A 117915-nucleotide genomic window follows, 5' to 3' on the forward strand; every position below is an offset into this window, starting at 1 on the left:
TTTTTTTTTTTTTTTTGAGACAGAGTCTCACATTGTCGCCCAGGCTGGAGTGCAGTGGTGCAATCTTGGCTCACTGCAACCTCTGCATCCCGGATTCAAGCAATTCTTCTGCCTCAGCCTCCTGAGTAGCTGGGATTACAGGTGTGTGCCACCACGCCTGGCTAATTTTTGTATTTTTGGTAGAGACAGTTTCACCATGTTGGTCCAGCTGGTCTCAAACTCCTGACCTCGTGATCCACCCACCTCAGCCTCCCAAAATGCTAGGATTATAGGCATAAGTCACTGCACCTGGCCTGAAAAATAAATTCCACCTTTTTGTTATTTTGGAGACAGGGTCTCGCTGCGTCTCCCAGACTGGTGTGCAGTGGTGCAATCTCAGCTCACTGCAGTCTCAACCTCCTGGGTTCAAGCAATCCTCCCACCTCAGCCTCCCAAGTAGCTGGGACTACAGGCATGTGCCACCACACCCATCTAATTTTGTTTATTTTTTTGTAGAGATGGGGTCTCACTATGTTGCCCAGGCCAATCTCAAACTCCTGCACTCAAGTGATCCTCCTGCCTCAGCCTCCCAAAGTGCTGGGATTACAGGCATGAGCCACCACACCAGCCTACTATGCTTTTAAATGAACTTGTGTATTTCAGTCCCAACAATATCTACTTATATTTTCATTGAGTAATATTTACCTCATCTCTGTGAAAGACATAATTTTTTCAATCTTCATCTTTGTGTATGCATATAATTAATGAAATTCTTACAATAACTGGCAACTCCCTACCAACACCCACTCCCAGAGGTCTGCGATCCACAGTGAGCATTGGAGAGGGGCCGGGCGGGATCTGAGACTGGAGAGGTAACTGGAGCTGGGTGTCATTGTTCACAATAAAGTGTAAGGGAAGGGGAATATTGGCAAGTTTGAAGCAGTGCAGTGACAACAGATAGCTGTCAGGAATGCGGCCCAGAGATAGGTTAGGAGGCGAGTTCTGAACCAAAAACATAGCAGTGAATGGAGGAAAAGGAGCAGATTTGAAAAACATTATAAGGTCGAATTATTTTGATGTAGTTACCCTATACATGGGAATTGGGGGAGAAGTCTCAGAAGACTCCCAGCTTTCTGGCTAGGGTAATTTAATAAATGGCGATATCATCACAAAGATTTAAAAAAAAAAAAAAAGCAGAGATAAGGACAGAGTTTGAGGAGAAGATTTTGAATTTGGACCTAGTGACTTTGAAATGCATGTGTACAGCCAAGTGGAGATACACAAGTTCATAGAATGTAGGGTAGAGACACAGGCTTGGGGAGCATCAGTATGTGGATATTAACCGAAGTCATGGGTGAGAGTAGCAGCACCCCGGGAGGAGTGCAGTGTGGGGAGAGAAGAGTCCAGGGACAAAACACTAGGAACCCTGGCATCTGAGAAGCAGGCCGAGGGGAACGGCTCCCTCTCAAAAGGAAACAGCATCCAGAAATGGAGGAAAACGGAGAGAAATATCATGGGAGCCAAGGAGAGAGAGGGTTTTGAGAATGGAGCCTTGAAAAGTGTCAGTACCACAGAGCAGTCAGGTATGATAAGGACCAAAAAGTGCATCTGTCCACAATGACATTAAAAAGAATAACAACAACAGGTCAGACATGGTGGCTCACACCTGTAATCCCAGCACTTTGGGAGGCCAAGGCGGGTGGATCACTTGAGGTCAGGAGTTTGAGACCAGCCTGGCCAACATGGTGAAACCTGGTCTTTACTCAAAATACGAAAATTAGCCAGGTGTGGTGGCACATGCCTGTAATCCCAGCTACTCGGGAGGACGAGGCAGGAGAATCGCTTGAACCCAGGAGGCAGAAGTTGCAGTGAGCCAAGAATGCACCACTGCACTCCAGCCTGGGTGACAGATCGAGACTCTGTCTCAAAAAAATAAATAAATAAAAAGAATAAGAATAACAACAACAAAAACATCATATCTTAAGTATGTGGCTCATTATGCTTTCAAAGAACTTTCATATTTCTTATTTCATTTCTTTGGTGTTATAGCCTATATAACATTCTTACAGATGCAAAAGCAACAGGGCAGGGAGGTTAGGGGATTTGCCAAGCCGTCTAGCTAGTTAGCGACTTGGCTCCTGGAATTACAGATTTCGGTGGAGAATCTTCACCATCCTTCCTGGTTCTACCCTTAGCTTTTTAACCAACCAATAAAGAAACCAGAATAGGGCCTGTCCCAGGATAACTACTCCTTCTTAGTATAGATTGTTAAAGGTTTGCTTATTACACATTGTTTTGCACTCCCCAGAACCCAAAGATGTCAATACTCTGGGATCATCCGAACCTAAAAGGGCATTACCTAATTCTTCAGAAGAAAGGTTTGCACCGAATTCTGTGTATGGGAGAAACCACTGAAGGTTTTCGAGCAGAGACCTGATATAAATTTGAGTATGCCTTAGAAAGATTAATCAGTATTATTGAACTTGTATTTGACTGTGCTTATGTCTGGGTGATAAATATTCACAGCACCTGAAACAAAATAATGAAAATACACTGTGAAGACCCATCTGGGCTTCTTTTGTAACTTAACTGAACCACTCTCCTCACCCTGCCTTCCACTCCAGTGAGTAGGCTGTCTTCACTAGAGAGGGTCACTTCTCATATTTGGAAGCAAAAGCTCCTTGCATATCTCATGCAGTCAACACTGACCTTCAGATCTCAATTCTCCCACCCCCACACCTTCCAGAGGCAGGCCTCGCTCTCCATATAGAAGCCTCCTACACACTTATTCACTCAGTCATTCTAGCAAGAGAAGGGGGCCTACTCCCTCTGGCCTGTCAGATCTGGACCTAGCCCAAACTTAGCCATGTGGGGCCAGGCCTGGATCTCTTCTCTGCCTAGCTCTCCACTGGGAGCAATTTACAACACACTTATCTAGGGGAATTCACTGCTCTATCGGGCATGGGTCTGATTATCTCTCTCTAACCTTGTCTATCACTCATACCACAAAGAAACACTAAACAAAGAACTTTATATCAATTTATAACATTTTATTCTCTTTACAGCTCAGATGATATCACAGCAATGTTATCACACTGGAGGTTGGGCAAAGCCCAGAAACAGTCATCACTATGCAATGTTGATTTTCTGAGGGTGACTCCCAACCTTATTTCCAGCTGGTGGCCTGTTTCTGGCCTTTTCTATTGACCCATAAAACTAAGCTTCCACCTGGGTGCATGGCTGTCAGAAACAACTGGAACATTATCAGGATTCTGGTACCAGATGTCAAGGATAGGTGGCATTTCCCTCTCATTCAGCATAAGATGAGCGGTTTCTCTTTTCTCAGTTTGCTATGTATGTAGTCCACCTTTTCAGGGTGAAGGTGGCTGGCTATACAGAAAGAATAAAAGCAAGATAGGTGAATTGTGATCACAAGTGCCTACTTTATCACCTACTTTGCTGTTTTGCTAAATGGAAACATCTGTTAATATTAAATATGAAAACCCTTTCTTTTTTGTTTTTTTGAGACAGTTTCTCTGTCACCCAGAATGGAGTACAGTGGTATAATCTTGGCTCACTGCAGCCTCAACCTCCCAGGTTCAGATGATCCTCCCACTTCAAATTCCGAAGTAGCCACCCTGCCAGGCTAATTTTGCTTTTATATTGTTTGTAGAAATGGGGTCTCGCTATATTGCTTAGGCTGGTCTCAAACTCCTGGACTCAAGCAATCCTCCCTCTTCAGCCTCCCAAAGTGCTGGGATTACAGGCATGAGCCACCGCGCCCGGCCAAAACTCATTCTTAAATTAGAAAAAGTAGAGTTGTTACCTATGTCTCTGTCTCCCTTCCGTATAACCCTAGACAAGCAAGGTTATCTAATCTGTCAAGTACATTAATGAGATATGAATTATATAGATTTCTGAAGTCATCTTAAGCCCATGTATCATTCCACCGGTAAAAACTCTTTAGGTGGAAAAGTCAAACTGAGCTGATATTGTGATTTTAAAAAAATAGGAATGAAACATTCCAGTTTCTGTGTCACAGACTTCTCACTTCTCTAAATGTGTCTCCGGAAGTAGACTACCTGGGCTCAAACCCTGGACCTTCAAGCTATGTGACTTGGGGCAAGTCACCTAGCCACTCTAGATGAAATGGGGATAATGATATTAATAGTTCCTTACCTCGGGGGTTGGGGGGGTGTTGGGATGTTTGAATGAGTTATTAAAGTAAAGCACCTAGGTCAGAATCTAGGGCATAGCCAGTGCCAGTAAGTGTTAGATGTGTGTGTGTATCAGACACTGCCAGGCCATCTGGGGCTAGGCTTTGTTGCAGTGGCTCCCTTATAATGCAATAATGAGTCCCATACTGTTTTTCCTCACTGTAGGTCAGTGCAACTGAATGGCCAGCCCTTAGTGATGGTGGACGACGGGACCCTCCCAGAATTGAAGCCCCGCCCCCTTCGGGCCGGCCGGACATTGGTCATCCCTCCAGTCACCATGGGCTTTTATGTGGTCAAGAATGTCAATGCTTTGGCCTGCCGCTACCGATAAGCGATCCTAACACTCACGGCTACCAGTGGGCCCGCTGGGCTGCTTCCATTCCTCCACTCCAGTAGTATCCTCTGTTTTCAGACATCTTAGCAACCAGCCCCTGCTGCCCCATCCTGCTGGAATCTACACAGACTTGCTCTTCAAAGAGACTAAATGTCATAGCGTGATCTTAGCCTAGGTAGGCCACATTCATCCCAGAGGAAAATGTAGACATAACCTGTACCTATATGAGGATAAAGGCATGTGTATAGAGCAGAATGTTTCCTGTCATGTGCACTATGAAAACGAGCTGACAGCACACTCCCAGGAGAAATGTTTCCAGACAACTCCCCATGATCCTGTCACACAGCATTTGAACCACAAACCCAAACCTTAGCCTGCTGCTGCTGCTGCCCTCACAGGAAGATGACGAAGGAAAAAAACTGGGTGGACTAGCAAAAACCCATCCTCTCCCAACTCCTTCTTCTCTGCCTCTTTCTTGCTGCTGCCCTGAGTTTTTTGACACATCTCTTTCCATAGGGGAGCAATGGGTGCGTCAGCCCTGGCCTGCCGGGAGGGTGGTTTATGTGTTTTCTCGGCTGATGTATGAGCGTGCACATCTGGGTTCCTGACAGTGGCATCCATCACTGGCAATTCCTCTGGGAAGTGGGTGCTTCAAGAGTAAATTACAATCACACCCCAGATTTGGTAAGAAGGTTCTATTGCTGTGTGAATCCAGATTCCCCCCGAGTTGTAATGGGAGTCAAGTAACAATATTCATTGAGTGGAGAGCAGCGTACTAGGCACAACAAAAAGCAATCATCATTCTTCATATTGCTATGCGGGAGAGAGTTTGAGTACAAACAGAAAGCATACTGAAACATCAGGTACACAGACGCGTACGCGCGCGCGCGCACACACACACACACACACACACACCCCCAACTGGACAAAGCAAATTAGACCTCCCCAAAATTAAGAGAATATTAGGGGCTCTATAGGGTAAGCCCTTAATTGTTTGATTAACTCAAATCATTATTTTAAAAAAAGAAGAAAAAGGTGTGAATCAAAGGTCATCACTGGAAGACACAACTGAATCTAACCTTTTTGCCTCTTCCCAGGTAGCCCATTTGAGCTAGAACAAAACTTTGTTAGCCATTTGGGAGAGAATGGGGAATCTAGAGGATGAAGATCTGGTCAAAACTATGGAATGGTAGGTAGGAGGCTTCTGAGTTGGGCCGGTGTGAAGTGGGGGATGAGGACCTGCTATATGATTCAAGGGGCGTGAGGGTCTTTGCCAAAGAGCTACAGATGAAATGACTTTCTTTTCTGTGGATGTGCTTTTCTTTCTCAGGATAAATGACAGGAATGATGCTTTTGTTAGAAGGAGGAGAGATTTGACACTGTTCCAAGTGAGACGGTGATAGAATTTCTGCTGTTTGTGAAAGGACAGGAATGGGGTGGGGGCAAGGCAGGGTTGCTGAGGGCAGAGGCTAGGGAGGCTGCCTAAGATGCACACGGAGTTACGGATTTGGGCCAAGTCTGCAAAGTGAGAGATGAAAGGGAAATTAGACCAAAGAGGAGGGAGAGAATTCTGAGCTTGGAGAACTGGGGATTTGGGAGAGGAAAGCTGACCGTCTAATTCCAGGAAGCGAGAGGACATGCTTATCATTAAGCACAGGAAGAACGGCATACAGGAGATGTACTACAGCGAGCAAGAAAGGGAGAGCCCGAGGACCAGGCTGCACCAGGTCAGTGGCTGTGCTCAGCACAGAAGCAACTGGAGAGACAGGGGCAGACCCTGAGACTGCCCTGCAAGGCTGCCCAGAAGGGGCCCCTTTCTCTGGGACCAGGCACCTCCCACTGAGGCTTCAGCTCTGAGAGGAAAGGAAAGTGAAGTGCTGAGATGGGGGGGGCGGGGCATGGGATAGAAAATAGGAGAAAGAAGAAACAGATTGACAAGCCAAAGTGAGGGAAAGAGGAAAATAGAAATGAGACTAAAAGGTTGTTCCCCTCAACTGTTAACAATGTGTGCAGATATCAACATCTCTTCTACATACTGGTACAGGTGCAACTGCAGAGCCCCCTGATATAACAAGAGTAACCAAAGGTCCCTAAGGACCTGGCCTTGGGGACCTATGGTTTGCTTTGCATCCATAGTAACCCCATCATAAAGGGGCTGCTATTGTTATCCCCATTTTTCCTACGAGGCATGGAGAGGATCCATGGCTTGCCCAGGGGCACCCAGGGGAATGGGTTGCTGAGTGTGAAATAATCCAGAGCCTGCCCACTCAACCACAAGGCTCAGTGGCTCCGCAGGTCCAGACACCTCCTTCACATCTGTGTAGGTTCTGCTCATTCAGAACAGCCAGAACTCCACTCAAACACTTTCTGTAAATAAGTGTTTTTTTGTTTTTTTTTTTTTTTTTACTAAACCTTGCAGAATATGGGTAATTCCTGCTTCTTTTATCTTTCTCTGTGTATTAAATGCTGCTCCCATGAGGTTTAAGTTTTGTTTATTTTTTAGTTAATAAAAGGAAGAAGGAACTACTGAAATTTATCTCTGGAGTCCTGCAATTCTAACTTTGCAACTCTTTCACAGAAGAAATACGTGCATTGTTCAAAGGATACCAGAAAAACTCACTGTAAAATCACATTCCGTAGAAACACCTGGGCTTTTTCTCTTGGAGGGGTGGGGGTTGCTCCTCACAGGGATTCCCATATCACACCCACCTGCAAAAGACAGCCTGTGGCAAAACTCAGCATCACAATGCACTTCAAGGGAGCAGGTTGCCAGCTGGGAGCATGGACAAAAGCACAGAAGAGCTCATCCGGCAGCTGCCCCAGATCAGATGTTTCCTTCCTAAAACAAGATGTGGCCATAATAATCTTAAGACTTAAAAGCCACTTTATTTTAAACCTAGAATGGGCTGGCAGAAATGCTCATCTGAAAGAGTAATAATGCATAATGAAACGTTTCTGCCTTTTGTTGAGACGGTTTTCTGCTTCTGCCTCTAGGAATGATTTTCTTTCTCATTCTTATCACAAAGGCTCAGAAGAAATACTCACTGTTATTTGGAGAGAAAGCCCCAATTCTTCTAGTGCCCTGAACAATGCTGCAACTGTGGGATATTAGCATTATCTCTGCTGGAGAAAAGTTTGAAAATACCAGAACTGGGCTACAGTGAGACTAAGGCCTGGGGCTCCCAGAACCTCAATTCCCAAAAGCCCAGTGGCCCTCTGCAGCCCCACCCTTCCCCAGCAGGTGGGCAGTCCCTAGGCAGGTGGGCTCAAAGCCTTGCACTCTCCATCAGGGCAGAAGCTGCTGGTGGATACCGCCTGAGAGGCTCCCACCTGCTGTCAGCACTGGGAGTTTCTGTGGCCTCCTGGCAGTGAGGACTCGGTGTGCTAACCCCTTAGCCTCCGGTGGTCGTGGCGAGGCCCAGCATCTGCAGGTGTTCTCCACAGGCACTCAAGCCCCCAGTGTCTGGGATGGATGCAGCTGCAGGATTCACCTTGGAAATCCATTGAGGGTAGCTTTATGTTTGAAAACACAAGGGCAGTGTTGAGCCTCTGCAGAAGCAAAGGTGAACCAGGTGGATCCCTCTGACGATAAAAACACTAGGAGAAGGGAAGACTAACATTTTGAAATGTCAATAGAGCAACCAAAATTAATAGCACTATGGCTTAGAAAAGGCAAGGGAAGAAAGGGCATAAACGCTTACCTAGCACAGCTTCCTCCACTTCTCCTCTCTCCAGCATCGGCACAACTGCCCCAGCCTGGCTCCTGCTAAGTGCTCTTTTCCACTAACTTACTCTCCACATCCACAGATTGCCCTCTTCCAGCCACTCTGTGCCCAACCAGGAGCCCAGGGAAATCTGCTGTATTGAAGTAGAGTGAAGTTTCCATTTTAGAATTGTTTGTAATCTTTTCTTAGGATATACCAGAATTGAAAAGAAGATAAGAAGTACTCCAAAGAGAGATAGTGCTAAAATGAATTTTATTATTATTATAAGGCCCAAACAACTGGGACATACAGAACCCTTCCCTCTGAGTTCCACTAACCATGGCACGAAGGCTTCTGTGGCTGCCCTTCCTTGACTGAGTGCCTTCTTCTTATCAGACATGCTATTTCATTGAATGCTAACAGCAGTCCTGGGTGGTATGGTGAGTGTTCAGACCCAATTGTAGATGGGGAGGATTAGAGAAAGAACTTGTCCAAGACCACCCAGAAAAACAGTGTGGCAAAACTAGGAGTTGAACCCAGGTCTGTTAAATTTCAAAGCCTGCTGTCCTTACACTGTGCTACCTCTCACCTGACTGATTGTAGCCAACTATTTTTCATCTCCGTGTTGCCCACAGCTAGCTTCCTTAACATCGCATGTGTGTCCTGCAGAGAACCCTAGCAGTGCCTTACCCCCAGTACAACTGCTCTCTGGTTTGAGGATGCCAACTAGAAGCTCTCCTGAGTAGTAAGTAGTGTTGTGGACAGCCTTTGCTGTAGAACTTTGAGTCCAGGTTCACCTTGCCCCATCAGTGGTCCTTCTGGTCTGTTCCACTATGATTTTCTATACAGCAGTTTTAAGGACCACTCCCACCATCACCACCAATCATAGGTGAGAATCTTTGGTATTCCTAAGGCCTGAGAGGTGAGTGGCAGAGCCAGTCAGCACCCCGCACCCCCCCCCCCCCCCGCCCCCGCCCCCACCAGCTGCTTCCTGGCCTCCATGACCCAAAGGTTAAATCCATTAACCATTGCCCTCGGGGTAGTATTTGCAAATACCACTTTAAAACAAGAAAGTCAAAATCCAGCAAACCAACTGCTTTGGCATCACCTCCTTCCAAACACCAAGGCAGCGCCTGTGAGCGCTGGGAGCATTTTGGAGGAGTTGACCAAGTTCCATGTGACTGGCTCATAAGTAAATCCCAGGCTCCCAGGGTCCTATGCACACAGCAGAGAAAAGGCGTCCTTCCTATGTGAACATTACTCTTCTAATTATTATTCATGAAAATATTCTAGGATTCTTTTTCAAGTTGTAAATGTTATGTGATAATTTATATGTTTGGAAGAAGCAAAAAGAAACTTTAGTTTTGTTCATCTGGAAGTTGGCAAAATGAGTTCAGGAATACCTCCCAGAAAAAGTTGCCTCTCTCTGCAGGAAATTTTAACAGGTTAATATTTTCTTCCAGAAAGCAGATTCGAGTATAGTTTATGAAACCTGGTGATTGTAGAGAGTTTGGGTCCAGGGGGTGGTTTACATTTTGAGGTAATGTTTTGTAAGTAACAAGATGTGACTACTCTAACTTCCTATTCTCAGGGTGTTCTGTGGGGAGGGGAGGCAACTGCTGCCCACGCTACACCCTGACCTTAAGACTGATTGACGAACTAACTCATACTGGGGATCTCTGATCTCATGGTGTAGCAGAAAACTACTGCCCTCCTCCCCTCCCCCACAACCTTTGCTTCAATTACTCTAAGTAGAAATTGAATTTCCTAATTCCAGTTACATGTCATTGACTGTATTAAAGGCATTGTTAACTATAATAACAGTTAAACCCCAGAAATTCAATGGCTTAACACAGTCCAAGTTTATTTCTCGCTTATAATTCATGTAAAGTTGAATTGGTGGTAATGGGGTGGAGGTGGTGGTCCTGTTCCATCCACATGCCCAGAGCAGTTGGAGGCCTAACTTGGAACTGGAGTCAGTCCTTTCTACTAGTTTCCATTGGCCAGCAGTCATTTGGTCTCATCTGGAGGCTAGAGGAAATGCAGTCCTTATCTGGGCAGCTACTTTCCAATAACAACCGTATTTCATGGAAAAGGAGCACAAAACTATGATGGATGCTAGAAGACCAGAGAATGGGTCAATGCTGTTAGATCCCTCTAGTTGATTTGCCATCAAGTGAGTATTACATACCGTTTGTGTGTGGTGTTATCTAAATCCACAGGACTTCTTTTGCACACTCCATAGTAACCTAACCTTCCTTCTGCATCTCCTCCACTTCTTTTTTTTTTTTTTTTTTTTTTTGAGAGACGGAGTTTGGCTCTGTCCGCCAGGCTGGAGTGCGGTGGCGCTATCTCGGCTCACTGCAAGCTCCGCCTCCCGGGTTCCCGCCATTCTCCTGCCTCAGCCTCGCGAGTAGCTGGGACTACAGGCGCCCGCCAGGGCGCCCGGCTAACTTTTTTTTGTATTTTTAGTAGAGACGGGGTTTCACCGTGGTCTCGATCTCCTGACCTTATGATCCGCCCGCCTCGGCCTCCCAAAGTGCTGGGATTACAGGTGTGAGCCACCGCGCCCGGCCATCTCCTCCACTTCTAAAGTCCTGCCTCTCCTAGTACTTGGCTGATTTTTATCAGAAAACAATCTCTGTGTTGCTCCACAGGCATGCAATGTAGATGCACATAGTAGAAGATGCTGCACCCTCTACCGGAAACATCAGAAATATAATTTGAAACCTCAAATAGCAAAGTGGGTTAAAAGATAACTAGAGAATCATAGAGGCCAACTCTAGACCCAATGAACAGTCACACCTGGAGATCAGAACAGGCTATTCCACTGATTTTATCCACCTCAGAAGACAACTCACTCAGCCTCTCTGGACCTCAGTGTTCTCATCTATAAAATGAGGACTTTGGATTTAAGTGAACTCTAAGTTTACCTGAAACTCCCTGTTGTCCAATGTCATGTCAGATGGTCTCTGGTCCAGCTGCTGTTGTTTTTCTATTTCCTCCTCATGTTAGCTTATATATTAGATACATCCTTTTGAGAAGTTTCAAAATTAGCTTTAAATTGTTGCTATTTCTACATAAATGCAATATGCCTTCTAGAATGCATGCACATGAAATTCAACACAGATAACACGTTTTGAAGATCCTCTCACTCTCAGGGATAGCATCCTGTTTTTTTTGTTTTTTTTTTTTTGAGTTAATTACTTTTTTTTGAGTTAATTACTTGACTCTTGCCACCCCAATTTCTTCCAAGTTGTGATTTAGTGCCTATCTAATGTAGACTAATAATGCCCCAAGGCTTTAAAAACCTTGTTAGGTTTTTAAAAGGAAAAGATTGACCTCACATTGGAGAAATTAGTTAAACTGAACTTTAAGACAAGTACATGGGGTTGCTGCAGCAGCAACTGAAATGTATTATAGTAGAATTTCACCATGTGTGCACCTAATGTCTTAGAACTCAACTATGTCTAGGTGTGAGTGGGTGGTGGGAGGGTGAGAAAATTGGAGGAGACAGTGAAAGGAAAGATGAAGAGAAAGACAGGGAGAGAAAGAATGAACAACCAAAATAATGCAATGAGAGATGCAGGAAAGAATGAAAAGCAACGTAAAGGGTAATTATGTGGGAAACTCTAAATAAATATAATCTAATAATAACAATGTCTCATGCAATTTAAAATATGTAAGTAATTAAAAATGCATTACAATAATACCATACATATTGAAAGCTGGTAAATGAAAGATATACTAACATCCTGACATTTTCAAGAAAGAGGTAAAACTACTAATTTACATTAAACTTTGATAAGTCAAAGATACATGTTTTAGTCTCTATGGTAACCACTGAAATAATATTTAAAAGAATATTTTTCTAAGTGAACGGAGAGGCAGTGGAATCATCACAAAAATGCTTCATCTAACAGAAAGCAAGAAAGAAGACAAAGTTAATGAAGAACAGTTGGGACAAATAGAAAGCAACTAGCAACATAATAGATTTAAAACCAAATTTATCTGTAATGGCACTAAATGTAAATGAATAAATGCTCCAATTAAAAGACAAAGGTTGTCAGATAAAAGAAAGTCCAACTAAAAGCTATTTCAAAAGAAATATCTAAAATATAAGAAATTAAAAGGAGTAAGAAAAAGATATGCCATGCAACAAAAGGTGATGTCCTTATGTTTATATGAGACAATAAATGTTTTTGTAAAACCAAAAAGCATTGCTAGTGATAGGGACATTTCATAAAGATGAAAGTTTTGATTTAACAGTAAGATATATAATTATAAATCTGCATGTACCTAATGACATCTTCTATATGTGAAGCAAAAAATCTCACAGAGATAAAAGGAGAAATAGACAAATTTGCAATTATAATAGATGTTTAACTCTTATTTCAGAAAATGAGAGAAAAGGCAAAAATCAGAAAAATAGAAAAGAGTTTTAAACAATACAATTAACATATTTTATCTAAATGATATACAGAGAACATTACGACAACAAATGAATAAAGTCCTTTTTCAACAACACATCAAAACATTTATAAAACTTGATTATATACTGTGACATAAAGTTTCAAAAAATTTCAAAGAATAATAACATACAATGTATTTCTGACAGCAGTGGAATATAAGTGGAAATTATAGATAGATAGATAGATAGATAGATAGATAGATAGATAGATAGATAATGAAACTAGAAAATCTCCTTGTACTTGAAAATTAAGAAATACACTTCTAAATATTCCATGAGAAAAAAATCAGAAATCACAATAAAAAGTAGAAAATATTTTAAACTAAATGGAAAATACTACATATATAAATGTGCAGAAAAACTTCCAATTTCTGATAATGTTAAAGTTATATCAGACTGACCCTTTTGCCAATAACAATTACGAACTTTAGACAAAATTTCAAAAAACAATTCTTTGAAGGCAATGCAAAACAGCTAAGAGCAGGCAGAAACTGCAAGAGATACAGCTCTTCAATGAAGAAAACCACACTGGGTGATATCCGCATTTATTTGGCTTTTCTAATGAAGGAATTCCCCTAGTTCACAACAGAGAGCAAGGTCCGTCATCAAGCAGCTATTATGTTAGGCCGTGGAGTGACATTGGTCAAGACTACCAGAGCAGCTGAAAATTGAATGGAGAGGGAAGGGGAACAGGTGGGAGAAACTTAAAAAGCTGGTACAAAGTACACTCAAATATCTGGCTGACCTCTGAACTATACTCTAAATAAATCAGAAGAAAAATTAGCATTTTTAAGTAATTGAAAATGAAAACACAGCAGATAAAAAGTTGTGGGATGCTGATAAAGCAGTACCTTGGGGAAGATCTACAGCACTAAACTCCTTTGTTTCTACCCTAACAAACTATTAAAAAGAAGAAAAAAAATAAACCCAAAGTAAACAGAAGATAGGAAATAGTAACTATCAGAACAGAAATTGATGAATTAAAAAACAGAGAATCAATAAAAATTGATTAAACCAAAAACTGCCTCTAAGAAAATCAATAAAATCCTTTTAAATTTATTGAACAACATAGACTCCAAAAATAGATTCACACACAGATGGTCAATTGATTTGAGACAACTGTGCCATGGTAATTAATTCAATGGAGAAAAGATTTATTTATTTATTTATTTATTTATTTATTTATTTATTTATTTATTTGAGACAGAGTTTCACTCTTGTTGCCCAAGCTGGAGTGCAATGGCATGATCTCAGCTCACTGCAACCTCTGCCTTCCAGGTTCAAACGATTCTCCTGTCTCAGCCTTCCGAGTAGCTGGGATTACAGGTGTATGCCACCAAGCCTGGCTAATGTGTGTGTGTGTGTGTGTGTGTGTATTTTTACTAGAAACGGGGTTTCACCATGTTGGCCAGGCTAGTCTCGAACTCCTGACCTCAGATGATCTGCCTTCCTCGGCCTCCCAAAGTGCTGGGATTACAGGCATGAACCACCGTGCCCAGCCGAGAAAATGGTTTTTTTTTCAACAAATGGTGCTAGAAACATTGGACATCTATATGCAAAACAAAAAACTAAAACCTCAACCTTCTCTCACATCATACACAAAAATTAACACAAAATGGATTGTGAACCTAAAGACAGAATCTATAACTATTAAATTTCTGCAAAAAAAAAAAAGAAAACATGAGAAAATCTCTGTGACCCTGGCTAAACAGAGACTGCATAGGACACAAAATGCACAAAGATTTCTGCTCTTCAAAAATCACTGTAAAGAAAAGGAAAAGACAAAGCCACAGACTGAGGGAAAAAAGATCTAATAAAGGGCTTGGATCCAAACACATAAATCAAATAAATAATGAGACAAACAATCCAATTTTTAAATAGGCAAAAGATTTGAACGCTTGACATACTACCACATACCTACTAGGACAGTATCAAGTGCTAACAAGACTACAGAGCAATTACAACTCTCAGTGTTGCTAGGAGGAATGTAAAATGGTACATTCACTTTGGAAAATGGTTCAGCAGTTTAATAGAAATTTAAACACAGACTTACCATACAGCCCAGCAATCCCATGCCTAGATATTTACCTAAGAGAAATATAAACTTATGTTGAACTACCTCACACCCATTAGGATGGCTACTATAAAAATTTTAAAGAAAATAGAAAATAGCAAGTGTTGACAAAGATGTGGATAAACTGGAACCCTTGTACACTGTGGGTGAGAATGTAAAATGATGCAGCTGCTGTGGAAAACAGTATGGTAGTTCCTTAAAAAATTAAAAATAGAATTACCATATGATCTAGCAGTTTCACTTCTGGGTATATGCCCAAAAGAATTGAAAGCAGAGTCTCAAAGAGATATTTGTACACTCATGTTCATAACGACCTTATACACAATGGAAGTAACCCAATTGTCCATCAACGGATAAATGGATAAGCAAAATATGGTATATACAGACAATAGAATATTATTCAGGCTTAAAAATAAAGAAAAAAGGAAAGAATTCTCACATATGCTACAACATAAATGCATCTTGAGAATATTATGCTAAGTGAAATAAGCCAGTCATAAAAAGACAAATACTGTATGATTCTACTTACATGAGGTACTTAGTCAAATTCATAGTGACAGAAGGTAGCATTGTGGTTGCTATGAAGAGGAATGAAGAATTATTGTTGTTGTTGTTGTTTTTGAGATGGGAGCCTTGCTCCGTTGCCCAGGCTGGAGTGCAGTGGCACGATCTTGGTTCACTGCAACCTCTGCCTCCCAGGTACAAGCGATTCTCCTGCCTCAGCCTCCTGAGTTGCTGGGACTACAGCTGTGTGCCACCACACCCTGCTAATTTTGTATTTTTAGTAGAGATGGGGTTTCACCGTGTTGGCCAGGCTGGTCTCGAACTCCTGACTTTGTGATCCGCCTGCCTCAGCCTCCCGAAGTGTTGGGATTACAGGCGTGAGCCACCACGCCTGGCCAGAATTATTGCTTACTGGATATAGTTTCAGTTTTAAAAGATGAAAAGAGCTGTGGAGATGGATGGCGGTGATGGCTGCACAGCATTAGGAATGCAGTTAATACCACTGAACAGTACACTTAAAATGCTTAATGATCAATTTTACATTATATGTATTTTACCACAAACAAATTTGAAAAAAAAAGAAACATATTGACACAAAAAGCCTGCACATAACTAAAAAATAGATTATACTGGATTACATAAAAATTTAAAACTTTGGTGCTACAAATGATACCACTAAGAAAGTGAAAAGACAGGCCACATAATGGGAAAAAAATTTTTTTTTGCAAATCATGTATCTGATAAGGGGCTTGTATCCAGAGCATATAAAGAACTTTTACAACTTAATAATAAAGACAATTTAAAAATGCATAAGGGATTTGAATAGACATTTCTCCAAAGAAGGTACACAAATGGGCAAAAAGCACATGAAAAGATGCTGAACGTCAGGAAAGTGCAAATGAAAATCACAAGATACTCCACACTGGGTTACTATACTTAAAAAAAAAAATTAACAATAACAAGCATTGATGAGGATGTGGAGAAATCAGAATCCTCATACATTGCTGTTGGGAAATGGAAACTACCAGTAGGGGAATGAATAAGTAAATAATAGCATATCCATTTGATGGAATTCATTCAACCACTGAAAGTATATTGAGTGAATGATCTCAATGGTGGGCCGGGGAGAGAGATGCCTGCCACAGGGCTATGTGCTGTGGATGGGGAGTTGGAAGAATTTGTCCTAAGGTGGGCTGGAAGGGGTGGGTAGTGGGTTGTGGGGAGTGATGCTCTCTTTGATCTGCAGGTGGTGGAGGTATTGATTCTTAGCCTCTGCCTTTCCCCCAAGGGATGCTCAATCTACTATATCCCCAGCCAGTTCCTACAACCCATACCCTGCTGGGCTGGGCTCGGAGCTCCTAGGTGGCACCCAGGCACTGAGGGGTGGATTGTTCGGGAATTTAGCCCCTTCCATTATTAACAGAGTGCCCCCTCCACTTCCAGCCACCCCCAGTACACATACCATTTTTTAAAATTAATATTGCAAACATAGGTTCAACACAAAACTCCTAATGTGCACTCCGCTCCCAAAATAGATTGAAAACTTCTATAAAGAAATTCCAGCGTTGGCACTCTGGGGGCAACTGAGCCCTTCTGTGCGCTGTGTCACCTCCCCAAAGGTCAGGAAGAGCAGTTACAAAAGGACAGCTCTAGCCCCAGAACTTCAGTTCATTAAGCAAAGCCTGGGGTTCCGGGCATGGGGAGGAGAGAAGGAATCAGCTGAGGAGCCAGGAAACCTGGGTTCTGAGCCTGATTCGGCCCCTCAGCAAGTTATTTCTTCTCTCTGAGCCTCCGTTTCCTCTTCTGTAAAACGGGGCATGGGCAAGGCCCGGCAGGGGCGGGGCTCGAACCTGCGGAAAGCGACGGCGGCTCCGGCCCCTCCCGGGGCGGGGCAGTCACGTGCCCGATCACGCGGTCCTACCCGGAAGCGCGCCCGGGCTCCTGCAGGCGGGGCGTAGTGCGCGTCGCGATCCGGTACGTGGGTCTCCGGGCTGTCCCCTCCCGGGGCGGCGATCCTTCCTCCGGAGCCCCTCGCAACCCTCCCGGAAGTAGGGGAGGGGCTCTAGGGGTCCCGGAGCGGGCCCACCCCTAGCCTCACCCACTCCGGGCGTGTGGTCGTGGGCCGGTCGCTTCCTCGCTCGGAGCCAAAGTTCCTCAGCCGTGAAGAGGGGCGGATGTCACAAGTCAAGCCTCCTTCCCAGGGTGGCCATGAGGTTCGGGGGTGGGGAGAGGTGGGGATTTGGGGGTGAAACTGGACAGAAACTGGCGTGCTAGGCAAACGGGAGCCGCTGACTCGCTCTCTGCAGAGACTCAGGGACAGGGCCGGGCTCCGAAGGTGTGGGACCCCTGAAGGAGCTGCTGAAGGCGGGACCAAGGGCCACAGGGAGGTTTGCTGGAGTCCAGATGGTGAAAGTGCGCTCTGGGGGTCGCCCCAGCTTGGCCCTCCCCCCGCCATCTGGAGCACCCTTCGCCAGTGAGTGCCCTCCGAGTTCCCTTTCTAGGGCAAGATAGCGAGGTGAAGCCGAAGTCACAACGTTTCACCGGCGAGGTTCTCTTCCCAGCAGCCTTTGGGAAGCATCCCCCTGTTTCAGGAATGTGGCATTCGGGCCAGGAGGCCGTCTCAGGATTAGATTGCTAAAGGCCGAACTCCTAACAGCAGTCTCTGTGGCGGGTAGTCACTTGCCTCTTACTGGCTCACTGTACTTGACTTCCTAATTAAGTTTTCTGTTGTTCCTGCCTTCTATCCAAATATGAAAGATTCTGGAACCAGATTCGTTAATCCTGTTATTTGAAGAAGGGAAGCTGGGAAATAGGAATAATGATCCCCACACCTATATAAGAAAGCAGTTTGCTAAGGTTACTTTGCAGCTTGCCTGGTCACTCCCGTGATCTAACCCTGTAGGGAGGTAGAGTAGGGGATGTTGCTCTATTTCTCCTTGGAAGTTTGAGGCTCAAAGAGGTTTATGCGACTTGGCAAAGCCAAAACTAGAACCTGGTCCCAGATGCCTTTCCTGTTTGTTTCCTTCCACTCATCGCATCATCCCAGGATCCCCACTCCCTTCACTGGGATTGCATCCTCGCCGCCTGGGGTGTGCTACGCTGTCTCCGGTCAGTCACTCCTAGCAAGCTCCCTGGGGCTGCTTGGGGAGCTCTGAGTGACCCACAGAAGTGAGAGCACTTCATAGGAACAAAGGAGGAAGGAACAAAAGTGGGCACCTGCTCTGTACAAAGGGCTGTACTGGCCGGGTTCCCATTCTCGATTATGGGAGATGAGGGGCAGGATCCCGGATATGTTCTTAGCAGACTGCCTCAGGGCCTGGAGAGACCAGGGACCACGCAGCCCTTCTCCAGCTTGTCCTTTCCAAACGAGCAGCAGTCAGGACCAGGGCATCCGTCTGCCCTCATGTTCTCTCTGTTTTAAGCATTTGCAGGACCAGGGATGCCGTGCTGCTCTCCCATGAACCAGTCCCCGAGTCTGTCTGCTGCAGCCCTTTCTGAACCTCTGACTGTCTGGATGCTCCACTGTGCTCCTTGCCAAGGTAGATGATTTTGCCCCACCTGGGGAGGACAGGGAGGCAGGCAGCATCCACCCTGGGGCATTGGGAGGCAGATGGAGTGAGGTAGGCAGTGGACTGAGTGCTCCTGAGCTCTGCAGACCTGCTCATCCCCTCCCCAGCCCTGCATCCTGAGGCCACCCCCGTCCTGATGCCTCATCTCTCCTTCACCCCTCGCATCCAGGTGGGTCATCACAGCCTGCTGAGTCTTTAAAGCTCCTCCCGGCCCCCACCAAGGGGTGCGCACTCATTACCCGACATCCACACCTAGATGACTGCCTTCATGACCTCGACCTGCCCATCTCCAGCCAGCCGGTCATTTCTCTGCTCACAACCACAGCCTCCATTCCATAGCCCACTGCTCCCTAACCCATACACTCTGGTCAGCTTTGTCACATGTACCTGGGAGTCCCAGAGAAGCCTCTTCAGGTCCACCTGCCTCTCCCAGCAACCTCCTCCTCACACCTGTTGCACTCTCAGTGTCTGCCTTGGCATTGAGTAATTCTGTGGGAATAGGCTACATTCCTCCTTCACTGTGCTGTTGTCTCCTGGCATTCGCCATAAACGCCTTGGGACCAGTTGCACCGAGTTAGTTTGGGAGGAATTCAGTAAGGACCGCCAAGCTGGACATGGGGATGACAGAACACAAGACCTGGAGATGCTATGATCCTCCCCAAAAAACTGGAAATCCGCATGTGTGAGAGTTACAGCAGAGCTTCCTAATCATTGTCATGGCTTAGCACACATACCACATGATTATATCTGCATGACACCCTGAGGCACATAAGAGGATTTGAAACCACTGCCTGAGGCCTCTCAGCTGCAGCAGGCAGCCTGGAGCGCTGTCCTCACCAGCCTAGTCAGGCTGCCCCAAGAGTTAGAAGATAAGCGCTTGCCGCACCCAGAGGGCCACGGCACACAGTGTGGGGAGCTATATGAAAGATCTTCCGGTGGGTGAATCGTTAAGACGTTCCTTACACAATCAAGCACAGAGTGTGTGGTGTGTGTGTGGCAGGGGGGTGGGGAAGGAGATTTGGAAGGGCTGAAGACACTGGTGACTGTGGCCCTAGAAGCTGCAGCCTACTAGGTACAGGGTCTTTAGGCAGCCTCTGTTCTCACCATGAGCAGGGAGAGCAGCATTTGAATGAAACTTCTATGGTGCTGAAGTAAATTCAGGGACTTTGAGGCTCGTCTTCTGGAGCTGTTTTTTGTTTGTTTGTTTGTTTGTTTGTTTCTTCAGACAGAGTCTCGCTCTGTCCCCCAGGCTGGAGTACAGTGGCACAATCTCGGCTCACTGCAACCTCTGCCTCCCGGGTTCAAGCAATTCTCCTGCCTCAGCCTCCCGAGTTGCTGGGATTACAGGCACTTGCCACCACGCCTGGCTAAGTTTTGTATTTTTAGTAGAGACGGGGTTTCACCATGTTGGCCAGGCTGGTCTCAAACTCCTGACTTCAGGTGATCCACCCGCCTCAGCCTCCCAAAGTGCTGGGATTACAGGCGTGAGCCACCATACCCAGCCCTGGAACTGTTTTTATCTGAGGGAGAGATATCTCTGGACTGCGCAGAGATGGAGGTGCAGCAGCGCCCTCCAATCCACACCAGGCACTAACTGTCTGCTGTAAAGCATGGCCTCCCTGGGCATTCGGCTCCATGTCCAGGCCAAGACCTAGGTCCCTTCCTGTCCCAGTCTGGTTCCGGTAGGCCCTGTGGTGGGTCTGATGCTGTGCTGAGAGGGACCAGATACCACAGAAGAAAGAGCCCCAGCCTTGGCATCAAACAGATTTGGGTCCGGATTCCAGCTTTGCCACTTCAGGCTGTGCCTGTGTCCTGCTCTCTAAAATGGGAGTACCTAAAGAGTCCTACTTTGTCCAGTTGTAAGGGTGCAACAAAAACGGAAGGCCCTTGTGATGTCTGGTGTGCAGAAAGGGCTCACTGGATGTTTGCTGGGGTTGGGGTCCTCTTCATTACTCAGGCTGTGCTCATGGATGTTGGGGCTAGGGGCTGACCTTGACCTTGCCTTTCCCTGGCAGATGAAGTGTGTCTTGGTGGCCACTGAGGGTGCAGAGGTCCTCTTCTACTGGACAGATGAGGAGTTTGAAGAGAGTCTCCGGCTGAAGTTCGGGCAGTCAGAGAATGAGGAAGAAGAGGTAAGTGCAGGGTAGGCAGTCCCAGGAGGGATGGATAGGAAGGAACCATACAAAACTACCAGCAGGCAGAGAGGCAGGAAAACCTGTGTTCACCCTGTCCTGGGCAGCATGAGCAGGGTGTTGTGTGGGCTCCAGCATCCTTCGCCGCTAGACCCTCATCCTCAAGGTCTGCCTCTTGATGCTCTGAGCTCAGTGACCCCACCCCCACACCCCACCAGGGCTCTCTGGGCTAAGTGAGGGCAAGAAGATGTCGAATTTTAATCACGTAATAGAGGAACTTGGAGCCATCAGTTTGTGTACCCTAAAAAGTTTAACAAGGCTGGGCATGGTGGCTCACGCCTGTCATCACAACACTTTGGGAAGCCAAGGTGGGCCAATTGCTTGAGCTCAGGAGTTTGAGACCAGCCTGGGCAGCATGGCGAAACCCTGTCTCTACAAAAAAAAAAAAAAAAAACACAAAAATTAGCCAGGTGTGGTTCTAGCTACTTGGGAGGTTGAGGTGGGAGGATCACTTGAGTCCAGATGGTAGAGGCTGCAGTGAGCCGAGATTGTGCCTGTGCATTCCAACCTGGGCGACAGGGCAAAAAAAAAAAGAAAAAGTTTAACGTAAGCCGAACACATTAATTTTTTAATAGCTGTATTAAGGTATGATTAACATACCATAAATTGCACATATTTAAAGTACACAACTTGATAAGCTTTGATATGTATATATAACTATGATTCTATCACAATCAATAAAAGGAATATATCTACCACCTCAAACATTTGTAATCCTTTCTTTCTCATCCCCATCCCGTAGGAACTGCTGATCTGCTTTCGGTCATGATAGGTTAGTTTGTATTATATGAGCTTATATAAATGGAGCCATACAGTATGTGCTTGGATTTAGTTTGGTTTTGGTTTGACTGCTTTCACTCAGCATGATTATTTTATGATTCATCTGTGTTGTGGCATGTATCAATAGTTCATTCCTTTTCTTGAGCAGTAATCTATTGTATCAGGATGCCGCCATTTGTTCATTCATTTACTTGTTGATGGACATCTGTGTTATTTTCAGTTTTTGACTATTACAAATAAAGCAACTGTGAACATGCACCTACAAGTCTATGTATACATGGATGCTTTCACGTCCAAGGACAGATACTTAGGGTAGAATGGCTAGATCATGTACGTGTACGTGTAACTTTTTAATAAACTGCCAAACTTTTCCAAAGTGGTTGTATAATTTTTGATTCCAGCTGTAGTGTTTGAGAGTTCAGTTCCTTCATATCCTCACCAACGCTATGGTCCGTCTTTTTAATTGTAGCCATTCTAATAGATGTCCACTAGAATCTCACTGTGTTTTACATTTCATTTCCTTAATGACTAATGGTTTTGAGCATTTTTTCATGTGCTTATTTGCCGTATGTTTTGTCCAGTTTTTATTTGAGTTGATTGTTTCTTCTTACTATTCTTACTGAGTTTTGAGAGCTTTTAATATATTTTGGATGAAGTCCTTTATCAGATACATGTTTTGCAAATACTTTCTTCCAGTTTGTGGCTTGTGTTTATGTTCTCAGTGGTATCTTTCAAAGAGCAGAAGTATTAGAACTCGAGTTTGTCCGTTTTGCATTTATGGATTATGCTTTTAGTGTTATATCTAAGAAATCTTTGCCCAACTCACAATGAGTTTTCTCTACATATTCTTTTGAAAGTTTTATAGTTTTAGGTTTTATATCAGGTCTGATGATCTACTTTGAATTTTTTTGTGTGGTGCGAGCTATGGATTGAAGTTAATTTTTTTTTTTTTTTTTTGCATGTGGACATCCAGTTTAACACTTTAACATTACAGCTCAGAAATACTTGTCCTTTTCACTTACATAATTTCCACGATATATTTTAAAGGAGTAATTTATTTTGAAAATGTTTTCCCGATTAATTTTGGGTTAAAAATGTTTTTTATTGGGGATGCAGTGGAAGGTGTTCTTACGTGTCTGCAGCAGCATGGACTGGTGGCCTGTCTTGCCCTTTCTGCTCTAAGGGGTCTCATCATCCAGCCAATGAGTGAGCCAACTCCACTTCAGGGGGTCCATTTACCATCAATGTCACCCATGTTCTCATCACAGTCTTTAGGCAAACACAAGATATCAGAGATAGACATTCAAGTGGTTTTATTTAAGCTAACTGTTTGTTAGACTTTATTTTTTAACAGTCAATACATGTAATATTTAAATTAAGACTTTTTAAGTATTTCAGTTTTTAAACTACTGTTACAACTATGTCAACTTAAGAAGCAAATTATTTGGTGGCCTTTCTCTTCCTCTTTATTGAAAACCTGGCAAAGGAATGAACTCCTGAATTTTCACTTCCTAAAAATGAGTAGTGTAAAGGAAAGGTGGTCTTTAAAGTTTTGTTGTTGTTGTTAATGTGCAACACATTCTTTTCTTGTCATATAAATAACATGAGTTAATTGTAGGAAATTTGGAAATACAAAGAGATAGTTTTTAAATGACCTGTAATTCCACTACCCAGAGCTATTAGCTTTTTAGTATACTTTCTTTGGGTCTTTTTTTTTTTCTATATAATTGGGATTATACCACATTTACAGTTTTACTGCCTGTTTTTGTTTTTTTTTCACTTGCCATTATATCAAGATATTTCTTCTATTTTCTTAAATAGTCTCAGAAGCGTAATTCTTAATGGAACATTATACTCCAGTACATGAATCAGTGTATCATCCTTTATTTAACCATTTTCCTCATATGGACAAATATTTTGCTCTTAATTTTCTATATGACTCTTGCTTTAAGGAACATTTGTGCTTAAATTTTATCTCATGTCAGATTATTTCCTTAGGATAAATTCCTAAAAATAAAAATATTGAGTCAAAAGCCATTCAAAGATATTGTACTACTTTATAATTCCACCAAGTAATATATGAGTATGCTCCTTTATACTCTATATACACCAAACATTTTTATCTCCCCTGTGTTAGTCCATTTTCATACCACTATAAAGAAATGCCCAAGACTGGGCACTTTGTAAAGGAAAGAAGTTTAATTGACTCACAGTTGAGCATGGCTGTGGAGGCGTCAGGAAACTTACAATCATGTCAAAAGGTAAAGGGGAAGCAAGACACCTTCTTCACAAGGCAGCAGGAAGGAGAAGTGCTAAGTGAAGGGGAAAGAGCCTCTTATAAAACCATTAGATCTCATGAGAACTCACTATCACAAGAACAGCGTGGGGGAACCTGCCCCCATGATTCATTTACCTCCACCTGGTTTCTCTGTTGACATATGAGGAGTATGGGAATTATGGGTATTGCAATTCAAGATAAGATTTGGATGGGGACACAAAGCCTAATCATATCATTCTGCCCAGGCCCCTCCCAAACCTCATGTCCCTTTCACATTTAAAAACCGATTATGCCTTTCCACAGTTCCCCCAAAGTCTTAATTCATTCCAGCATTAACCAAAAAGTCCAAGACCAAAGTCTCACCTGTGACAAGGCAAGTCCCGTCCACCCATGACCCTGTAAAATAAAAAACAAATTACTTCCCAGACACAATGGGGGTATAGGCATTGGGTAAATGTTCCCATTCCAAATGGGAGAAATTGGACGGAACTAAGGGGCTACAGGCCCCATGCAAGTCCGAAATCCAGTGGGGCAGTCAAATCTTAAAGCTTTGAAATGATCTCCTTTGACTCTCTGTCTCACATCCAGGTCACACTGATACAAGAGGTGCTCCCAAGGCCTTGGGCAACTCTGCCCCTGTGCTTTTGCAGGGTACAGTCCTCTTCCCGGCTGTTTTCACAGGCTGGTGTTGAGTGTCTGCAGCTTTCCCCGGTGCATGGTGCAGGCTGTCGGTGTATCTACCATTCTGGGGGCTAAAGGATGGTGGCCCTATTCTCACAGCTCCACTATGCAGTGCCCCAGTGGGGACTCTGTGTGGAGGCATCTGACCCCACAATTCCCTTACTTACCACTCTAGCAGAGGTTCTCCATGAGGGCTCTGCCCCTGCAGCAAACTTCTGCCTGGACATCCTGGCATTTCCATACATCCTCTGAAATCTAGGTGGAGGTTCCCTAACCTCAATTTTTGATTTATGTGCACCTGCAGGCCCAACACCACACGTAAGCCACCAAAGCTTGGGGCTTGCACTTTCTGAAACAACAGCCAGAGCTGTATGTTGGCACCTTTTAACCATGGCTAGGATGCAGGGCACCATGCCCCCAGACTGCACAAAGCAACAAGGTCCTGGGCCCAACCCCTGAAACAGTTTTTTCTTCCTAGGCCTCCAGGCCTGTGGCAAGAGGGGCTGCTGTGAAGACCTCTGACATGCCCTGGAGACATTTTTCCCATTGTCTTGGTGATTAACGTTTGGCTCTTCATTACTTTTGCAAATTTCTGCAGCCAAGGCTTGAATTTCTCCTCAGAAAATGGGCTTTTCTTTTCTATTGCATCATCAGGTTGCAAATTTTCCAAACTTTTATGTTCTGCTTCCCTTTTAAAGGTAAGTCCCAATCCAAACCATCTATTAGTGAATGCATAAAGCTGAGTGTTTTTAAGAGCACCCAAGTCACTTCCTGAATGCTTTGCTACTTAGAAATTTCTTCCACCAGATAGCCTAAATCATCTCTCTTAAGTTCAAAGTTGCATAGATCTCTAGGGCAGGGGCAAAATGCTGCTAGTCTCTTTGCTAAAGCATAACAAAAGTCACTTTTCCAGTTCCAAATAAGTTCCTCATTGCCATCTGAGACCACCTTAGCCTGGACTTCATTGTCCATATCACTATCAGAATTTTGTTCAAAAGCATTCAACAAGTCTCTGGGAAGTTCCAAACTTTCCCACATCTTCCCGTTTTCTTCTGAGCCCTCCATACTGTTCCAACCTCTGCCTGTTATGCAGTTCCAAAGTCACTTTCACATTTTCGGGTATCTGTATAGTAGCACCTCTCACCTGCAGTACCAATTTACTGTGTCAGTCCGTTTTCATACCACTATAAAGAACTGCCTGAGACTGGGTAATTTATAAAGAGGTTTAATTGACTCACAGTTCAGCATGGCTGGGGGGAACTCAGGAAACTTACATTCATGGTGGAAGGCAAAGAGGAAACAAGGCACCTTCTTCCCAAGGCGGCAGGAAGAAGTGTCAAGCAAAGTGGGGAAGAGCCCCTCATAAAACCGTCAGATGTCGTGAGAACTCACTCATTCTCATGAGAACGAGTTGAGAACAGCCTGGGGAAAACCACCCCATGATTCAGTCATCTCCACCTGGTCTCCCTTGACATGTGGGGATTATGGGGATTACAAGTCAAGATTAGATTTGGTGGGGACACAAAGCCTGACCATGTCATCCCCTCACCAAAAAAAAGTTCTATTCCTGCAGAAAAAGCTACAATCATGCCTTGCTTAATGATGGTGATACATTCTATTAATAACAAATTCATCATTAGGTGATTTCCTTGTCATGTGAACATCAGAGTGTGTACTTACACAAACCTAGATGGTGTAGCCGACTACACACCTAGGCTGTACAGTATGGCCTGTTGCTTCTAGGCTGCAAACCTGTACAGCATGTGACTGTACTGAATACTGCAGGCAGTTGTAACACAATGGTAAATGTTTGTGTATCTGAATGAACATAGAGAAGGTATAGCAAAAATCTTTGTGTAATCTTATGGGGCCACTATCGTGCGTGGTCTGTTGCTGACCAAAACATTGCTCTTCAGTACATGACTATACTGCTTTTAAGATGAGTTTCTATCAAAATCTAGATTCATAAGTGATTTCTGTATTAATAAAATTTGTTCAAGAAAATCATGGTATATGAATAATTCAGCAAATATTTGAATTCTTGCCTGTTTATTGAATTCTTGCCTATCTGTGGGGGTATTCATTAACCAAATATTAATTGAGAATATATCATGTGCCAGTCTCTTGGGGTAAAGCAGTGAACATAGCAACATGATCCCTGCTTTCGTGGAACTTAAGAGTCTAAAGAAGGACGTTGTACGGTGAACCAGATGGCAAATAAGTACCATGAGTTCAGGTAGTGACAAATAGTCTGGAGAAGTTAAATGGGGTATGGGATGGGGAGTGACAGAGGTAGGGGTTGGTGGCCTGAGGTGGCCAGAAAAAAAAAAGAAACAATCTGAGCTGGAACTAGGATGATGAGTAGGAGCCACTGTGAAAGCTTGACAGACAGACTGTGGGAGCTGGGCACAGTCCTTGGTTCCTGAATGTTGGCAGGAAAACCTACTCCATAGTGCTGTGTCCCACTTGTACTTCAATGCTGCACCTTCCCACTGGCCAGTTGCCCGTCTTTTCAAGGCAAGGTCTTACTCAGCTCCTTGTAGATTTCCCTAGCTCCAAGTTAGTACTGTGCCTCCCCCATATTTCATTCACATCTCCTGAAATCCTCTTGGGAAATCTGCTGTTTTCTTCCTTTCTTTTTTTTCCACTATGGAGAATTTGATTTGTAACTGTTCCACTGGCTTTATCCCATTTTATTCACACATTTGCAACAAACTTGTCCAGTTCCTTTTTGTTCTTATTTATTTGTTTTGTTCCTTGTTTCGGCGAGCTGAGAGAATGGATGGAGGAAGAACTTATCAAAGTCAATGCAGGCTTGTTATGGAAAATAGAGAAAGTACAGAAATATTCTTAAAAATAGAGGGAAAAAAATCACTCCTAATTCCTCTATCCAGAAGTAACTTTAATAAAATGGCTTTCTCAGTATTTTGTCAATACTTCGCTTTTTTCTATGCATTCACATTCTTGTTTTATTTTTAACTACAACATTGTGTCAGAGGAATTTTCCATGTCATTGAAACACTCATATATATATATGTGTGTGTGTGTGTGTGTGTGTATGTATATTTTACTTTAAGTTCTAGGGTACATGTGCACAAAGTGTAGGTTTGTTACATATGTATACATGTGCCATGTTGCTGTGCTACACCCACTGACTCGTCATTTACATTAGGTATATCTCCTAATGCTATCCCTCCCCCCACCCCACAACAGGCCCCAGTGTGTGATGTTCCCCTTCCTGTGTCCAGGTGTTCTCATTGTTCAATTCCCACCTATGAGTGAGAACGTGGGAAACGCTCTAATATTTTAAGTGGCTATAGACTTTTCCATAATTTTGATGTACTGCTATTTATTTAACTATTTCGCTGATCCTGGATGTTTATATTTTTTTCCAATTGTTTGCTATTATATATTATACAGTAGTGAACATCTTTGTGCATGTCTTTGTCCTAATCTGATCATTTTCCTTAGGACAAATTTTCCAAAGTAGACTTATTGCAAAAAACAGTATAGACTTTGGTACATGCTGCAAACTTCCTTCCAGCTCCCCGTTCAGTGTTCCCCACATTCCACTATTGTAATGAGGCCCAATTCCTTAATGTTTCCTTCCAGATTCAGAGCCTAAACAGCACCATTACCCAGCTGGCCCTCCCCATTCTTCCTAACCACTACCCAAAGTGTTGGGGGCAGTCTCTTTTTTTGCCCCCCTCCCTACCAGGACAGTGATACCCTCCCAGGAGGGTCTAACACTATGGAACCCTTGATATCAAGGCCTGGTCTTGTCCTTTCCTTTGTTCTTGTCGTCTGACCCACTCTAAGCTGTGATATTTTCCCCCATTTTTGCAGCTCCCTGCCCTGGAGGACCAGCTCAGCACCCTCCTAGCCCCGGTCATCATCTCCTCCATGACGATGCTGGAGAAGCTCTCGGACACCTACACCTGCTTCTCCACAGAAAACGGCAACTCCCTGTATGTCCTTCACCTGGTGAGTCTGTAGCTCTGGGGCCCATGTTCCTCTTCCCTCCGCTCGATGGGGAGTCCACAGGCCTCTCTTATCTGGAGCTTTGGACTCCTTTAGAAGGCAGAAACGGCATCTTATCAAACCCCCCTGGGACCCAAGCCTTCCTTGGCTTGTCCACAGAGACTAGGGCAGGTGAAGGGAGTGCCCTGGGGGCTGGCTGACATTGGCCTGCCTGTGCCTGCAGTTTGGAGAATGCCTGTTCATTGCCATCAATGGCGACCACACTGAGAGTGAGGGCGACCTGCGGCGGAAGCTATACGTGCTCAAGTACCTGTTCGAAGTGCACTTCGGGCTGGTGACTGTGGACGGTCAGCTTATCCGAAAGGAGTGAGTCCTCAAAGCTCGTCCCCTCTGTCCTTTGCCGAGCACCCTCGCTGGACCAGGCAGTGTGTGCCTAGTCCCTGTGAAGCTGCCATTTATCACACACTGCCCCCAGCTGGGTCCCTAGTTCAGAGAAACAGAGCTCAAATGAACCTTGGAGATAATCTGGTCCGACCCTCTGACTTTGTATCTGGTGAAACAGAGCAGAGAATGGAACTCACTTGCCTCGGGTCATCCAGCTGGTGGTTGGCCACATCCAAACTGGAAATCTGAGCTCAAGACTCTCAGTCCAGTGCTCTTTCCATTCTCCCAACATCGTCGCCCGTCATTACAAATCTGGTCTGAGCTAGTCCTCTCTGGCTTCTCAAGCTTCAGACTGTCTCTCCAGAAAAACACAAGCCCGTGCACACTCATACAGTCTCGTGAAGGTTTTCTCAGGAGACAGACCCTAAAACCTGTCTCTGGGCCCACAGTAAAGAACTTGGGGAAAGGGAATGATGGTTCAGAGTATACACTGAGGTGGGAGGGACCCCAGAAAAGGCTTGTAGTTGAAATGTAGACCTAGAAAAGAGAAGTTCATGGTATCACCACCCCCTGATGCTCTAAGATGGATTAGGAAGCTGCAGAGCGTGAAACTCTGGGACTTTAAAGTTTTGTAGCAATGTGAGCAACTACCCATATAGAGGCATTTCTCAAATGCACAAACACTGTTTCATGAGTCATTTTAGCCCAGATAGGTCATGGTTTCAGTGGCAAATACTACAGGTGGTGGATGCCTGTTACATGAACCACGTTGGCTAGTGCAGACCTTGCCAGCATCCGAGATGGCTGCAACCCTGTGTAGGACCCTGATGATGGCCCAGACCTTTCTGTGTTCAGTGGCCTCTGTGTGAGAAGCTTAAGCATCACCCTGGCTCTCTCTAGCTGGCTTTGTATGACATGTGCTTGTGTGACAGAGGTTGAGGAGTGAGGTGATTTGCTTAGCTGCCTGCCTTCTGGCTCCGTGCCTATCCCACCCCACCCCACAGCTAGAGCTCAGCCAGAAACCTGGCCCCCTTTCCCAGCTGTGTGGGCAGGTCACGCGGGCTCACCAGGCTCTGATGCTGAGCTGGGACTGTGGCCCTTCGATTGGGTGTGGGGGAGACCAGCTTTCTCGTGATCTCTCCCGCCCTCTCTGGCTCTGCCCCCAGGCTGCGGCCCCCAGACCTGGGGCAGCGTGTCCAGCTGTGGGAGTACTTCCAGAGCCTGCTGTGGACCTACAGCCGCCTGCGGGAGCAGGAGCAGTGCTTCGCCGTGGAGGTGACTACTGGGCGCGGGAGTCCTCAGGACTTGGAGCTGTCAGGTCAGAGGGGGCATCCAGCTTTAAGACCATGTTTTAACCCTAATGAGTGAAGGCACAAGCAGCCCCTGAAACTCATGTATTCAGAGAGAGTTGTTCTTTGTGGCCATATGGAGGGTTGTGTACTCTGATGGGCTTTCCCATGGTAAAACAGCTCGATCCTGGATAATACACACTTTTAATGTAATTTTTGGGTTCACTGTAAATTACAGAAATCTTTGAAGACAGTTCCTTCAACCCTTCCCTCCTCCTCCCACAAAATTATATTGAGCTAGAACTGGAGGGAAAAGCAGTGGAGAAAAACACAGCACTAAAGGCAAGATTGCCCCGAGTGCAAATGATATCAGCACTACAGCCAGTAAACAGCTTTGGGCCAGCAGCAGCATAGGAGAGCTGAGCCTGCAACTCTAGGTTAAGCCCAGCCCCAAAAAGTTAAAGTGGCTGCTGGTGCTTTTATAAAGCCTAGTAAATAAAAAACTAAAAAATTAAAAATAAAAACTAAAGTGGCTGCTGGTCAGTAGCACTCCTTGGCTTCCTAAAGAGGTAAACCAAATTCTCTAGCAAGCAGTGGTTTTCATACTCCAGTGTGTCAGAATCCTCTGCAGGGCTTGTCAAATACAGGTTACTGGGCCTCACTTTCAGCATTTCTCATTTAGCAAGTCTGGGATGGGGCCTCTGGAACTTGCATTTCTTTTTCTTTTTTTTTGAGGCAGAGTCTGATCTGTTGCCCAGGGTAGGGTGCAGTGGAGCGATCTTGGCTCACTGTGACCTCTGCCTCCCAGGTTCAAGTGATTCTCCTGCCTCAGCCTCCTGAGTAGCTGGGATTACAGGCATATGCCACCACACCTGGCTAATTTTTGTGTTTTTAGTAGAGATGGGGTTTCACTATGTTGGTCAGGCTGGTCTGGAACTCCTGACCCCATGATCTGCCCACTTCGGCCTCCCAAAGTGCTGAGATTACAGGTGTGAGCCACCATGCCCGGCCCTAGAACTTGCATTTCTAAAAAATTCCCAGGTGCTGTTTGTTTATTGTGCTGGTCCAGGAACCACACTTTGAAAACCACTGCTAAAGCAGGAAAGGTACCAATCAAACAAATGTGAACTCACAACTAAAGAAAAACAGATATAGAAGAAAATAAGCCACCATGAGTGAGAGTCAGGAAAATCAATTACCAGCAGATTTATATCCCAAGGCACTTGATACATTGAAACTATTAAGTATAGAATATGAAATAACTATGAAATGTTTAAAGATATGAAATGTAGAATCACAAAATAAGATAAGAAGAAACTCTAAATTGGCCAAGCAAATTTGAAAAAGAGCCCATACAAATATTTTAGAAATGAAAACATAGTTGTGAAAATGAAAAACTCAAGATGTGTTAAATAGCAGATGAGACATAGCTAGAGGGAGAATTAACGAGCTGGAAAATAGATCTGAAGGAATTCATTCTCACACCCCCACTCATTCACTCTTCCAATAAACATATAGTACCTATTCTATGCTAAGAGGTATGCCAGGCCATGGGAATAAAGAGATGAATAAAGACACATTCACTGCCCTTGAGGGGAAATCAGCCATTTGTATACTAAAAGATATAATAAAGAATCCTGGGTGCCATATTAGGTTTTTCATCAAAAGCCATGGTGACACAAGAGATGGAATGGTTAACTCTTTCTGGGACATTAGGAAAGACTTCTTGTAGGAGGTGACCTAATGCCATTAGTGTAAAATCCAAACTCCTTCCCAAGCCTACCAGGCCCTGTGTGATCTATCGCTGCCTATCTCACTCCAGCTTCATCTCATGCCTCTCTTGTCCACACTTACTGTTAGTCACATGAAACTTCTTTAAGTTTCAGGAAAACTCTGTATTTAGATCTGTCCAATATGATAGTCATTAGCTACATGTGGCTGTTGAACATTTGAAATACAGCCAGTGCAAATTGAGTTACGCTATGCATGTGAAATATATTCCAGATTTTGGTAACTTAGCACAAAAAAGAATGTAAAACATTCCATTAGTAAGGCTTTTATATCATATGGTGATAGTATTTTGGATATATTGAGTAAAATGAAATATGTCATTAAAATTAATGTCAACTGTTTCTTTTTACTTTTTTAATGTGGTCACTGGAAAAATTTAAATTATGCATAGGGCCCACCTTTTATTTCTGTTGGACAGCACCATTCCAAATTCTCTCCCCTCCTCAGAGCCTCTGAATATGCCGTTTCCTTGACTTGCAGTGTTCTCTCTCTCCCTCTTTCTCTGGTGGGCCATCCGGTTGTTTAGATAATTAGTTTAAAGGTGACCTAATTCAGGGACATTTCTTTGGACACCCTACCCAAGGAGGTCGCTGCTATTTCTCTCTAGCCCAGTGCTGTGTATTTTGTACTTGGTGCATATTTACAAATGACACTTAACTTTATTTCCTTGTATATTGCCTTGCCTCATCCACTGGAGTCTAGTGACCAGATGGTAAACCTCAGGAAGGCTGGGACCTGGTGGGTCTTAGTCCCCCTGTTTCCAAGTATCTGGTGCAGAGTCCAAGCTCAGTGTGGACAGTGAATGGCCCAGTGAATGTCCCCACTAGCCCAGGGCCTGGAGTGGGGCAAGGTGGTTGGTGATATGGCTTTCTCTCCCTGCCTGCCCTGGCCAGGCCCTGGAGCGGCTGATTCATCCCCAGCTCTGTGAGCTGTGCATAGAGGCACTGGAGCGGCACGTCATCCAGGATGTCAACACCAGCCCAGAGCGGGGCGGCGAGGAGGCCCTGCATGCCTTCCTGCTCGTGCATTCCAAGCTGCTGGCATTCTACTCTAGGTGAGCTCAAGGTCCGGCGTGTGGTGGCTAAAGTCTCCCTGGCCTCCCCACTCCCCTTATTCCCTCTGTCTGAAAAGCACCACCTGCCCAGCCAAGAATCACCTCCTCCATGAAGCCTGAAACCTTCCCAGATTTGATTCTTCAACCCTTTCCAGCTCACTCATTTCTCTGTATCATTCCTTCCTGGAACACTGTCTTATAGTCTCAATCTAGAACTTCCCTTTGTGTTGTTCTTAGTCCCTGGTGCTTTCCCACTGCTAAATCATTTTCTTTTCTTTGTTCTATACAACCAAGTTTTACTTTAAAATTTGATGAGTGAATTAATTGTGTTTGTGCCTTGCCCGTCTCCAGAAAGGATTAAGTACATTGCTCCTTGAGGGCAGGGGCCAGGCTCCACACTCCTTTAACCTGCCTGCCCCGTCTCCTGCTGGGCACATGCTGATGGGTGGCTGTGCTCCTATGTCTGCAGCCACAGTGCCAGCTCCCTGCGCCCGGCCGACCTGCTCGTCCTCATCCTCCTGGTTCAGGACCTCTACCCCAGCGAGAGCACAGTGGAGGATGACACTCAGGTCTCAGGGCAGCTCTCTGGGCAGAGGGAGGCCTTGGGGAAGTGGTTCAGAAAACCTGCCTGGAGAGTGGTGGGCGGGCTCCCCCTGGGGACTCCATGTTGTCTAAGTCACAATTCCGGGTGTGTGGTTGGGCGTGACTTCTTTCCCACTGCTTTCAGATGTAAGGGGAATTCTGGAGTGCACATGGTCCAGTGGGTTCAAAGTGCAGATTTATCAAGTCAGCCATGGTGTGAAACCCAGCTTCACCACCTGGCTGTGTGAGCTGAGCTTGTACTTGCACCCCCCAGAGCCTCAATGCCCTTATCTGTGCAATGGGAATAACAAAGCATCTACCTCTCAGGGGTGTTTGGAGGGACAAAAGGCTGGGTTCCAGCAGAACCCGGCACCGCCTGGGGCATAGTGAATGCTCAGTGAGTGTTGGCCACCACCATCGCCGTTGACCTCATCACCAGGGGTAATGGTGGGTTGGATACCAGTGTGTTGGAATTTCTGGAATTTCCACAGAACAGACCGCCTAGAATCAAATCCCGGGGAAGTCTGAGGACCGCACACCCAGGACTGCACCTGGAACGGGTGGAGGGGTGGGGCTTCTCTGAAGCGCTGGGAGGCAGAAGGGGTGGAGGGAGCCAGGTCAGATAGGAGCTAACCAGCCTCTTCCCTGCCCTGCACAGCCTTCCCCACGGAGGGCCCGGAGCAGCCAGAACATCCCCGTGCAGCAGGTGTGGAGCCCTCACTCCACAGGCCCAGCCAGGGGGAGCTCTGCAGAGACGGTGTGTGCTGTGCACTTCGTGGAGTCAGGGGCAGGAGGGGATTGGCCTCTGCAGGCAACCAGGCCTTTCCTGCCCCTCCCGGGAGAGCAGGGACAGGGTTGAGCCAGCTGGGAGAGCCTCTCAACCTGAGCCACCTTCTCCGTTCCAGGAGACAGACAGCTTCTCCCTCCCTGAGGAGTACTTCACACCAGCTCCTTCCCCCGGTGATCAGAGTTCAGGTGAGGCCTGGAGGGAAGCAGGAGGAAACAATAGCTAGCTGCCTGCAGCAGTAGCAATCAGCAGCCCAGGACGTTTGTTTAGGCTTCAGTGGACCCCGTTTGTTTAGGCTTCAGTGGACCCCGTGCCTCCTAAGACATGAGTACAGGTACCCGTGTTCCTAGAACACAGAGTGCTATCTGCGGCTCCCCATCTTCCCTGCCAGCTCCAGCCTGAACTCAAGGACTGTTAAGACCACTCCACTGATCCCTAATGCTATTGATGACAAGTTGATTATCATCGTTTAAAACTTTTGAACATGCATTCTCAGACTCATCTTTCTTTTTTGTAATTAAAAATTAAGTTAAATTAAGTAATAATCATCTCATTTCAATACATTCTAAAATATAAATATTCAGCCTCTGTAGTTTCTCCTTTACCTGTTTCTCCAAAGTATGTGGGTAAACAATAAAAAAAACTATAAATATTCAAAATGGGTCAGGTCTGTTGACTCACGCCTGTAATCCCAGCACTTTGGGAGGCCAAGGCGGGTAGATCACTTGAGGTCAGGAGTTCAAGACCAGCCTGGCCCACATGGCAAAACCCTGTGTTTACTAAAAATACAAAAATTAGCCAGGCATGGTGACAGGTGCCTGTAATCCCAGATATTCAGGAGGCTGAGGCAGGAGAATCACTTGAACCCAGGAGGTGGAGGTTGCAGTGAGCTGAGATCATGCCACTGCACTCCAGCCTGGGTGACAGAGCAAGACGCTGTCTCAAAAAAAAAAAAAACAAAAACTACAGATATTCAAAATGTTACAAAAAAGTAGACAACCTTGCTTAGAGAAGTAGATAAACCAAAATCCAGACCGTTGTGGTCACTATGAATGAGCATTACATTTATTTCTGAAGTTCTTAGGAAAATAAAAAGGATCCTGTGGTCCATCCACATCATCCGATAGAAGAAAGAAGGCCAGGGTTTCAGGAGGAGAAACCTGTTGGGGACTAGGATTTGAAAGGAATTTATTATGTGGCTTCTTTTAACCAGTGGCTCCCAACCCTGGTACATTGGAATCACCGGGCAGCTTCAGCCAGCCCAATTAAGTTACAGTCTGTGGGCCTGGGACCCAGGTGTGAATACTTCTAGGAAATTTTCCCAGGTGAGTCCAACGTGCCTCGGGTGCAAACCACTACTGTGCACAGGTTTAGGTTACAGTATGCTTTGCCCCTTGGCTGCATATTAAACTCACCTTTGGATCTTTAACAATCATTCAAGCTGAGCCTATACCCAGAGATGCTGACTCAGTTGACCTGGGCGTCAGAATTTTGTAAAGGTCCCCAAATGATTGTCATGTGTAGCCACGGTTGACAACTACTGGGTTAGATGCTCTTAACTTTAGGTCCTTGGACTGGCTAGAAGCCCAGGACCCCCGAGACTCTATGCAAACTCGTCTATGCCTGTGCAGTTCCTGGGGTGAGGGTTCCTAGCTATCTTCAGATTCCCTGAGCTCCCAATGAGCCTGAGACCTGTTGAGAAGCAGTGCTTCTGGGTAATCTCCGAAGTTCCTCTTACCACTCCCTTCGTCATTCATTACCGTCCTCCTCCCAGTCCCTCTCTCTCTCGACAGTGGTTTTTTATGCCTCAGAACTGTAAAAAAATAATGTTGTTCCACCATGCACAGAACTCACAACTTACAAATGGCTTGGGTTGCACTCATCCATTTGTAAATCAGGTGTTTAAGACTAGGAACACACTTCCCCCAGAGGAACATGACTATAAATGAGGGTTGTTTGCAATGAAATATAAGAGGTAACAGTATTATTACAGACATCATATTTCAGATATGTGGTGAGTTCAGTAGGTTTTAGTGCGCTATATTCGGAAGGAAATCCACCTCAATTCCCAGCACACAGTAGGCGCTCAGTAAGAGCTTGCTGGTTGAATAATGAGTGCGCAAAGGTGGACTGTGTGTGCTGACTCCTGAGGGGCGGGTTGAGGTCTGAAGGAATACAGGGGACAGAACAAGGAGGGGATTAGGGAGCAAGGGAGGGTCAGCTTCTCTGCCAGGCCCAGGCCGCCTCAGCCCTGGTACTGCAGAGTTCACCTTGTGCCTGCCAAATTAGGATGAAGGGGTGTTGCCCAGCCACATTACCACCCCTGCGTGGAGCTGGCAGCCAAGGGCGGAGGTTGTGGGGGATACCTGGACCCCCTACCCCATGCTGTTGAGCCATTGCTTACATCTCATGATACTTACATCGTTATGTTATTACCTGTGGCCTGCAGGTAGCACCATCTGGCTGGAGGGGGGCACCCCACCCATGGAAGCCCTTCAGGTGAGTTTCTGCTGTGTCTGCCTGGGCTCCAGCTGATCTGAGATGCTGCAGTAAGTGTTGGGGGCTCTGAGGGTTCCGCCTCCAGGGTCACTCTACCCATGGGAGCCCTCCTCCGGCCCACCCCAGGCCTGGTCAGTACAGGTGCCTGTCCTGGTGCCAGAGCTCAGCGCAGAGGCAGGGTCTGGGGACAGGCTGTGAGGGGTGGTGAACTTACCCCTCCCCTCCCCCAGGTGCTGTCCCTCAGCTCCATTGTTCTTGGGAGTGAAAGTCCAATCGGATTTTTGATTTTTTTTTAAGTGAGCGTGTATATTTATTGTAGAAAGATTGAGAAATACAAAAGTAAACTATAAAAAAGGGAATGAAAATTACTCTGAATTCTGTCCTCAAAATGAGATTAACATCTTTGGGTATTTCTTTCTAGTCTTTTTTTCCTGTGACTTTACACACACACGCACACACACACACACACACACTACATATGTACACATGTGTATTTTTAAAATCAGATTTGGATGCTAACATGCTTCATTATACTTTTTTATTTAGAATTCTTCCATTTCCTAAGCAGTCTCACAGTGTGGTTTGTAATGATTGTCTGGGAGTCCATCACATGCATATGTTATTTATCTAACAAATGCCCAGGACAATCGCATCATTGTGTCCAGTGTTTGCTGTTATATATAATACTGAAGAGGAATTTTTGTGGCATCTCTCGTGATTTCCTTAATTCTATAATTTTTAGAACTAAAGGCTTTCTTACTCAGATCCCTCTGTAAGGCTGGAGCCTTGCTCATTTGGTCACTTTATGCCTCAGTTTCCCCAATTTGAGTGGCTGTTGGGATATTCTGAGGGTGATTGAAATGATACAATGTTGAACGTTAGTACCTCTGTCTGTTGAAAATGTGCACTCCCCATCCACGAGTGTGTTTCTCTACCTTCTCTGTCCTCTCTGTGCCACCACCCAGCCCCTCTGCCACTGCCCACTGCCCTGCTTGTCATCCAGACTGGAATCTGGGCAGAAAGATCCAGAAGCAGCTGAGAGGGGCAACAGCGGAACTGGAGCTGCGAGGACAGGTTCAGCAGAGTGCAGGGATTTAAAAAACCGGAGTTTCTTAGAGCTAAAAATGTTTATTTCTTATGGTTCACAGATAAGGCAGCAATGGGTGGGTCCGACTTAGGGATCCCACCTCTCACTTCAACTCTTCTTCCTCTGTAGATAGCGGAGGACACCCTCCAAACGCTGGTTCCCCACTGCCCTGCGCCTTCCAGCCCTAGAAGGATCTTCCTGGATGCCAACGTGAAGGAAAGCTACTGCCCCCTAGTGCCCCACACCATGTACTGCCTGCCCCTGTGGCCGGGCATCAACCTGGTGCTCCTGACCAGGGTAGGAGAGCCCCTCACCCTGCCCTGGTGACGCTTAGGGCCGGCACGGCTTCCCCAGGGGCAGCCCTGTTCACTCTCCTCTCGGCCCTTTCCCTCAGAGCCCCAGCGCGCCCCTGGCCCTGGTCCTGTCCCAGCTGATGGATGGCTTCGCCATGCTGGAGAAGAAGCTAAAGGAAGGGCCGGAGGCCGGGGCCTCCCTGCGCTCCCAGCCCCTTGTGGGAGACCTGCGCCAGAGGATGGACAAGTTTGTCAAGAATCGAGGGGCACAGGAGATTCAGGTGAGACCCAAGTTCCAGTCCTCCCCACCTGAGGAAGGGGCAGGGCTGGCAGCAGGGTCCATCGGGTCCACCGCAGCTGAGGGGCCAGCAGGCCTGGGTTCCTGTCCAGGCTGCACCTCCACCAGGCCTACGATCCTTGTTTTCCCTATTATGAAATGATAACGAAAACTTAGCTGCTTTTTAGGTTTTCAGAATCTTTTTATGTGTGTTTGGCAGAACATGAATTATAATTCCCCTTTTTTAGGTGTGGAAACTAAGGCTTAGATAAGTTTTAGCTTGGCCAAGATTATGCAGCTCATGAGCAGTGGAGCCAGAGCCTGGATGCAGTGAGCAAGTGCAGGCCAGGGATCCGCCTGTCGCGGGCTTCCTCCTGCAGCGGGGCCAGGCACCCGGGCTCACAGGGCAACACGGGGATGTGCAAGTCATGGCCCCACCCTACCCGTAGCAAGCTTAGGGCCCAGGTGGGGAGCTGAGACCAGGAGACACGCGAGAATGTGCAGGCAGTAGAAAGAGGCCGTCACCCCGTGCTCTGACAAAGCCCAGATCAGGGCCTGGACAGCAGTGAGGTGGGTGGGGGTTGACACTGGATTTAAGCAGTGGCAGTGCCTGGGTGTTTGAGGAGCTGGGACCCATTGTGGCTGGAGTGCCTGTCAGTCTGAAGGCTGCAGGATTGGCTGGAGGAGGCAGAGCAAGCAGCTGATGCCCCAGACCCAGGTTCCTCTTCACGGAGGCAGAGGCAGTGTCGCATCCCGCAGTGCCTCAGGGCATCCTAAGGAGCCCTTTCACTAGAACACCAAGTTCTTCTGCTTTATAGAGATCCTGTGAGGCCGCCCCCTGCATGGCTACCCCATGCCCACCCCATGCCCTCCCAGCTCCTGCAGCAGCACCTCCTCTGCACACCCCAGCCCCTGCCCTATGTGTGCCCACCGACCCCGAGGGGCTGGCCTGGTCACTGTGAGGGTGCTACTGTACGTGCCTGCGCCCATCAGACAGTGAGCCCCTGGAAACTGCCCTTAAATAAACGCTGCTAAGTGACTGGAACATGGCACACTGAAGTCTGCAGGGGGCTGGTGGGGCCTGCCAGGGTAGCCTGCATTGGCCAGATGGGCAGATTTGTCTGGGGGCCCTGTGCCCTCTCAGAGCCTGATCTGGGAAGGACTTTGGCCTGGACCTCACTGGAAACATGGTGGGGATGCAAACCTGCCACCTGTCTTCCTTACAGAGCACCTGGCTGGAGTTTAAGGCCAAGGCTTTCTCCAAAAGTGAGCCTGGATCCTCCTCCGAGTAAGTGGTGGGCCTCAGGACAAGGGGTGGGTCATGTGCCCAGGCAGACTGTTCCCTGGGAGACCGCATCTCCTCCACCACTGCACATCGTTTATCATCAAAATAATTTCAAGAAAGGAGATTTCTTCCCACATATGTGGCACACCATGTGGAGAAGCTGGGAAGCTCCTTCCTATTGCCTGATCAGCTGTGGCTGCTCCCTTAGGTCTTTCCATCTGTCTGTCCCAGGAGCAGGAGCAGGGTGGTCCACCTAGGAATGAGGGGCTCCCCAGGTCGGTCTGTCCTGGGTGCGGGAGTAGGGTGGTCCACACGGGGCAAGGGGCTCCCCTAGGTCTGTCTGTCCTCGGTGCAGGAACAGGGAGGTCCACATGGAGTGAGGGGCTCTCTAGGTCTGTCTGTCCGTCCTGGGTGCAGGAGTCAGTTGGTCCACATGGAGAGAGGGGTCCTCCTAGGTCTGTCCTGGGTACAGGGGTGGGGTGGTCCACATGGGGTGAGGGGCTCCCCTAGGTCTGTCTGTCTGTCCTGCAGGTATGGGGTGGGCCACACAGGGGCAAGAGGTTCTCCAGGTCTGTCTGTCCTGGGTGTAGGAGTGCGGTGGTCCACACGGGGCGAGGGGTTTTTCTAGGTCTGTGTCTGTCCTGGGTACAGGAGTGGGGTGGTCCACACAGGGGCGAGGGGCTCCCCTAGATCTGTCTGTCCTGGGTGCAGGAAAAGGGAGGTCCACATGGGGCGAGGGGCTCTCCTAGGTCTGTCTGTCTGTCTCTCCTGGGTACAAGAGCGGGTTGATCTACACGGGGCGAGGGCGTCCCCAGGTCTCTCTGTCCTGGGTGCAGGAACGAGGTGGTCCACACGGGGCAAGGGGCCCCCCTAGGTCCCTTCTGCTGTGATGCTCTCCTCTCTCATGCCCAGGCTGCTCCAGGCATGTGGGAAGCTGAAGCGGCAGCTCTGTGCCATCTACCGGCTGAACTTCCTGACCACAGCCCCCAACAGGGGAGGCCCACACCTGCCTCAGCACCTGCAGGACCAAGTGCAGAGGCTCATGCGGTAAGTGCGGTGCAGCCCCCTGGATGGCAAGGGCAGGGTCTGGGGCCCGTACTTCCTCCATGCAGCCCGAGCTTCCCCCGGCAGGGAGAAGCTGATGGACTGGAAGGACTTCTTGCTGGTGAAGAGCAGGAGGAACATCACCATGGTGTCATATCCCGACGCCGGGGCCCCAGCCAGCCCAACAAGCCTCTCGGCTCTTCTGCCTCCACACCTGCTCCCTAGAAGGACTGTGGGCCCCAGGGAAGGGGAATATATTTTCCACCCCTCAGCCGCGCACCACCTCTCTGAAGGAAAACAATAGGACACAGTGACCCGTGTGCCTTGTCTATAGGAACATTCCAAGCTGAAATTACAGGAATTCCTCCTGTCCCAAAGTTAATTCACAAAAGCCATAAAGACTCTTTATGTCAGTGTTGCCAGCTGGCAAAATGGTAATAGATATCCCACAAGGGGTGGAGACGGGGTGGGTTCCTGTGGTCTAGCTGGGCTGAAAGGGCCACGTCCTTAGATCATCAGCGGACAGTGGCATGTAAAAGCTCCGAGAAGGCCTACAGTAAATGTTTATCCCTGTTTCAAAAACCCTTCCTAAGACAATTTGACCCTTTTATTATGGAACACTAATTTCATTGAATACTGATTTTCCATGGAACTTGATGTAAAACAGCTTTTCCCACATCATCTCTGAAGTGTCCAGCCCTCAGTCTCCTGAGGCAGGTCCTCAGTGGGCAGGTGAAAGGATGCCAGAGGGCCTCTTTAGCCACCAGCTGCTGCCCTTCCATGGATATCTCTTCCCCTCCCAAATGGGAGCCTTCCAAACGCTCATGATGAAGTGTAAGGGTTTAGCAAGGTCACAGTGAGGTGCATAGGTTGGGCGGTCAGCTAGGCTCACTCGTGAACCAAGTGGCTGTGCTCACATTCCAGCCTCACGTGTGTCTGACTTAAATTCATCCCTCATGAAAACGATGAACTGAGCAAACCATGTTCCTGTAGGGCCAGAACTGCCCATGGCAACTGTGCAAGCGTTGAGGATCTTACAGCTTTTCAAGGCCTGGGGAGCTGGGAGGTAGTGGGGATCTGAGGAAGCAAGGATACCGGGGGCTTGGCTGAAATGGAAGCTGCTGGAGAGAAGCAGTCCTGGCCCTCCTGCCACCATGACTAGGCACAGCTAGAAGTCCAGGGCGAGGACAGAGGCAGGTCGTCCCTAGCTCCTGGCTTGGTAAGCACCTTAACTCAGACCTTCACCTACCTAGAAGACTTCCCAGGCTTGGTGCATTTCATCTACGTGGACCGCACCACCGGGCAGATGGTGGCGCCTTCCCTCAACTGCAGTGAAAAGACCTCGTCGGAGTTGGGCAAGGGGCCGCTGGCTGCCTTTGTCAAAACCAAGGTAACCATTCGGGCCCAGGGTGGGGATGGGTGGGCCTTAGCCAATACTGGGCAATCCCTGCTGGTGTGATCCACATACCTGGGGCTAGCAGAGTGCGCTGGGCAGCAGGCCGGAAGAGGCAATGGCCAGTGCCGGCATAAATAAATGCTCGACAAGTGTTTGTTGAATGAGCTAGAATGGAGAGAATGGCAAGGTACATCAGTTGGGCATCAGAACTTAAAACAAGGTGATTTCTGTTAGGGAAGCATTCCCTGGAAATTATCTTATTCTCCTTATTTAACTGACTGGTTTTCATGGCAAAGTTGTATTTTTGGTAGGGGGAGGACTCCTGCCACTGTCCAAAAAAACTGTACGTGTGTGTGTATGTGTTCTTTCTTTTTTTGGGGGGGGGTGGTGGGGGGCAAGTGAAGTGTATTCTAATGTTTAAAACAAGATGGGAAGATGGGAAGTTGGGTGGCAGAGGCATGTGTTGGAAGCCCAGACCCATCTCCCACCAGTTACGTGGTTTTGGGCAGTACTTAGCCAAGTGTCAGTTTCCTCATCCGTAGAAGGAAAAAATAGTGCTATTTATGTCACAGAGTTATGAAGATTACATGAGAGGATACGTGTCAAGTATTTAGCATAGCACGTGGTACAAAATGCAGATACAGTTCATTCAGTACTTACTGGCAGCATCGTCATCACCATCTTCATCCTTGCCCCTCATTCTGGAGACAGTCAGGGTTATCTTGGTACGTTTTTCTTTTTGGTTTTCTGTGCAGTTTGTTGTAGTTGAGATCACTCTGTATGTGCAACTTTGTCACCATGTTTTCACTTCACATTATATCAGATGCATTTCCTCATGCCATTAATTCTTTATAGACATGATTTTTAGCAGCTCCATAATAGTCCATCATGTGAATGTAACATAATTTATTGAACCATTTCCCTGATGTTTAGACATACAGATTATTTCTAGGCTTTTGCTGTTATAAATAATTCTGCAGTATACACCTTACATACATCTGTGTCCCCATCTCTGATTATGTCCCCAATATGGATTCCTAGAAATGGAATTACTAAGTCAGATGGGAGGAATGTTTTTAAGGTTATTAATGGATGTTGTCAAATTACTTTCCTGAAAAGTATAATCAATCCATGGCAGATTTAATTAATAATTGCACAGTGATGCAGTTTGGAGCAGATCGCCTGTCCCTCCCGCTAAGGGTAGAGGAACGGGCTCCTCGAGTCTCTTCCCAGCCCTGAGAGGTGGGAGAGAGCCCACTGTCCCTACTGCCTTCCCTGGGGCACTTCACTGGCAGCACTGGTGACGGTCCCTGCGTCAGGCAGGAGGACATTCCCAGGGGAGCTAAGGCATGTGGTTTCTCAGGCCCTGTGTTTCCATCTGACCCCTTGGTGAGCTCTGATTTGGACTTCACCCCTGGCTCAGGACATCCTACAGGGTCACTCACCTGGCCCATCATCAGTTCCCAGCCTGAAGGGCACTAGGATGGATTCAGGAGACCACACCTTGTTCTCCTGTGTTAATTAATGATGTCCCTGGCTGTTTTCTGGCCTGAATGATCATTTCACTAATTTATTTATTTTAATATTATTATTGTTTGAGACAGGGGCTCACTTTGTCACCCAGGCTAGAGTGCAGTGGCACAAACACAGCTCACTGCAGCCTCAGTCTCCTGGGCTCAAGCGATCCTCTCGCCTCAGCCCCCCAAGTGGCTGGGACTACAGGTGTATGCTACCACACCTGGCTAATTGTTTTGTGTTTTTGTAGAGAGGAGGTTTTGCTATGTTACCTAGGATGGTCTTGAACTCCTGAGCTCAAGCAGTCCACCTACCTCAGCCTCCAAAGTGCTAGGATTATAGGCATAAGCCACCACACCAGCCCAGTTCACTGATGTATGGCTTATGTGTATAGTAAAGTTACACAAAGCTTTTTTACATATATTTTGCCCCCACAGTAACTGGAGGGTAGTCCATCCATCCAATAATGATTTATTGTTGAGCCTTCTGCTCTGGGCCAAGGCAGTGCCCAGGTACTAGGAGAGGCCCCTGGCACTCACGGAGTTTCTCGTCTGCGCACTTTCCTTCCTTCGGAGGTGAGAGCTGCCCGGGCAGACCAACGCTGAGAGAGTGGTGGTGCTCACTCTCCTCTTTTCCCCAGGTCTGGTCTCTGATCCAGCTGGCGCGCAGGTACCTGCAGAAGGGCTACACCACACTGCTGTTCCAGGAGGGGGATTTCTACTGCTCCTACTTCCTGTGGTTCGAGAATGACATGGTAGGTGAGGCCGAGTCCCTGGGCCAGGACAGTCCACACACACTTCCTGCCCTGTAACTCTTGGATTCGTTTCTTCTGAATTGTTGTCTGTCTGTCTCACCTTCTCTTCTTGTTGCTGGTAAGCCCAGCAGATTGGGACCCAGAGCTCAGAGGTCACATTTTCACGTGGGCATTTAACTGCTTTGTGACCTCTCTGCCCAGCTGTCTGGCAGACTCTTGCCATTGTCCATGTGGCATGCAGGCACACATGTGAGCAGATAGGCACACGCCCCACTGTGGGAAACGCGACTCAGATCATACACTTTGTCACTAGTGCTTCCATGTCGCCAGCATCACATGCCAAGCATGGCACACGGTCATCCCTGTGGCATAGGCCCCTGAACTCAAGAGCATAGGCCCTGCTTGAAGCAGTGAGCCAGGCCACCCAAGGAGACGCTGGTGGTGTGGCTCGGGGCCCTGGCCTCCTGGCCGTACACTGCTTCCTCTGGGCCTCACTGTTACTGCAGAGTAGGCTCCGGTGAGGGGAACTTACTGTGTGTGGCCACCTGCCCCTCTCCTCCTGTCTCCCTCCTCTCTGTCTCTTCCCTTTCTTTGCTTTCCTCCTGTTTCTCTTTTATTTGCATCTCGTTTGTCACCATGAATGGTTGTTCCAGCTCTCAGGAGCGTTCCTCCTCCCTCGCAGCCCTTGGTCTCTGGGTCCCTGAACTACTGTGCCTTCCCCTGCACCCACCCTGCACCCTCTTTGTTCACTGAGGGTGACAGCCATCCCTTTCCATAGGGCAGGGTGGTTCCTGGGGCCCTCCGCCGCTGTTCTCTCAGTCATCCCTCACAGTCTTGTGCAGTGGCTAGGGCAGGGATCCCTGACCCCATTGTATGGATGGAGACACGATGATCTGGAGCTCAGATGCCATGGCCAGGGCCACCGAGGTTGTTAAGTGAGGAAGCCGGAGCCCAAGCTCTGCTCCCCCAGCCTGCAGGCTCCCAGCTTTCCTCTGTGCCACTGGAAGTGCCCAGGACTTGTGTGCAACAGAAGTGCTAGAAAATTCCTGTGACCTTTACCTTCACTTCTAGGGAAGGACAGGAGTTTGTGTGCTTGGGTGGCCCCGTGGGGTGATACAGTGAGGCAGAGCTGTGAGCTGGAGAGGCCAGGTTTGAATGTCAGCCACGCACCCCAGCTGGTGCCACAGGGGCAGCCCTGCACGCTGCAGAGTCCACTCCCCCTGCATGGCAGGCCACAGTGGCCCACATAAGCATCAGCTAATCGCCATGTTCGCACACAGGGCACGTCCAGCAGATCTTAATTCCCTTCCCACCTTATCCCACCCTGGGAATTCCCAGTTCTTTCAAAGCAGAGGCTTAGGCCTTTTGTGAATGCTCTGCTCTTCGAGATCCTGTATGACAGCCCTGCAGGTTGCCCTCCTGAGCGTGTGTTTGTGGCCTGTGCAGGTCCAGGTATTGATGGGAATGAGAGCTACCCTGCCAGCCCTTGGAACTTTGTATACTTTGTCTCTAATGTTCATAAGGGGACTGTTGTTATTCTGACTTCAAAGATGAAAAACCAAGGTCCGGGCATTTTCCCAAGCACCCAGCACACAAGGCAGAGCCAAGCCAGGCTGCAAGCCCGGTGCGTCTGACTCAGGCCCGTGTGCTCCCCCGACACCCACTGCCTCCCTGTCCTCCCTCCTCAGGGGTACAAACTCCAGATGATCGAGGTGCCCGTCCTCTCCGATGACTTGGTGCCTATTGGCATGCTGGGAGGAGACTACTACAGGTGATGGCGCGTCGGGAGCCGCTGGGGACCTGGGGACGGACGCCCCCGTGTGGGTGATAAGTACTCGCCTCTGCCGGGAGCGGCTTCTGCTTCAGCAGTGCCCTACCCCGGACCCAGAAATCCACGCTGGGAACACCTTCCCAGCTGGGCCTGTGTGCAGTGAGGGAGGATGGGTGTGGAGGGCACTTCTGTGTTCCTACCACCTTCCTGCTGGCATGGTCTTGGCAGCACAGGAAACGTCTGCGCCCGGCCCAGAACATCCCCACTGCTGCCTCGTAGCCAGGATGGCACTGTTAGTGAAGAACAGGAGCAAGTGTCAAGGCCCACGTGCAGGGGCCTAGTGAGATGACCGAGGACATGGGCATTTGCTCGCAAGGGCCCAGAGAGGCCTCTGGCACTGGAGGAGGGCAACAGCCTCGCTCCTGAATCCCGTCCTCCCTTTCCTCCCCAGGAAGCTCCTGCGCTACTACAGCAAGAACCGCCCGGCCGAGGCTGTCAGGTGCTACGAGCTGCTGGCCCTGCACCTGTCTGTCATCCCCACTGACCTGCTGGTGCAGCAGGCCGGCCAGCTGGCCCGGCGCCTCTGGGAGGCCTCCCGTATCCCCCTGCTCTAGGCCAAGGTGGCTGCAGTCTGCCTTTGCACCCCGTCCTCCAGCTGCTCTTGCTTGCCACTGTTCCCCATGGCAAGAGCCTGCAGTGGCCATCCTGAGGATGGGGCAGAGTGCCCAGGGTGGCCCCAGGGTTTCTAAAACCCCACCTAGACCACCCTCCATGTGGGGTACTGTGCAAGGCCCCAGATCCTTCTCTCCTCCCAGGGGCCCAGTTTGTCTTTGTAAAACAAAAGTGGCAGCAGCTCCTCTTCTAGAGCTGCCTCTGCCTTTATCCTGGGAGATGGGGAGGAAGCCCCATCTCTGCTGTTCCCTGAGTGGAGGAAGCCCACCCGGCAAGCTCTCTCCTACCCCAGGTAAAAGATGCTCCTTTGCCTGGGTTTGAATTCCAGCCCTGCCACTTCCTCTCTGCATCTCCTGGAAAGTTTCTTCTATTCCCTACATTTAAAGCGATGGCACCTCCGTCCTAGGGTGGTGTGAGGATTACCCGATGCGGTAGGTGCTCAATAAATATTGGTCATTGTTATCACTGAAGCTCAACACGCTTGTGCTTCTAGACCCTTCTGTTGTGCAGATAAGCCCTTGCTAAGTCCCAGCCCCTTCACGCTCAGCTGGCGTCTGCCCTGGGGCTAGGGTTCTCAAGCCCCTGGCCCTGGCCCAGAGATACGGATTCGCTTGGCGGCCTTGGAGCCCAGGCTTTGATGTCTTTCAAAGCTTCCGTGGTGCGCCCTGGATTAAGAACCACCACCCAAGGAGTACAGCCCCTCTCTTCCAACCGAGAAGTTCCTGTCCCAGAATGGACCCAAGGACAAGAGATCCTGAGAGCCCTGGAACTGGGAGCATCTGCTCCTCTGAGGCCAGGAGGCTGGTGCTGGGCCAGAGAGGGCGGCGTGGCAGAAATCAGCGTCTACCGCAGCACAGGAACAGATGGCCCTGTGCTGTGCATGCGGGAGCCGCGCCTTCTGTGTCTTCAGTCTTGAGCCAAAATTCGCACAGACTGGTCTCTCCCTTGCAGGGGACAGCTTTGGGGAGGCGTTGGGGGAGCTCGAACCCACACGTTGGTCTAAACCCGGAGAAGGAGGCAGTGAGGCAGTGTCCCCTCAGGTGACTGGATCTGTGTTCCTCCTTATCATCATCTGATGAAATGGCAATGAAAAGCATGGATTGTGGAAAATACAGAAAAGCATAAAGGAAAAAACTCCAATCCTCTGAGCCCACCAGTGTTCAGGACACCTGCTTTTGTCACCTACTATTTCCCTTTAGTTTTTAGCAGTGGCTAGATGTGATATGTCTAGTTTAACCAGTCCCCTTGATCTTTCTATATAATAAATAACACAGGGGTGGACATCCTGAATCAGATCTTAGCAGAGATGCTCACATGCGGGGTAACTGTCCATGGTGTGTGGAGGGGTCCTCGGAACCCCCTCTTAGGATCATCTCCACATACTCTCCCAGTTCTGAGATTCGTTACCAATAGCAGGTTTCCTTCACACTGCCACGTCAGAGCAGCGCAGGAACTCTCCGCTCCGCTCCGGGGGGCTTTCTCCTCCTAGGGAACACTGCTAAGTAATGGGCAGAGAACAAAGGGGCTCCTCATTCAAGGCAGGCCTAAGGGAGGGTCAGAAGGAACTTTAGCTGGAGGTATTTACAGATGTGACCTCTAATCCTTGGGGATTCTTGGAAAATGGGCAAAGTGCCAAAAGAAGAGAACTGGCCAGGCCTTCAAAAGAAGAAAACCCAGAGAATTACAGACAGTGAACTTGCCCCTAAGCCCTCATTGAGGGGTGTGTTTGAGCATTTAGGAGAGGACTCCAGTGCTTCTCAGCGACAAACACAGCTGCCTTTGCGGTGTCTGAAGGCCCTGGTCGTGGTGACACTAGATGGCTGCCCTGGGCGCCTCCTGCGGGTGTAGAGGCATCACCACTCTGCACTGGCAGACTCAGCATGGAGTCAGAGCCGAGTCTGACACGAGCACTTGCCATCCCAGGCATTTCAGTTCTGACTGAGAAGGGAGCCGCACATGGGAGGAGAGGGCCCTTTGGAGCTCCTCTCTGCCTCCACCACTCCCTAACCCCGCAGCCTCAGTGCCCTCATCTGTAAAATGGGGAGTTTTGCCTACAGAGTTCAGCACAGTACCAGCCTGACATGGGAACCCCAGTGGATTATCAGTTTTGTCATTATTCCCCTGCATCCTGGAGGTGACACCGCCTGGTTAATAGGCAACCCCTCCGGATGGCCCAGCACAGCTGCACAGCAGCAGGAGGCTGGCCTGTGGCCAAGAATGCACGGTGGAGGAGGGCTGGAGGGGGACTGCAGCTCCTCCTCTTCCTGCTTCCTCCCTGCTCCACCCCCTGCCTAGGGCAGCACAAAAGCAAATCTCTAGCTAACTCCCTGCCTAGCAAGGCCCAGCCTGGGGCAGAAATGCCTGCAAGTGGCCGAGGTCTCTGCAGGGCTGTGGCTGCCTCTCCCTTCCCAGCTTGGAGACGAGCTCACACAGAAGCCGGGGGAGGTCTGAAGCCTGAGTATGATGCGGTGGTGATAGGAGCAGGTAAAGTGGTAAAGCAGGCTGGGCCAGAGCTGAGGGGCGGGAAGGCAGCCCTGCTCAGAGCTTGGTGGGGAGGGGGAGGCTTTGCCAAGCCCCACTCCTCTCTCCTCGGGCATAACCCGTCAGAAGTTTATACACTAGCAGGGGCTGCAACGGAAAGCCCTTCCATCTGGCAGGCGGGCACCTGGGATTCCGGTGCTGGCTCTGCTATGTGGCCTGGGGCAAATGCTTGCCTTTGGGCTTGGATCTTCCATGGAGAATGACAAAGGAAGACTAGGTGAGCTCAGGGGTTTCCCTCTATCTCTCCTGCAAAATGACCTGGTTTCCACCACATTCTCAGCCTGTGGTTTGTAAGGGTTGGAACTAGCTCTGGGTCAACAGACAAGTGAAATCCAGCACCCACCCCCCACCTCCCCCACAGTGCCGTGAGTTCTGGTCACCACTACCCTGCCACTGAGGCCACCCATCCTCACAAGAAACTGCAGTCATTTCACAAAGGCCAGTTAGGATAAAACAGAACTGAGTCCCGGAGTTCCTACTGCGTGTCTGCAGAGGGCAATGGCCCCCATTGCCTTGCAGCTCTGGGACATTTGTGAATCTGCAGTGATCCTGCCATGCTTTGCCAACCCCTGGGCTCAAGAGTATCAAAGTCTACTGGGTGCCAGGGGAAAAGGCAGGCCCAGGACCAGGTGGTTCTTCCTTAGTGCCTTCCATTCACACTTGCAGAGGGCCCCAAATGCATGATTGCCAGCTAGGTCTTACAGAGATAATGACAGGGACCGAAAGCAGACGGCACTCATTATGCAGCTTTGAAGGCATGTCTTCATTTTCCTATGTACTAGAGCAGTTGCGAGCTGGTAGATACTCAACAGTCACCTCTCCAGGGAAAAATGTGTGATGTGTGTGTGTGTGTGTGTGTGTATACACATACATATATACACACACATGTATATACACACACGTATATATGTATACATACATATATAGACACACACATGCTTATTTTAAATATTGAAATAAAAGATACACTGCACACAATTTTACAAATAAAAATACAATACTCTCAATGTAAATGCAGTCTAGCCAAGTGATTCTTACCAAAGGCTTTCTTTGATTTTTGCCAAACTCAGTAGCCAACCTATAGTTGCAACTGACAAATGAGGGTAGCTCCGAAGAGAATGGTGCTCCATATTTTCTGTAAAGAGTAGGACGATCATGAAACAGCAAAGATTTATATCCCAGCCTTACTCCTTATTTTTTAAATTTATTTTTATTTAATTAATTAATTTTTTTTGAGACAGTCTCGCTCTGTCACCCAGGCTGGAGTGCAGTGACACAATCTCAGCTGACTGCAACCTCTGCCTCCTGGGTTCAAGTGATTCTCCTGCCTCAGCCTCCTGAGTAGCTGGGAATACAGGCACCCACCACCACGCCCAGCTAATTTTTGTATTTTCAGTGGAGTCCGGGTTTCACCATGTTGGCCAGGCTGGTCTCGAACTCCTGACCTTGTGATCCACCCGCCTCAGCCTCCCAAAGTGCTGGGATTGCAGGCGTGAGCCACCGCTCCCGGTGTCCTTCTTTAAATGACAGGAATGTTGTTACTCAAATAAGATAATTTTTTTAATACTAGAATTTCCTTCAATTTTTATGCTATTCACACTGTAACAGCTAATGCTGTTAGGTTTAATTTGCATTATTAGCATTTTCCCATTGCTTTCTTAAGCCTGACCACAGAACAATAAATTCAGCCCTGCTGTGTAATATTTGCTGATCACGGTGGTGGAAATACTCCCACCATGGCCTTTTTTGTCACCAAGATGAGGTTGCTGAATATGATTTGGGAGTGATACCCAGTGGTACATCATTGTATAGCATGTCCACCATGCAGATACGTACCCAGAGGCCCATGACGGCAAAGGCTTGGGGAACAGACAAATGTAGTAAAACAAATAGGAGGTAGTGTGTTTTGAGTATTTATTACCTTTGTTTTTAATATAATTTATTTAATTGTAAGCTTATATAATTTAGTTTATGACAATGGCTATTTGACATCCGGCTCACAAACTCCCTGGGCTGGTGGGAGACATCTCCAGCACCTCGCTTAGCCTCAGAGAAGCCCCCTGCCTTCCTCCGTGCTCTGCCACAGCTCACCCTGCTGTCTCCTAATGGGGAAGGTTGACTCTAGGTCACCGGCTGCCTTGGTGACTTGCCTACAAGTGCGAGTGAGTCTCAGTGTGTGAGCTTTTCCTTGATATGATTTCTTTAGTTGTTAAACATACCATAAAGCCTGGTTTAAAGGCATCTTGGGCCTGAGTGAGGAACAGAGTGGCATATTCTGAGACAAGGGTTACCTCTGAGTCCCTGAAGGCACACTGGCACCTGGCCGCCACCTTGAAGATGACTCTGATTTAGTCATTTGACTAAATGTGCCTGAGAGTGACTGAGGAGCTTGTTAAAATGGAGATTCCTGGCCCCGTACCTGGTGATGAGCATTCTGAGGGCGGGAGGTGACTCCCAGAGGTCAGCACATCCACCCAACCAACCCTGCCTGATGCAGGCAGCTGCAGAGCCCACGCCCAGAGCAGCTTCTCAAGGGCCCAGGCGCCTGCTGTGGGGCCCCTGAGGCAGGTCTGGGGATTAGCAGAGCCTGTAGCTGAAGTCCTCTTCAAGGAAACAGAGGTATCACCAGAAGCCAAGGAGGGCTCAGCCAGGACCTGGGGGTGGCCACTGGGAGGGGGTCTTGTGCTTTGGATCCTTTACCTTACTCATTTGAGGTCTGCCGTGATTGAACTGGACCCAGTTGCCTGGAAAACTGAGTTTTCCAAGACTGACCATCAGCACCAATTAAAAGACAAATAGCTCCCATTTATCTCATCCTTGCCGCATTGCAGGGTTCCTGGCACCCTCTGTTCCCCACGTGAAGAAGCTCAAGGCTCAGGGCAGCTGACAACTCTCTGAGGGCACGCCCTGGCAAACAGCAGAGGCTAGGCTGAGCCCAGGACTGTCTGCCTTTAGTTTGTTGCATGTCTTTGAGACAGGTTCCATCTGCTCATGAGTCCCAACTGGCAGATTGTTTAAACTTTCTTATGGACATTTTCAAAAACCCATACAAATAAAGAGTATGTCAAGCAGCACTTTTTAAGATGAACTATAACCAACTAGCTTCTCACGTGCTTCTCATGTGGTCAGAGTTCATTTTAGCTCATGAAACTCTTGGTTCTGTGAAACACCTGCTGAATAGACTCTTGGGAGGGGGTTCTGGGAGTCGACATTTACACAGCCTCACAGGTGATTCTGAGCTTATCAGAGCTGGAGAGGCACTTGTTGCCCAGGGGCTTGGTGTGGAACATGAGATGCCAAGGCACCCTGAAGCACAGCCAGTCACTCCAGCACATGTTGAAGCTGTACATGCTTGCTTCATGTTGAACTGTTCACATTTTATTTTTGGAACACTGGGGATTGGCAAAAACAAACCCATGTGAATGAAGCCTCCTAGAGCACCATTGTGCCAATTGTGAACCACATGTGGGCAAAACAAGCCACGCTTGACAGCAGCTACCCTCATGACCAGCACTCCCCTGGATGCTGATGCTGCCATGTGAGATGGGACGTTGGCGCACCAGCATTCAGCCACCCATTGCTTCTCCTGCTTGCCAAATCAACCGTGCTGCTCCCTCAGATACCATCACCTGCACCTCCCAAGCAATGGAAGCCCTGGCAATGCTCTCATGAGCCCCTCGCTCCAGCAGAGCCCCTGACCAAGCCAGGGGAGCAGGACTTTTCCAGCCAGGGCAAGAACCAGAGTTTTCTGACTCCTTGAAGATCTGGTGTTTCATGGAGTTGAGCTAGCTGCTGTTCCAACATCTGAGTGCGGGAAGGGGAGGGGAGGGTCACCAAGGATCTTCATGGCATGGGGACAGGGAGCGGTGAGCACTTTCCTCAAGGACTGTCCGTCTGCCCGCCTGCTGACCAGTGATGCTTTCCTTCCCTCTCCCCTGTCTTGTTGCAGGACACAACGGACTGGTGGCTGTGAGTACCTCCCCAATTGATCCCACTTCACTGGCCCCTGGGCGTGTGGCTCTCAGCAGCCTGGGAAGGAGTGTGAAGAAGCAGGTGGGATAAGGGCCTCGAGAGAGAAGGAAAAGGCAGCCTAGTCGACACTCTCTGCTCTCCCGTGCTGACCGGGGGCTGGGTCGAATGCACATCTGCAGCCAGCTGAGGACATCACAGGCTGCTTTCCTCCCCTTACCCTAATGGGGAAAGGTGGTTTCCCCATGGCCTGTGAGGGAGTCAGGGAGCTTCCAGAAACAAGCTGACAAGGCAAGGAAGCATGTAACCAACAGCATGGGAACAGGTGGGAAGCAGGGGATTGGGCAGCCAGGGCAGGGTGGGGGCCCTTGACTCCAGATCATAGGCAGCCCTTGTGTCTAGAGGCCTGTGCTCCCAGCCAGGTCCAGGCCACGTACCACTTTGGGGTACGTAGCCGCTATTTGGCCAAAGTGTGCCCTGGATACATTGAGCTCAGCCTAGCAGAAGGGCCAGTGCCCCGTCCCCAGCACAACTGACTTCAAGATCCCAAGCTGAGCTGGGTGGCCCAGAGCTATCCTTAGCCTATGCTTCTGTAACCTGAGTCTAGATACCTCCAAGAGGCCACAGAACATATTCAAGGCCACAAAACAAACATGGAACATCTTCTTGAAGCAGCGGCAGCTCTAGAATATCAACATGGGGGGAACTGTGGATGTGCTAATGGACTGATGTTAAACCTTAATACTTTGCCTGATGTCTAAGTTTTACCTGAACATTTTATGTGGGGCATTTTGTAACTCAATGGATCAGTAATTTAAAACATTTATTTTATTTTATTTTAATTTTTTTTGAGATGGAGTTTTGCTTTGTCGCCCAGGCTGGAGTGCAATGGCACGATCTTGGCTCACTGCAACCTCCACCTCCCGGGTTCAAGCAATTCTCCTGCCTCAGCCTCCTGAGTAGCTGGGATTTCAGGCGCCCACCACTAAACCCGGCTAATTTTTGTATTTTTAGTAGAGATGGGGTTTCACCATGTTGGCCAGGCTGATCTCGAACTCCTGACCTCAGATGGCCCGCCCACCTCAGCCTCTGAAACTGCTGAGATTATAGGCATGAACCACCACGCCCGGCCTAATTTTATATTAATATAGGCCTGATTTTATATTAATATAAACAAAGATTCATCTCCGAGCTCTGCCACTTTGTGAAGGTTAAGGTGAGTCAGCCTCTCCGAGTCACTGTAAAATGAAACAATGGCACCTGCCCTCACAGAGCTGCTGTGAAGGTAATGGATCATTTGCTGCTAGGACCTGTCACATGCAAGTGGTGGCTGTTATTATTGGAAGTTTCCAGGCCAAGGAAGGCTGGCATCCATCCCCTTCACCCAAAGCCCACCAGGAACACACTTGTAGTTAGTCTAGTTGGGTTTCTTGCTCTTTGCAGCGAGGGGACTCACATCAGGGGAACCTCGGGTTGCCTCAGTAGGAAGGTGTTAGAACCTAGCACAGGATTTGAGCTTTGGTTGATTCGAGGGAAGGCCTAAGTAAATAGGGATTGCTATAGATTAGATACTCTCAGGAAGGAGGGACAGCCCTACAACTGGGCAGCTCAAGAAATCTGATCTGTAGGGAGGAGAGAGATGTGTGCGGAGAGCAGTAATTGATAAAGAAGTAGCAGTCACTCATTTCAGCCAAGAGGGGTGTTGGGTATTTTCTCAATGGCACTGAGACATTGCTTTTGTTTGTGCTTGCCTCATTTTATCATAGTCTTATAGAAACCTTGTTTGGGGTTTTCCATCTGTGAGATTGTTCCTGTGTAATAGGAGATGCAGCTTACCTTGCGTGCCAGGCCTCAGCCACTGAGTGACGGCTGCTGTTTCTTTCTCAGTAGGATATGTTAGGAGGATAGACGCTGGTTTCACACTGTCTCATTTCAATTCCCAAGACCTCTGCTCTTCAGCTCTGTGAGCCTGAGGCAAGCTGTTAACCTTATTGAGCCTCAGTTTTCTCATCTGTAAAATGGGAGAATCATAGTACCTGCCTCGTGGCTGGTAGGAAAAATTAAGTAAGACAATATACTCACTGTTTCTTGCACATAATAGTTGCCAAGTAAGCTTTTTGAAAAGTCTGACTTTTGCATGGCACCATTCCTGTGGTCACAGGGCCAGCATTTTAGATCGGTAGATTCATGACCAGTTTGGTTCAACAGATATTTATTGATTTTTCCACTAAGTGCTAGAAAAAATTTAATAGAAATCCTTGCATCATTTGTTCTCCCAAAATAAAGCTCTGCTATGAACAGCTTCATTTACTGAGCACATTCTCTGTGCCAGGGACCACTTAAAACCCTGTCTAGGGACCAGCTCAGTTCATCTTCACAGCAGCCTTATGAAGTGGGTAAAGCCAGGACTATTTTCATCAGCCCCATTTTTGCAGGTGAACAAACAGGCCAGGCGGATCAGGTACTGAGGCTGCAGCAGCAGAGAGAGAACGAGGGGCCGAACCTGGGCGGAAGAGTCAGCATTCAGAAGTTTCACCTCACTGTGCTGCATTTGTAGGAGGAATGAGGCTTGTTCCCTGCCTGAAGGAGAGGAACATCCCAGGGCAGGGTGGCAGGAAGCAGCGTGAGACCCTGAGGCACCAGGCCTCTAAGGCGGGAAGACCGCCTTCAGCTGGGAAGTGGGGTGGGAGCAGGCCTGTCGGATCTTACAGGACATCTAGGAGAGGCAAGAGTGGAAGGGGAAGCACAGGCAAGGGCGTTCCCAGAGGTGGGAACAGCAGAGCAGGGTGGGGAGGCCATGGGGTGTGGGGCGTGCTGGCCTATAGTAAGGACCTTAGTCCGAGGGTCAGCCCGAGGGAGCCCTGACATTTCAGAGGGATAAAGGGAGGGCCCTGTGTGCTGCCCCACTTCCCAGGCAGCATACCTGCAGAGACTGGGGGTGAACACTGCGGTCTTCGAGAGGCGCCATGTGATCGGGGGTGCAGCTGTCACTGAGGAGATTGTCCCAGGTGAGCTCTGATGTGGCATGGGGGAGTGGAGGGCAGTGACCCAGGGACAGTCTTCATCCTCTTCATCCCCGCTGACCCCCGGTGACGGTCCTCATCCCCGCTGACCCCCGGTGACGGTCCTCATCCCCGCTGACCCCCGGTGAGGGTCCTCATCCCTGCTGACCCCTGGTGACCGTCTTCATTGGATTCGGTTTCAGGGTTTAAGTTCTCCCGCGCGTCCTACCTGCTCAGCCTGCTGAGGCCGCAGATTTACACTGATCTGGAGCTGAAGGTAGGGCCTCCCCGGCCTGATTGCAGGGAGGGAGGAGGCAGTTCCATCTTCCCAACCTGGGCAGAGCCTCCCTGTTCCACGCCCGAGGTGATGCCCGCCCCTGAGGGCTCCCTCTTCTACCCAAGTCTTGTGTATCCCACGGGATCTCCCTGCTGCGTTCCCATGGATGGGTTTTTTCTTGTTCATATAGTGTCTTGAAAAGTGGGAAATTTCATCCAAGAATCAGACTTCTTTTGAAGAATGAGCTTTGTCACCATCAGGCCCTGTGGGACACCTATCTGAAGCCTTGGGCACCTGAGCTTACAGCTGCCTTGGGACACGAGCCCCATTTCTGCCCTCATTGAACTTGAGAGCTGATTCCCTCTCTTGGCACTGGAGCAGGAAGTGGGGCCTGGGGACTTTTCTGGCTCCCGGGCTGTTTGGAAGCTTCCTGGGAGTCTCATCTGGTGCTGTTTGCCTCTCAGTCCACCGACCTTTATCCGCAACCTTGCCCAACCCTGCCGCCAACCCTTTCACCTTCCTTCACCCCCACTGTCTTATAAACTGCGTCACCACATTCCTGAGGCTGATTGGCTTCTATCTGCTTGGTACCACTGTCACTCACCACTCAGAGAAAAGGGTTCTTAGTGCCATCTATACAAGCAGCTGCCACTCACGTTGCTGCCATCTTTTTTTTTTTTTTTTTGAGACCAAGTCTCGCTCTGTCGCCCGGGCTGGAGTGCAGTGGCATTATCTCGGCTCACTGCAAGCTCCGCCTCCCAGATTCATGCCATTCGCCTGCCTCAGCCTCCCCAGTAGCTGGGACCACAGGCGCCCGCCACCTCGCCCGGCTAATTTTTTGTATTTTTAGTAGAGACGGGGTTTCACCGTGTTAGCCAGGATGGTCTCGATCTCCTGACCTCATGATCCACCCGCCTCAGCCTCCCAAAATGCTGGGATTACAGGCGTGAGCCACCGCGCCCAGCCATGTTGGTGCCATCTTTGCTCTAAATTCAAAATTTTAAGCTAGTGTGATGTCCAGCTGCTGCTCACAGCTCTTTGGCTGCTCTAACTGGTTCATGTAGAGACTTCTTCAAGCCACTGAGACAGAGTATGTGCATCCTGGTACCAGGACTGGATGAAATCTAGCCAGGGCTGGGGGTGAGTTCTGGTCTCCAGTCCAGACCGGACCATAGCAGCAGGCAGTGTGTAAATGCACCACTTATTCATAGTAGCAGATGTTGGGGAACAGGGACCCTCCTTTTGGCAAACCTGATCTATGAGACTAAGAATCACAGAATAGACATTTTCACTTGATTATTCTCTTTACTTAAAAAATGTTACTCATTTGAAATGGTATTTGTGATAGTGTTCCTTGAACTAGAAGCTCCCAAGTGAATCGAGTAGATGCTTTATCCTCTGCCTTGGGCTGCATTCATAGGAGTACGGTGCTCAGATCAGGGAGAAAGCAGTTCTGCTGTGTGATGCGCAGGACTTACCCCATCTGGAGCACCTTGTTTTAATAGGACATTGAGGGCCTGGAGGGCATTGACAAGAGGGCAACTAAACTCTTTCCAGGAATATCCTCTTTCCAAAACTATAATGGAGAGCATTTACTTTATCAGCATCACATATTGGGCTATGACCTTTAATGTTCTATCTCAATTGTTCCTCACCTGTAAGTCAAGAGCCATGTTACAATCAGGGAACTTAAAGTTCAGGGGTTAAATTCACAGAGCTAGAAAGTGATGGAGAATTTGAGCCAAGGTTGGACTGTCTCCTACTCCTTGTTCTTGAGCTATGATGCACTCAGGCCTCTTGGTACCGATACCACCCAGACTCACATGCCTCTAGCTCTTTGTAGTTTGTGGTGAACGTGGTCATAGATGGAGTGTCCCTGGCAGCTCCAGCGGGGTGTGCACAGAGGCTGAGACTGGAGCTGCTGGAAACTGGCCGGCTGCATCTGCCTCCCTGCTCCACAGCTCACCAGTTGTGTGATTTCATCATGTGATGCCTTCTCTTCCTCATCTGTAAGATGGGAATGACAACAACACCTGCCTCCTAAGGCTACATCAGCACAGTCCCTGGTGCACAGAGGGCTCAGTACTTGTTGCTATTATTATTACCCCCTTTTGGCACTTGAGAAAACTGAGGCTCCAGAAAGACCAATGGCCAGAGACTACTCAATCACCCTGCCACTTATAAGGCTGTATCCAATTAGACTGAGCCGCCAACTAAAGTGTGAGGCTTAGCTTTGGCACCGCTGCCCCTCCTCCCCTTCTTGAGCCAAAGCACCCTCCACTGACCCTCTGTGGTCCCCACCAGGGCCTGCCTCCCCGTCCTGGGTGTTAGTTTCCACAGCTGTCAATGCAAGCACTGACTTGGATCACCTCCTGGTTCCATCCACCTAGAAAATGAGACTTTTCAGCAGTCTCACACTGGGTGATGAAATCCAGGCTGGAAAGGCAGAGCCTTTGCACTGGCAGAGAAGGGGATGTGGAGGGGGGCTTTTCATCCCCTTCAGCCATAAGCCACCTTCCCCACCTCCCCCTGGGCCAGCCTTGACCTCATTACCAGAGGCAACCCTATCCTCCCTCCTCCCTCTCACTGACCTTCTGTGTCTCACTCAGTCTTATTCATTTCGCTCCTGCTTTTCTCCTGGAAATCTCTCTAAGGTAGGGCTCTAACTTGCAGGGCCACAGAGTATGACCTGGGAAACTGCTGGGGAAGCGGAGATTTCCCTGGGGTTCTTGCTCGCAGGTCTGATTCGGTGGCAGTGGTGAGGCCCAGAAACAGTCTTTTTGATGGCATTCTCAGGTCATTCTGAGAGAGGAGGCCTCCGGAACACAACTTTGAGAAGCACACCCTTTAAATCTCTCATACAGGCCAGACCCTGCTCTTAGAGAGAGTGACTCATACGTGTAATCCCAGCACTTTTGGGAGGCTGAGGTGGGCAGATCACGAGGTCAGGAGATCGAGACCATCCTGACTAACACGGTGAAACCCTGTCTCTACTAAAAATACAAAAAAAATTAGCCAGGGATGGTGGCGGGTTCCTGTAGTCCCAGCTACTCGGGAGGCTGAGGCAGGAGAATGGCGTGAACCTGGGAGGTGGAGCTTGCAGTGAGCCGAGATCGCGCCACTGCACTCCTGCCTGGGCGAAAGAGCGAGACTCTATCTCAAAAAAAAAAAAAAAAAAAAAAAATCTCTTGTATCTCTGGTCATTTAGACACAATCCTTCACACACACGCTTTCCAACAGTTTCCACCCATGATGGTTATGCATGCTGAGAACTCTCATGGGGTAAATAAAAGAAGGGTTTTGCTTTCATTTTTTTTTTTTTTAAGAAAAATACTTCATAATCCGAACAAATCTCATGGATATAATCTGATGGTTACTTAACATTCCCCTTCTCATTCGAACTCCACATAATTAAAACCATTGTTAAAAGGAAAACCTTCACCAAATTAAATTTAACAGAGTTTAATTGAGCAAAGAACGATTCATAAATGGATCAGCCTCCTGAGCCGGAGTATGCTCAAAGTCTCCAGCACAGCCCTGTGGTAGAAGAAGATTTATAGACAAAGTGAAAGGTGATGTACAGGAAATGGAAGTGAGGTACAGAAATAGCTGGATTGGATACAGCTCAGTGTTTGTCTTATTTGAACACAGTTTAAACACTTGGTCCCCTTTGATTGGCCAAAACTGGGCGCTTGACACAGGAGTAGGTTACAGTCTGTTTATGCTTCCTTCTAGCTTAGAGTTCACTATGAACAGAGAAACCTTTAGGCTGAGCTTCAAGTATTCAAGGAGGCAGCTTTAAGCTAAATTTGATTTAACACCATTAAGAATGACAGAGCCTCCCTTTAGAAGAGAAAGTCCTGGAATCAAATGAAAAGTGATTCATAGTCAATTGTGACTATGTCAAAAGTGATTCATAGTCAAAAAGTGATTCAAGTCAATACTTGGAATAACTTTTGGATTCCTCTTAGGTCCCTGATTTGGGGGGTTATTCATTCATTCAGTCCATGTTTCTGAGTACCTGCTGTGTGCCAGGCGCTGAGAGAAGCCCTTGGGTGTACAGCAGTGAACTGGAAAGGCAAGGACCCTGCTCTTAGGGAGAGAATTTCAGGTAGAGGTAAGTGCCAAGAAGAAAAGAAAAGAAGGCAGCATTAGAGAGAGAGTGGAGATTCCAGCCTAGATGGCGACCAGGAAGGACATCTTCCTCAAGGAGGTGACATTTGAGCAGGTTTTCAAATCCCAAGAGGTCACCAGCAGCAGCCATGTGGACATCTGAGCAGACGGTCTCCAGTCAGAGGGAAGAGGAGATGGAGCCACCCAGGCAGGCATGAGCAGAGGGCAGGTCAGTGTGGCCAGGGCAGAGGAGTGACAGGCGGAGGGCAGCAGATTGGGGTCGGAGGGGCAGGGGCCAACTCGGGGACTGCATTTTATCCAAGTGCAGCGAGAAGCCAGTGAGGTGTGTGATCAAGAAGTTCACTGCTAGGATTTGTGACTTTACGAAAGTCAGCCCACCTGCTGGCTGGTGAGGACTGGGCGGAAACAGGAGGGGTCGCATGTGGATCACCAGGCTGCCGCTGCAGCCATTCCCAAAATGGTGGCTTAGAGAGAAGCACACAGGTTCTGGAGGCAGCGCACGGGATGTCAAGAATGACAAGGAGAGAAACTAAGGATGCTTCCTGGGTATGAGAGAGTTGACTGCTTTAAGAAGAAAGAAGCTGGAAGTTTCTCCAGCTTAGAATAAAGAATGTCTCCATCTTAGGGTTAGGCGGGACCCCAGCCGTCTCCTGGCCCCGGCCCCGCCAGTGTCGGGAACCTCCGCGAGGCACAGAGTGCCCAGAGCTGCCGCGGGCCTGCCTGCCTGGAGCGTCTCCAGTGTGGAGCAACTCCAGCGGCAATTGTTGGAAAAGCCTGTTTTTGGTTTCCTCGTGCTTTTCTAAAACCTCTACTCTCAGATCTCATTTCTCTCCTCTGCGGCCGTACCTTGTCTGCAACGTAGCATTCATTTATTCAGAGTCGACGGAATGCCTAATAACTGCACTGTGTCTGCATGCGGGGGATACAGCAGTGAACAAAATAGACAATGCCCCTGACTTCACAGGGCTCACATTCTACTTGGGGAGACAATGAAGACACTAAATATGTGATTAGCCATGTGGTGACAGGTACTTTGGGGAAAAATATTGCAGGGCGAGGGGGCAGGGAGTGCAGGAGAGGCCTGGCTGATAAGGTGGCATTCCAGCCAAGACCTCCAGTGGTTGAGGGAGCAGGCCACGGATCTGGAGAAGGAAGCCTCTGGACAGCAGAAACTGGAGGCGGCACAGGCCCCTTTTGCTTTATCTGGGCCTCCTTTGAGGAAGTAGATATGCTCTTGGAAAGTTCTATGTGCTAATCAAATATTTGTAAACCAAATCATATTTTAAATGCATCAAGGGGACTTCCACTTAAAGTGACCCTGGAGTAAATGAGTCTGCAAAGTAAATAAAATGTTCTGATGTGAATAATTTATCTACCTTGTAAGTATAGATTTTCACATAACCATTGCTTGATTGTGTCTTTCTAAATTTAATTATTTATTTCTGAAGTGGAGCAGTTGCAGACTGGTGCTGAGAGCTAGGGCTTTGCAGTTACCAGCTGTGGTTTTGAAACCCAGACCTACCTCCTAAAGTGACCTGGGACAAATTATTTAACTCCTATGAGCCTCTCGTGTTGCTTTTGTACAATGAGGATAGTAAGACAGCCACGTGCCACGTGACAACATGTTGGTCAACGATAGACTATATACAGTGGTGGTCCCATAAGCTTACAATGGAGCTGAAAAAAATCCCTGTCCCCTAGTGATGTCATAGTTACAGTGCAGCATATTATTCATGTGTTTGTGGCGATGAGCCTACTGTGCGGCCAGTTGTCAAAAAGTCTAGTACATATAATTATATACAGTACATAATACTTGATTGTAAATGACTTTGTCACTTGTTAACGTATTTATTATACTATACTTTTTATTATTATTTTAGAATGTATTCCTTTTCCTTATTTAAAAACTTCACTGTCAAACAGCCTCAGGCAGGTCTGTCAGGAGGTATCCAGCAGAAGGCATTGCTCTCTAGAGATGACAGCGCCACGTGTTACTGTCCCTGAAGACCCTGCAGTGGGGCAGGATGTGGAGGTGGAAGGCAGTGACATTGATGATCCTGACCCCGTGTAGCCCTAGGCTGATGTGTGTGTTTGCGTTTTACTTTTTAGCAAACCAATTTTAAAAGTAAAAAAAAAAGTAAAAATTTTGAAAATGGAAAAAAGCTTACAGAATGAGGATATAAAGAAAATAGTTTATATAGCTGTACAATGTTTGTGTTTTTAGTCAAGTGTCTTTTTAAAAGAATCAAAAAGGTTTTAAAAATTAAAACGTTTATAGAGTTTAAAAGTTGCAGTAAGCTAATTTACTGAAGAAAATGTTTTAATCAATGTAGTGTAGCCTAAGTGTACTGTATTTATAAAGAGTGCAGTAGTACACAGCAATGTGCTGGGCCTTCAGTCACTCACCACTCACCCAGAGCAACTTCCAATCCTGCAGGCTGCATTCATCGTGAGGGCTCTATATGGTATCATTTTTCTTACCTTTTATGCCATATTCTTAATGTACCTTTTCTATGTTTGCGTTTTTTGTTTTTGTTTTTGTTTTTTGAGACAGAGTCTCGCTTTGTCACCCAGGCTGGGGTGCAGTGGTGCAGTCTCACCTCACTGCAACCTCTGCCTTCCAGGTTCAAGCAATTCTCCTACCTCAGCCTTCCGAGTAGTTGGGACTACAGGTGTGTGCCAACACGCCCAGCTAATTTTTGTATTCTAAGTAGAGATGGGGTTTCACCATATTGGCCAGGCTGCTCTCGAACTCCTGACTTCAACTGCTCTGTGCGCCTTGGACTCCCAAAATGCTGAGATTACAGGCATGAGCCACTGCTCCCAGCCTAGATATGTTTAGATACCCAAATACCATTATATTACAGTTGCCTCCAGGATTCAGTGCAGTAACATGCTGTGCAGATTTGCAGCAATAGGCTACACCACACAGCCTATATGTGGTAGGCTATCAGATCTAGGTTTGTGTGGGTACACTCTGTGATGCTCAAACTACGACAAAATTGCCTAACAATGCATTTCTCAGAACATATCCCCATAAGTGATGCAAGACTGTACTTACAAAGTTGTTGTGAGGTAACCATTGTAAACCCTAGTACAGTCCCTGGCATGGAATGAATGTGCCGTGGTGTGGTGTGGTATGACGTGGCATGGCGTAGTGATAGGACATGGTACAGTATCATATGATGTGGTAGGGTGTGGTATGGCATGGTGTGTATGGTGTGATGTGATGTTGTGTGATATGGTATGATGTGGCATGGCGTGGTGCTATATGGCATGGTATAGTATGTATGGTATGGTATAGAATGCTATAGTGTACTGTGGTATGATACAGCATTGTCTACCATAGGGTACTTGGGCAAGAGGGCTTTTTATAAACTTATATTTAAAAAACAGACACCAGGACCATATACTTGGGAATCTACACACAGGTACCTATATGTTCACACAAACACAATAGGAGAAAAAGATGGCGGGCAGAGACCACAGAGCCATTCATTTGTTGCCATGCTGTTTGTGTTCTGCAGAAACATGGGCTGAGGCTTCATCTTCGAAACCCCTACTCCTTCACCCCCATGCTGGAAGAGGGTGCGGGCAGCAAGGTGCCCAGGTCCCTTCTGCTGGGTACAGACATGGCAGAAAACCAGAAGCAGATTGCCCAATTCTCCCGGAAGGATGCCCAGGTAGGGAAGGCGACAGTGTCTGAGCTCCTACTCTCTCAGCAGCCTAAAGATGGGCGTGGTTGGATTGTCCTAGAACAACTGTCCAAAGGCCATGGGCACTGGGCCAGGCTGCCCCACATTCCTAGGAGGGCTCCAGTTGGTGGCAGCTCTTGATCTCAGGCACTGTGAAGAGAAGCGGGTGGAGGATGCTGATGAAGACCAGTGGACTGGAAGACCCGCACACCTGTGTGTGTTCAACATGGGGCCACTGTCAGAGGGGCTGTGCATGCTGAGTTCAAGAGGAAATGCACCGGCGTGTTCTTACACCGGGAAGTGCTTCATGCCCCTCCAGCTTTCAGACAGAGTTCCGAGTGTTTGTCCACATTAAAGCACATGAAAGCCAGAAAGGAGGATGAGGGACGATCAGAGAAAATTAAGGATAAAATCAACTGAATCAGGAACTTAGGACAAGAGAGTTCTAAATATTCATTCAATGTGGCATCCCAAGGCTCCCTCCTGACTGCCCAAGGCAACAAAGTGTCCATGATGGTGTGCAACCTGGCGACGGGATGAGCACATGTTGGATGGAGAATGCACTTTTTTCCCCTTGGAACTGCATTCTAGGAACCTGCTGGGTGGCCTTGTCTAGATGAGCCACTGAGTTCCGTAAGGGCCCTGCCACAGTTGGTTCTGTGGACATAGGAAGATTATTTGAATGGCCGTTTTGTACCAAGCGTGGATACAAGCTGAGGTGTAGCATTAAATCATATCTCAGTGGAGACATTTTCATAAGAAGAACCTAGGTTAGTAGAACCCATGTACATTGCTTTTCTTGTGTTAATCTACTACTGGGTAAAACTTAGAGAACCACAGATGCACGGCCTACATGTCTCTTCCACCAGCAGTTTTCAGACCTGGCTGATGATCAGAATCACCTGAGAAGCTTAGCCTTTTATTTTGTTATTTTATTTCATTTGTTTTTAAGACAGGGTCTCACTCTGTCACCCAGGCTGGAGTGCAACGGTGCGATCTTGGCTCACTGCAACCTCCGCCTCCCATGCCCAAGCAATCCTCCTGCCTCAGCCACCTGAGTAGCTGGGATTACAGGCACTCACCACCATGCCCGGCTAAGTTATTTTTATTTTTTTGTAGAGACAAAAGTCTCACTATGTTGCCCAGGCTGGTCTGGAACTCTTGAGCTCAAGCAATCCTCCCACTCCGCCTCCCAAAGTGCTAGGATTACAGGCATGAACCACCACACCTGGCCTGAGGACCTTAGCTTTTTAAAAGTGCTTCTTTGATGGCTCTTTTGTGTGGCAGATTGGAGACCACCACCTGCATCCTCTCATCCAAATCCTGCCCATCTCAGATGCATTTGAGGGGATTTGGCGCAAGGCCAGGTCCCCGGGCCTGCAGGACACTAGCTGTGGCCCTACACTCTAGCGACCACACACGCCAGAGGCAAGGGCCCATTTCCCATCGTGGAAAGTAAGGAGCTTGATTCCTGGTTTTGTCTTTCCATGCTGTCATATTAAAGTCCTGCTTAGAGAAACCTGTTTAACTTCGTTTTTACCAAGACTTCTCAAATGTATTTTAACATGGAACCTTTCTTTATGTAACACTTATTAAAATGTCATGGGTCTATCTATGGGTAGAGATAGACCAAAATGCAAAGTCCAGGACTAAGAAGAATCAGGTAGGGCCTCCAGTAGCACAGGCTTCTGTCACTGCTCCTGTGCCCACCAGGGAAGCGAAAGTGAGTGTCAGAAACCAGGCTTTCGAAAGTGGATTCTGACGTGGGAGCTTGTGGGGTGAGAAGAGGCAGTCTCCTGTGACTGCAGGTGATGAGGTGGCCTGGGAGACCTACAGACTGGAGAAGAATACAAGCAGAGGTCTAACTTCTACCAGTAATATATGAGAGGACAGAAGGACAGGCCAGGCGCAGCAGCTCACTCCTATAATCCCAGCACTTTGGGAGGCCGAGGCAGGCGGATCACTTGAGGTCAGAAGTTCGTGACCAGCCTGGCCAACATGGTGAGACTCCGTCTCTACTAAAACTACAAAAATTAGCTGGGCATGGTGGCACATGCCTATAATCCCAGCTACTCAGGAGGCTGAGGCAGGAGAATCGCTTGAACCTGGGAGGCAGAGGTTGCAGTGAGCCAAGATCCGCCACTGCACTTCAGCCTGGGTGACAGGGCAAGACTCCATCTTGGAAAAAAAAAAGAAGAAATGACAGAAGGAAGAAACTTCTAAGTGGTTTCATGGTTTATCGCAGAGACCACACCCTAAGATTCTTGCCAGTTTTCTGTGGGTGACACTTTGTGTTGGCCAGCATTAGCTCCGTGTCCCTGTTGCCACTCCTGGTGGCTCCTCTATCGCCCAGGTCTCCTGACCACCCCCACCTCCACCCCATGTACTCTTCTTGGTGTTGATGTTAACCCAGAGACCTGGAACTGGGGGAGCTCAACAGAGCCAAGCCAAGCCACAGTGGGGAATGAGGCCTGAGGAACCATCAAGCTGTGGGGGTGACAGGCCATATGGGGACAGCATGGAGGGGAGGGATATGGATGGTGGGACCTTGATGCAGAGCTCTGTTCCAGGTCTTTCCCAGATATGAGGAGTTCATGCATCGCTTGGCATTAGCCATTGACCCTCTGCTGGATGCGGCCCCCGTGGACATGGCAGCCTTCCAGCGTGGCTCTGTGCTGCAAAGGATCAAGTCGCTGTCCACCCTCAAGCCCCTGCTGAAGGCAGGTAAGTCCAAGTGCAGGCACCGGGGCATGATGAGTGACCTTCAAGGAGGTGAGCGCATTGTCTCAATGCCTAGACACAAGCCTGAACCTCCATGGCAACCTGCCAGCTGGGATCAGTTCACATGCTGCGATCAATTACGGGCAACCTGGAGCACTTTCTTGAGAGCATCTTAGGCTGATGCGCTTTCAAATAGACCTTGAGACCAAGGCTTGTGCATGGGTAGTTCATTTGGAAGGGTGACCCCAAGGCACAAAAATAGGAGAAAGTGGGGGTGAGAGTAGACAGAGAAAGAGTCGATACTAGAGTGTGTGATCACACTAGCCACACTGTGGGTGACAAGATGCTGGACCTGTGTGGGCCCTCTGGGAAACCTTATGAAATGCGTTTGAGCAACCTTCTTGGGAGATGGAAAGGGAAATATTTATTCCTTGGGTTCTATCTCCCATTGGTCAAGGGTTGCCTCACAGGGCATTGACTCCCACACTTCTGGGCTGTGCATCTGTGGGTGCCAAGTAGGTTCCCATGAGTGCCCTAGGGAAGAAGTAGAGAGGCTTACTTTTCAGCACTGAAGTGAGATGCTGTAGAGTTGCCTTTGTGAAGCTGATCAAAGCCTGCATGGGGTTCGGCATCATGGCCGTGGCTAGAATAAGATATAGGGGCCAAGAGATTTGAAGTGCTGCTCTCATACAGGAAGAATGCTAGATTTGGGGTCAGCAAGGAGAAGTTCTGTGATCAGTTAGTAATGTCTGTCATGAGTATGAGAATGGAAGGCACATCAAGTGTGCTATTATTTTCTGCCCTCCTTGAGGATATACAGACCAGTTTAGCCTCTATATCCTAGAAAAAACAAACAAACAAACAAATCGTTTGTTTCCCACATGTCTTCGTGGTTCAGCTGATCCCAGCTGGCTCAGCTGATCTGGTCTGGTCTCAGGCATGTGTTTGTGTCTGCAGCAGCTCAGTGGAGGCAGCTCTGCTCCAGGTACCCCCCATCCTCCTTGTAGAAGCACATGCTGATCTGGGCGTGGACTTTTCACATCAGTGGCACAAGCACAGAGGGCATGCCCCAATATACAGGCCTGTTTCAGGTCTGGCTTTGTGTCACATCTGCAAACATTCCACTGGCTGGCCAAGTCACATGGATGAGCCCAGAGCCAAGGAGCCGGGCAGGTTAACCAAGCTGTGGTGGGTTGGGAGGCACTGCAGACTTATACATTGCAAAGAGTGTGGAGCCAGTGGGATCTATTACAAATGCAAAAAGTAGACACTGCCTCTCAGATAACCAGTCCAGGGAGCTTTGTGTGAAAAACACGCAAAAAACATTTATCGAGCAACTACTACATGCCAGACACTAAGCTAGGCCTAGGTGCTATAAGGCTAGAGACCATGATTTCTATCCTGAAGGTCTTAAAACCTAGTTACTCTGAAATGGCCTGAATCAGGGTTGTAGGAATGGATCAGCCATGCCAGCTACCTCCCAGGATATGGGCCTTCCGGAGTTCAAAATAAGGGAATAAGGTACAAGTTTAAAATTTTCCAAACATAATGCTAACTGATTAAATGCCTATGAACTTGCAAATGCTTTACCTAGCTCATTTAATGCTCACCGTAGCCCTTGGGGTGTAAAATAGGATTCCCGTGTTACAGGTAAAGAATCAGGTTCAGAGATGTTAAAAATGTGTCCCAGGCGCTGCTAGTGAGAGGTGTGGCCGGGACTCAAGCTGGGTCTGTCTCTGCATTGGCTGTGCTATACCATCTCCCGGCAGGAAGTCTCGGCCTCCTCCGATCTTTTATCCCACAGGCCAGGTTGGAGGGCTTCCCTGTCACCTGTTTCAACTACTGTTTTGTGGATCTTCTGTTATAGGCCGCGTCCTGGGAGCCCAGCTTCCCGAATATTATGAGGTCCTCACAGCTCCCATTACCAAGGTGAGCGGTTCCCCAGCGTCAGGCCCGACCAGGGAGCAAGGGGACCCTCCTCCCGTCGAGGCCCCTAAGGCCTTCTCTCTGCTGTTGTGCTGTCCAGGTGCTGGATCAGTGGTTTGAGTCTGAGCCTCTAAAAGCCACTCTGGCCACAGATGCTGTGATTGGAGCCATGACAAGTCCCCGCACTCCAGGGAGTGGGTGAGTGAGGGGGGTGAGGTGGGACACAGGAATGGGGCATGTTCCCCAACAGCAGTGAGGACAACAGTGGCAGTGGCTGCAGCAACAGCTGCCACTTAACAGAGCTCACCCAGTGAGCCAGGAACCAAGCCAGGCACATCACACACGATCCATTTAACCCTCAGAGCAACGTCTGAGAACTGCGGTTCAGAGAAGGGAGTGTTTTGCCCAAAGCCACTCAAGTGGCAAGGCTGATTTTCAGCTCGAGGTGTCTGACTCCCCAAAATCTTCCTTCTTAGTGACTGTGCCCTACTGCTTCACTAAGAAAAGCCTCCCCCACCTCCCGCTTGGTATCTCAACATTAATATCTTCTTTCCTCTCCTCTTCCCTTCCCTCTTCCACCTCTCCACTCCCGCAAACACCCATTCTCCCTTGCCTGCCACCGGTCCTTTCCCTGGGCTCCGGGACACTCACACAGACACCTCAGGATGGACAGTAAGCTGCCCTTCTCTTCGTGAGTGCGGGTGTGCGCTGACAGCCCAATCCGAGAGGTGGCAGTCAGACACAGTGAAGCCTGCAGCGTGGTCTGACTTAATGAGCCCCCACAGAAGCAGGAATGGAGGGGTGTGTGTGTGTGTGTGTGTGTGTGTGTGTGTGTGTGTGTGTTGGGATGGAGAATGCTGCCAAGGGTTGGGCCGTTTCCAGTGCACCAGAAGATACAGCTAGAAGCTAGAAGCTGTCGACGTGGCTTTTCTCTCAAGGGACTCAAGGGATGAGCACACCCTCGGAAGTGGTTTTTCAACACATATTAAGCTGGCCCCAAATTCCCCCAGGACCATAGAGACGGGGGCTTGGCAGCAGTTGCTACACGTTGGCCAAGCTGTGATCTACCAGCCAATCTGGATCTTCCAGCTGGGGCCTCCTGCCCTTTTCTCTTGGGATCTCGGAGAGGCTTAGCCAGTGCTCAGTTTGTGAAATGTGCCTTTAAATAATTTGTTCCTTCATTAATTCTTCCAACAAATATGGATGAGCGCTCGCTAGGTGCTGGGGATACTGTAGTGAGTGGAGCAGACGTCCTGATGGGTGAGAGACACAGAGCGAGTGATGATGATGAAGTGGTGTGAGTGTGATGCTAGGAGGAGCAGCCAGAACACAGCCTGATCTAGGGTCAGAGAAGCCTCCACATGGAAGAGGTGTTTGATCTGAGATCCAAAGGACAAAGAGGAGTTAGCAAAACACAAGATGAAGGAGGAAGGGGCTTCAGGCTGACAGAACAGCAGGGGAAATGCTGGGGTTAGAGAACGTGTGATCTACCCAGGAATCTAGTGGTTCTGTTAGTTAGGAGGATGGGGTACAGAGAGGGGACAGGATGAGGGATGAGGCTGGAGCACCTGCTAGGAGACTGGCCATTCCCTAAGAGCAGCGCCAAGCCAGGGAGGTTTGGAATGGCGATAAGTGAGTGGCAGGAGCACAGCTGGGCTTTAAGATAGGGCTCCAGGATATATGTGGACAAAGACCTGCAGGGGAGAAAGTGTGGGAGAGGGGTTCCAATGAGGGGCACTACTGCAGCAGCATAAGGAAGAGAAGAGAGGCTGAGAGGTGGGGTGGCCTTGCAAGCCCTTTGGAGGCGGAGTTGGTGTTGCTGTGTGGACATAGATGGGGAAGGATGGTAGTGGTCAAGACTGACACCTGGTTTCTGTTGGAAACAGGACCTTCAATGGAAAGGTGTCATTCACTGGAATGGGAAAGATTGAAGGGGAAGCAGCTGGAGAATGGGGAAAAGGTGGTGGGTTTAAGATGCCTACCAAGAAAGCGTCCAAATGGAGATATCTGTGGGTGGTTAGATACAGGAGCTGGAGCTCAGGAGAATGCTGGAGCTGCAGGTTTGGGCATCGTTGCCTTCTTTTTGGTAATAAAGCTATGCACATAGACACACTTGCTGGGTAGTTGGTGTAGAGAAGGCAAAGGGCTCTTACAAGAACTTGAGCTCATTAAAGGCTACTGGGAAAGGGCTGGATGGTGGCAGGGAGGGGCTGAAGATCAAGATGGAAAAGAATAGTTGCACCTACAACTCTGGGGAGATGAGATCCCACCTCCAGGATCTGAGTCGGATGGTCTGTCCTCAGGTATGTGCTGCTGCATCATGTGATGGGGGGCCTGGAGGGGATGCAGGGGGCCTGGGGCTATGTCCAAGGGGGCATGGGTGCCCTCTCTGATGCCATCGCAAGCTCAGCCACCACCCATGGAGCAAGCATCTTCACTGAAAAGGTGAACGGCCCTTCTACCCCACCCCAGTTACTGGCAAGGATCCCAGGACAGAACCAAGTCTCAGATTTGGAAGGTCCCTTGTTTTACCGATGAACAGAGGAGCTGTGAGGGGGTGGGTTGCAGAATCAAGAGACTACGATCAAGCAGCCTGTTAGTGGCTAACCACCCCCTTTGAATTCCCTGGTCACTGAACTGAGGCTGAGTGTTTCATGGAGAAGCCAAGGCTTCATGGAGAAGCTGCAAAACTTGATGGGGTGGGTTTGGGATGAAGAAGTTGTGAATGCCTAGGACCATCACAGACCATGGGAATCCCACAAGATCTAACCTGGGTTTCCCTTCCTGGGGGTTTCTGGTGGGCGCTAGACAGTGGTGAAGGTGCAGGTGAACAGTGAAGGCTGTGTTCAAGGAGTTGTGCTGGAAGATGGCACAGAGGTGAGAAGCAAGGTGGTGCTGTCCAACACATCACCGCAGATCACCTTCCTGAAGCTGACGCCACAGGTGAGACTGCGGGCAGGAGGGTGGAGCTTAGATGTCTGCCAAAACAGGGGTTGGAATCTGTGGGGATTGAGGGAGCCAGGATTGCATCAGGGTGTGAGATGCAAAAGCCAAGTCTCTGCATTTGGGAAACAGGCACGTAAGGGTAGGTAGCAAACAGGGAAGAAGCCTCACAGGTGAGGAGAAGGGGCCAGAGAGGTGAAGTGACCAAGATTCTGGCCACTGGCAGAGCCAGAGCTAGAACCCAGGTCTGACTTTCGATCTAGAGTTATTTCCACAACTTTCCTACTTTCCTCATTTCTCCCCTCTCACCAGCTCTAATTCCATTGTATGTGTCAGCCATCTGTTGTATTATCCATGATTATTAGTTAATTAAAAGAGCCACAAAACTTCTGGGCATACAATAAGAAATACTGGCACCCAGAACTGGAGACTTCAGTTGATCTTGGTGGATTTCAGCTGCTCACGGCTGGCTCATGCATCTGCAGTCAGCTGCGGGTCAGCTTGCCGGCTCTGCTGATCTTGGTGGGACTCCTTCATGTTCCTGGGAGCTAGCCAGTGGTGGCTGGTCCAGGACAGTTTCTGCTGGGATGACCGGGGGAACTCGGCTCTGCCCCGTGTGTCTGTCCTCCCCCAGCACAGTAGTCCAGGCATGTTCTCAGGGTGTGGCAAGGGACAAAAGCAGGCAAGCTCAAGCATGTATGCAAGCATCACGTGGTTTGACCTCTTTGCATCCTGTTTGCTAGCATTGGCCAAAGCAAGTCTCATGGCCAAGCCCAGAGTCAGAGTGTGAGGGCACTGCAAGGTTACACAGAAATGGGTGTGCAAACAGGGAGGGGTGAGCTTTGGGGGACAGTTTTTGCAATTGACTTCCCCTGTGCCCAAAAGGTATGATAACATGTATACGTGCATGAAGCTCCCAACCGTTCTTGGGGGCAATTCTTAGGGGCAAAGCACTACTTTTTCTGAGTGATTCCATTAATAAAATTCAACAAACATCAGTAAAAAGAAACTTGTTAAGCCAATTCTGAGATCATCGAGGCTTCCAAGAGCTTACAGACCAGTAGTGAAAAGAGACCTGCAAACCACTGTCCCCTTTGCAAGCAGGGAGAGGTGTGGACTATTTCACAGTCAGAACTGCTGGCCAAGCACAGAGGAGGAAGTGGTTAGAGCTGAGTGGGAGGGGATCTAGGAAGGCTTCACAGGGGAGGTGGTTTTGGCTGAGCTTTGAAGGATGAAGAGGATTTCCAGAGGGAGCGACTGAGGGATCTTCCTGAGCAAAGAAAGAAGGCAGCTTCCTTGGGGCCTTGGACGTCTGGGGGCTTTCATGGAGGCTTCTCCTTCCAGGGGTGGCTTCCTGAGAAGTTCCTGGAGAAAATCTCTCAGCTGGACTCCCGGTCGCCTGTCACCAAGATCAATGGTAAGAGGCACACTACATTGCAGCACTGTCTTCTTTGACCCATCCGAGTGAGAAACCTCCAGGCGGGGGGCAGCTGAACTCTGTCATCATCTCCATTCCCTGACCTCCAGCCCATGTCTCCCTGCAGCCTGGTCAGAAGGTGAAACACTTGCTCGTACTTTCCTACTCCCATCCACCACTGAGGGTAGCAGGGTGCTGGCTGTAGAGGGAGGACCTTGGGGGGCTAAGACCTGACCCTCCTCTTTGGTCCCTCAGTGGCCGTAGACAGGCTGCCCAGCTTCCTGGCGGCCCCCAATGCTCCCAGGGGGCACCCACTGCCCCATCACCAGTGCTCCATCCACCTGAACTGTGAGGACACCCTCCTCCTTCATCAGGCCTTTGAAGACGCCATGGACGGCCTGCCTTCCCACAGGTAGGAGTCCTGGACAGAGCATCCCCTGATGTTCTTCCACGTGGGCCTGGGAGCGGGGCTGTCCATGCCACACACAGCAGGGATCAGGGCTGGCGTTCAACCTTCACACTGACTTAGGATCTGCCAAAATCCATACTTAACTCATAAGGATAGGAAGCGCATCCCAGGTGAAAAATCTGAGGACCAGGGCAGGTAACGGTGAAGAGCAGCTCAGGTTAGCGGAAGGGGCAGAGGGGCAGAGCGCTGCCCGGGAAAGTGCTGGGGCTGGGGAAGAAGACGAGAAAATGTGTTCTGGGAGAGCAAAGGAGGTTCTCTCACTCAGAGCCTGTCAGGGGGCACGCACTCACTGAGTCCCCTGCTCCATAGCCTTTCTTTTTCTGATAAGCTGCCTTCTTGCAAAATTTCTAAAAGCATTTCCCACCTCCCACTGCAGTTGTATTTGCATCCTTCCAGAAAAGGCAGGGGCGCTGTAGGAGCAAGAGCCTTTCCATCCTGTCCACTGTCCAGCACACACTGTTGAAAACTTACTCAGTGCCGGGCTCTGTACTTGGTACGGGCTGGGAGAACTAGCGGGGCAGGGGCATGAAACCGACACGAAGCTTATGATAAGACAGGTACACAAATATTTACAGCATGTGGTAAAGAAGTGTGCGCCTGGAGAGAAGGGTATAGGGCAAAGTTCATTCATCCATTTATAAATATTCTGGGGTCTCTACTCTGTGCCAGGCTTGGTTCGGTGACTGGGCACAGATCAGCAAGCAAAGCCAACAAACTCTCAGGTCGCTGACTTTCTATCCATGAGAGGAAGACAATCAACAAGCAAGCACTGATGATGAGCACTGTGGAGAAAAATAGGCAGGGAAGGAGAGGAAAGGCTTCTCTGATTAACGCGGCACTTGAGCAGAGACGGGAAGGAAGTGAGGATACAGATCTTGTGGGTACCTGGGAAAGAACGTCCAGACAGAGGGAAGGTCAGGTGCAAAGGCCCTGGGGCAGGAGCGTGCTGCTGTGTAGGAGGCACAGGGATGAGGCCAGAGTGGCTGGAGAGAGAGCACCTGGGAGTGAAGGGTGTCATATCGTGCTGGGTCTTGTCAACTGCCCTGGCTCTTACTCCAGGGAAGTTTGTGCGGAGCCTGCCTTATAGTTTAGAAAGACCAACCTGGACACAGTGTGGAGAAAACGTTAAGGCATCTGTTGCAATGGGTTACTGTTGCAGAATCCAAGTTAGAGTGGACAGTGGCTTGGACAAGGGTGGGGGCAGTGGAAGTGATGAGACGAGACGGAAGACTGGGTATATTTTGAAGGTGAAGCCAACAGGACTTGCTGTTGGACAGGGAGTGGGATGTGGGTAATAAAAAGGAGCGACTGTGAAATGATGCCTCCATTTACTGAAGAGAGGAAGAGGCAGCGGGGGTGGAGCAGAATTTAGAGGCTAATCAGGCATTGGGGTTTGAACAGGGGACGTTTGAGATTCCTGGTAGACATCCAAGTTCAGCAAAAACATTGCGGCTGAGGGACGCAGGGAGAAGGGGCGTTTCCCATGCCTTGAAGGAGACTCATATTTGGAGATCGGAGGGAGAATGTGCTCCAGGTAGAAAAGGTGTGGCAGGCAAACGTGGTGGGGTGGGAAGCAGGTCACAGCTCTGCTGGGGCTGGGGGCAGCCCTAGCAACTGTCTTCCATTGGTCTGCTCTGGAAAAGGCAGTCAGGCCGCTAAAGCCTGGCTGAAATCTGGCTGCCTGGGCGCCTGCTCTCTTAGGCCTGGCCTCTTTCCACACTCCCACTGTCTGTGTGGACCTTGGAGACATTTGCGTTTGGGAGCTGTGGTTAGAGCACAGTGTGTGATGAAGGCAGGCAAGGACAGGCCATGCATTCGGAGGTCTGGGCCAGGCCAGCTCCTCACGGGTGCTCTGGATCACGCTGGCGGCCGCTAAGCCAGTGCAAGTGGACAACCACTGTGGCTGTACAGCGACAGTCGCCCAGGATTGGTGTCATCTCAGGGTCTCCACTGAGTCCCAAGTCATCTCAGAGGCCCTTCCCTCCACACTGCTGCTCTTTAGACCTGTGTCTCTCCTCCCTGCCCGCACAGGCCTATGATTGAGCTCTGCATCCCTTCTGCACTGGACCCCACCCTGGCTCCCTCCGGCTGCCACGTAGTCTCTCTCTTCACTCAGTACACGCCCTACACACTGGCTGGAGGCAAGGCCTGGGACGAGCAGGAAAGAAACGCTTATGCAGACAGAGGTAAAGACAGCTGCAGGTTCTGCCTCCAGAGCCACAGCCGGGCTTGCGACCCGACTGGGCCTGCTCCTCCTTACTGTCCCATTCAGGATTGACAGCTGCAGGTGACATCCCAAAGGGAGGAAATAGTCGAGGGAACCTCAAGTCAGCATAGTGTATGACTGCTGGGGTCAGGAACTGGGCTAAGAAAGCCAAGAAAACACAGTTCCTGCCCTCCAGTTGCTCGCAGCCTAGCAAGGGATGGAGGAGACAAATTAAGAAACCTGTCATTACAGCATAGCTGACTGCATGAACCAAAGGAGAAACATGAGCCAGAGGGACAAGGAAGGCTTTCAAAGGAAGGGACCGTCAAGCTGGATTTCCAAGGATGACTAGGAGCTGGCCAGGCAGCAAAGGGCATTCCAAGCAAGAGAAAGAGCTTGAGCAGGCCAGGCATGGGGGCTCATGCCTGGAATTCCAGCACTTCAGGATGCCGAGGCAGGTGATCACCTGAGGTCAAGAGTTTAAGACAGGCCTGATCAACATGGTGAAACGCCGTCGCTACTAAAAACACACAAAAAACTAGCAGAGGGTGGTGGCACATGCCTGTAATCTCAGCTACTCCGGAGGCTGAGGCAGGAGAATTGTTTGAACCCGGAGGCGGAGGTTGCAGTGAGCACAGATCGCACCACTGCACTCCAGCCTGGGTGACAGAGTGAGACTCCGTCTCAAAGGAAGGAAGGAAGGGAGGGAGGGAGGGACGGAGGGAGGGAGGGACGGGCTTGAGGAAAGTGATGAGGCGAAAAAAGCTGCATATGCAAGAGGAGACAAGCAGCTTTGTGTTTAGGGTTGGGGTAGGGAAGTGGGGAAAATTGGGGACTGCACTGGCCTGCCCATGCACCTTTGGGATGAGCTATTCATTTGCTTGTGGGCTGATTTTTGTTTTTCACCTATTGAGGTATAATTTGCATATGATAAAATAAACCCATGTCTGTGTGTAATTTAATGACTGTTAGTAAATTTGCCAAGTTGTATCCCCTTAGCGCCTCCTCTTCTTCCTAACACCATCTCATTTCTCTGTTTTTGGCACCCCAGTGTTTGATTGCATTGAGGTCTATGCCCCTGGCTTCAAGGACTCTGTGGTTGGCAGAGACATCCTCACACCACCAGATTTGGAGAGAATCTTCGGGCTTCCTGGAGGGGTGCGTATAAGCCTAGGGGGTCTCTCACCATAGCATTCCCTCTGCATCCTCACTTCCTGGCTGTGACCTCTCTGCTTTATCTTGTCCCTCCATACTCAGCTTTCATCAGGAAGGGAGGACAGGGGCAGGGACCCTGGCTGAGAGAGGGCAGAGAAGTGGTCAAATCGAGGGAATGGGGGATCCCTAGTGGGGACTCAGAAACACAGGCAGGACAGCCCCACTGAGAAGGTCACCAGGATTGTGGCCCTCTGCCTTGACAACCATGCTGGCTCTGCCATCTGACTTTCTTCAGAGAGAGCACCCCCTTCTCAAGGCAGCAGCACATCCTCAGACTTCAGTTTATCAAAAACTAGAGACTGGAGACAGGGAGACCAGTTAGGAGGCCAGGCTCACTCGCCTCATTGCAGCTACTGAGCACTTGCAAGGCCAGAGACCAGCCTAGGGAACATAGTGAGACCCCATCTCTACAAAAACAAAAAACCAAAAACATCACCAGGGGTGGTGGTGTGTACCTGTGGTCCCAGCTACCCAGGAAGCTGAAGCAGGAGGATCGCTTGAGCCCAGGAGTTCGAGACTGCAGTGAGCTGTGATGCGCCATTACACTTCAGCCTGGGCAACAGAATGAGACCCTATCTCTAAAAAGAAAATTTAAAAAAAAAAGCAAAAGAAAAATCTGAGGCCAAAGTGAGATGTGCTGCAAGTGCACAATGCACACAGTATAGAAAAAAATATAAAATATCTCATCAATAATTTATATATTGATTGCATGTTGAAATTATAATATTTTGGATATATTGAGCTAAATGTGTTATTGACATTAAATTCATCAACTTGCCCTTCCTTCTTTCCTTCCTTCCTTCTTTCCTTCCTCCCTCCCTCCTTCCCTCCCTCTCTTCCTCCCTCTCTTCCTTCTAGAGATAGGGTCTTGTTCTATCACCCAGGCTGGAGTACAGTAGTGCAATCACAGCTCACTGCAGCCTCCACCTCTGGGGCTCAAGCCATCCATCCTCCCACCTCAGCCTCCTGAGTAGCTAGGACCATAGGCATGCACCACCATACCAGGCTAATTTTTTATTTTTTGTAGAGATGGAGTCTCCCTGTGTTGCCTAGGCTGGTCTCAAACTCTGGGGCTCAAGTGATCCTCCCACCTTGGCCTCCCAAAGTCCTGGGATTACAGGCATGGGCCACAATGGGCTCTGCTTTTACTTTTTAAATGTAGCTACTAATAAATCAAAAAGTACATATTAGCTCCCATTACATGTTCACTGAACAGCACTGGTCTGGGTAGAGGAAAGAAGGCCAGGCAGCAGGAAGGAAGGGAATGGCTGGGTAGAGCAGGCATGGGGCAGGCAGCCTTGAGAAGCCTTGGTGACAGTGTGCACATGGGGGTCAGGGTGGAGGTGATGTGAAGGGTAGGTGCAGAGGCCAGGGGGAGGAAGGTGGTGTCATTCACTGATGCAGGAGGATGGGGAGGAGCAGACTCGAGGGAAGAGGATGGCCTCAGTTTGGGGCAAGGTGAGGAGGGCAGCGGGGGGACACTCCTGTGGTGATGCCCAGCAGATGTCGGGCTTCTTGTCCAGACCTGCCCCCCTGAGTCTGACCTTCGCTTGTCCCATGCTGCCACCATTCTCAGCCTGGGGCTGGTCTCACCCAAGCCAGGGGGGCAGAACCATGCTCGGGCTCCGTTGCCCCTTGTCTGCCATTCACAGTGATCCTGCTGGAACTTGGACGCCAGGCTCCGGGCTCAGGTGGATGCCTTGGCCACAGGAGGAAGTTCTCGCAGAGACACATGCCAGCAGCCACAATAAGTCAGACGATTCTGTTTTTCCAGCAGAGCGAGAGGGATGCAGAGTAGATAGCAAAACCCTCTTTTCTTTCCTGTTCAGTTCCTGTTCCCCACCCTGCTTTTTGCCTCAAAAGGCCTCTGGAAAACTTCACTCCCAGCGCCAGGGCATGTGCCTGTTCCATCTCGTCTCCTTCCCTTTCTGCATTTTAAGAACCCAAGAAAATATCCCGGAAGGAGAAGAACTTTTGCTGGAGAACAGGGGAGGGGAAGAAACCCTGCCAGGACAGGAAAGGCTGTAACGCTCCTGTGCTAATGACTGTGGCCCTGCCTCTGCAGAACATATTCCACTGTGCCATGTCCCTGGACCAGCTCTACTTTGCCCGCCCTGTGCCCCTGCATTCTGGCTACCGCTGCCCTCTCCAGGGCCTGTATCTCTGTGGAAGCGGGGCTCATCCTGGTGAGTGACCTGGAGTCCCACTACCCTGTGGGGACTGGGAGGGCTCACTGGAGGCCAGAGACTTGGAGGAGGAGGAAGAAGGTAAACAATGAAGGTGGCAGACAGGGAGGGGAGCAGGGAACTCCCACCATAAGAAGCTGCCTTGTGTTCAGAATTCTCCATGCACAGGTGAGCACCCAGCCGCTGCCTCCACCAGGCTAACCACAGCCCACAGCTGAGCTCACACCTCTCCTTCAGGAGGCCTGGGGATGCGTCCTGGTGGAAGCATCTCACCACATTCCAATGCGGGGTTGTGAGAGACCCATGTCCCTAAATTCCCCGTCCGTATATATATTTAGACGGGGTTTCACTCTATTGCCCAGGCTGGAGTGCAGTGGTATGATCACAGCTCACTGCAGCGTCAACCTTCTGGGCTCAAGTGATCCTCCTGCCTCGGCCTCTGGCGTAGCTGGGACTACAGGTGTGTGCCATCATGCCTGGCTAATTTTTTATTCTTTTGTAGAGATGGGTTTTGTTACGTTGCCCAGGCTGGTCTCGAACTCCCGAGCTGAAGTGATCCTCCCCACTCAGCTTCCCAAAGTGCTGGGATTAGAGGCCTCCGTCCATATTTTAGACCAGAAAGGATGGATAAAGTTAACTTCTTCAACTTTACAATTCTTTCTTGTGCGCATTCCAAGCCTAACGGAGCTGGCTGAGGCTGTCATTTGCTATGCGCACTTTCTCTGAGCTGTGTGGACCTGGTCCCCCTGGAAAGAGTCTGTGCTTCCACATCTCCCGCCTCCCCCCAGCCTCTTATTCTGAAATTTTAACTTCGCTTACTAAGCATCTGCCCATCCAGCAGGTCCACCCTCAGCCATTGAGACTGTGGGCTGTGGACCTGGCCCCTCTCCAGACCTTTGGTGCAAGAAGCCTGAAGGGAGCCAGGATCTGTCCTAGGTGATTCCAGTGCCCACGCCCCCGCACCCCTCTAAGCAGCCCCACTCTGCTTTGTTGTGGGATCTCTGTAAGCCCCGCCCCCCTCCCCCCACCCTGGCGGGTTTTTGAGCGGAGCTTTGGTTCATAGGAGATTCCCTTCCAGGAGGAGGTGTGATGGGAGCTGCTGGGCGAAATGCAGCGCATGCGGCCTTTAGGGACCTCAAGAGCAAGTGAACCCGAACCAGCTCTGACCCAGGAAGAAGACTTCACCCCTCAATTCCAAGTGCTCCATTGGGTCACCTTCCCAGGAAGCTCAGCTTCGGGTTAGTGCTTAAGGCCACCAAGTCCTCAATGCTCAAGCTATTATTTTAGAAAAAATATACGAGTTACATTTAGTGCAAGTTAACCTTATGCCCGTGCATCCATACGTGGACTGGTTCTGTTTTATTAAAATTAATATTTCGTACAGATTACTTGCTCGTGTTTTTTCTCTGTGTTAGTTAGTGGGATAGACTTGTCTGGGGTACTCATAATTCTTACATCAGCTAAGAAGCAGTCCATTTAAAGGCCAGGCATGGTGACTCATGCCTGTAATCCCAGCACTTCAGGAAGTTGAGGCAGGCAAACCATTTTGAGGTCAGAAGTTCAAGACCAGCCTGGCCCCATCTCTACTAAAAATACAAAAATTAGCCAGGCGTGGTGTCAGGTGCCTGTAATCCTAGCTACTTGGAAGGCTGAGGCAAGAGAATCACTTGAACCCAGGAGGTAGAGGTTGCAGTGAGCCGAGATTGCACCACTGCACTCCAGCCTGGGCGACAGAGACTCCATCTCAAAACAAAAACAAAAAGAAAACAAAAAACAAAGACAAAACAAAACAAAAAAAAAACCCGGCCATCTAACCAGTGGAAGAGTCTGATCTAAGCATCCCCCTGTCCTTGGCTGGGACCCCCACCACCACCAACTGGAGGACTGCCCAGGTGGAGCCCAGTCAACTGCTGTCACATTCCTGGCAAACGATAAGAATGGACCCAATTTCCCCATGATCCACAGAGTCACCCACAGGGGCCATGGGCCTGAACAATGCTTGGCATCTCAAGCCACAGAATCTTCCAGTCAGGCAAAAAGCAGTCAAGGGTGACTGCAAGGTGGATTCCACTGAGGCTGTCTGGGAGCCCACTCTTCCTGATTCCGGAGCATTCAGACTTCTGCCTCCCATGAGTAAGTCTGCTGCGTCACCAATACCTTTCAGTATAAACCCCTATAATTCTAAAGTGAGTTGAATTGTCACTCTTGTCCAGGAAAATCCATCCAAAGTTCCCGTGGCAATGCAGCCCTCCCAGCCAGCTTCTCCAGTTCCGGCAGCCAAGGCCACGGTCCAAGCCGTCCCATCTGCAGATGAGGCAGGATCTTCCCTGGGAAAGCTTCCCTTCCTCCGTTTCCTGGGCAAATTTATACAGATTCGAATAGATCCACCTCATTACTTAATGTTGGTAAACTCAGATTTCTCAGCTGTAAAAGACTTGTTTTAAAGCTCACATCTCAGACAACAGGTCATGTTTCCCTCCAGTATGTGGCACACGATAACCATTCAGTACGTGGTGGAGCTGCTGCTGCGGCTTTTGTTGGTGAAGATATTTTTGTCATTTTTGTATTTTGCAGAAGGTGGTCTTTTGTATATACTTTTTAACCTGGCACCCAGAATTGAAACTAGCCCCCTAGAAGCATTGTGCAGGACAGTGCAGAACAATGTTTGGGTCCCCAAGCTTTTTCCAAAGTAGCCAAGCCCCCTCCCTCATTCAACATCAGTACCATCAACTTCTTGAGCTTGTTGAAAATTTGTTGGCCGGGTGCAGTGGCTTACACCTGTAATCCCAGCACTTTGGGAAGCTGAGGCGGGCAGATCACGAGGTCAGGAGATCGAGACCGTCCTGGCTAACACAGTGAAACCCCATCTCTACTAAAAATACAAAAAATTAGCTGGGTGTGGTGGCGGGCGCCTGTAGTCCCAGCTACTCGGGAGGCTGAGGCAGGAGAATGGCGTAAACCCGGGAGGCGGAGCTTGCAGTGCGCCGAGATCGCGCCACTGCACTCCAGCCTGGGCAACAAAGCAAGACTCTGTCTCAAAAAAAAAAAAAAAATTGTTTTTGGTCAATATTGCTGGTTTTCTGGAAGGAAAGAAGGCAGGGAGAGAGGGAGGAAGGATGAGAAAAAATGAAAGAGAAAAAGGGAGGGAGGAAGAAAGAAAGGAAAATGAAAGAGAAGAAGGAAGAAAGACAGTGAGGGAAGAAGGAAGGAGAAAGGGAGGGAGGGAGGGAGAAATGAACATAGAAAATCCTCAAAGGCCTGGGGAAGCTCACATCAGACTTAGTCTTTAAAAGTAATAATGATTTTTGGCCAGGTGCAGTGGCTCACGTCTTAATCCTAGCACTTTCGGAGGCTGAGGTGGGCAGATCACAAGGTCAGGGGCTCAAGACCATCCTGGCTTACACGGTGAAACCCTGTCTCTACTAAAAATACAAAAAAAAAAAAAAATTAGCTGGATGTGGTGGCACACACCTATAATCTTAGCTGCTCTGGAGGCTGAGGCAGGAGAATTGCTTGAACCCAGGAGGCGGAGGTTGCAGTGAGCCAAGATCACACCACTGCACTCCAGCCTGAGCGACAGAAAGAGACTCTGTCTCAAAAAAAAAACAAAAACAAAAAAAACTTTATTTATTTTATTTTATTTTTGATAAACAAAAGCTACGAATGCCTAATGTAGGAAATGTTTAAAATATAATAAGAGAGAAACATAAAATGCACACATAATTTTTCCTGCAGAGATAATCGCAGTTCCCGTTTTACAGTATTTTCAGGTAGTCTTTCAGGTCATTGGCATTCCGTGTTCTATATGTGGGCTTTACATCTTTCCTTCATTTCACTTCATGTCATAAGCAGTTTTCGGTGCCATAAAAATTCTTTGAAAACATTATTTTTAATAGCTGCCTAATATTCTCTTGTAAGGATGTGTCGTAATTTATTATGGGACATTGGGTTCAGCTTTGGCCTTGATTGCTAATTAGTACAAGCCAAAGGCCTGAAAGCTTCTTTTATCGCCGCTGTTCCTGTTTTAATGGTCCCCTGTCATTTCTGGGATCACGAGGGTGCAGCTGTTCTCCAGGCAAACGTTCCCTCTAAAGGAGGAGGCCAGGGAGAGAGGGGAGAAAGCGCTTTTAGCACCAAGAAGGAGAATTTCCCACTGTTTGGTGACTTCCCATTCTGTGTCTCATGTCTCTGAAAGATGGCATTTGGTCCAGACCGAGAGACAAGATAAGGCCTCAGCACCACAGGGTGCGCTGGTTCCTCGAAGCCCCCAGCACATGCCGTCCCGCTGAACAAGGCAAGCTGGTCTTACCTAAAGTGCTGACTCTGCAAATCAGCCATGAATTGGGCAAATGTGTCCCTTGCTGGCCCTAGTACGTAAAACCTGTAGAAGGATAAATAAGTCAGGGTGTCATTGTTACCTGATTTACAATTACCCGTTTTCCCAAAGCAGCAGGGAACACTTCCTTCGAGGCATAGTCCTGTAAACCCCTGAAGTGCACTGGAACCTCAGCTGGTGAAGTCATTACCAGCGGGCCCTCCTGATCTCACAGGCCCTGGGTGGTGGTGTCCAGAGATTCATTGAGATGTGAGGTTTACAGCTCTGGGAGGAATTTGGCTTTCCTGGTGGGAGAAATGACAGATGTGGCTGACCAAGCCTGCTGTGGGCCTTGTGAGCGTGCATCTTTTTAACATATGTTCGATTTGCAAGGCAGGTGACAATCGCCAAGTTCTTCTATGGGACCTTCGTAATACTCCTACCCTGACGTCTGGAATGAGAGGGAAAGAGACCTGCTGAGCACAGGATGTCATTCTGTGGGGGAGTGGAGACACATGACATGAGAAAAAGGAATGCAAAATGCAAAGCAAGGAGAAACGCAAATGGACAGCAAACCTGAAAAAATATTTAAGCTCCCCAGGAATCCATTAAATGCAGTGAAAACCAAACGATGATGCTTTACCTATAAAATTGAGAAAAAATATTTGTATAGAAAATTACTGGTGTAGGCAAAAAAGACACTCTTCTCTGCTGTTGACAGCAGCACACATTTGTATTTGATAACGAGACTCAAAAGCCAACATCCGTGTGCTTTGTGGGTTATTCCGCATCTTATCACTGAGCCTAAGGAAAATATCAGAAATGTCCCTAAGGATTTAGGTAGAAGGATAGTCATGCAGTATTGTTTGCAATGGCAAAATACTGGAAACAGGGCTAAATGTCCCAAAATAGAGAATTAGTTAAATTAATCATGGTAACTGCACGTGATAGAATATCAGACAATAACTTTAAAAGTTACATTTTTGAACCTACTTTTATCACATGGAAAAATATGCTAATAAAAAGTAAGATATAATGGGACCTGAGTTTTGTTGATAGGTGATAGATGGATAGATGGATCTCTCATATATATATACATGTAAATATACATTATATATACTAACTATATAAAACATACCCACACAGAGAAAAACAGAGACAGAGAGAAAGACAGAGATGGAGAGACAGAAACAGAGAGACAAATGGGAAAGAACAAAGTATACCCCAAAGTACAGGCTACTAGCAGAAGGCTGAAGTCTTTCTGACCACTTGGCAGCAGCTTGGAAAATGTTCCTCACTACCTTCATAGAACTTATCTTAGCATAAGAACCAGCCCAAAGTAAATGGATGGGACTTTGAATTTTTGTTTAAAAATGATGGCCTGGGCCTGGTCCAAATGGTGTGTGAATGGCTTATGCATTGATAGATATCGATTGGCCATAAGTCAGAGCGCTTCAGACCTGGTCTGGGTCTAAGAGATCCTCAGTGGAGGCATGGGGTCTTCAGTCATCTAAAGTCCCTGCAACATCACAAAGGGAAAGAGTGGCATCTTCTCCGTGTTTCCATAGCCCAACAGAAATTCTGTGTTCTTGTAAGGAGGTGACCGAGGTGAACCTGAACCTGAACTTTCTCTGGTTTTATCTGGAACTAGTCAATGCTGTTATGTAGGTTGTCAGACCAGCAGCTCTGCAGCTGGCTAGATATGTCTTTGACTAATAACAGAATCACAAGAGGAATTAAATAAGACTAAGCAAAGGCCATTTGATTGGTATGCAGAAGTCTTCAAGGCAATGTGTCTCTTAAGAAAAAAAAAAAAAGAAGGTTGTCAACAGTGAAAAGATAGGTGAAAAGATAGGTGAAACCTACACTTTCTGCACCTGTCAGCCTTCCCTTCTGTCTGATCTTTCAGGACCCATTGAGAAAGTGTAGGTCTGACCCAGAAGGCTGTTGTGTATAAAGGGGATGATGATGCCTCCCACAGAGGGATGTGAGGATTGTATATATATAAACACAGCTCACCAGAATATGCACAGTGTGTGACCCAGCACACCCACTCCCAGGTATACTCAGCAGAAATGCTTACTGGTGTTCACCAAAAGATACATACTAGGCTGTTCTTGGCAGCACTACTTGTAATACCTCCAACCAGAAAGCTACCCCAATGCCCATTGACAAAGGAATGGATAAGTAAATTGTGGTACCTTCATATGATAGACTACTATTCAGCAATGAGAATGAATAATCTATAGAACCACATGCAACAAAACTATGTTGAGTCAAATAAACCAGACATGAAATAATACATGTTGTAGGATTCTGCTTATAAATTGTACAGAATCAGGCTAAATTAATAGTTCCTATACTGTTAAAAGTTCACCTTTAGCTGGGCACAGTGGCTCACACTTGTAATCCCAGCACTTTAGGAGGCTAAGGTGGGAGGATTGCTTAAGGCAAGGAGTTCAAGACCAGCCTGGGCAATGTAGCAAGACCTCATTTCTAAAATAAAACAAACAAACAAAAAAATAGCCAGGCATCTAGTGCATGCATGTAGTCCTAGCTACTTGGGAGGTAGAGGAGGGAGGATCACTCGAGCCCAGGAGTTGGAGGCTACAGTGAGCTATGATCATACCACTGCATTCCAGCCTGGGCAACAGAATAAGACACTGAACTGGAAAAAAAAAAGTTCACCATTGAGAGTGTTAGGGCCTAGAAGGAAGCCTGAGAAGGGCTTCAGAGTGCTAGCAGTCGATCCACCTGTTTAATCTGTGTGATGGTTACATAGGCATGTTCAGTTTCTGAAGAATTCATTGATTTCTACACTTAGGATGTTGCAGCTTTCTGTATGTATATTATACTTCAATAGAAAGTTAAAAAACTAGTGCCTGGAACATGGTGATGTCACTTATCAACATTATTACTCTAAAGCTCATATTTATTGGCAAAGCCCTATGTCTGAGGCTAGGCTTGGAAGGGAAAATGAAGACAGAGGGTGAGGAAGGAGAAGAGGAGAAAGGGAAAGAAGGATGTGGTGGACAGACCTGTAGGAACCCCCACCCAGGACCCCTGCTTACTGGTGCCCATGCCCTTGTGTGCTCCCCTCCCCTCAAGGGTGGGGGAGGTCTGTGAATTGCTTCTAACCAATAGAATGTGACAAAGGTGAAAGGATGTATGTGATTATACCACACATAGCATCATCATGCAGGGATCTCAGTTCCTGGCTGGCTGTGAGTAGGCAGGTAGCCCTGTTGAAAACCCCATGTGGCAAGTAACTGCAGTAACCTCCAGCTGACTGAAGCTGTCAGACCTTCTACCTCAGAGAACGGACGCTGCCAACACCATGTGAGCAAGGAAATGGATGCTTCCCCAGTTGAGCTTCCAGATGAGAACACAGCCTGGCCAGCACTATGAGTATAGCTTTGTGACACCTTGAGCAGGGAGTCCGGCTGTACCTGGATTCCTGAACAATGGAAACTGTGAGATAATAAATGTGTGTTGTTCAAAGCCACCAAGTTTGGACTAATTTGTCACATAGCAGTCAATAACTAATACAAGGGAGAAGGCCACATAGCCAAGCACATGATGGATGCAAAATATGATGATATGAATTGAAATTATGCCCTGGATTTCAAAGTATTCCCATTCAAAATGACCCTATGAGTTGGACTTCACTCCCGTAGTGGGCATCCATCTCCCAGCAGGGCCAGGCCTGGAGTCACCATGACAGAGGGCACCAAGTCAGACACACCTGTGTTTGGATCCTGGCTCTACCAGCATTGGATTTTAGGCATGTTCCTGATGCTTCTGAGTGTCAGTTTCTTATGTGACTCATGGAGATGGTGATTTCTTTTTGTCTGGCACAAGGCACACAACAAAAACTAGTTTCCTTCCTTCCTTATACAATGACATGCTACTACATACACTCAGAAGCGCAGGAATCAGACACAGTGAGAGGCATTCTGGAACATTCTATGCCCACCTGAAGCAGGGGGATGAAATGAAAGGCACCACAAAAAGAAATGGAGCAAGGTTTCCCTTAATTAAGGCTTTGGACATCGCTCAATGAGAAAGCTCCCAATCTGGGAGCTTTCATCCTGGGACCACGGCACACACAAATGCACACACACAACCCTATACAATAAACTACACCAACTCACACATACAGATCAATACGCCAGGGCAAGAGAGAAGGAAGCAGGCAGGGCAGTTCGCCAAAGGCAGAAATCTGTGTGTGGGATGTTGAGCTGTATTTCTGGTCCGATAAATCAATCTACCTTGAAAGGGCTCGTACAACTTCATGACTGTAATTGGAGCTACCTTCCTCAGGGGTTGTTTGTTACATTCAAGGTCAGGTGACAAGCACTGTTTTTCAGAGTTCGCATAGTCACTGTGTATCTGCCTCTGGGAAAAGTTCTAGTAATATCTGGAAAATCAGCTAAAAATGAGTCTGCCTGAAGGCTGTTGAAAAGTTGGGAGAAATGCAGTTGGGTTAACTTCTGATTTCTCTCCTTGTTGGATTTCCAAAACTCACTTCAACATTCTCTCTAGGATGCCTCCCCTAAAACCAGGATCTATCTCCATTAATTTGATGTTTGTTAAGACTCACTGTAACAGAGGCACCAGCCCCAAAACTAACCCGATAATAATAATGGCTGCTATTTAGTGAGCCCTGATTTCATGCCAGGCACTGCACCGAGCAAGAATTTCCCATGCGTTACTTCATTTAAATCTACAATAAACCCCGGGGGCCCATCACTGTACATCTCTGCTTTTACAGATGAGGAAACAAACCCAGTTAGGTTAGTTTCCTGAGGTCATAGGGCTGGTAGCTGACACAGTCAAGATTTGAACTGAGGTCCTTCTGACAGCCAAAATCATGCTGTAAGCAAGAAACAACACTCTGGACACAACTAGTGGACAACAGGTTGTAGGTTCATCAAGTTCCATCAATTGTTGGCCACCTGTGTAGAGCTAGACACAAATGCTAAGGAACGGTTCCTTGTTGCAAAGCATTTACAGTCTAGTGGAGGACGACAAAGAACACTCATATAAGAATTATTAACAACCCCAGGGCTGCATGAATCTGTGTGAGCACACTAGTGGAATTTGGAGAGACAAGCTGCCTGTTGATTGGAAGGGTTAGGAAGTACTTCTCACAGCAGAGGGGACTGAGCTGGAGTGGGATCAAGGATGCACTAGACATGACGAGTGAAAAGAATAAGGTGGACATTCAGGGTCTTCTGGGCACCATGTGACAAAGGTGGGATGGAGGGATGGGCAGAGAGTTCAGAGCCACAGTTGGACGGGATGAGGATTGTGAAGAGCAAAGGCGAGAATAAGGCCGGATAAGAGGGTCAAGCTGCAGACGCCATGCCGGGCAGAAGGTGGCCTTCCTTCTACAGCCAAAGTGAAGTTTGCTGGAGGAGGTATTGGGGATTTTACACACATGGGAGGATGTCCAGTCTGTTAGCCTGTGTAAGTGGCCACATTTGCAGTGTTGGCAGAGACCAGGGGACAAACTCTTGGGTTTCCTCCGCCCCACATCCCCACCTCCCCTCGCCCTCTCCCAAGGACTCAAATGAGCAGTTGAGAGATAGACATGAGTTGGGGGTGGGAGCTTCTCACTTGGAGGCTGGAGTCAGATCTTCAGACTACCCCACCCCTCTGTCTGCCCAGCCCAGGTGCTCAGTGGAGGGCCACGAACAGAGGCCAGCGTGCCTCCTTCTCATCTCCATAATAGTGCGTGTTCCCTGCAGCCTCAATGCAAACAGCTCCTCATTCAACTCTGCCATAGACAGAAGAGGGATCCTGGCCATGGAACCTGGATCTTGGAGGCTTTAGTGGCAGCCCCTGTCTTTGGCCGGAGGTGTTTGTAACACCTTGTAGGTATTGTCCCCTGGGGCAGCATGGACACCTCTACCATGAGTGCCTGCTTTGGGACTGTGGATGACCTGCACCTCATCAAGGACCGAGGCAGATGGGGACCTGGGCCTGGGTTTCTACTACAGAAGCCAGAGACTCATCTGCACGCTGCAGAAACTGGAGCAGCCCATATTTGGAGTTGGGAAGAAGTTGAATAATAGTACACAAACTTCCTCGGAAAGGGCTAGCCTAAAGGGGAACTGGTTATTAGGAGAAAAAAACACCACTGCTGTTTTTGCAGTAACCCTCCTCACTCTATAATGAGCAAAGCTCTCTTCTGTATAGAGCAGCCTCCTAATGTGAGTCACTCCAAGACTTGGTTTCCAACCACTGCCCCTTAGCCCAGGAAGCAGGAGCACAATGGAGCAGCCATGTGTCAATTACAGGAGCTGGTCAGGGCAGGAAGCAAGGTGAGTTATAATGGGAGAGCAAATTAATTTCACGTAAGTGGGATTAGTAGTTAAATAAATAGAAGTCCCACCACTAACTCTGTCTGGAATGCTGAGTGTCTGTCCCCCGCCAGGGGACAGAAAAAGCTTAGAGCTGAGCAGGAATCAGGTCGCCACAGGGTTACCTACCCACTGTTAAGGACAACCCCCTGGAAATGTAAAGCAAGGACATTCTTAGGTTAGAAAAGATACTCCGAGCTGGGAAAAAGAGATGGTATGTAGGGAGAGATGCCTCCCACTGATGGCTTAGTCATCTATTACAGGCCCACAGTGCCCTGTGAAGCAGCTATACCTGAGAGCAGTCCAAGCAGTGGCGGAGGGGTCACCCAGGATTTGGGGCAAATTGGGGGCAATGAATTCTAAGGATGACTCCATCAGGAGCTTCCATTCCAGGCTGAGTTTGTGTTGGTTTTATTTTTAAATTGTCAACCTCTTGTTTGTTTGTTTGGGCTTTTTAAAGCTTCTGTCCGTTTCCCAGTTTTCAAGTGACCTTTGTTCAGGTGAGTGGAGTCCTGGTTTCCTTCAGACTTCAGGGGCTGAGGGAGTGTGGAGGGGAGACCAGGGCTTGAGGTGAGCCAGGTCAGGGCAGGCGGGTTCCAGATCTACAAGGTAGGGTCAGTCATACATCACAGCATTGCTGTGAGGACTAAGGTAAATTAAGCCCAAAGCAAAAAGCCCCTAATGAGAGTTCTGACAGCTGGAGATAAGCATGAAAATAAATAGCAGCTTTCTGTCCTCTCCTGCCTTCCTGTTGTGCAATGGAGCCAGATAAGAGAATTCACAGTGGACACTATGCAAAGGAGTCTATACTCAAAATCTTCCTAGGGCAGGAGGAACTGCCTGCCCGTTAGGGGATTCTCAGTAAGGACCTCCAGGGAAGCTTCTGAGCTGCTTCTGACTCTGCATTTGCTTCGAATCTTGAGCAAGGTCAGGGTGGATCTGCAGCCCCAAGCTGTAAGGGGTAGGGCAGTCTAGGAGCCCTTAACCCAGGGATTCCTAAACTTCTTTGACTATACTCACTTGAGTGGGGCCAAAGAACACCAATGTCTCACCAGTTCCCGCTCTCTCCTGAGTTTGGTAATTATAGGGGTGGGGCTTATGGGAAGGAGAAGAGGATTGCAGAGGAACCAGACATGTTGCAGTAAACCTGCTGAGCAGGCAATATACAAGGTTCACTTCCTATTTATGTTAAAGAAAAATCTGCCATTGTGCAGTTGATTTTCTATTATAAATGAGTGCCCCGTGATCTCAAAATAACCCTACTAATTTTATTATGCTAACCTTGATTGCAAGTCGAAAGTGACGAAAATAGCACAAATTCACAGGCAAGGAAGCCCCCAATGAAGTGTCCTTCTGTAATAGAGTGACCAACCGTGCAAGTTTGCTCAGGATTCTCCCAGTTTTAGCATTGAAAGTTCTACCTTCTGGCAAACCTTTCAGTCCTGGGCAAACCACCATATAAGAAAAATATAAAGGGATCATGTATATACCTCCCTTAGCAGTAGGGGTACATGAGTGATGAATTATTCAACTGCAATTCATTTACACATAATGTCTAGAAATTGGACAATTTTATAAGCCAAAAATTATCAAAGTAAATACTTATTACTACCCATTCTAGGACAACCCAAAACTCTCACCAGACTCGATGGATAATGAGGGCACAAAACCAATAGCAATTTATAAATATAAAGTATGAGTAACAGCAGCTGAAAACCATGACAGCTCAAAACAACTGAAGAGCTAACGAAACAGCATTCTTCCAAAACTTGGGGAAATTCCAACTATGTAAAGTATAGTGTGGAATAACAAATTGGAGTCCTCAGTAAACTCCAAGAACACTAATTTTAGCTTATGAATACCAAATTTTTGTGGGTTAAAGGCTTTACTTGTACATAAGAAGTAAAGTGTGGGGGCCACCTCTGTGACCCACCTGGAGGAACCACAGGAAAGGTTTGCAAGCTTGGGTCACTTCATAGTCATCAGAATGATGCTCGGGTCCCTCTTTGAGAGTCACTGCATTAGCTCAATTAATAAATGAGAAAACAGAGGTCCCAAGAAGTCAAGTGACTTTTCCAAGGCTACAGGTGCCATGGATCCTCCAAGGAAGGTTCTCTGAGGGCTGCAGAGGTGTGTTAGGGGGGCAGAGGTAGGATTTTAAAATAGTTCGTCTGTCTTACTTAGTCCCTCCCTCCACATACATCTGACATAGTGAAAGAGCATTGGTCCTCTTGGCCCCTCATAGGGCTTGTTAGGGTCTAATTGTGTCCCCCAAAAAGACACGTTGAAGTTTTAACCCTCAGTACCAATCAACGTGACCTTGTTGGGAAACAGGGTCTTTGCACATGGAGTCAAGATGAAGTCCTAAGGGTGAGCCCTAATCCTATATGATCATGTCCTTATAAAATGAGGGAAATTGGGACACGCACACACACACACATACACAGTGCCTTATGAAGACACAGACACAGGGAGAAGACAGCCGTGTGGAGTGGAGGTGGAGATGGGCGGGATGCTGCCACAAGCCAAGGGTGTCTGGAGTGACCATGGAAGACGCAAGAAATGATCCCCTTGCCACCCCCCAAGAGGTTTCGGAGGAAGTGTGGCTCTCCTAAAACCTTGATTGTGGTCCTCTGGACTCCAGAACTGTGGGAGAATAAATTTAAACCACCCAGTTTGTGGTTCTTTGTCATTAAAGCCCAGGAAGCAAATACAGAGCCTCTCAGTGGCTCCCCGTGCCTGGCCTGGGTACTCTCCTCACACTCTCTCTGCAGCTGGTTGGGAGCAAAAGCCTCAGGGAAAAGTGCAGATCCTCCAGTTTCTCTTCGCCATGCCCCCCCCCCCCCCCCCTGCCTGCCATAGTTGCATCAGAGAGTGTGCCCCTGGGAGGGGACATAGCTTGGGCATGGAGCGGGTGACCTGGTATCAGAGACCGTGTCATGCAGCAGGGGAGCCCGGCTGGCACCCCTTGTCCCTGAGGGTGCTGGGAGGATGATTGCCTGTTCCCGGTCAAGTGTTTCCAGCAGAGCCACTTGACATTTTGCTGTCCACACACCATTTGGCAAGGGCAAGAGCTCCAGTGAGCCGTCCTGACCTTTGCTGTATCTTTAAGCAAAATACAGCAAAAGGATAAAAGCAAAGAGCTCATCAGATTACAAGGGAAGGGGCCTGCCTCTGCAGAAACTGAGCAAGTTATACCTTCCCTTGCTCTACCTTTAACATCTTATAGAGGCAACATATAGACTCGGTTGGGCTGCAGCTCTGTGATTTGCCTGCCTGTCAACTTCCACCCAGAGGCGAGCACAAGTCCCCAGAAATGGGGATGGCACCAGCCAGGGAAGGTCGAATGGTTATAAATATTCACCAGATGCAGAGTCTGATCCCAGTTTTATAAAATAAATGCAGTTATGTGTCTATCTGCTTATTGAATTGTCTGAAAAGAAAGCGCCAAATGTTATCTATCCAGGGGAGAATTATAAATGTTATTTTACTTTACTTCTGTTTATCTCTTTTCTAATACTGCTACTATAAACAGGAAGGAATGATGTAATAAAAACTGCCAAAAGACAAAAATTATCCATGGTTATGGCTCCTGAGTGCAAATTTTGTTCATATTTCTGAGCGCCTGATAAACAAAAACATCAAAAGAGAGAGACATAATGATATAGCTGCATATAATACACAATATTAACCCTTTCTTACTCCAGAAAGGGTAAAGATGCTTTTTCCAGTGAAACACTTTTTTCCTTTAGTTTGATCATCCTGTGTTTATAGTACTGTGATTTCACTTAACATCCTAGCAAGCATTTCCCCATGTTGTTCTAAACCTTTCCATTCATAATAATTATGTTATTTACTTAAAGTCCTTATAATTGAACATTTTAGTTTTAAGCTTGGAATTTTTAAATTAGAAATGTTATATTTTACGTCTAGCAGCAAAACTTAGAGAGTCAGGCAATTTACAAGTTGCATTATCATTTTTTACCCCACTGGTTTATTTTGATTAATGCCCAATAATTTACATTGTAACTCTTTGTGGTCACATATGTATTTATTTATGGTTAAATAGTGTTCTCTCCTTTTCTTTAAATTTCAATTTTTTAATTTTTTATTTTATTTTATTTTTTGAGAAGGAGTCTTTCTCTGTAGCCCAGGCTGGAGTGCAGTGGTGCAATCGCAACTCACTGCAACCTCCGCCTCCCAGGTTCAAGTGATTCTCCTGTCTCAGGCTCCCAAGTAGCTGTGACTACAGGCGTGTGCCACCACGCCGGGCTAAATTTAGTATTTTTAGTAAAGACAGCGTTTCACCATGTTGGTGAGGCTGGTCCCAAACTCCTGACCTCAAGTGATCCGCCTTTGGCCTCCCAAAGTGCTGGGATTATAGGCTTGAGCCACCGTGGCTGGCCTAACTTTCAATGTTTTCAATTATAATTTTTTAAACGTCTCCAACATTTTGTGTCCCAAGATCCAGTTTGATTTGCTGTCAGGGAGTGGCAACTTCCCTCCTGCTGGGGTTGAGAGAGGGCTTGCGGAAATCTGTTTAGAGCCAGATTCTTGTAACATGTCTGGTCCATAAAGTTCGCCACACCTGGTCCAAGGCAGGAGGAGGCCGGATGGTTTCTCCCTAACCCCCCACTGTTGTACCTGCTGATGGTGGCAGGCTGGAAATCAGCTTGAGTCGCAGTTGATTGTTTCACTGACATTTGGATCTACCCCTGTTTTGCCCCACACCATTCATGTCTGGGCCAGGCATTCTCACTCCTATTTTTCAGTTTGCTACTAGTCTTGTTGGTTTGAAAGTGATTTTGAATGTCAGTTGATAGTAATTTCTGACTATTTCAACAGTAATTCTGACTAGTAATTTCTCACTATTTCAAATAGTAATTCAACACTATTTCTGCCACTAAGTTTCCATTTTCCTAAAAAACTTTCAACCGAAAGGCTGCCCTCCCTTCATCCATGGGACATCCCTGCCTTTCTGCAAGGAGGGCAGGTATGTGGTTCAGGCCACGCCGCCTCTCCTCCCTTGCTTGTGGCCAACGTCACCAGATGATCACTGCATTCTCACGGGCAAGGCCTAGACACGGTTTTGATAGGGCTGGCAGGTGGGATAGAAAACTATTTGCTGTTCCTGGACTTGATCGTGTTAAATATCTCCTTTTAACTCTGATATTCTGTGAACGTTTTTCCAAATTATTCCGTTTTTACCTTTTTAATTTAAAATCTGAGTTATATATGATTGCAAACAGAGCCTAACGAAGTCTCTGCAATTACTAACACAAATCCTGACAGAGAAATCCTGGCATGAAAAACTGAACATCTCTGCAGTAACCGATGTAGAGCAGCAGCAGCTGGAAGGTGGGATATGAGATCAGCAACGAACGCACAGACAATCCCTCCTAACCGGGCAGAAACAGAGACACTTCCTTCACCGCACTTGGCTGGGATTTTCACCAACCCGTGGTGAGGAGTGATTGGAAATCAGAATCCCACTGTGCATTTGTAGTTCACAACATACAATTATGCCTGAGTTTACTTTACAGTAAACCATATATAATTCTCATTCCACAGTGCAGATTCTGCCACAGACAATCTTTTTATTGTTTTAGAAGCCCTGTGGTAAAAGTCTTACTGGATGATATCATTTTAATCATAAATCTGTACTGGAAGGTCCCCCAAGCAAATGCAGTAGACAAAATTCCAATTCCCAAAGTCACGGGCCAGGTAATTTAAATCCTGTTCAAAATGCTACTTTAATAATGCTTAGTTTTGAAGGGGGAACTACATGTTATAGCAGCATCATAGAGCATATACGTGCAGGCCCTGGTACACACACATCTGTGCTAGGTGCTGGGGATACAGCAGAAAATAAAACAATGTTCATAGCCTCAAAAATCCTCCAGGTAGTAAATAAACCATGATGATATGAGCCACATTAGGACCTTTTTTTTTCTTTCTTTTACTCATCACTATACCAAAGAGCAGAGTACGAGGATAAGAAGAGAAGGTCTGGAACAATCACTAAAGGACAAGGATGAGGGAGATGATGAGAAATTAGTAAAAGGATTGATGTAAGACCACACTCACATTATTATGGACCAAGTCCATGGAATCTGTATTAAACATTTAGAATAAAAAGACAAGAAGATTGGCCTTTCTGTTTCATGCTCCAGGGGCATCAGTGGTGTGAATAGTGAGATTCTAGCAGAGGATTTGGATGGGGTTGCACATCAGGACGTTAGGTGGCAAGTTCCCTGTAGAGTGTGCAGATGGCTTGAAGTGGGGCATGTGAGCAAGGAGAGGAATGTGCATCCTCCCGGATTCGGGGAGATGGGGCTGTTAGGGAGCGATGACTGAAAGGCTCATTTCGGAGCACAGCTGCAGGAAGCAGAGCCAACACGATACAGCAGGCACTCAAATGGGGCCGTTTCATCAGGTTCCATCTCTGTGCAGTGCCAACCTGTGGGAGGAAAAGAAGGGAAACTTGGAGGCAACCCAGCTTTGTGAAGGCTCAGCCTCAAGAAGCCTACTTGCCAGGAAAGGCTTAGCAGTTGGGTTCTCAGTAAAGAAGACAGAGCTTAGATGAAGCTAATCAAGGCTTTTAAAATTACCAGTTGAATGTATAACTCTGCCCTCAGGCTGTTTGGGACGTGATGGAGCTTCATCTATTCACGGTGCTTGAAGTAGAGAGCAAGCTGGAAGCACAGAGGACCCCATTCTCCGGACTTTCACCTTCAACTCCTCCAACCTCTGCTCTTGTTACTGCAGTGTGCAGCCGCCTTCGGCCTCCAGTCACACTCCCAGAGCAGCCCGATCTCACTTGGTAATAGTGAAAAGGACGCCAATGACTCTTCGTATCTGTATGGATCTCACCATTTACAAGCTGATGACAGTTTTTATTTCATTTGATAGAACAACATACAGATGGGGGGCAGAGTACACGTTATCTCCCTACTGTGCAGCAGAACAGACTGAGGCTCAGAGAGCAGGTGGGCGTTTTCTCTCTCACAGCTGGTAATGGTGTTAGAATTCCAACTCAAGAAGTTTCACTCTGAAGACCACTCACTAGGAGGAATCTTTATAAAACAGTGTGTCCAAAGTGTTGATTGTAAGCTGCTCATTGTTCTGCAACCTTACTGCATGGAGTTTTTGAACGAGGACTAATTCCTGAGAGAAGGAGAAACACTTCCTCCCAGAAGCCAGGCTTGGAAGAGGTGGGGGCCCAGCCCATCTCTGCCAGATGGGATTAGTGGTGACAATGGTGGCCATGATGTCATGAGAAAGACTCAACCTGCTGGGCTCAGCCCTAATGCAGTTTGGGGCAGATAGGATCAGCCCCTGATACCTGCAGGCAGCACCTAAAAGTTCTGGCGTGGTTGTCGTCTGTGGTTTGGGTGCTCTGTGTCCATGTCCCCTTCGTTTGATAACATCACTGGGAGTTGGAGCTCTCTCCTCCATCATGCGACATCTTGGTGTTCTTAGCTCTCTTGACTTAAGGGTAGGCAAGTAACCCCAATACAACAAATCACTCTTTCCTGGGATTCTCTCCTGCATAGAGAGAGGGGGAAATGGTTGGAGTGTATTTATTTCAGGGGCAGAATCCCAAGTAAGCTGTCTCCTGCCCAGACCCCAGAACACTCTGGTTCTTGACCCTGCTCTCCTACAGTCCACTGGATTCTGAAAGCCACCTGGCCTCCCTCCAGCCAAACCCTTTCCCATCTAAGATAGCTAGAATCAGTTTCTGTTGCTCGCAACCAGAGAACAATTGGCGGTCTCCACTTCCCTTCTATTTCCCTTCATTTCCTCTGTTCTCTAGTCCCCTTAAAGGGAGCAGAAGATTAGAAAGGAAAAGGTCCTGAAATCAAAGCCAGAAATCTGAGTTTGAATCTAGTCCCTGCCACCTCATAGCTGAGTGATCTCAGACAAACTAACCTTTCTGAAAACTCAGTCTTCTCACGAAAAATGTGAGTGCTGATGTGAATGTCACCTGTGTGTTGTAAGGGTTACATGAGGTAATATATACAGGCCCCAGCTCGTAGTCACACCTTCCTTCCTTCCTACTTTTCAGCTCTGCTCCTCGTCCTCCCCCTCCTGGTCATTTCCATCTCTCTACCTCTCTCTCCTCTCCTCTTTCATCTCCCTCTCTCTTGTAGCGCCTTCATCTCCTGCCTCAGTAAGTAACCAGCAAGCTGATGACATTCGGGGCAAGGCCTCAGCTTAACAGCAAGTCCACAGTGAGCTACACACACACAGGACATGTGGAATGGTGCTTTCGTCAACAGGTCAGGAGACATCAGGTCAATGAGAAACAGCTTCTGAGAAAAGTAAGAATAGGAAGGAATTCATAAAGCTGAGGGTGAAGCTGTTTGCCCTGGGGGAAGAGCACAGAACGAGAGCAGGATCTGTACCCCTTCCCTGACCTATAAAGGGAACTTTGTCTTACGCACTTGGGGAGAAAAAGGACAGGCCCAGAAATATGCCCGATGAAGAAGGGTAAACAAGCTGGCACCCTGGGCACCAAGCGAGACAACTGCCCCTTTTCATTTGGGGATAGAGGGCAGTGAGTCTGTGGCCAGGTGGGTGGCGGGTGGGTTCAGGTGAAGTGGGAAGTTCCGGCTTCGTCAGGCTGGCTCCGGGTCAGACAGTGTGTGTGGCTGAGCTTCTATTTCAGGCTGCGTGTAAGATGAGGGGGTCACCGGGCTGTGCGCAGGCGTCTGCGCGTTTCCCAGCAGGGTGTGTGGGCTCCTGGTTGTAGCCAGGCCGCAGGAGGTGGGCCGGCCACTGAGACACCAGGGCTGCCTTGGCACTGGAGGCCTGGGCTGCGTAGATCCCATCCTGCTGTTTCAGCTGCTGTGAGCAGCTCCTGCTCTTCTCTCCCACCTGCTTTCCTCTGAGTTCCTGTCCATTGAACTTGAAAACTGCATTTTTTTTTTTTGGTCTTAAATGACAGTTAGCGATTGACTTGGCTCCACGCAGCCACCAACAACCCAGGAGGCATGATCCTTTTATGCAGAAAGGCGGTTGGAAGTTCTGACAGGGGGCCTGACTTGCACTTCCTTTGTTCTGAGCCAGAATTCAGCTCAGATGACGCCTCCATCAGGGGACCATGTGAATACTCAGATGCACCTGCCCAAGTGAGCGCCACTGTTTGGCCTCATCAATGGACATTCTGAGGCTTTGTATCAGATGAGAGCTGTCTGAATGGGGCCTTTCATGTGGCCCATCTAAAACTGTGTCTCTACCTAAGCACTTTCAAAATTGTTAAAAACAAAACAAAACAAAACAAAAGAAACAAAACAAACAAACAAACATAAAAAACAACAACTGTGTCTGAAAGTGTGGAAAGGGTTTGGGTGGCCTGTGAGCCCTCAGAGGGCAAAGCCTGACACTGGAAAGGGAAAAAGGAAAAGGTCTTTTTCACACACCCCCATCGCTGAGGCCATCAGCATCTGGGACTCTGGTCCCAAGCGTCACATTCTTCCCCTTCTCCCTCCTTTTTATCTTCATCACCGGTGGTGAGGAGCAGAGAACCTGGTGTACCAGAGGATGTCATTGCTGGTGACACACGTCGGCCTGGAGAAAGGCCATGTCCTCTTAAGTAAGGAGCAGGATCCACCTGATAGCTTCATTCACAGGCTTCTGTTTGATCTCCTGCAGTTCTCACTGTGACTCACTTATGGCACACTCAGAGTCACTCTCAGAGGGGCAGGCTCCGGCCCACGCCCCAACTCAGCAGGTACCAATATCCGCTCCAGCACTTGCTAACCACATGGGCAAGTGACCCACATCTCTGAGTGATGCTTCTTCATCCAGGGGCAGGGATGCCAGCACTGAAGAGAATTGTTGTGAAGCTTAAATAAGATGAGAAGTAAAGCATTTGGCACACAGCGGGTGCTTAATAAATATCAGTTCCCTTACCGTGGTTGACTGATGATAGGAAAGACCACAGTTTGCTCCCTCTCCCCACACCCTTTGGTGGTGCCTCCCACACTGGTGTTTTGGGCTTGGCCTCCCACACTGATGTTTTGGCCAGTGGGACAGTAGCGAAAGGGAAAATCAGGAACACGTGGGAAGTGGAGAGCCCAGCAGAGCACGCAGTAAATTATTTTAGGACAAGAGCTGTAGCTTTTGGGAGTGCGTCGGAGGCTTCTCTCTATGTGGCACCACTGCTTGGTCCTGGGGCAATGGATCCTTGGCTTTCCAATCACTAGAGACTCCTCCAGTAATTAGTCAACCGATGGGGAGTGCCCAGTTGGGCACCTCTGCCCAAGGCTGGGCTAGGGGTTAAAGAGCAGGCTGAGACCCCTGCCTCAAGTGGCTTACGTGCTACCTCCTGGAAGCCATGCCAACCAGATCCAGAAACGTGAGTTCAGGGCAATACATGGAGAAATAAGTGGGAGCCGAATAGTTCGGTACACATGCCTGGAGGAGAAAGCCTTGAGTCAGACCAGGAGAAGTGATTAGAATTTAATAACAGAAAAAAGCTTTTGGCTTAGGATCAAGACAGGTTGGCACAAAAGGAGGCCATCCAGGATGGACAGCGTCTGCACTCAGGGATGACAGCAGCAGGCCCTCTGTGTGCCCTCTCTGACCTGGATGGCAAAGTCCCTTTGATCTTAACAGTCCCTGACTAATGGCATTTGCTTTTAGATACGGCCATGGCACCCACAGTCATGTGACCTGGAGTGATAAAGGGAGGGGAGAGGCAGGTATCATACTTTTCTGGGTTTCTCACCCCGAAAACTGAGGCATGTGTTAGACTGGTGAAGAATCCTCCCAACTGCAAACACGCTGGCCACCACGGGCACACAGATGAATAACCAGAAACCTTAGAGAACAATAGATGGAAATAACAAAATTAACATAAAATTCAGACTTACTTTTGGGAAGAGGAAGGAGAATTCCACTAGGGAAGGCTTACAAGAGTACCTATTAGTGGTGATAATTCTGTTTTCTAAGCTTTCTGGTAAGCGCTTGGGTATTTATTATGATTTGTATGGATTTCATATACACTTTTTAAAATATATTTTGCATATACATATAAACACACAGTCATATGCTTAGGTCAAGTAAGAGAAATAACAGACTGGGCACAATGTCTGACATCAGCGTTGTCTCAGCTGGGCGTTTTCCTCCAGAGCCGCCTCCTGTCTGGTTACGAGTTGAAGGTGCCGTTCATGACTTCCAGTGCTGTGTGGCAGTAGCGACCCAGGACCTGGAGTTGGAAGACCTGTTCTGCCACTTATTAGCTGTCCACATTTTACTTTTGTTGATGTTATTGTTCCTGGACCAAACTGAGGTTCGGGCTGCTATTTCTCATGGCCCAATAACGAGATGCAGATGAACTGGGAAGGAAGAGAATTTTTATTTCTGCAATCTGTTACAGGGAGAAGGCCTGGAAATTATCGCCAAACCAACTCAAAATTACAAAGTTTTCCAGAGCATCTATATGTTCTAAGCTACGTGTCTATGTGTAGGTGTGCGTTCATCTAAAGACATAAATGATTAACTTCTTTTAATCTATAACTAAGGTCTGAGTCTTGAAGACCTTCCTCTGGAGGCTCAGTAAGCTTACTTACTCTTGCTTTTTTTTTTTAGACGGAGTCTCGATCTGTCACCCAGGCTGGAGTGCAGTGGTGTGATCTTGGCTCACTGCAAGCTCTGCCTCCTGGGTTCATGCCATTCTCCTGCCTCTGCCTCCCGAATAGCTGAGACTACAGGCGCCCACGACCACGCCTGGCTAACTTTCTTTTTTTTTTTTTGTATTTTTAGTAGAGACGGGCTTTCACCGTGTTAGCCAGGATGGTCTCGATCTCCTGACCTCGTGATCCGCCCATCTTGGCCTCCCAAAGTGCTGGGATTACAGGTGTGAGCCACCGCGCCCAGACACCTTACTTAGGCTTAATGGGTCCAGTTGCTGGGGTGATTACCCTTGTCTTGTCTCCTGCTAAATCACAGGTTTGGGGAGTTCCTCCACACCCCCAATAAACTTGTTTAATCCTAAACGGGTCCTGTTAAGAATTCCTTCACTATTCTGTCATGCTTTAAGGCCCAGGAAAGGCCTAGACAAAACTCTTGGTGGGCTTTTGTTACATCCCAACGTTTGTATAAAGACCCTGGCTTTTAGTATTTAACCTAACCACTCAGTCAGCACTGAAGCAGTTGTTATGGAGGCCTGTGTTAGTGAGACCTGGCCTGCCATGATATCACATTCTCCTCAGTAAAATGGGGAAAGCAATTGCCTGCATTAAAGTGTTGACAGGGCTGGGTGCTGTGGTTCACGCTTGTAATTTCAGCACTTTGAGGGGCCGAGGCAGGCAGATCACTTGAGCCTAGGAGTGTGGGACCAGCCTGGGCAACATGGCGAAACCCCGTCTCTATAGAAAATACAACAATTAGCTGGTCATAGTGGTGCATGCCTGTGGCCGTAGCTACTGTGGAGGCTGAGGTGGCAGAATCACTTGAGCCCAGGAGGTCAAGGCTGCAGTGAGCTGTGACTGTGCCACTGCACTCCATCCTGAGCAACAGAGGCCCTATCTTAAATAAATAAATAAATAAATAAATAAATAGTGTTGACATGAGGGTAAGAGATGATGATGATGAATACCAATGTTCCAGAAAGTTCCATGTTTTATTAATGGCTTCCATGACCACCATCGCCAAGGCTCCAGTAATGTGTCTCTGTGCTTCTGGAGCCTTCTTCAATCTTCCTATGTCCCAGTTTGCCTCAGAGGCTCTGGTATTGCAGTCCTCTGAAGCTGGCTGACATTCCTCTTCTGATCAAGCCAGGGAACTAACTGCCTCTCAACAAAAGCTTTGCCTCCTGCGACCCCAGGCTGTCAGAGAAGGGACCTCCTCCTCTGGACATTGCCTCTAGTCCTTTATCCCTAGATGACACCTGCCCCTGAGGCCCAGAGCCCTAGAAACCAGGTGCCTGTGACTCTCCCAGGTGACACAGTCCCTCCCTCCAGAAAATGCTAATCTCAGGCTCTCTACTTTCACTCCCCTTAGGAAAGCACATGGTGACCTTACCCCAGCTCTCTGAGCACTGCCTGGCCATCCCAGCTGGCCTCATTCACTTTCAGGAGGCACTAGGGCACATTAGGCAAAGCCCCACTCAACCCACATATCTGTTATCCCTTGCTGTGTTACGAATGACTCCAAAACGTTTGTTATCTCGCAGCGCTGTGAGTCAGGACTTGAGAAGTGGCTTAGCTGGTGGTTCTGGCTCAGGGTGTCTCATGAGGTTGCAGTCTGGTTGTCAGCCAGGACCACATCATCAAGAAACTTGCCTGGGGCTAAAGGATCTGTCTGCAAGCTCACTCCAGGGGCTGTTAACAGAAGCCTCTTTTTCCTTGCCGGCTATTGGCTGGAGGCCTCAGCTCCTCACCCTGTGGGCATCCTGCTATGACATGGCAACTTGCTTACCAGAGGGAGTGATCTGAGAGCACGAGCAACGCCAAAGCCATGATGTCTTTTTAAATATTTTCAGATTCCTCATTATCTTTTATTTGGTATTTAAAAAACCATACATAGTAATACTGACAAACTCGATTTTACTGTTTGACATTAGAGTTCAGACCGGATCACAGAGATCTGCTATACTTTGCAATGTGATTTTTGTTAATTTATTTATTTATAATTTTTAATTAAAAAAATATTTTGCAATGTGATTTTAAAAAATAACAGCTTCCTGCCAAGCATGATAGCTCCCACTTATAATCCTAGCACTTTGGGAGGCTGAGGCAGGTGGATTACCTGAGTTCAGGAGTTCGAGACCAGCCTGGCCAACGTGGTGAAATTCTGTCTCTACTAAAAATGCAAAAAATTAGCCAGGTGTGGTGGCAAATGCCTGTGGTCCCAGCTACTCAGGAGGCTGAGGCATGAGAATCGCTTGAACTTGGGAGGTAGATGTTGCAGTGAGCCAAGATCACTCCACCGCGCTCCAGCCTGGGCAACAGAGAGAATCTCTGTCTCCAAAATAAATAAATAAATAAATCAAAATAAAAATAGCAGCTTAATTGGTATGTCATTTATGTACCATATGATTCACTCATTTAAAGTATACAATTCAGTTTTTAGTATCTTCACAGAGTTGTGCACCATCACTATGATTAATTTTAGAACATTTTCATCACCCCAAAAAGAAACCCCATAACCATTAGCAATCACTCCTCATTTCTCCCTAAGCCTCCCAGCCCTCACTAACCAGTAAGCCATTTTCTCTCTACATGGATATGTCTATTCCGGACATTTAATATAAATAGAATCATACAAAATATGTGGTGTTTTATAATTCTTTCATTTAGCATAATGTTTTCAAAGGTCATCCTTGTAGTATGTATCGGTGCTTCATTCCTTCTTATTGCTGAATCATATTCCATTGTATGGATATACCACAATTTATTTACCCATTCATTGATTGATAGACATTTGGGTTGTTTCCTCTTTTTGGCTATTACAAATGATGCTGCTATGAACATTTATGTACAACTTTCTGTGTGGACATGTGTTTTTACTTCTTTGGGTATTTACCTGGGAGTGGAATTGCACAGTCATATGATAACTCTATGTTTAACATTTTCAGGAACTGCCAGGCTATTTCTCAAAGTGGCTGCACCATTTCACAGTCCCATCAGCAATGTATAAGGGTTTCAATTTTTCTACATACTTGTCAGCACTTGTTATTATCTGTCTTTTCTAGTGTAGCCATCTGCATGGGTATGAAGTGGTATCTGCCAGGTTTTGATTTGCATTTCACTGATGGTCAATAATGTTAAACAACTTTTTGTGTGTTGGCTATGTGTATATTGTCTTTGGAGAAATGTCTATTCAGATCCTCTGCTTGCTTTTTAGTTATTGGCTTTTTATTATTGAGTTGTTAGAGATCTTTATATACTCTGGATATGAGATCCTTATTAGATATAATTTGCTGACTTTTTCTCCCATTCTTTAGATTTTCTTTTCATCTTCTTGACCAAGACTTTGGCGTTGAAGCACAAAAGTTTTAATTTTGGTGATGTATAGTTTGCTTGTCTTTTGTTCTTTGTACTTTTGGTGTCATATCTAAGAAACTATTGACTAATCCAGAATGGTGAAGATTTTCTCTGTTGTCTTCTAAGAGTTTACAGCTTTAGCTCTTAAAATAGGTCTTTGATACACTTTGAGTTAATTCTTGTATATGGTGTGAGAAAAGGATCCAACTTTATTCTTTTCCATGGGAACACAATGTATTTTATAACCGAATCTCAGAAGGTACTTATCATTATTTCTGCCATATTCCATTGGCCACGTAGGCCAAGTCTGTTACAATGAGGATGAGAACCACATGTCTCTTTCTGGTCATGAAGACCAAGAGGATAATTGGGCACCATCTTTGAAGCTAGTTACCATACCACAGACTTTCAATATTCATTAATCAGGGAAAATTGATGATATTACCTTTACTGAATAACAAAATGAGATTAAAATATTCCCTCAGCTATAAGGGCTAGCTAATTTATTTCTCTATTATTGATTTACTTTCTTATGTGTCCTGATAATAACAAGATCTATCATTTCTTAAGCAACAGCTTAGTTCCTAACACACAGCCAATTTTCCTGTATGTTCTTTTTAAGCCCCACTTATTGGGTATTAAAACAAGGAATTTTTAATCTTCCATTTATTGATAAAGAAACCACAGAAGAGGTTAAATGACATATCCAACATCACTCAGCCAGGAAGTGGTAGTCACGTTATAAAACATTAAATTGGTTCATCAGACTTTAGAGTCTACTTTTCCCCCATCGACTGCTACCCAACAGTCTCCTAAACAAGTAGGTTGGGGCTGAGCCTTGCCTGCTTCTCTGTCCTCTCCATGCCACACAAAGCTGGCTGTTCTTAAAATCAGCTTCCTCAAAACACTCAGAAACATAGACCACGGAGCCATCAAGCTGTGAGATGCACTAGATCAAGCTGCAGGATTTGAGCAGTGATGCCATGACGGCAGATAGGTCCAGTGGGATCGGTTTCATTCAGTTACCATTCTTGTAGCTTCAATAGATTTCTAAGGTATTGTACCAAACTTCAAAATATAACCCAAGTACATTTTTATTTGCATTTTATAGTTTATTTTGAATAGCTGAGTTACTTAATGGTTATCCAAAATATTATTTTCCTTTAAAAAACACTTTAAAATGTTTCACAGCATTAAATATGATTTTATTACATCTTAGAATCAGAATGCTTTCTAAAATTAAGGTATAATTTTATGACTCAAGACTATCAGAAAATAAGCCTAGTTACACACTCAAAACTTACATTACTGGACACTTTTATGTGTATCCACTCTAAAAGGAAATATAATACATCTCTCTCTTTCACCCCACTGCCCACCCCTCTCAGATTTCAAGGAGAGTCGGAGACTAGCTCATGGGCATTAGAAACAAGAGGAATAGTTTTGGTCCTCAAAGAAATGTAAAACCATTTTCAAACATTAAATTTCTTGTTCCTCTTGGGGAGGGTAAGATTTTGCAGTCTGGGGCTTTTTCACTGTTTAAGCATTTCCCATTAAAATACATCTGTTATTTTTCTCCTTTACAACACACCTTGTGCTTCAGTCATTTCCGTTCACTTCCTATCCCCTGGGGATTTCGTGTTTCTAGGGAGGGGCAACACATTGGAAACCTAACTCACCTAGCAAAGCTTCAGGCAGATACAGAAAAAGCAAATATGTTCGTAAAAGTGCCTCATTTATTTGAGGGTCCTCATGTGGCTGTTAAGTTCCCCCAGGTCACAGAAACAAGTGTCTAGTGCCAGAGTGCTGCCTGCAGCTCCAGGGTGCGTTCTACACATACAAGCACACAGGCACCCCTCAATTATACAGGCTCAGTCGTGCGGCTGGAAGGTGGCAGCTCACCTAGACCCCTGCAGCAGCTTCCCGGCTGGCCTTCTTGCCTCTGGTCCCTGTCTCTGCTCAGACCCCACACCATTTACTGACCTTTCTGAAATGCCTACGTTTCTCTCCTGATATGGTTTGGCTCTGTGTCCCCACCCAAATCTCCCCCTGAATTGTAATAATCCTCACATGCCAAGGGTGGGACCAGGGGAGATAATTGAATCATGGAGGCGGTTTCCCCCATGCTGTTCTCATTCTACTGAGTGAGCCTCACAGGACGTGATGGTTTTATAAGCATCTAGCATTTCCCCTGTTTGCACTTTTCTCTCTCCTGCTGCCCAGTGAAGAGGTGCTTTCCCCCATGATTGTAAGTTGCCTGAGGCTTCCCCAGCCATGTGGAACTGTGAGTTAATTAAACCTCTGTTCTTTATAAATTGCCCAGTCTCGGGTACTTCTTCATAGCAGCATAAGAATGGACTAATACATCTCTCAAGCTTGAAGTCACTGTGATGGCGGCCAGGTGTGGTGGCTCACACCTGTAATCCCAGCACTTTGGGAGGCCAAGGCGGGCAGATCATAGGTCAGGAGATTGAGACCATCCTGGCTAAAACAGTGAAACCCATATGTACTAAAAATACAAAAAATTAGCTGGGCATGGTGGCACATGCCTGTAGTCCCAGCTACTCGGGAGGCTAAGGCAGGAGAATTGCTTGAACCCAGGAGGCAGAGGTTGCAGTGAGCCGAGATCGCGCCACTGCACTCCAGCCTGGGTGACAGAGAGAGACTCCGTCTCAAAAAAAAAAAAAAAAACAAAAAAAAAGTCACTGTGATGGAAAGAAGAGGGATAACCAGGCATTATGAACCTCTTGAAGTTGTATTGAAAAAAAATCAAACCTGAATATAATGACATCTGTAGTTCAAACTCCCAGTTTATAGGAAGCATGCAGATAAAGGCACATGTTAAATGACACCATGAGCTGCAGCTCACAAATTCCAGACTGCAGGAAACTCTACAGGACAAATGACAGAAAAAATAGATGGAAAGGGACTCTGTGGGTTAAAGGAGACTTAAAGAAAGCAAGATATGAACTCTATACGGATCCTAAATCAAATTAACAAACTGTTTAAAAAAAAAGTCAAGTGACAATTAGGGAGATGTGAACACCTGATGAATATTTGCCGATATTAAGGAAATATTATTAAGCATTTTAGATGACTCAATGGTATTGCGGTTGTGTGTTTTTTTTAAAACAAAATCCTTATATTTTAATTCAGAAACATACTGAATATTTTCTTTGAGATTAGCATCAAATCAAGCCTGAGGTGGTGGGAAGAGGTGAAGGTGCAACTGAAACAAGACCAGCCACAAATTGATCATTGTTGAAGGTGGGACACTGAGTTCATTACATTATTACCTCTATTTTGGTATGGTTGAAAATCTTTATAATAAATAACGTTTTAAATGAAAAACAATATTCTAATAGGTCCCCCATAGCCTATATCGGCATTGATGGCTCTGGGTCTCATTGTGACCCTGAAGAAATATATAGACTCTCCTCTTAAAAACTACATTTGCACTCAGATATTTGCATATAATTTGAGCAGTCACGGACCCTGATGTCTCTTAGACTTCTGGACTTCGGGTTCAAGTGTTAACCAATTTCCTCTGTGGCCTGGGCTGACCTCTCCAGGCTCTCCCCACCTCCCCATCATAGGCTCTGCCCACACCTTCTCCTCCACGCCTCTACTCATGAGGTTCCCTCGGTCTGAAGATGCTTTGCTAAGGCCCATGCCAAGTCTCACTTTCCTTCCAGCCAGCCACACACCCACTGCCCTGACTCCAACCCAGGAATAAATTATCCCTGCCCTCTTGCCCTCTAGCCCCCATGTATCCCACCCTATAGTGAAAGCCAGAGCTCACAGGTTGGCTTCTGTTACATCATATCTCCCTGTGGGGCCAATTCACCATTTTCTTTACTGTGCTGAGCCCAAAGCTTGGTACACAGCCAATAACTGTGGGTTAAAATGAATTCAATAGGAAATTTAAAGCCTCAGGGTCCGAGGAGAGCTAATGGGATCTCACAGCTCAAATGCCAATATTACTGATATGTCAGAGCAGGGGAACAAAATGCTGAGCTCACCACAGTTAGATCTTTGGTCATATTTGTCAGATGAGGAGTCTGTGCCCTGGAAGTTGTGAAGGTGGAAGTGGAGTCTCTGGTTGGTGACTGACACAGCCTCACATGTGGGGACTCTATCCTTGACCTCATCTAAAAGGCAGAGGCTGCCAAAGGTGGAGGGACATTTGACTTCTGCATTTGGTGTTTTTTATTCTCTCCCTTGACAGCACTGGAGAATGTCTGGGGTGGGGTTAGGGGATGCTCTTCGGCAAATCACACTGAAAACAAGTGCTGCCCATATCCCCTCACCGCACCCCACCCGTGACCTCTCCTTCCCTCACCCCTTCTGTACCCCTGGGCTGCAAACATTCCCTAACTGAGCCTCATTCACCCCTCAGTGTAAATTAGCGCAGTCTACTAGCCTGAGGCAAGATGGAAGGCTTTGGACATCCAGGAGGCAGCCAAGGCTTCTGGGACTGCAAAAACAGGGATAAGAATTCAGAAAGGGAAGGCCCAACCAGAACAGATTGGCCAAGATGAAGTCCAGGACAAACGGAGTGGCTGGAACCAGGAAAGAAGCCACCAGGAGCCAGAGGAGAGCACACAGGTCTTGTCAGGAACAGACAGGGTCAGTGCAAGGCCTGAAGGCGAGTCCCAGGGTCTGCGAAGCCCTCCCCACACCCCACCACTCACCAAAGCTCTTGCCTGGCACTTGGCCTTTCTTTAAAATGGTTTGGCCTTTCCTGTTTTTCAAAAGGCATCCTTGGGCTTGACAAGATGAGAGAGGAATAAAGAGATAAAGCTCAGACATGCTTTCTTTGAGCTGGCATCGACATCTAAATGACGATGGTAGGGACAGCCTGGGCAACCACAAACAAAGATTCTATCTGCCCATCCAGGCACCTTGGCTTCCCTCACTGCAAGAGAAAGGAAACTGTTTCTTGAGGGCAGTACTAGGGTGTAATCCTGGCCACTCCACCTGATCTCTAAGGTGGTCTTTATCATCCTCTGTAGGAGATCATGTCATTCCCATTGTATACTTGAAACAGACTCAGCAAGTACACTCAGAGCAGGTAAGTACCTTGTCCAAGGACACGTGGTCAGCCACCATCACTTTTCACTTGTTGCTGATTCTTTTAAGGCAATGAGGCTCTAGTCTTCTTCAGATGATATACTTGTGCCTTGAGTCATTCTGTCAGCTCCCTCCACTAACAGTAATGTCGTTCAAACACCAGCCCTGGTGTCAAATAACAGTCCTTGCAGATATAAGATGGTATGGACAGGGGAACTGGATTTCCCAGCTGTAAGGGATGCAGACAGGGAAGCTGACCCCAGCAGGTGAGTGTGGGATCATACCTACCACTGCCAGCGTGGCCAGCCTTTGCTCTGTCTCCGGCTCTCTCCCTCTATGAATGACAAGTCGATTGCTAGTGGAAAATTCTTCAATGAACTCACCCGTTCTGGAAGTGGTAGTCCCCATCCAGGGCTTCTGTGTCCCTGGGCAATGTTTCTGCTTTAAAATCCCCGTTTCCCCTTCCATCAGTAGCATCTCACGGGGGACCCCCAAATTGTATACCAGTCTTAGTCACACCCATGTTTGCTGACAGATCTGGAAATTGCTCTTATTAACCTCTCATTATCTCACTAGTGATTTAGTTTTGACTTGCCCTGTTTTGTTCTTCAGAGCTCCTGTGCCATCCGCTCCCTCCTTCCTATGGCTTGATGAAGGAAAGACTTGCAGAGAGAGCTGGACTTACTCCTGCCTCCTCGCTTTCTTGTTTGCAGAACTATAGTTCCTTTATTCATTCTCTCATTTCTCCTTTAATCACAGGTTCCTGCATCTGTACTTTCATACTTGCCATTTCTTCCTCTTTGTGCTTGGAAGACTTCCTGGGGGTCTCCTCCACTTCCTGAACCTGTTCTGTCCAGAGCTCATGTCTATGCATATTTTCACAGTGACTTCCTTTGTTGATTTTAATTCCTATACAACAATTCCAGCCACCTGGGTAAAGGGATGATTGTAGATGACCCACCTCCCTAGCCTCCTTACCCCTTCCCTTTCCCAGGAAAATACTCCCAGACACCAAAATCTCTGCCTCTTCACATGTCATAATAGCAACATTCAGTAACATTCCAGAGGTGTAGTTCAATGTTCAAAGCCTGTTCACTGTTCCAAGTGATCCTTCCAGCCACCCCAGAAAGAGATTTTATTCTTGCCATCCCTATTTCACAGCAAGGGAAACAAGTTCAGAGACAGGCTCCCGAGATTTCCCACTGGTGAGAGGCATTGGGAGGAGCACACAGCAGGTGCCTGCAATTCAGAAGCACCCACTCCTTTCATTTCATTGGTCTTTACCAGCAAAAGCCTGAGATATGCAAGACACAATCTTTTCCACAAAGACCCAGTTGTAGACATGTGTGGATCTTCCAAACTGAATTCCCCAGAAACATTGTCCATGCACATCATGTCTGGAGATGTGTCTGTTTCTCCACATGCTCACCAAAACTGGAAGGGTAGGATTTGGGCTGACTGTTAGTTATTCCTGCTAAGGAAAGATGGTATCTGCTCTTCTTATTCCTAGGATCCTGGGCTTTAGGTCTTCTCTTCTTTATGGAAGACAAATAAACGAGGAAAGAAAGGAGTTAGATAGAGCCTCTCCATATGCTTGTCTGCACAAAAGTTCCCCTCTCGGATCAGAGGTCCTCTGGCAGCTGGTTTAAATGATGCTCCCCTAATCCTCCAACCTGATCAAAATCCTGAGGTGTCTTCTCTGCAGACTGCAGCAGCCCCTGCATTTTACAATCTGCCACAGATAGGATCTACTTTTCCTTTATGAATATCTTAAAATACTCCCTATCAGGTTCACACGGAGGTCTCTTACATGGTCTGATTCACACATGAACGTCTTTGGTAACCGGGGCCTGCCGCTCACCTCGCCTCCCCTTCCTGGGCTCAGACATTTCCCTTGATTGCCACCACCCCCTGGAATCTCTCCCTGGTTCTTATCACTGAGCCTCTGGAACTCGTCAAAGCTTAAAACCCTCCATACTTGATGCTTTCCTTCTTGGTTTGGAAAGACACAGAATGTTTTCTCATCCTTGCTAGAACAGAATTCCATAGCTCGAGCCATCATATCTTTCATGACAGGACTTTCGCCTGAGCTCATACTCACAGGTTTGGCACATCCCCACAATCCACACCCTACAGCCACCAGCAAAACCCATTATCCTCGGCTTCCCTCCAGGGCTAGGCATATGGGCCCATGGAGAGCCTTGCTCACACAGTGAGGTCTCCCTTCAGCAAGAGATTCTCCCAGCATAGCCTGCATGTGTCTTGCTGGGGGTGGGGCAGGGGTGGTGGAGCTGCCTGGGGCGGTGATGCACAAGGGCGTTACCAGAGGACTGTAGCTCTGAGGCAGTCTCCAGCAGAGCCAGGGTGAAGGCTGATGCTGTGAGTCTGTGAGACAATAATGAACCTGGAGACCAGGGCAGCCGTGAAAGTGCAGCAGGGTCTGCAGCCAGCGCTCTGCAGTCATACCGCAGAGCAGGGAAGGAAATGAAGTCTCCAAACAATACTAACCCCACCACAGCTATTCACCCCATCTCCTTTTTTACCTTCCTGGTCTTTTTTTCTTTCTTCTTTTTTTAAATCTTGAAATAATGATAGGTTCATAGGAAGCTGTCCAGTGGTTACGGGAATAACTATCACACAAAATCTGAGCCAGGAATTTGACACCAGATCAGTGTGTGCGTAGCTCTATGCCATTTCCTCACATGCGTACATTTGTGTAATCATCACTGCACTCAAGATACAGAACTATCTCATCACTACAAGGAATATAGTTACACTTTTTATTGGATCCTAAAGGTATTCCAGGTACCATGATAAGCATGATTTTGTTTCTTCCTAAAACACCCTAGAAAATAGGGTCTCCAATTATCTTCATTTCACACATCAGAAGACTGAGGCTCAGGGTGGTCACATTTCTCACCACATTCTCATGGGTAGTAAGAGCAGAGGACTCAAGCTGTGTCTTGGTGTCTCCATCACACAGCCAAGCACCATGTACCTGCTCTGCACATGAGTCAGGAGGATGCTTTTAGTCTAGATCTGTCAGGTACCAAGCAGGACTGGACACCTCAAGAAGAATATCATCCTCACATCTGTCTTGTCTGATTTCATCAACAAACTCGTTCATGTTAACAAACCTTTAGAGTGGAAAGGAGTTTGTGGTAGACAATAGAACAACAGCATCATTCAGGAGCATTGACCCTAAACAAGAGAATGAATTTGTAAGGAATAAGATCAAGCAAGAGGAACGTTTTCTCCAGGATAGCAAAAAAACGATAGGCTTAATCAGAGTTGTGAGTCACGGGCTGAAACAGCAGATGGGTGAGTGTAAGAGCCATATAGCATGAGAGTTGGAAGGGAACCCAAGCACTCAGCAGGTGTGCTCTGGAAGGGGCTGCAGATACTCCTAGTTCCTGCAAGCCTCCATCCCCTTCCCACCACCGCAGCAGTGATGCTGTTCAGAGCACACCCTTGGGGTACCTGCCTCAATTCCCAACCCCACTACTTAATTCTGAAGAAGAACTTTCCACTTGCAGTGGCACTGAGTTTCCAAGATATTAAAACTGGAGGCTGTGTTTCACACCTGCTAGTTCTAACCAGCCCAAACTGAAAGGGACAAGGAACTATGAGCCACCCCCACATGCTGACCTAAAGAAAGACTCTCCTGCAGAGTGAAAAGGGGGACTTTTCGTTACGCATTACGGGCACTTAAGTATAGGCTTAAGATTCAAAGTATGAACCTAAGGATTCCATTCTACCCTACCCAGGCTCTATGCTCAATCTGTAATCAGCGTAACCATAAGAAAACACCTGCCCCTCCCTCCCTCCCTCCCTCCCTCCCTCCCTCCCTTCCTTCCTTCCTTCCTTCCTCTTTCTCTTTCTCTTTCTCTTTCTCTTTCTCTTTCTCTCTCTCCCTCCTTCCTTCCTCTCTCTTTCTCTCCTTCCTTCCTTCCTTCCTCTCTCTCTTTTTGTCTCTCTCTTTCTTTCTTTGACCTGGTTTCACTCACCCCGGCTGGAGTGCAGTAGTACTATCATAGCTCACTGCAGCCTTGACCTCCTGGGCTCTAGCAATCCTCCCCGCTCAGCCTCCCAAGTAGCTGGGACCACAGGCATGTGCCACCACACACACCTGGCTAATTATTAAATTTTTTTCCTAGAAATGGGGTTTCACCATATTGCCCCAGCTTGTCTCAAACTCCTGGGCTCAAGCAATCCTCTGGCCTTGGCCTCCCAAAGTGCTGGGATTACAGGTGTGAGCCTCTGTTCAGCCAAAACTTCCCTTTCTAGAACATGAGATCCCCTGGATTCTTTGTAGTCCTAGAGCTACTCTGTGAATGTTCCTTTGTGTGGGTTCTTTCGGAAGGCAAGCAGATGATCTCAGCTCTCTGTTGATCACTGTTGTGGTCTTGGTCTTTCCTTTAACAATTTCTTTCTCCCTGAATCAGGAACTCTCTTCAGAATACATGTGAGAGGATGGCATTTATAACCATGATAATCTCCAATATGTTTTTCTCCTTTCTCTTCTTCACAGAATGATTTCTTTACTTTACCTTAAAAACAAATTAGTTATAACACATCACACCTGATCATGACCCTGAGGTTGAGAAGCAGCCCTCATTGTTTTTTTCTGCAGGATGCAACATATATACTTTGTAGACAGAGCCTCGCTCTGTAGTCAGGCTGGAGTGCAGTGGCGCGTTCTCGGCTCACTGCAACTTCTGCCTCCCGGGTTCAAGCGATTCTCCTGCCTCAGCCTCACCAGTAAGCTGGGATTACAGATGCCTGCCTGCATGCCTGGCTAATTTTTGTGTTTTTAGTAGAGATGGGGTTTCACCATGTTGACCAGGATGGTCTCAATCTCTTGACCTTGTGATCCTCCCACCTCGGCCTCCCAAAGTGCTAGGATTACAGGTGTGAGCCACCGTGCCCTGCTGTAACATATTTTTTGAAAGTCAAATGCAAGTCTGTTTGGCCGGGTGCAGTGGCTCACACTTGTAATCCCAGCACTTTGGGAAGCCGAGGTGGGTGGGTCATTTGAGGTCAGGAGTTTGAGACCAGCCTGGCCAACATGGTGAAACCCAGCCTCTATTAAAAATATTAAAATTACCTGGGTGTGGTGACAGGTGCCTGTAGTTCCAGCTACTTGGGAGGCTGAGGTAGGAGAATCACTTGAACCCAGGAGGTAGAGGATTCAGTGAACTGAGATCACACCACTGCATTTCAGCCTCGGTGACAGAGTGAGACTCTGTCTCAAAAAAAAATAAAAAATAAAAAAAGTCAAATGCAAGTCTGTTTGAGACTCTAGCAAGGACTGTGGTCAGGATCTCTGGTGCAGTCAGTGTAGCTGCTGGCAGAAAATCACTAATTTTGAAATGTCTCAAAGCGGTTTCTACTTGACGAGCAAGATAACTGCTGTTTAGTGAGATGGGCTTTTGGAAATGGCTTGATGTGGCCATTCATGCAGTCATAACTTATGCATAACTTTTCCCTTTTTTTTATGGCTGCAACATTTTATGGTTACATGTTAATCACATTTTCTACTTCCTTCTCCCCTAAGCTCAGCCCAGGCAGTGATGTTTAAGAGCCTCTTCTCAGCACGAAGTGAGGATGCCTGAGTTCTTAGTTGATGGCAGCTTGCAGACTTGGAAGCGTTCCCTTCGGTTATCCTAGAGAATGTGGGCTTGTCTGAGGTCAGGATGCGGGAAGTGTCTGTGTTGGTCCGACCTGCTGGGTCCCCGGGGAGCCATATTTCAACAGCAAGAAAAATGTATAGTCCTTGCTCTCAGTTTCAAGTCCAGATGTGCACACTCTGAGGAGGCAGCATGCTGAGAAGTGTTCGAGGTGAACATTCAGGGCAGCTGCTCTTCAGAAGCAAGGCTTGTAATGTGGCCCCAAGTACCCTCTCCTGCTGTTGGTCTGGAATCGACATTGCCGGTCCAGATGTTTTGAGATAAGCTATAAATCTCTCCCTGCCTCTGATTTGATCTAATGAGAGGGCATGACTCATGGGACTAGTGGGCGGGATGACTCCTCGGTGGGGTACCTCCAGCCATCCTTCGGGGGTGGCCTCAGGGTGTGAGTTATGGCCCCAGGGGACTCATCATTACTTGAAAGTTTTGCACATGGAATTGTTACCTGTGTCTGCAGATATCAGGAGGGTGGAAGAACTTGAATGTTCCAACAGACTGGTTGATTCTTTTAGCTGTGATCCCAAAATTCTGCGGAGAAAAGCACAAGGAGCTCTGGGATGTGAACCCTAGAGACCCGGGAGAGGCTGGTATTGCTGAGAGACGAACCCAAAAGTTAACTGTTAAGTAACTGGGGACTTCAAGGCCACTGTCCAGAGGAGGCAGCCTCAAAGGGGGCAGGTTGCTGTTGTTTTATCAAGTGATCACACCGATAAATGTTCCAGTCTCAAGATGTAGGTATTTTCCTTTAGATCTAACTTTTTCTAAGTGTTTTACTGTGCCCCAGATACCAACATGCAGATTTTTCACTTGATCCTCATAATAGCCTTTTGCAGTAGGTGTTATGATCCACATTTTACCAATGACCACAATGAGGCTCATAGAGAAAAATAACTCACCCAAGGCCCCTCAGCTTGTAAGTGGCAGAAAGAACATCCAAATCATGCTTCCTCCTTGAAAGTTCTTTACCAAGAAGGTGTCTTAGTCAGCTCAGGCTGTTATAATAAAATGCCACAGACCAGGCAGCTTAAACGACAGAAATTAATTTTCTCACAGTTCTGGGAGCTTGAAGTCCAAGATTTAGGTGTTGATCCATTTGGTTTTTAAAGAGGGCTCTCTCCCTGGCTTGTGGACAGTCGCCTGTCTTGCCATCCCCTCACATGGCCTTTTCTCTGTGGCAGAGAGAGGAGAGAGACAACAGAAGTGCATCCTGGTGTCTCTTCTTGCAAGGACACTAATCCTATCAAGTCAGGCCTGCACCCTTGTGACCTTGTTTAACCTTAATTACTTCCTTAGGGGCTAGGCCTATCTCAAAGGATAGCCACACCGAGGTTAGGGCTTCAACATATTGTTGGAAACAGTGAGTTCCTCTTCAAAGGTTCTGCTTGTCCTCTATTTTCAAAGCCTAACTAACTTCCTTGCCTCCTTGCCACTAGTTACAATAAACAACCTTCCAGCCATTCCCAATCTGTAACCCACGTCCATTCCCAATCTGTAACCCACGTCCATTCCCAATCTGTAACCCACACCC

The 117915-nt window shown here is 47.7% G+C and overlaps 3 protein-coding genes across 27 annotated transcripts in view; all 3 read left to right on the top strand.

Annotated features, from left to right (window-relative positions):
- The window catches only part of HPSE2 (heparanase 2 (inactive)), a 795759-nt gene extending 790776 nt beyond the window's left edge, over positions 1-4983 (top strand). The window contains exons 12-13 of one of the 4 annotated variants that reach the window (XM_023206178.1): positions 2288-2357; positions 4362-4527. In XM_023206178.1, the coding sequence (XP_023061946.1) occupies positions 2288-2327 (40 nt within the window). In that variant the 3' untranslated portion in view covers positions 2328-2357; positions 4362-4527. Of the gene's footprint in view, positions 1-2287; positions 2358-4361 lie in introns of all 4 variants that reach the window. The other 3 variants (XM_023206177.2, XM_023206179.2, XM_023206180.1) reach the window with 3 other exon arrangements.
- Positions 4984-17161: 12178 nt separating this feature from the next.
- Positions 17162-48523, top strand: HPS1 (HPS1 biogenesis of lysosomal organelles complex 3 subunit 1). 8 transcript variants are annotated; one of them, XM_023206369.2, is made up of 20 exons: positions 17162-17257; positions 18706-18822; positions 20868-20984; positions 28630-28767; positions 28988-29130; positions 30315-30423; positions 33122-33282; positions 33752-33851; positions 34523-34621; positions 34770-34839; positions 37101-37150; positions 38367-38534; positions 38632-38811; positions 40034-40095; positions 41005-41139; positions 41224-41289; positions 42382-42526; positions 44688-44801; positions 46490-46572; positions 47024-48523. In XM_023206369.2, the coding sequence occupies exons 3-20, from the start codon at positions 20868-20870 to the stop codon at positions 47184-47186; spliced, it is 2103 nt and encodes a 700-aa protein (XP_023062137.2). In that variant the 5' UTR covers positions 17162-17257; positions 18706-18822; the 3' UTR covers positions 47187-48523. The 8 variants fall into 8 exon arrangements, with proteins under 8 accessions (XP_023062137.2, XP_023062140.2, XP_023062142.2 ...); XM_023206367.2 differs by having other exon boundaries at positions 17215-17496; XM_023206370.2 differs by lacking the exon at positions 17162-17257 and adding an exon at positions 17516-17756.
- A 293-nt stretch (positions 48524-48816) lies between these two features.
- Positions 48817-81333, top strand: PYROXD2 (pyridine nucleotide-disulphide oxidoreductase domain 2). 15 transcript variants are annotated; one of them, XM_023206375.2, is made up of 17 exons: positions 48817-49728; positions 53735-53838; positions 56669-56762; positions 56960-57033; positions 64695-64850; positions 67433-67586; positions 69451-69512; positions 69610-69707; positions 71813-71954; positions 72318-72452; positions 73797-73869; positions 74125-74281; positions 76370-76524; positions 77596-77702; positions 79825-79945; positions 80784-80881; positions 81024-81331. In XM_023206375.2, exons 1-16 carry the CDS (start codon positions 49413-49415, stop codon positions 80879-80881), a joined length of 2046 nt encoding a protein of 681 aa, XP_023062143.1. In that variant the 5' UTR covers positions 48817-49412; the 3' UTR covers positions 81024-81331. The 15 variants fall into 15 exon arrangements, 12 of the variants coding, with proteins under 12 accessions (XP_023062143.1, XP_023062144.1, XP_023062147.1 ...); XM_023206376.2 differs by having other exon boundaries at positions 80787-80881; XM_023206379.2 differs by having other exon boundaries at positions 53735-53754.
- The last annotated feature ends 36582 nt before the right edge of the window (positions 81334-117915 follow it).

Source organism: Piliocolobus tephrosceles, chromosome 9 (genome assembly GCF_002776525.5).
Source record: "Piliocolobus tephrosceles isolate RC106 chromosome 9, ASM277652v3, whole genome shotgun sequence".
Classification (NCBI taxonomy): domain Eukaryota; kingdom Metazoa; phylum Chordata; class Mammalia; order Primates; family Cercopithecidae; genus Piliocolobus; species Piliocolobus tephrosceles.

Coding starts and splice junctions, on each gene's coding strand:
- HPS1 (XM_023206369.2), top strand. CDS start 20,868: ATGAAGTGTGTCTTGGTGGCCACTGAGGGTGCAGAGGTCCTCTTCTAC. Junction 37,151..38,366: donor CACCCATGGAAGCCCTTCAG/GTGAGTTTCTGC, acceptor CTTCCTCTGTAG/ATAGCGGAGGACACCCTCCA. Junction 40,096..41,004: donor GAGCCTGGATCCTCCTCCGA/GTAAGTGGTGGG, acceptor TCTCATGCCCAG/GCTGCTCCAGGCATGTGGGA.
- PYROXD2 (XM_023206375.2), top strand. CDS start 49,413: ATGGCCCAGCACAGCTGCACAGCAGCAGGAGGCTGGCCTGTGGCCAAG. Junction 71,955..72,317: donor CAAGCATCTTCACTGAAAAG/GTGAACGGCCCT, acceptor GGTGGGCGCTAG/ACAGTGGTGAAGGTGCAGGT. Junction 79,946..80,783: donor TGGAAGCGGGGCTCATCCTG/GTGAGTGACCTG, acceptor CTGCCCATCCAG/CAGGTCCACCCTCAGCCATT.